This window comes from Catharus ustulatus, chromosome Z (assembly GCF_009819885.2).
Source record: "Catharus ustulatus isolate bCatUst1 chromosome Z, bCatUst1.pri.v2, whole genome shotgun sequence".
Lineage (NCBI taxonomy): Eukaryota > Metazoa > Chordata > Aves > Passeriformes > Turdidae > Catharus > Catharus ustulatus.
The window spans coordinates 13,749,203-13,893,381 of record NC_046262.2 but is presented as its reverse complement, the minus strand read 5'-3'; the positions used below and the strand labels follow the sequence as shown (position 1 = coordinate 13,893,381).

The 144,179-nt window shown below is 40.1% G+C and overlaps 3 protein-coding genes across 4 annotated transcripts; 1 reads left to right on the top strand and 2 right to left on the bottom strand.

Moving 5' to 3' along the window:
* Positions 1 to 13,071: 13,071 nt before the first annotated feature.
* Positions 13,072 to 20,621, bottom strand: FBXO4 (F-box protein 4). Of its 2 annotated transcripts, none has more exons than XM_033085984.1 (7): positions 20,533 to 20,621; positions 19,880 to 20,115; positions 18,043 to 18,263; positions 16,969 to 17,044; positions 16,276 to 16,454; positions 15,253 to 15,428; positions 13,072 to 14,700 (listed from the first exon to the last, which is right to left on the bottom strand). In XM_033085984.1, exons 2-7 carry the CDS (start codon positions 20,092 to 20,094, stop codon positions 14,611 to 14,613), a joined length of 957 nt encoding a protein of 318 aa, XP_032941875.1. In that variant the 5' UTR covers positions 20,095 to 20,115; positions 20,533 to 20,621; the 3' UTR covers positions 13,072 to 14,610. The 2 variants fall into 2 exon arrangements, with proteins under 2 accessions (XP_032941875.1, XP_032941874.1); XM_033085983.1 differs by lacking the exon at positions 20,533 to 20,621 and adding an exon at positions 20,235 to 20,405.
* On the bottom strand, positions 20,553 to 24,025 carry CZH5orf51 (chromosome Z C5orf51 homolog). Its single transcript, XM_033085696.1, has 6 exons — positions 23,824 to 24,025; positions 23,561 to 23,661; positions 23,035 to 23,181; positions 22,513 to 22,644; positions 22,195 to 22,309; positions 20,553 to 20,971 (listed from the first exon to the last, which is right to left on the bottom strand). Exons 1-6 carry the CDS (start codon positions 24,023 to 24,025, stop codon positions 20,682 to 20,684), a joined length of 987 nt encoding a protein of 328 aa, XP_032941587.1. The 3' UTR covers positions 20,553 to 20,681.
* Positions 24,026 to 38,818: 14,793 nt separating this feature from the next.
* OXCT1 (3-oxoacid CoA-transferase 1) lies at positions 38,819 to 124,516 on the top strand. Its single transcript, XM_033085247.1, has 17 exons — positions 38,819 to 39,024; positions 42,877 to 42,985; positions 44,330 to 44,420; positions 55,551 to 55,686; positions 59,908 to 60,057; positions 62,549 to 62,655; positions 69,066 to 69,126; positions 85,062 to 85,169; positions 87,745 to 87,856; positions 88,322 to 88,416; positions 89,092 to 89,140; positions 92,290 to 92,362; positions 93,130 to 93,205; positions 106,973 to 107,062; positions 112,437 to 112,517; positions 114,505 to 114,606; positions 120,731 to 124,516. The coding sequence occupies exons 1-17, from the start codon at positions 38,953 to 38,955 to the stop codon at positions 120,764 to 120,766; spliced, it is 1,548 nt and encodes a 515-aa protein (XP_032941138.1). The 5' UTR covers positions 38,819 to 38,952; the 3' UTR covers positions 120,767 to 124,516.
* The last annotated feature ends 19,663 nt before the right edge of the window (positions 124,517 to 144,179 follow it).

The following is a 144,179-nucleotide window of genomic DNA, read 5'->3' as shown; positions in this document are numbered from 1 at the left end:
CTGAATTGGTTTTTCCACACTGGCTACAGGTTGTATTCCTTTGTCCATAAATTGTCCCTGGTAGTATTGACTTCCAGGGACAGTTGGCTTTTAGGTGGCCTTGTTGTCCACATCTGTAGCACAAGGGTGTCACTTTCACAGCTCTTGCTATGGAGTCTGCTAACAAGGACGTGTAGTCCATTGATAAATGTATTGTTGCATGCATTTATCATCTCATCTGAGGATGGGTTCTCATTTGGCAACAGTTCTAAAATCTTTCAACAGTCCTCATTAGCATTGTCCTTGGCCAATTGTAAAATTAATTGTTTTCTGACTTCAGTGTTTATAATTTGTTTCTCCATTGCATCTTGCCATCTTTCTGTGAATCATAGATATGGCTCATTAATTCCCTGTCTGATCTTTGAGTACATCTGGGTTGAATTTGCCATATTTATTACCTTCAACAATGCTAGCATCCCTAAATCCTTTACTTGCGCCAGCACTAATGGATCTAGCCTGGCTTGGAGCTGAGGGCAAGCTAATGGTGGTAGTCCTAAAAGCTGAGAGACTCCCTACCTCATAACGTGGGTCTTCTCAGAGGACCTTTAGGTTTCTTTGTTCCTGTTTTACTGCCCCACATTGCCATGCTGATTCGAAAACCATATGTTAGACTGTTGTGAACATGAGTTTGGCAAGCTGTTTAGTTTCAAAAGGAGTCACCTCCTCTGTTGTTAAGAAGCACAGCATATTGGCTGTGGCAGGTGAGCCCAGGCCATACTTGGCTACAAGCTGACGCAGTTCAAAACCAACTTGCCACTGAAAAGGTGTGTAATTATCCTGTGTTTTCCCACTACCCCTTATTACTGGGTATGCTTCAACTGTGCCATACTCAGATTCCTGACTTCCTGATAATGGCACATCAATCCTGCAGCTTCATAATCCCCACTTATTAGTGTTGCTAGCTTTACCTGGTGCCAAATGCTGACTGGATCAGACACGTCTGTTAGTAATGTACTGATAATAGCTTTGTTTCAGGGGTCCACAGAAAAATGATGGCTCTGGCTTTCAGTGCCCCTAGCTGGAGGGTGTTCCATGGGAGACTCCAGCTCCAGCAGCAGCAGTGCGTGCACGGCGGCAACAACTTTCACCGTTTATACCCCAAAATATGTATTACTGCATTTATTTCTATCATTGATTTCCATCCTACAGCCATCATAGGGCAATGGGATTCTCAGTTGTCCGACCCTTTGCACAACGGAAAAGCCATTGTGACATGAAAAGAAGAAAATGAATGGCAGAAACTGGGAAGTTTTGAAAATGGGTCATCTCAGGTGGTTGAACTATGGGCAGTAGCTATGGCCTTTCAGCATTTTCCAGGCACTCCTCTCAATATTGTCACTGACTCTGCCTGCATTGCAGGTGTAATACAAAAACTGGACTGAACCCTGCTCAAAGAAATTGACAATGCACGATTATTCAGCATAATAAAAGGTCTGTGGCATACCATTCAGGCCAGAGATTGTTCCTGCTGTATTTTACATGTTAGAAGTTCCACAAATCTACCAGGCTTCATTGCAGAGGGCAATGCCTGAGCAGAATGTCTGGTAAGCCCTGGTTGGACAGCAACACAACCAGCCATGCATGCACAAGCAAAGGCTTCGCATGCCTTTTTCCATCAAGGCATGCGAGCCCTGCAAAGACAGTTTATGTTACCGAACTCAGAGGTTTGCAACTCCTGCTCTGACTGCCAAGGTCACAAAACACCATCACACTTGGGAGTTAATCCCCATGGCCTAAGAGATTTACAGATTTGGCAAACAGGTGACTAACATTCCAGGATCTGGAAAAATAAAGAATGTGCATGTGTCAATTGACACATTTGCTTTGGCTGTATGGACTGTGGTACATACTGGTTAAAGGAGATGCTGAGAGTGAACCAGTCTCCTCACCGTAACTGAAGTGGGTTTTCCTATGCCCTTCTGCTTCAGCCTTAACAAGTTTATTTCACTCCAACACCATGGGACCTTGTTACCTGGGGACATAAGTATGTGTGTATTTCTACGGATACCAGAACACAGTGGAAACACTCCAGGTGTGTTCATCCTGCCCTACATCATGCTCAGGACCAGAGACAATATCCTCATGATGAACTTCCAGCAGATGTCGAGGAGCAGTGACCTAAATAACTTACACACGTGTCACACAGAGAACTGGAATTTCGTGAGATGGTAAGTCTATTGAAGGATTTTGTCAATGAACATGAAGATTTTATGCATATTTAAATGTGAGGACTTGAAGACTATGAGACAGATTGTTTTTCTTGTTGTCTGTTCTTCCCACAGCTTTGAAAGTTTAAAAGTTTCCTGTTTTTAGAGTTAAGCTGTACATTTGTAAGCTTTAAGATTTAAGCCTGCGTCATGCCAATTTGATAACTAGTGTTGTTAGTGGCTTTGCCTGACAGCACCCGAAAATGAATGTTACAACTTCAAGGGTAAATGGAATACCTCACCAGCTGAAAAGGGACTGGGCCTGCTGAATTGAGTTGAAGGCCTCATTCAGTCTTTTAAAAGCTTAGTCCGAGGTTTTTACACAATGCCGTGTCTGTCATCTTGTTTGCAAGGGCCCTGCAGAGGATGACAGACCCTGCTTTTGTATTTGAAAAATAAAACAAAAAGGGGGAGCTGTGGTGGCCTGGAGGCCTCACAGTTGTAAATAATTCCAGCTTTATAACTGAAATGTGATTGATTGTATAATTACTTTACTTATGTAACTCAACCAGTAAGGCCCACTGGAGAGCAGGCCCAGGCCTGCTATTGGCTGGTTGGCCAGGTGTCAACTAGCTTGACCAATGAGGATTGGCCACACGTGCCTTCTGATTTATATAAGGAGATGAGGTCTCAACAAAGTTGGCTGTTGCTGCACGAGTTTTGTGTGTGTATTGTCACATTCCTGCCTCTGACACATCATTGCAACCCATGGCATTGACCAGGATGGTAACAGCAAGCAGGAGTCCTTTAGGAGTCGTGTCCATTGACGGTCTTGAATCTGTCTTCCCTTTTGCAGGAAGCTGGGGCTTCCTACGGTGTCGTGATCTCCCGCAGCAGCTGTAGGTGGGGCTTGATGTCCTTGGCAGGAATCCACTTGGGCCCTACACCTCTGGACACACAAGCTAACCTATTCCCCAGATGATAAGAGGGAAAGGCGCTGAAACTTGTCCAGTTTCAGTGTCCTTTATTAATACCGATGGTTTTTCTTTCATCTTCGCTTGGGTGGTATTCGAGAAGTGTCTAAAAGTGGTGGAAAAATCTCCATAAATGAAATATTTAAAAAACTAAAAAATTGCTTTGCACAGTCTTTCCACTGTAGATAGAACCTCTGCTCCTCTTAACGTTTTTCTAAGATGTCTTTTAATAATCTGTGAGCCCTTAAAAACAATAATAATAATAATCATCATCATCATCATCATCATCATCATCATCATCTTAATAATAGACTGTAGAGGAGTGAGGTATGCCTGTTGTGTGTTTAATGTGCCATAAATTAATAAATTCTTGCACTTTTTGGGGTATATATCCTGGCCCATTATCAGTTTTGATTTCTTGGGGAATGCCTTAAAATGAAAAGGCTTGGAGGAAGTGTTTTATTGTATCTCTGGCCTTTTCCCCATCATAGGCTGATGCAAAGATGCCTCCTGAAAATGTGACACATGATACGTGTAAATGTTTATATTGCCCAAATGATTGGTAGTGAGTTACATCAGACTGCCAGATTTGTAAACTGTTTAGCCTCTAGGGATTAACCCCACCTCCAGCGTTTGTGGCAATCAGGGCAGGAGTGGATAATCATCTTTGCTTTATCTTTAGTAAGATTAAACATTCTCATAAGTGCAGGGACATTTTGATGAAAGGAGTGGCTTATACAGACTTGTCCAGAAAAGTTTGGCAATATTGTTTGTATTGTCATTGCCACATGGTCTGCATGTGCATTACCTTCCACCCTAAATCCTGGGAAAGAGGTATGAGATCAAATATGTACAATAAAATAAGATTGCTTTCTAAAAGAAAGAAGAAAAATTAATTTTTAAAGTAAATCATATTACTTATCATTGGATACTGTTTTAAGCAGGAATCCCTCTACTCTTTCTACCATACTTGCAACATGAAAGGAATGGTTAATTCAATTAAAATTAATCGTAAATTTGGAAAAGAGATGGACAACGGCTGCTAGTTCCATGATTTGTAGCAAGCCTTCTACTTTTTCAAGGTCTGACTCCCATTCTTTTGTGTCCAGATCCTGCCAGGTGAGTACTGATTTCTGAGACTTCCTAGGCCATCTGTGAAAAAGGTACAGTAATTTCACGAATACAAGCCGCACAGAGTATAAGCCGTACTTCCGGTGCGTCGGCAATGTTGATGTCTTTGTCAATAAAAAAGCTGCACCCAAATATTAGCCGCACTTTCGTTCGAGGTGAACTTTCACAAAGTCGTCATTTAGTAACACAATCACGGATCGCCGGGGCTTACTGGCTTGCTGCCGACCTTGGAAACATTATTTCCAAGTGAAAAAAGACACAGACAATAGCTGCAGCAGCGTTCCCTGCAAGTTTTATTTACAAGCCGAAAAAGATACGAACAATAGTGTGGTCATTTTGCGAGCATTCCCAACGGATTCGTGTTGCCTTTAAACAGCTGCTGAGCCGCGCGGGCGGGCAGCCGAGCTCCAAGCAGAGCCGCATCTCCCCCCGCTCATCTGCGCGAGCCCAGCACCCCGCCCCCCATGTGAGCCCAGCGCCTCCCCGCCCCCCGTGTGAGCCCAGCAGCTCCCGCACCCCCGTGTGAGCCCAGCGCCTCCCTGCCCCCCGTGTGAGCCCAGCGCCTCCCTGCTCCCTGTGTGAGCTCAGCGCCCCCCGCCCTCCGTGTGAACCCAGCGCCCCCTGCCCCCGTGTGAGGCCAGCCAGCCACGCAGCTGCACAAGACTGAAAACACTTAAAAAATACAGAGAAATATCACACACTTTTATTAAACTTTTAAACAGCTTCATTTTTCATTCATCAGCCGCTTCATCAGCGGCTTCATCTTCCATGAAACCTTCAAACTCTTCATCCTCCGTATCGGAAATCAGCAGTTGGGCAATGGTGGGATCCAGCTAACCCAAACCAGTATCGTCCGTATTTTCACCGTCAGAGTTATCACTTTCGGTACTCTCAATGGCATTGCTGGTCAGTCCAGGAATGATGTCACCTTTGGCGAACCCTCGGATGATAGTTGTGGCAGTTACTTCACCCCAGGCATCCAGTATCCACTGCACACTGTAGCGTAACTTGCTCTGTGCAGCCTCCCGATGTTGGTGTAGGAATGCTCGCCTTCCATCATCCACTTTTCCCACAGAAGTCGCACTTTAGCCTTGAAGGAATGAATAATACCTATGTCCAGAGGCTGCAGTTCTTTGATCAAACCACACGGTATTACAGCAAGCTCCGAGTTCTTCTTTTTCACGATTTCTTTCACGCTTTCGGTTTTGTGTGCACGCATGGAATAAAAAATTAGCAGTCCCGGCAACTGATTAAAGAACCTATCCGGTGTGCCACCATAAACTTCCGTTAGCCAAGTCCGTGTTACCTCTTCATCCATCCAGCCTTTTGAATTAACGGCAACCTTTATTCCATTTGGAAATCTGTCTTTAGGGAGGGTTTTTCTTTTAAAAATTACCATGGGGCGTAATTTCTGCCCATCTGATGAAACACCGAAGATGACTGTAAATGACGTCTTTTTGTTCCCTGTGGTTCTTACTGGTACTGTCGGTGTTCCAGTGTGCTCCATGGTCCTGATCACCGGCATATCGAATGTGAGGGGGGACTTCGTCCATGTTGATTATACAATGTGGCTGTATATTTTTTTCAGAGATCTTGCTTTTGCAGTAACTCCAGAAGGTGGTTAATTTCTCCTTGTAGTCCGCCAGCAACTGCTGATACACTGTGGTCCTTGTACGAATGGAGAGCTGCCGTCGCTTCATGAAACAGAAGCACCAAGACGCTCCTGCTTTAAATTCTTCTATATGCAATTGATTTGCAATTGCTTTGGCTTGTATCCAAATGGCGACAGTTGATAAGCTTCGGCCAGCTGCTGTTTGCTCAGAAATCCAGTGGTAAAGTCTGTCTTCCAGCCCTGGCCATCTTGCTTTACGGCCACGGAAACTTTTCTTTTTCTTTCTTGTAAGACGAAGTGCGTCCTCCTGCTGTCTCCATCTGCGTACCATGCATTCATTAATGCTGAATTCTCTAGCTGCAGGTCTATTCCCATGTTCTTTTGCATAGTCAATTGCTTTCAATTTAAACTCAGCGTTGTACGCTAGTCTCTTCTCCGCAGCCATGCCGATGGAAGAACTCACCGAGGGGAGAATGTGCCGAGAGAAGAACGCACTGAGAGAACGCGCCGAGGGAACTCGCCCTGATAAAACCCCCTGCCCCTCAGTAAAGCCGTCATCCACGGGCAGGCAATAAGCTGTTCTCTGATTGGTTCATCGTCGGAACACTGGGAAACCATGGATTTCAAACCATTTTGGCTCCGGACAGGACCAGCATGGTACCAGGTAAGGGTAAATATCAAATTTTTGTTAATAAATCAGCCGCCCCAGAGTATTAGCCGCACTTCCGGGTTTCCACCAAAATTTTGGTCAAAACGATGCAGCTTGTATTCGTGAAATTACTGTAATCACGTTAAGAGGCATATGGCTTCTAAAAGGTTTTAAAACTAATTTGAAAGAGGAATGTAATAACATATTTGGGATAGTGAACTGAAATTTGTCCCATAAAATTTACTACAGCAAATTGAAAGTATTCAGATTGTTGAATTAACCATTTTAAATTATTGGAAGTAACAAACTGCCAAAGCTTTGCTTTACCACCCATAGGATCCAAGGTTAATCCTCAAGGCTTAGAAAGCTTGCAGTTGTGACAGACAGATGTGACTCATTACTCTCCTTCAGGAAGCCTCAAGTACATTCATGTCTATATAGACACATTTTCTGGAGCCATTTTTGCCCCAGCCCATGCAGGCAACAAAGCAAAAGATGTAAAGCGACTTTTTCTCCTGGCCTTTCCTACTCTGGGCATCCAAGCCATTAAAACTGATAACGGCCCTGCCTACACTTTCAAAGCTTCAAACAATTCCTGGACCAATGGGGAGTGAAACACTCTACTGGCATACCCCATTCCCCAAGAGGCCAATCTGTTGTTGAAAGGGCATACTAAACTGTCAAAAGGGTCCTTGATCAGCAATGTGGGGGTGTTGAAACATCATCTCCCATTGAAAGACTGTGTAAAGCTCTATCTATTATAAACTTCCTAAACAATTAATTCATGGAGCCAAAATCCCCCATGATCAGGCACTTCTCCAATTCGAGTCAAGCCCAGCTTTCAGAAAAACTGCCTGTAATGATCAAGGATCCCAAAACCAAACAAATTATAGATCCTTTCCTATTAATAACTTGGGGGAGCAAGTATGCCTGTGTGTCTACAGTGTCAGGACCAACGTGGATTCCTGGAAAAATTGTGAAACTTTACATCGCGTCACCAGATTCTACACCTACCCAAAACATTGAGAAGCAACAAGAAACTCAGCTTAGTCAAACTCAAGTGGTTTGGAGAAGGAGGAGGAAAAATCTTCATCCCCAGCCACTTCCAACAACTTGGAAACTAACGACACAGTTTAACAATATCACACCTTTCTGTTAATACCATTCCATTTGTTCTTCCTTAACTTAACATGTTACCCCATCTCTTTCCTCATCTTCTTAATAAATAAATAAATAGAAGATTGGGGGGGGCTTTCTTCACTATTTAAGTACTTTTGAAACAGTTTGTCTTAAATTTATTCTTTATTTTACAGAACCACTTGCCTTCTGTGAGTCCCCACCAGACTTCTGATGGTGGCAAACCATCATCCATTCACCATAATAGTCTGGGTGCTCTTTGCCCTGCCACCAGCAGCAGTGTGGATAATCCTTCAGCCAAGACAAAACATCTGGGTCACCTTGCCAAAAATATTACAGGATAGTCTATGTATGTCTATAGACAGCGTAAATGATCCTTTATCAACGTGCCTGGTGGGAATTCCCTTGACAGCAAACAATTACTTGTATGCAGGTAAGAGGCCCAACCCAGTGGACACCTGGGATGAGTGGACCAAGATTCTCCTGCATGCATCAGAAGAACCCCAAGAATTGACTGTGTCCAATTTTATCATAGGAAACCAAATCAACACTGGACATTCAGTGAAATTGGTAGAGCTAAGGCTGGAACTGTCTATAGGAAAAATATAACCCAATAATAAGATGTATACTCCTACAAAATTAGTGCAATGAAACCAGCCCCATTCTTTCTTGGTCCTCATTTCATCCCAAGGTGTTGCCCCAGGAGATGTTTCTTATCTGCAGAGATTGAATATGGCCTGGGATCCCATCACATCTCCAGGGGGGCCCTGTAGTCTTGGCCAGGTTACCACCTTCACTCCCAACATTACATTAATAAAAGATTGGAAGCAAAAAGTCAATTGGGTCATCAGAGAAGATCATGTGAAGAATTCAATGGAAATTGCATAGCCAAATTAACAACTGGATTAAAGGAAAGAGGGTCGTGGTCTCTTTACCCTGGGTGGCCTCAGCTAAGGCCCTTGGTGATCTTACTCACTGGGGTGCTGGCTTGCTAAGCAGGCCAACACAACCTCCGCTGCCCTCAGTGATCTATTAGTTGAAGAAACTACCAGGCACGTGATGCTACAAAATAGGGCAGCCATTGATTATTTGCTGCTTGCCCGTGGACATGGATGCCAAGACAAGCACCAAAAAATCTTGATAACAATATGTCCTTTCAGTCATTTATTTTTCCATTTATTTCTATGTTATTAGCTACTTGTGACTGGAACAAGTGATCAGAGAATGGTGTGGGCTCAAAATGTGTGTTTGTACACCAGCTGATTTATATAAACTCAGTTCCTGTAGTAAAAATCAAGTTGGAAAACATAAATACTTGGTAGAAATTTTTTGTTATAGTGAATCTAAAAGCAGTTCAAGTCTCAGCTGAAAAGAAGGATATTAATATTGGCTCAGCAGCAATTCTTCCCAACAAAAGACTGAAAAATGCTTGAATTCAAGTACATAATTCAACCATATATTGGTTATATTCAGAGTTTCTTCTCTTGTTTTAGAGGAATGTAGCAGTAGTCAGGCAACTGAGTTCATTGTTTTCAATAATACATATTTTTACAAAATTTGAGTGTCTAATTTTGGGAAAAAAAACTCCGTAATTTTTTTTAATATTATATGTTAGTTAAACTTGTAATTTGTATTTATTTTATTTTCTATTTTCTCAGGTAACTTTTAACTTAAATCCTCATTATTCAGATTCAAGAAAAAAAATCTAATTTATCCCACCAAATTTGTGCTGCATGTGTGCAGCGCACATGCAGATCAAATTTAACCTATTTCTTTCATATGAACTAAAGGTATGGACACTGTTTCAAATTTTCACAAAATTTAAGATGAAGCCAGCTGAATTTCTAAGGCATTTGGCTGTTAACACCATCAGTCTCATGAGAGAAAGTTCTAAACAACTGGTGCTTCTAGTTACATTTAGGAAACTTGTGTAAAAACCTTCTACAAAAGATCACTTGATTCAAATAGAGAAAAAGGCTTGGTTTTCTTCTTGATGAGTAGCTCTTTTATGTTCACATCTATGGAATGTGTCTCCCATGGTATCAGGCATGAACTGTTCATAATTCAAGTCTGCAGAAGACATGAATGAGAGATGCCACACCAAAATTATATTCCTTTGTCAACAGAGCACTACAAGAAGTACAGCCCTTGGTTCTCAGTTTCTGTGTAATGACATTAGTTCCTTTATTCTTATGTGACAAAAGTGTGATTTATTGTAATGACTTTGTAAAGAGTGGTATTAAATAATTTCATGAATACAGTATGTCTTTCTGGGTTGTTGTCAGGATTACTTCACAGTGAAACATTTCACAGAGTTGGGTGAAATCTGTTTCTGGAACTATATCAGAATTTCATACTTACAGCTGTTCTGTTGTCTACCAGTAGTTTGCATACTACAGAGGCATTAATTTTTAGACTCTTACGACTACTGTTGTTCAATTTTCTTTTGACGGAGCAAATGGCTTGATTGATTTTAGCCTTCAGGAAAGGACGAAATGCCTTTTTTTCTCCCATTAGGTACTCATTCTGTGTGCTGCCACATGCAGGCTGGTGCTCTCAAAGACAGTAGGCTCCTTGTGCAAGGACAGCCAGAAACAAGAATATTGTTAGCCCATTCAGTGGACTAACAGGTGATTCAGAAACCTCCTGATGCAAAGTCCTGCTCCAGTAGGGAGCACTCTGTGCACTTGGGCAGGACAGGTTTGGGAGTAGTTCTGCTAAGGGGACCTACATTCTGGTAGACCAGGGAACCTGGATTCAGTAGTGTGCCCACACAGTGATAAAGGCTACATTGAGCAGAAGTGCGCAGTTCCCCTCTGCCCAGGACTTGTAGGTCTGAATCTGGAGCAGGGTGTCCAGTTTTAAGCCTGCTCTATTTGAGATACAGACCAGAGAGGATCCAGCAAAGGATCACTAAGACACTTAAGAGGCTGAAGGAAGAACCCTAAGAGACTGGCTACCCAGGAACCTTGGCCAGTAATGCCCAGACTGGTACCTGCAAACAACTGCTCAGCACAGACACGGTAATGCTGGAGCAGGAGTGAGCTTGTACAGGAGATACCTACTCTCACTGGTTTTTAAGTACTCCCCTTATTCAAATCCATCAAGTTCTGTTGTTTGCTAGGTCTCTGCTCTATGCCTACTACCTTCATTCTCGATTGCAGTTTCATCCTCCTAAGATAACTGAGGGTAGCCTTTGTTCAGACATCCTCTGAGGTTTAAGCATAGGCTCTAGCTATCGTATCACCTTCTGTAACCGAACAAAGAATGTTATTTTTCTACTCATGTATTTGAGGGAAGTAGTTTATCCAGAACAACTAGTGCTAGAGTGGCAAGAAAAACGGACTAAATCACAGACATCAATCACTTTCCAATAATGCCAGCAATTATTTCCAACACATCTTCCTGACAGTGACTCCATCTATTCTTTTTAACTGCAATACTCATGCTACCATACAAAGTGATATTGACAATACTCACCAGATTAAGAGGCAGCATATTCCTTATCTATAAGCCTTTGAGAAGCATTTTGATTTTTTGTGCAGATTTTTCTATAACTACATCTGTTTCCGGCATCTCTGAGCAGGGAATGCAATTGATTACTTGGAGCAATTTTGGCAAAGGGTGTAGGGATGCTGCTTGGAGCATCAGTGCTGATGCAGACCAGCAATGCCATCCTACAGGACACACAGAGAGCCACAGCTTCCCTCTGAAGCTGCAGCTAGAAGGGTCCTGACACTCCTGCTTAGATGCAGGGCTGCTGCATCATGATAATAACCTGCAAGATCTCTCACCAGTGACAGCATGCTGCCTCTGTCCTGAGAGCCTGACAGGTGCCCCAAGGCACTGCTCTGCAGCTGACAGCAGGCATTTTTGTTATTCCAAGTTTCAAAGATTTGAAAATTTGCATCCCCAAAGAGACCTTCTGTTTTGGAAAACTCCTCAGGTGAAAACCTCAGTAACTGAGTTTTCTTATAAATCACATATATTATCATTTTAACCTTTTATTTTGTCACCACTGTTGAGATAAACATCCTGCCTCAGTGGGCAAGAAAGTACAGTAATTTCACGATTGTAAGCCACACCATTTTGACTAAAATTTTGGTCCCAACCCGGAAGTGCAGCTTACACTCAGGAGCGGCCAATATATGAACAAAGTTCGGAAATTTCCCAACCTGGAAGTGTGAGCTGTGGGCCGGGCCGAGCTCGCGAATTGAGTACCTGCCAGCAAAACCTGGGATCACGCAATTGTTACAAATTGGTTACTCTGTTGCACAGCGGGGGAAGTGGGCTCCCACCAGCTGCACGGTGCGGGGGAAAGCCCAGTGGCACAGCGCGGAGGAAAGCCTGGCGGTGTGGCGCAGAGGAAAGCCCGGTGGCGTGGGCGAAAGCTGGGGCTCCCACCGGCACCGTGGGGGGAGTGGAGCTCACAAATTGAGCACCTGCCAGTAAAACCCACTATCACGCGATTGTTACAAATTGGTTATTTTGCTGCGAACAAAAGTGTGGCTTATAATCAGGTGCAGCTTATATATGGACTAAGAACAAAATGTTGCCGACACCTGGAAGTGTGGCTTACAATCAGGTGTGGCTTATAATCATGAAATTACTGTACTATTTTTCCTAGTGCTGTTAGAATTCTTCATCCTTAGGAAAGTGAGATTCCTGGGATCCAGATCCTGGTTTGATTTTTCACAAATGCATCACAGTTACAGCTACTCTGATAAATACAAAACCAATTAGATTTTCTAAAAATGGTATTCTTTTTACATTAAAAAGGTTTAAGATACACTTAAGTCATGTTCTAATATTCCATACCCAACGATTTTTGAACTTCTAACAATGACAGTCCCAATCTTAAATTATTTGTATGCTGCTAAATTCAGCAGACTCGGGAATTTAAATAGTAGGAATTGTCAAATCTAAATTTGCAGTGCATCTCTGCAACTATTTGTTGGATGTATGCTCAGCAAGCTGGTTACCTCTTCCACAGAACATCTCTGTGCACCCTCTCCTCCTCTGGACAGTGTACATGCTCGTCTTCCTTGCCTGTGCTGATCTACCACGTCATTTAGTCATGGAGCTCTGTGACTGCACGGACTTCTCATTCCAACTGTTTGTTTTCTAGACTGCACCCTTAAAACTTGTAATTCTGAAAGCTTTAAGTTAATCTAGCCGATGTTCTTAAAGAAAATTTATGTACTCTACATTATTCTAACCTTTTGAAATGACAGTGAGTTAATTAAACTGGTAACATACAAAAACCTTGTTCATTAATGACTATTGATGACACTGGTAATTTGCTATGACAGTGTGATTGCAGTGTATGAGCACATGTGCACGTGTGTAGGGGGCTTAACACACACAGGAACACTCTAAATATCATTCTTTTAAAAATTATTTATTCCTTATGAAGAAAGTAGAAAGAGGGTCTTCCATAACACCCCATATTTGCAGTAGCTAACATAGAATCAGATTGCTGCATTCAATCCCCTACATACATACCACTATGAAATTATTGTGATTAAGATGAAAATCACATCCACCCAGTCACAAAGCATGGAATTTTACCCCAAACACACATAAATCCATTGTGTCTGCTCTCTATTGGGGTTTAAAAAAAAAGGATAAACCACAGAATTTCCATTGTATATATATTCCTTTGGATTGAAACACATAAAAAAGACCTAGAAAGATGGATTAAATGCACATAAAGATGAAAAAAAGAAAAAAGATATACTTTCTAGTTCATTAAAAAAACCCAAACATCTTCTTCAATGGATTGTTTTTGACATGGCTGTGTTAATCATCACTCAAGAATCCCAGACTGAGGGCAGTTACATATGTATGTGCACCGTGCAATCACTTATCTAGGTACCAAAAAAAAAATTGTGACACCTGAATTTCCATGAAGATAGGAGAAAAGAAAAACAAAAGCTCAGAATAAAGCAAATAAATGCTCAGGCGAGAAATCCAAGCAGTTTCTGAACACTTACACAGTAATAAAAACATGAAAAGGAAGAAGATATCAACTATCCCCAAAGATGTCAATATGGAAAACACAATTACAGCTTTAAAATGTCACTTTTCATAAAACTACTTGCAACTGTGTAGAAAATTTCAAGACAGGTATAATTTACATCTGCAAATGGCTACAACTATTTGGAAAACTTGATAGTTTGTGTGCAGTAAAGTCCTGAATGATCCTATTTAACATTTGTTTGTGGCATCAGATGCATATCCGGTTCAAGCTAATGATTTCAGTGCAACAGAAAGCAAAAGATGCTGAAGTCTGTCATGGCTAGTTAATAAGTAAGATCACAACAAAGAAACAACAATTCATACACAGCAGCATTTGTTTGCTTCTAAGAAATTTGGTCTGGGCTGAAAATCCCCCCCCACTCCTTTTTATCTAGGCATTTTTTCTAGAAAAATACAGGGGAACTCACTTTTCTGAAATCAAGAGTTACTGTCTTTCTGTCAGCCTCCTATTGTACAACCTACAGCATGTTTTCTTTGGTCAGAAAGTGCTGCTGTAAAGGTGTCCACTGCATATATTTACTAAATGTGTAATAAACTAATGTAGTGTTACATATATATTTACAGAAGATATTACACCATCAGATATATTGGGAAAGGCCTCTGGTTGAAAGAAGAGAAAAACAAAACATACAAGAATATGAAAAACATACAAGATTGTCTCTCTTAATCACTTCTTCATTGCAGCTGGAATCCAGGCAATCATGCTTGTACTTCTAATTCAGGACTGGAAAATATTAAGGATTTAAGTATGTGCAGTGAAATACATGCAGGTTTGCCCTGACTTTTCCCTTCTGACAGTACTCTGGCAGGAAGGACAAAATTCTTACTTCAACTGAAATGGAAAACACCAAAGGGTTTATACAGTGCAATAATACCTAATTACTGAGCACTTTTACAACTTGCTTCTTCCAAGATCCACTCAATTCCATTTAGCAATCCATCTAAAGTTGCGGCTACAGTGTCCTGTATCTGTGAAAATAACATTAAAAAAAAGTTAATGTATTAGACATAACAGCTAACAGGATCTAACAGTATTTTAATATCACTCTGTGTCTATCTGTAAAGTCAGAAACACTCATATCAAGTCTAAATTTTTATCATTAGTGTAAACGTCCCTTAGACAAAAAAGGTTTTATAAGATTAAGAAAACAAACAAAAAGTACCATGACTCAATAAAAATACTTAAAAATAAACAAAAAATTGTGACTCAGGAAATTTAGATTTTAATTGACTGAAGCTTCTTCACTCCCTTCAAGATCATTATTTGTCCTTCCTGACATTCTAGCTCCATCTGAAGCCTCTTCAGTGCTTTCGGGCAAGTCACTTAGCTCCTTGTGTTCAGACAGGCTAATGATTCATCTCAGAGGACCAGAGAAACGAAATCCTTCATTTAAATGGAAAGCTCATGTACTAATATTGACAGCTGCATACTTGTTTAGGTAGGTATAGTTAAGAAACCTGAAAGCCTAAATTAAATTTAAACCACAGAGAAACAGAAAATAAAGGTTTAAGAGCAAGTACCATCCAGGGCTGATGCAGTAGATTTAGCTGCAGCTGATGTGCCACGTAAACACACGGAATTCTTCTCACACCAGCGTGAGACACACAGGACAAAACCAGCAGAGGTCTGTTCGGAGGCCCGAGGGCTGGATCAATCATTGCCAAAATACGAGCCAGCTCCTCCTGACGATCATGCTCTAAGAAACAATTTTTAATATATGAGACTTAAATATATGCAAATACAAGGTGTTTTGGTTTTTTGACTTTTTTTTTGTTTCAGAGACAGAGGGCTGGAAGGGCCAAATGATCTTGTTCTACTTATCACAAGACTTACTCATCTGCCCTTATGTTACACAGACATTGATGACATTAAGATATTTAAATATTTAGAGATCTCCATAGATTCTACAGGCAGCCTACTTCAGCCCTCACATCAGAGTGTTTTCTGAGTACTTCACAGAGATCAAAATTATAACAAGCTATTCAGAAATACTCATACGCTGCACAGTCTGCAGCTCTTCCCTACTGAATGCACTCTTCTCTTAGTGTATCCCTTCAAAGTTTTTTTGCCTGTCTCTTTTCTGAGCTAGCCCTTTTCCTCCCTTCAAAGCTGATGAATGTAAAGACAATTTCCATAATTGTTATTTTGATTATCATCTTACAGAACTAAACTGATTTAGACTAATTGTGGTTTTTACTGTTTTCCTGGTGACGGTTACTTCCAGGCTATTACAGCACAAACAATGTATTTTCAAGTTTCTCCTATGCATACCCAAGGTTTTTGTTAGGTCTTTTTTGTTTTGTGTTTTAATCCAGATAATTTCCCATATGTAATTTAGATAGTACGTGCCATAAACAAAACAAGGGGCCATGTTCCCTAACAGGTTGATGAGGGAGTATCTAGGATAGGAGACCTCTTCAACAGGATAAGCCATGACGAAATAGCAGATTTTGAAAGGATCAGAACATGCATTTTGAGGTATTGCATATTCTTTGTAATCTAACACTCTAGTTATTCACAAAATATAAAGAGAAACCCCTTACCTCTATGAGCTTCTGCATTAGCAACATAAATGAATCCATCAACTACTTCGCACACCTTCTTCACTTGAGCTATTACACTGTAGTGTGTGGCTTGCTGATTACCTACTGTGCTGTTCTCTTGGTAAAACATCTTATTCACAGCAACAGCTTGCTCCTCCCTTGCTCTCCTCCTTTCCACACTGAAAGATATTTCAGTTGTTGGGTGAACTGAGAATGCCAAAACTGAATCTTGAAAGTCTAGGCAGCGCAGAAAAGGGACAGAAAAATGGGCTAAGCCAGAAAAAATATTTCATTTCTCCTTGCCTCCTCCTGCCCTCCTTTTTTTCTGAGTGCACATACAGAGATGGTTAGCAATCTGCAAGATGCTTATGAAAATATACTCCAGGATGAGTTTAGAGAGTGTTTCAAAAGGGACTCAACCAAGGTATGAAGAGGGACAGAAGCACCTGTAATGTATCTGTCGTACACCAGTGGTACACATCCTGTTTGAAAAACCTTTATTACTTCCATGTGAAAACTCAGTGGATGAAAAAAGAAAGGAAAAGCAAAGGCATGCATTGAAACTTCAATTTATAAGGGATATCGAAGCATGAAGAAAATACGTATGAAAGTCACATGACAATAATATGAAGAAAAGTCGAAATGAATTAGAAACTGTACTTTTTATTTGCTGGAGAACAGATCTTATCTTACCTTGTGGTGGAATACAGTGTCACAATATTGAATTTTTGATTGTTGTTAAACTGAAAACTGACTCCTGATCCAATTCCTACAGGGAAAAAAATGAATCTATGAGATTACAGCTATTTGGCCACTAAATACAATTAAGTGGGAGTTCAAAAATTCCAGTGTTGCCACAAAATGAATATATTCAAACCTAGATATTGCTGTTCAGGATAGCAGATTTACTATTTTACAATTCAACTTTATACATGCTCCAATTGATCAGACTTTTAATTTCATGAAAAATCAAGTCAATGGTATTAAAACCATTTCCTTATTTCTGATCATTAGACTTGAACCTAGAAATGTAAATCAGAAAGGAGCCAGACTTGTGTTTATTAGCTGAAACTGGCATAGAAAAGGCTCCAGTTCTGCTTAACACAAGCTGCATTGAAAAAATATATGAGACAAATAAAAAACCAACTAAAAATCATTGCCACGCTTCCTAGAAATACAATTTAATTAATCTGCTGTACTGAAATAGCCATTAGTTAAAAAGTAACACATTTTTGTCTCTGGCTTGGACTGAAGTCAAATTAGACTTTCAAAGCTATTCTTTTAAATATGAAAAGAAAAATCCCTCATCTGTTCCTGTAACTCTTCTAAGTAAAATTTACATAATTTGATATCAGAATACCAAATCACATAAAAAATCAGCCTCGAATTCCTGTGTAAAATCACTAATTTTTTAGCCACTTACTGCAAGCAGTACTGAAAAAAAGGCCTATCTGTATTTATCGATTACAATAGCAGCAGTAACATGGAATTTTGGAAGAAAACAGAAGCACAGGGAGCAAAATGATTCTTCTGACAATGTCCAAATTTAATCATAAATTCACTGAAGCTATTACTTTGTCCCAAATGTTCACTGCATTTATCCTTCGGAACAAATCAGAGAGAAAATGTTTTTTTTTTTTTACCATGATTCTACAGAGTTTTAAGGACACCAAAAAAATCATTCATTTTCTTCATTTCTTCCTTGGAGTTTTTCAATGTTATATCTATTTACAAAATAAGAAGGCCAAAAGCCACAACCATCATTACCATGGATTTGTCTTTGAGGTAGGCCAGCTACCAGCAGAATTTCTGGGCATGTCATCATCTTTTGTACTAAGGAGTTGTCCAGCTCTTCCAAACCTGGCCCAAACATAGCAAAGCGAGGTTCTGCCTGTGTGACCAGTGATTGCAAAAAGGAAGTCACAGTCCCATACCGAGGACGGCTCGATTTCAAACTTCTTCTACCCTGAGGACAGCTCTTTTTATATCTGTGTAAAATAGATGCAACTAGAAATTAAACACAAAATACAAAAGAAGTATTAATCAAACAAATTAACTTAGGTCCCGCACTTCTTATGCTTTGCTACTGCTGCAACTCAAAGCATAGGTCAAAAATTATAAAGCTCCAGCCTGATGGTTTCAAGCACCAGTACAAAGCGGCAAAAGCATCAGTTCTTTTGAAGTCTGAATACTGACTTTTTGGACCTTAGTACACTTCTATCTACAGATCTTTCTGTTTATTTAAAAAGAAAATAAAAATCATTAATTCCCCATCTTCACTGAATACACAATATAGGTAAAATAACATCACAGCAGAAGAATCATATTAAAAATAAAATTTTTAAAATGAGCTTTGTGAGTGCATTTTAAACCTGAATTATACTGCTTTTATATTTATAAAAAGAAACCACCTTAAAAGAACCATTTTCCCTGTAGGTACAAAGCATGCAAGCTGTGGAAGGAGGCAAGTGTTGCCTGCAAACTTATATGCTTATTTGGTGAGGATGCTAGAAGGCATGAAACGGCTGGTAATTGAGGAGAAGAGTAAGAGTCAAACATCCTAGAGCAGCAGCTTCAGTCTGCTTCTGGAGTCATGGTAGGCTGCTGCTGGACAAGCTTCTTCAAGAAACAAATGTGGGCTCCTTTATACCCACACTGAAATGTTTCAGTTGAGATCAGCAAAACTGCCAAGCGCACGCGGACACGATGGAAATCAGTGACAGGTAGTTTCAAATAGGTGATTCAGACCTAAACGAATTTAAATCCAATTTAAAAAGCAGTATATATTTTGCATGTCAAATTCCGGGTGTACTGTTCCCATCTGTTAAGAGGGGATGAAGGGCATAGAGATTGCAGAAGTTAGTGCATTTACCACAAAGCAACATGTTAAGGGCCACCTTTGGAAAATGTAACTGCAAATAAATCAAAAATCCCAAACAAATCCACAGAGCACTATCACAAACTAAGGGAACTGAATGAAGTTTAGAAAAGAAATCACCACAAAATAATCTACATGTTTTAAGAATTCTCAGTCATCCAAACATACTTTTTGTGTTGCTATGCTTTTCAACTGTACTAGCTGAAACCAGTTTTGTCTCACAGTCTTTGACAATCAGAGCTAAAATAATACAACTTGTTATTTTGTGCTCACTTTGTGCAGTTTTTATTATTAGGTCTTCCAAATAAGATGAAAAAAATGCAGAGTAATTTCACTTGCTGTAGTTTGAAGACTTCTTGGTACTTTAATGAACTTGCTGTGGCACTGAGAGCAAAGAACACTTCTTTATCAAGATCAACAGTATGCAGTAATTCTGTGCCACAGTAGACACACAGTTTACAAATAGCTTTAATTTTTTATAGCATTAGCATCGTCTTTTTTACAATGTTTTACATTCTTCCTGAGTTCAAAACAAAAAAAGCTGACCAGACCATGGAGCAACAGGAAATTGTATTTCTAAAATAAACAATGAGTTTGAGACACATCAAAATCAAACAGCAGCTTACAGCAAAGCTTTGTTTCTGTAAATATGAAACATGCCTGTGGGCTGAATACTAGTGCTGTAGGCACACTTGAAGTCATGTAAGAGAATATGGAGATACTTACACTGCCATGTAATCATACAGTGCATTGTCGCTGACCTCTGAAAAGGCTTTATTAAAAATCTCCTCATCTGGAAGTGATTTCCAATCAACAGATGTCCAAGAGGGGAGATCCCGGAGGAGAAAATACCTCCACAACAAGGGGTCTTGCACAGCTGCCCTCCAGTAACAACTCGTGCTTCCTAAGCGACACACATCTTGGGGCGAGAGGAAGGACATGATGCTCAGCTGCACGTCGATCTGAAAACCATCGAGAGCAGCGCTTTAGCGACCCGCGGATCCAGCAGCGCAGAAGGACGGGGTGCGATGCAGCGCTGCCCCCCATCCCGCCCCGCCCCGTGCGGCCGGGCCCCACTCACCGGCAGCGCCTGCAGGCCGCTCTCTCCCTCCGCACCGTCCGCGGCCTCCGGGAGCGGGGCGGGCGCGGAGCCCCGCAGGGTGCCCCGCATCCAGCGCTCCCGGAGGACGCGCAGCCCGCCCCGCACCGCGGCCTCCAGGCCGGCGCCGCGCTGCTCCGCTCCCGCCGCCATGGCGCCGCCCCCGCGCAGCGCCGCGCACGCTCCGGCACCGCCGCTGCCGCGCCCCGGCCCCGCGCCCCGGCCCCGCGCCGACACCGCGCCCCGCACCGACACCGTGCCCCGCACCGCGCCCCGGCACCTTGGACTGCAGTCCAGGAGTCCTTGGAACGCGTGTTTTTTAATGCAACACAAGTATACATTTCGGTCAGAAAAAGAAAATAAGTCAGTCACGGAAGAGTGTGCTCTTGTGCCGCAAGATTTCTTCTAGCGCCGACAGCACAGTGGATCTTAGTTGTGGGATTTCACAAAGTAACGCAGCATTTGTTTTGCAGTTGTTGTGTTCCACCCTTGACCTTTTAAGGGTCCCTCACACACGGCCACATACTTTGTTAACATGATTCTCCCCGTTTCTTGGAAATCCAGAGATATGCTCTGTGGTCTGCTGCCCAGGTCATTGTTAGATACAGGATCTATTGACTCAAGGCTCTCCTGCTTCCCCTCTCCACAGTGTTTCAGCCCCCAGTAGCACATTTCTCCGCTGTACATCAATGCCAGTAAGTGAGTGTCACTAAATATACCTGCAAAAATAATTTACATCAAGTACTTTATTGTTCTGCTGTAAGGAAGTACACAGTTTGTTGATTTTTTTTCAGTAGCACTGGGGAAAAAAAATCCAAAAAGACAGTATAAGCGCATAATTATATAACTATATAATGCCCAGAAGAAAACCTGGATCAAGTTCCTGCTCATTTCTCTGCCTGGTTTGGCCCTCCATAATGCTTTTAAGACTGCTATATAAATATTATTTCTATAATTCTGTTTGTCTAATTATCTCACAGAATTTCAGTATTTCTTTACAGCCTCTTTAGCATAGGCATGACTGTACATATTTACTTTAGAGTATTTCTGTGCCTCCCACAGTTTAAGCCTAAAAGATACTGTTTGAGATCATCTTAACTCAGGTTAACAAGCAGCAGCTTTAGTATTTTAATTCAAAGACACGTGTGTCTTTCATAAAAAGAAAAATCCTGCTAAATAAGTCCACAACTTGACTTTGCATTATGGAGCTATATAGCAGTAATGCCACTTTCAGATGAAATTAAACAAGAAGGTGCTGCATCCTGCTACAGTGAGAGTAGAGCTGTTTTTGAGTGTGCTTAACATGGACATGTCCTCAGCACCAGCTGTTTTACCTTACAAATCCCCTCCTGCTGTATAACCTGACCTGCATCACACTGACGCAGCCTAAGATCCTCCTGCAAACACTCAAAAGGAATGAAATTTATATAAAACTACATGATGTGGTAACAGAGAACCTTTGCCAAATCTAACCAATTCTGCATATAGTTTTTACCTGCATGAAGTCTGGAATTGTGTTTGTACCTGTGCTGTCCTAGAGCTAAAAGGGAAGATCAGTATGTGAACCTCTGGCACCCTCTGCAGTCATATTTGTGCCTAAAACATCTGCCAGTTGTGAACTGGATGGTTGTAAAATACTGTGTTAAACACTGCCAGCATAAAACACTACTCAGTTCACCTCTATTCAGTGCACTCATAAAACACCAGGAAAATGAGCACTCACACCCCCTAAAATTCATGAGTCAAAAAAGGAAACTGGAGGTGGGACTGTTGCCTGCTTATTTGCCTCATTTATTATCTTCTTGTTCTAGAAAGTGTCAAGTCTTGAACATAAATTAAGTCAAATGGTAAAAACATGCAAAAAAGCATTTCATAAAATGAAACAGTTATTAAGAGGAGGGGTTAAAAGGTATTTTGGAGTTGTTTTTTGGGTTTTTTTTACCTTCACTGAGTAATCTAGCTGTGTCTTTATCTTGAAGCGAGACATCTTCATCTAGCTGAAGAGGGCATCTAAAGCTAAGCATCTTCATCAAGTAATGAACTCCATCATTAAGACACTGAATACAGGCAAAAATAAGGAAAAAATAAGTTCTTGTTAAATTAATGGTAGGCAGAAATACTTCTTCATATGAAGGCCCCAAAATCCTAATTAAAGGGAAAAAAAACCCTAAAAAACAAAAAACCCAGCCATTATTTTAAAACCAGAGTCAAACTTCAAAGCTCTATTCACAAGGTCATACAACATTTTCATCTCCTTTACCTTTTTAAATATGGCAGTGTTTTCTTGTAGCCATTCACTCCTTTCTTTTGCTGTGTGGCAATACATGTAAAGCAGGGCTCCTTTTCTCCAGTAAAGACATTCTAACAACTCTGCACCAAGGATGTTGATGGGCTGAAATAAAATCCAAGAAAATGCTCTAACACAACAATAAACCACCTGAACTACTCATATGCACTGTCACACATGCAAACACTGTGTAAATCTCTTACTTCAGGGGCTATGCTCGACAGCAACACTAAGAGACAAGCCTAGCCTAACCTAACAGTATAGGTCAAATAGAATTGTCAACTGCTTATGGAATCATGGAATGTTAGCAAGAGAAATTCTGAGCACAAGGCATTTGAAACATTATTTCCAGGAATCACTATTTAAATACCAAAAAGATTTGAAAAATGTTTCAAAATACTTCAAATTCTGCCCACCAAAAATAGAAATACTACTGCCCCATTTCAGATTTTTTTGTTTTTAAATAATGAAATGATTCACCCTCTGGCTACTCACTTCTTCTTTTATGCCGCATTCCCTCACTAGGTCTTCTGGTTCTGAAAGAACACAAATAAGTTCTTTAAGTTTTTGCAAGGAATATTCTTCTGGAAAATCTTCATCCACAAGCTGATTTTCCTCAAAATACGTAATGTCTAGGACAGCCTATGAAAACAAGAACATATACAAAGCAGAAATGCTACCGTCATAATAATCAAACGGTGGTGTGTTGTAACACATAAAACTAGTTAGTTTATAAAACATTACAATTTAAGGTATTCTTTAACATTTAGTTTGCAAAAGGTGTAAGTTAGAATTATTGAAGGATTGGTGATGGTGAATGCAAAGCCAAACTCCCTTCTGTCCATAAAGTAGCCGCACAAACGACTCCAAGTTATCCAAGTCAAAAGCAGTTCTGTGCTTCACTCACCTCACACCCCCATGTAATACAAGCGCCTTTCTGGCCTGCCCTCCTTTTTTACACCGTCTCCCACACCCCACACACATTTTCTTGAAAGGCAATTTGATGTTTATAGCAAAGTACCTGGGTATAGAGCTGAAAAAGCGTGGAAGGATGTTCTTTCCCTTCGTTGCAGAGGTCCTTCAACTTGTCCAGATTAGCAGAGCCTTTCGCTAAGAAGGTATCTGAGGGAAGAAGACAATGCTCCCTTAGCACCGATAAGCACTCAGCAGGAGCCTTACTCACTCTGCTTTTCCACATGGCTTTCTCATCCATCCTTGGGGAATCTACAAGAGCGGCTGAGTAACACAGCACTTAAGCAGGCCAGTCATCCTGTCAGACCGCACCTTTCATGGTTAAATTCAGGCCACCCGCGGCCAGGCTCTCATGCTCCCAAGCGCACTCGCCGTTCGCGGAGATGCCCTCAGGGCCCCCGGTGCCGCCCGTGCCGCTCCCGCCCCCGCCGCGCCGCTCACCGCGGGCCCCGCTCCCCCCGAGCCGCCGCCCCAGCGCCGCCACCCGCGGCCGCAGCGCCGCCACGGCCGCCATGCCCGGCCCGCGCGCGGCCCCTCCGCGCAGGCGCAGCGGGGCAGGGGCAGGGGCGGGGGCGGGGGCGGGAGCGGCTCCGATGGCGGGGAGTGGGGCCTGGCGCTGCCGCTGGCCCCGGGACACCCGGCCCGGGACACCCGGCCCGCCCGCTCTGCGCCCACTGACGGATGGGACTGCCGAACGGCTGGGCTTATGTGGGCGTGAAGGCTCTTTCACAACAGACGCGTGTGGTGTCTGCAGTGCCCTGTCCGTCCCCGGGGAGAGTCCCTAGCGTGGCGCTGTGTTTACAGAATTTACCGAATCAATTTACAGTTTGGAAAAGACCTGTGGTTCCAGCCTATGACCGAATATCACCATATCGACCAGAGCGTGGTACAGAGTGCCATGTCCAATGTTTCCTTAAACACCTCGCGGGACAGTGACTCCCCCACCTCTCTGGGCAGACCATCCCTACATCTAATCACCCTTTCCGTGAAGCAATTTGAAACAAAGTTTTGTGAAATAATTTGTGAAACAGTATTATATCCCACCTAAACCTCCCATGGCTCAGTTTCCTCTCTTCCTGTCGATTGCCGGGGAGAAGAGGCCAACCCGACCTGGGCACAGGGGCACAGGCTCCTTCCAGGTAGTTGTGGCAGTGGTGAGGTCACCCTGAGCCCCCTTTTCTCCAGGACAAACACCCCCAGCTCCCTCAGCTGCTCCTCTCAGGACTGGTGCTCCAGACCCTGCCCCAGCTCCGTTGCCCTTCTCTGGACTCACTCCAGCCCCTCAGTGTCTTTCTTGCACTGAGGGCCCAGAACTGGACACAGCACTCGAGGTGTGGCCTCAGCAGTGCCCAGGACAGGGGGACAATCCCTGCCCTGCTCCTGCTGGCCACACTATTGCTGATGCACGCCAGGATGCCATTGGCCTTCTTGGCCACCTGGGCACACCCTGGCTCATGTTCAGCTGCTGGCACCAGCACCCCAGATTCTTTTCCACTGCAAAAATTTGACTGGGGTTTTGCCTCTATCCGTTAATGCTTTCCAGCCTCACTGCAAAAGAGATGTTGCCCATAAAACAAACTGAAACAAAGGCAGCAAGAATCAAACCCACATTTATTTTTAAACTAAGTTTGTTTTAAACTACATTTTAGTATTTAATTACTTAAAGTGCAGAAGTACAGTTGTGAAAATACATTAATTCATCCTGAAACTACATACCTTTGATTAGAGAATTGAAGCATTTGCTCCAATATTTGTCCAACTTTAAATAATAGCCTTCATGAACTTCATAAATAATAAAGAGTTTCCATATATGAGGGGGAAACGGTAAGTTTTTCTTCTATTTTAAACAAAATCTTGCTACTATCTGACAGTCAATCATTAAATACTTTGTTGTTTAGTTGTAAAAGTGCTACATTTCACTGTATTTTTCCCCTAGCCTTCTCCATGTCTTTATCTGCCTGGAGGAAGCTAGTATCTCAGTACCTATTGTAGTAACGTAAATCAAACTCACACAACGTTCAGAATTTTGTCAACTTGAATATTTTGAAAGAATAATTGACTAAAGACATTTGAGTCAATTGAGCATTTGACCTCCCATTTTAAGGTCTTATGCTGTTCATTCTGTCATTGCCTGTGTTCAACCAAAGTACAGTAAATTCACGAATACAAGCCGCACTGAGTATAAGCCGCATCTCTGGGTGTTGGCAAACATTTCGGTTTTTGTCCATAAATAAGCCGCACCTGAATATAAGCCGCTCATTCGCAGTGAGGACCCGCGTGCAACAAAGTTGCCAATTAGTAACAGAGCCGCAGCAGGGCGGGGTTTACTGGCTGAGCTAAGGCTGTGCAGGCTCGGGCCCCTAGGGGCTGCTGACGGGGCCAGGTAGCCCAGCTCGGCGCTGCCGCTCGGCAGGGCTGCTCGGGGCCGGCCGCCGCTGCCACTGGGCTCGGTCATCCCGGCCCGGCGCTGCCCTGTGGTGGCAGGCAGTGACGGAGTCCCCCCCGCTCCCACGGCAGCGGCGGCGGGCGGGGACGGAGCTTCCCTGCGACCGTGGCGGCGGGCGGGGACAGAGTTTCCCCGCTCCTGCCGCGGTGCCGGCGGGCCAGGCCGGAGCCTGCCTGCTCCTGCCGTGTCGGGCGGGGACGGAGTTTCCCCGCTCCTGCTGCGGCGCCGGCAGGCCGGGAGGGAGCCTGCTTGCTCCTGCCATGGCGGGCGGGGACAGAGTTTGCCCGCTCCCGGCGCGGCGGCAGCGGGCGGCCGCGGAGCCCGCGGAGCCCGCTCCCGGCGCGGCGGCGGGCGGCAGCGTCGGAGAGCGGGGGCGGACCCCCCGCCTCCTCCCCGAGCCGTGGGGATAGCAGCACAGAGCCCCCTGCCTCTCCCCCGCCTGAAGCAGGGAACTCCCCTGCCTCCCTCCCTCCCCCAATGCTGCCGGCGCTGAGCTGACCCCACCCACCGTGCAACACAGTAACCAATTTGTAACAATCGCGAAATCCTGGGTTTTACTGGCCGGCGCTCAGCTCGGCACCCTGGCAGGCGCTTCTGGGGTAGTAAATGTCAGAAGATTATTCACATATTAGCCGCTCCTGAATATTGGCCGCATTTCCGGTTTGAGAGCAAAATTTTAGTCAAAACGGTGCGGCTTGTATTCGTGAAATTACTGTACTCAAAAAAACAATGAACCAGCCAGCCAGCCAACCAAGTAAAAACTCACCAAACCTCCCCCTCCCACTTCCCCTGGAAAAAAAAGTGTAATTTACTGAAGTACTTCAGTAGTGAAAAGCTGCCTACTTGTGGCCAGAGTTATTTTTGCTGTTGTCTGCCTTATGTCTTATAGAATAGTTGCCACACAGATTAAATACAACCAGAGAAGTACAACCTAAAAATAAAAATTGTGTTTTCTTCCCAAAATGGTTTGATTTATAGAATAAATCAGTGTTTTCATTGGATATATATTGTTGTTCATTCCTATAGTTGATATTCAGATACAATTTTTCATCAAAGAAACAACCATGTTAAGAATACCAAAAGTATTCTGGTAGCTAACCTGTTAGTGGAGGAGATGGTGCTTCATGCCATAAGTGAAATACAGTTCCCATGTTGTCAGCTTTGGAACTGAGAAAGGTTTGTGAGATTGAGACATCCCCTTCTTCAGATTATTTACTTGCTTAGTCATTACTTCTCCTCTTCAATTCCTAGCTATGATTTAACTGTTGCTTTTTCTTCATACCTAGTCAAGTGGGCAGGTGCATCATCCCTTAACAGTGAAGGAGCTGTCACTATCAAGATGTCTCCTGTAAAAATAATAATAATAAAAAAAAATTTAAGAGTCCCAAATGACCTAAACCGGAACAAAGCACCAAATAGTTGTAGGGTGACTCATCTGATAAAGGAAGTGGTATTTTAGTTTCCTGTGCTTCAGGCACTGCTGCATCTTACTTCAGTTGTATCTGTTTAAAAAGCTGGATGTGTATGCAGTGACTGTTTTTTCCCAGAAATTGTTATCCACTCTTTCTGTAAATATCCAGTGCAATTGGTTTTGACCTTTTCAGTTGCTGAGATGAAAGAGGTGTGTTTCTGTTAATACCAAACTGGTAAAATAGAAACTGCTGGAAAGGTCAAGAAAGGTAGTGACATACACTTCTCTTGGAAGATTTGTCGTGTTTGGTTTTTTACTTCCCCCAACTTGATTCTATCATTAAATGTGTGAGGGAGCAGAAGACATCTGTACTGGCATTTTTCTTGGCATTTGTTTATCTCATATCTTACATACTCCCACTAGTACATGGTTTTTGAGGAACAGAGATGACAGGACTTCTGGGCAAGTAACTGGAAGACTGCAGAGCCTGGAAGAGGGCTGAACTAGCGTGGGGTGCTGCCTCCTCACTGCTGTTGGCGAGCCCTCACCTCAGGCAGCCACTGCCTCTCTCCTGCCTGGATTGGGCTCTGAACAGCCTCGTGACCATCACTTCCACAAGCTGTATTCCCTTGGGCACTAAACCCCCAAGCTCTGTTTTGTAGTTCATGGAGCTGTGCTAGCCTTCTCCTCTCACCTTGCAAAGTGCTTTGGTCTGAAGACTGGTGAAAGACAAAGTGCCTAATTTTTTGCCTTTGCTTAGAACCTGTTTGAATAAAATCCCTGTCAGTTATTTCAAGGACAGTGGACTGGTTTGGGGTTTGCTTCCTCTCACCATTCTTCTCAGAGCTTGGGAAACATAGCATTCTGATTTCTAAAGCTTAACATGAAGATGCATCAAATATTTTTGTATTTCCATGGTTAGAAAGAAATCTTTCTGAGTGAAATTATGTTGAAGCAAAATAATATTTCACTTCATATTCTATGGAGCAGTTATGATAAAATGGTCTCTGGTGAGGGAATTTAGGTGGGGTTTGTGCTCTTCCAGTGCACAGCACTACCTGTTTTTAAGGTTACTGTTATCAATATGGGTGGGGTAAGGTGTTTTCTGTTTAGAGACATGCTCTGTTCCTAAATTGATGGAAGAATAACAGGAAGAGTGTTGCTGTGTGTCAACAGTGCAGTTGATGGAAGAGGAAAAACTAATATGATTTTGTCCTTCAGGGGCATTACTACTACAGTTCTCCTGATATTTTGGGTTTGTATATAGATATATCTTTGTTTATATGTGCATATATGTGCAAATGTAAAGTAAATTCTGTATATTGCTACGTTGGATTCTGTTGCTTCTTTCCTTCCAAACCACATACTTCTCGTGTCCTTCTGATTGTCTGTGTGGCAATGTGTATGCTGCTAGAGAGCAGGCTGATTTTAATGATACACTTAGGAATTATTTTTGTCCTGTGGTATTCCATCAACACTTGCTAACTGGCCTGATATATATAACTGGGCTATACCAACATTTCCAAGTACCTGAAAACTTGAAGCATACTAGAATAAGTATTGTCTTGGATATATATAGTTACTCTGCTTCAGTAGGTCTGGGACATATATTATTTATATTGAAAGTTAAAGAAACAATGCTTAAACACAAGAGAGTTCTTCCTTTGTGTATTTAATATTATTTAAACTAAGGCAATGTCTTTAGCTTTAATCAAAAATACAGTATTGTCTAAGAAATACAGATTTGTACAGCAGTGATTGATAAATTTTTATCATTATTAGCAGCTTCAAGACATTTTGAATTGTGCAAATTTTCTTAAACTGTGACAGTTAAAATAGGTAATATTTATCATAATCTCATATGAATTCTTGGGAAAGTAGCCAAGAGAGGAGTTTTGGTGGGTTCAAGTAACTGTATTTGTTCATAAAATCACAAAATACCTCAAGCTGGAATGGACCCATAAGGATCAGCAAGTCCAGCTCCCTGATGTCCAACCTGAACTTCCCCTGATGCAGATTTGTTCCATTTCCTCATGTCCTGCTGTGGGTCACCAGAGAGGGGAGATCAGCACGTTCCCCTCCTCTGCCTCCCTGTGCCTGGTTAGGAGGGTGCAGATTCCTGTGAGGTGACCCCTCAGCCCTCTGACTGCTGGCCGTTTTGATCTCTAGAAAGAAAGCTAATTTGCTTCTAGCAAATTAGTCCTCTGACCAGAGATTACAGAGTCTGATGATCACTGGATTTCTTGCTGCTTGTTTTGGTTATGAATTGACTCCTGATGTTAAATAAAAAAAAAAAAAAATTAAAAAATAGAAACAAAAACCCAAAACAAAAAAAAAATAGAGTGGAAGCAGTTAGTAAGGGGAAAAAATTAATGGAATTAGAGAGATAGAAGTATTAGATCAGACCTGATCAGAGAAGACTCAAAAGTTGTTAGGTTTGTCTCTTATCTAGCAGTTTCTTAATAGTTTTAGAGTCAGTGGTAAAAATTTTTGTTTAAAACTAACAAGGAGGGTATCATAGATAGTAATACAGATGTATTTGGCTCGTTTGAGTTTGGAGCAAATAAAACAGTGTAGCGTGGTTCAAGTCCTGTAGAAACTGGATGAAGTTATAAGACTGGTACAGCATTTTAGAATGATACTGAATTACTGTGATTTCAATAAGTATGTACCCTTATTTTGCAAGCATGAATAATTAGTTGAGGAGTACAAGAAGAGTTGGTTATAAAAATACTTGAGTAAAGCTAAATTTATTAAATTGTGTTGCAGAGTATTTTACAATCCACCTATCTTTTATCACTGTATTATTTGAAGTAGATATTTCTGCTCTTGAATATAAGCAAAATAAATATTTGGATTTATGCCCAGAAAACATGAAACAGAAGTCTTTATTTATTGTATGTGAGCTTCATGTGTTTGTTGTAGCTAATAATATCTGTAATGATATCTGATGGTCAATGGTAGGTAATCACCTTTCAGACCCTCTTCAAATTAAAAAAAATAGATATACGTTCTGCCTCTTTCACTTAATGGCCTGGAATTACCAGGGAAGGGGAGCAAAACTGGTATTTATTCAGAATAATGCTAAGGAAGTGGAAAATTGTTAGCAAAGATTTCCTTCATATTTGTGAGATTAAGGACTATAAAATTATTTCCAGAATCTAGAGTCATATGGAATAATGTCATGGGATTATTCATAGTGTCATTATTCATGACATTTTAAAGGGCAGTATCAAATTCAGTCTTTAAATTAGGCTGTGTATTTAGGATGAAATATATCCAGGTCAGAGCACTTAATATTGATATTGTCAATGCCAAGTGGGAAATCAGAGAATAAGGGTGATCTGTAATGGAATTTTACCTTTGTGTCAATAGATGTGATATATATTTATTTTGGAGAGGCATGTGAGTGCCAAGGATTAGTAGAAATTGCAGGTGTGTCATATTTCTGTTTGCATGATCTTATATGGCTGTTCTTTGTCCTACCTGCTTTCTATTTTGTTTATAGTTCAGGTGGTGCCCTGACAAAATATGAACCAGCTGCTTTCTTACAGCCTGCTACTGGAACAACGTGGTACTGGATTTGAAATAGGTTCTGAACATAGAAGGTAATTTAACAGTTTGATATCTGGTTGTTAGAGTAGCATGCACTGAACTTTGATGTTGGAACTACTGTCCTCTAAAGTGACCTCCCTAGAAGAGGGGTGTATTAAAGACTGATAAATAGGAACTTTTTGCTTGAGAGAGATGTGAAGAAATTTCTTTTTAAAAAGGAATCATAAATCTTCTGTAAGTACGGAAATGGTTTACCTTCAACAGGCAAGGAAATCTGGGTTTTTCTATTACATCGTTAATGAATAAAGAATGGTGTGTACACTGTATGCCTTCATCTAGAGGAATGCTCTGCCTGCCGCAGCTCATCTAGTGCCTTCTATTAGTGTTGGTCTGGCAGAACTTGCTTACATCAGTCTTCATCCCAGTCTCCAAATATTACAGATCACTGTGTTTGGAATTCATGGTATTATTTCACAGTCGATTTACAGCAAACGCTTAAGTAACGTTCTTTAGTCAAACAGACTATTTTCAGTTAGTGCGTATCCCAGTCTGTAATTGTGCTAATTCTAGGGTCGTGTGATGATTTGGTTCACAACATCAGCTCTCTTGTTTGACTGAATGTTGCCCACTTCTTGCACAGACCTGGTATGCAGCTGAATCATCAAGCTGATCTGAATGTCTGTAAAATGACTGTAGCCTCCTTCTGAATCTATTATGTATTGCATCTCCGGAGAGAATCTTTATTCAACTTTTACTGAAGTTTTTTGCCTCTGTAAGAGGTTTTATACAGTTAATTCCTTTGGATCATAGCAAAATTAAATCCGCTAATTGAGGTATTGTATTAATCTATGTAGCACTTAGCACTAAAGCTTTTCTTGTTCTTCTGGGGTTTGTCTTGAGGGAAAAATCCCAAACCAATCAGTCAACATTCCTCAAAGGTTCATGCAATAGATAAGAATGAATGCGTACCTGAGGTGTACATGAGGCAGGTGTCATGCCTTAGTCTGGTGAGCATTATTCTTGAAAGAAAATTAGTTTAATCAGCTACTTTGGTCTCTTGAAGCTGCTTCCTGCTCTCTATGACACTGACTTTTAAGTTGTGCTTACATGATTGCATCTTTCAAATGAATGTGGCTGGAAGGCTCATCTGTATTAAAAGCCTCCCGATGCCTTTTCCAGTACTACAGTTGGATGTTCAGCTATGCAAATCAACGTCCTTGCTTGAGCAAGAAGTCCATGTTTGTCGTATGTTAAGTGTGGAGGAGGATGTGAAGTGTCTGTGGTGTTCTGGTTGGCTTGCTGGAAATCTGCAAACTGTGAGTGTGACTGCCTAGAGTACCCTCTTGAGGCTATGTTCAACTAAATACTCCATCTTTTGAAGTAATAAGAAAATAAATATAATATAAACATACTGATTTTGATGACCTAATCTTGTCACAGATAATTCCTATGTTATAGCGTGCAACTGTTGAAGTGGCAAACTATGATAAGGATAATTAAGATTTTACCATGTGACATAAACAAAAAATTCAAGATTATTGACAAATGTTCTGATTCCTGTTGTGCGTAACTTGCAAGCTAAGTGAAATTCTTCAAGTCATTACTTGAACTTATTAACAATACAGATGTGCTAGAAGCAAAAACGATCATGTTTATCACTTGGATCTAGTAATGTGAATTATACATTCTAAAATTATGTGGGAGTCTTCAGATGTTTTTGCCATTCCCATAGCAATTAGTTTCAACCCAGTCTTACTGGTTGCCGTTGCTATTTAAATGTTGTCTATGCCAAACTTGTTACAGAAGTAATGCTTCATTGGTGCCTGCTAGCCTTAAGCAAGGACCACTATTGTTGCTGACAAGGGAAGTGTCAAAAACCTCAAATGTCGAAGCCATTTGTGTTAGCGAGTTCAGCAGGATGCCACGGGGTGTCACCAACGTGCTCAGTACAGTCCAGCTTTTAACCAGGTCATCTCATGGAAGTGATGTCAATGTGAAGTCATTGTGTTTACTGAAACTGCAAAACTCGAAAACTAGAGCATGGAAGACTTCATCAAACTGGCCCCTGAAACAAACTATCAAGATGTCTGATGAGATGGTCAGATGTGCTGAAATTTAGAGCAAGAAGCCTAAGAGCTTTGCAACAAACAACTGTGTGCTTGTAAATGCAGGGAATCTGCTGCTTAGGCTTAACAAGCTTCAGAGCTCCTTCTGAGTATGTATTTGTAGAACTAGTTTTACAATCAGATGAATTTACTTTACCAAAACCAGGGATAGCTGAAGGAAAACATGGTACTCTGAGGCTAATGGATTCTAAGAGACCTTATAAAAAGATGGAGAAGTGAGTTGTAGGAGTACATTTTAAACCACCTTCCAAAAAAATTAACAGTAAAATTTTTATATTTTGCCATATACCTTGTGTGTAAGTTGTTATATTCCTTACTAATTCTGTTAATTTACTTGTGACTGAGAAATGAAATGTCACAGTAAAGGACTGTCTGCCTTTAGACACAGAAGTTTTGGAATGTTGAGAATACTAACCAAGCCATTGACGAGCTGCCCACTGTAAGGGGGAAGCTGTTCTGAACTCCAGGCAGCTGCTCCTTCTGCAGTTGGATGGACTAGAAAGATCAGGCAAAACAATTAGCATTCAAACCAGTTGGAAAATGGATTTGTACTTGGTTTTTTCAGTGCATGCATGGAATTGTCTCCATTGTCAGTGGATGATAAAGTAATTGGAAGGACTTAGATTACATGCATGAGTTTGCATGCTAGATTCTTATAGATCAGGAATGGTGCTTTCTAATTAAGCTCCACACCCATGAAATAGATAGCAAAGTCCAAGTTTCAAAGAGGAAACCACAGTTGCAGGCAAAACCTGCTGAACAGGCAGGTGTTGCCTTTCTTCATTTACTGCTCTGGCAACTTGGCTCTGTAATCTTATTGTATAGCACTAGTGAGTGGGACAGGGTGTGTGCATGTGATCTGTTTGCAGTGTCAACGTTACAACGTCTGCAAAAGAATACCTGCATAATCTTATTAAGGCTTTTTGTTTGTTCTATATGTTGTGTATCACATGGAAGGAATAAAATTGCTTCATGCTAGCAGTTTTACAAAGTCTACCTTGGTTCTGTTTCTATGGTACATTCTGTTGCTCTTGAGGTTTATTTGAAAGAACCCTGTGCAGCTTATTAATGTAACATTGCATTGCAAAATCCAGAAAAGCTTGTTGCAGTAGTGCTACCAAACATGAGCTGACTTGCCGTGTGACAGCTGCTCAGGATTCCTGTTTATAGTTTCTTGGTTCTGTAGCCACTTTTGCTATGTTTAGCCTTATAGCACCATTGGTATGGAGTGTAAAAAACTCCATTTTTTCAGTTTGACCAGAGGGTGTGCGGGGAAAGACTTTCCAGTTCTGTTGCATTCTTGCAGCAGAAAACTGGCAAATGTGAGGAGTCAGAGGGTAATAGCATTTTCTGAATAGGCATTTATACCATCCTCCATAAATATCAATACAAACATACAGAACTTGTGCAGCTGATGTCTGCAAATATCTAGTGAATAGACATTTTGGGTTTTCCTCACTCCTGCTGTAAAGGAATGATAAGTCACTTATCCTTTCTCCAGAACTGTTAGACATACTGACTATCACTGTCAGAGCTTATTGCACTTAACTTATTTACACAATATTAACACCAGTTATGAGCAGTATATAATTATACATAAAAGTGCCAAGGATCATGCTGAGTAACAGGCTCTGTGGGTCTATTTAAAGAAAAGTGACACCTTAATTTTAAGTGCTGCATAATTAGACCTTGTAAGTACTGTGGTTTTGAATTGAGATGCAGCATATGCAGTAGGGAGAAAGTTTCAAGTTCTGTCATTTTTTAAAGACTACCAAATTGCAGTAACCACTTAACTGTTGATTTAACTGCTGATATTTCAGTGGCTACTTCTCAGGTGTTGTCAAGGTTGATAATTTGCTGTGGTAACTTTAATTCTCAAAAGAGTTTAAATATTCAGTGGCTTCTAAGAAGTTCTGCACAGTTGCTTACCTTATAATAATGATTTGATACTCTGACAAGATGTAGAAGCTTCCATATAATTTATATGAAAGTAGAACATTCTACCTAAAATATAAGTCTGGTATAAGGAAAACTGGACAAGTATGAAACCAACCAAAAAAAAAAAAAAAAAAAAAAAAAAAAAGCAAAACAAAATAAAGAACCAAACCAAACCAAAAAACCCCCAAACTCTAAGATTGTTTTCATTGTCTGGAACTCCTCATTAGTGGAGTTAGTGGGGTTTTCTGTTTGTTTGGTTTGAGTTAATTTTTTTTAGTTTTATTTTAAATTTATAATTGAAAAAAAATAATTAGATGAGTTCTAGTATTCTACTGCAATATTCACTGTAACAAAAATATTTGACTTACTATTATCTGCTCAAGAAGTCCTTAGGGGTAAAGAACTACTCTTTCGAAGTGTTGCTTCTTCCTTATTATGTAGCTTCAATATCCTTTCATAGTTTGTTCTCCTTCTTTACCTTAAGCTTAGGACTATAAAAGGAAAGTTAGCAAAGAGATTCCTTAACAGGTTCAAGTGTTGTTTCCTTCAAAACCTTGGCTCTGAGCTTCTCTCTTTTGCTTTACATTTCCATAACCATCTAGAAAATGGCTTTTAGGGTTTGGGACGTTTTGTTATTGTTGGTTTGTTTTCCAATTTATTTTTGTCTTTGGTATTTAAATTTAAATATACTTGAACTTTGATTTGCTTAATCCCTGCTGACTTTTAACATAGATATTTTTAATTGGACTTGTAAATATTAAGTTTTCATTGTAATGACTTTCCTTTCACTGAAATCTTGTTAATAAGTTGAATATTTAAGTTCCTATGGCTTCCTAATGTGATCATTAGTCTTAGAGATAGCAGCCGTTTTGTCTTGCCCTAGTTATATATCCTGTAAGTGCTATGAGCTGATCTTAAAATTATTGAATCTATTTCACAGAGCTTTGTATGTACTTTCATATTCTCATGATATTTGTAATTATTTAATGCTTTTAGGTATCCTGTCTTTGTTTTCCCTGTAGCACTCCATTCTCACGGGAATATGAGGATGCCATGAAATAATGTTTCAATTTTCTTTGGTTTACCATCCCATGCCAAGGGAATCAGGTTCATAGCACTTTTCAAAGATGAGTTGCAAGTGCTCTTAAATGAATAATATAAATAATACTTTATTATTTTGAGTAATAATCAGAAGTACTGAAACACCAAACTCTTGTTTCAGAACTGGGACCTCTTAAAATGTTGAAGATGTGTTTAGGTGTTGTCTCTGTGTTCTAATTGCTGCACAGTTAAATGAGCTTTCCCTTCTCTGGCTCCATATATGGTTTTCATGCCTCACTAACTGAATTTTTCTGCCAAGTTCCAGTGGGTCTGAAATAAGGTAAATTGCTAAATTTTGATTAGCTAAAGCCTGGGTCAAGTATAAATGAATTAAAAAAAAAAAAAAAAAAAAAAGAGAAGCAAAGTTCTCTACTTCAGAATTCCAGTTCTTCCCCCTGTGCAGGTAAATCAAACCTCTGAACTACCTGCTAACTCTTTGGCGGCTTCTTTGGACAATATTATTTCACTGTATTGGTGTGCTGACTTCGACATCTTATGCCTGGTAGTAGTATAAGTAAGCTGGTTTTATACAGTGTATATAATGATTAACCTGTGGTACGTCCAGAATGCCTACCTGCTGACTTGTTTCGGGCATCAAAGGCTCAAGACTCCCCTCACTTGTAAGTGCTGATGAATTTGGAAAGTATTTTGACTCACATTTACTACTGTCATGTGATTTACTTCACTAAACAAAATAAAATACTGAAACATTCTTGATAATTTCAGAGGTGTGTTTCTCACTGGCTGCTTAGTTGAGTTCTCATTGTGTGAAGAGCTTCCAGACATCTTAAAAAAAATTATGATCTACAGTCCTTTCTAAGCTACTCCAGAACAAATTATTTTATCTACCCTTCTAGTCATGTTTGAAGCCTTTCTAAGCCAAAATAAAATGCTTGCAGTCCAAAGCATGTGAACTTTGCAATTTAAAAAAAAATTGGGTTAACATAATCTGTAACACCTGATAAGGCAAATTTAGTTCACAATCTAATGAGCAAGTGGAGTAACCAGTTTTGCATAATAGATATTCCAAGGAGCTTTTAGTAGTCATCACTATACCTACAGCATGCAGTTAGCTGACTTCCTTCAGTCTGCAAAGAGGAACACTGCTGGAATCCCAGATAGTACAAACATTGTTGGAATCCCAAACTACATGCAGAATAAATGCTAGTTAGGTATATAACAAATACTCAATGCTGGGCACTTTGATAAGTTCTAGAGTGCACGCTTGGTTTAAAGGAAGATAGCTTACTGAACTGAAAAAACTTTCTTTAAACAAGTTTTTCTATGCTTAGAGAAGTTTAGTTGTGAAAGGAAACATGACTTAAGGAATGTTCTTGTTTATACAAGGTTCAGAAGTCCAGTTAAACTTTTATACTAATGCTTAGTCCTGGAAGAATACAAGCTGTGCTGCTATTTTGGTTTTAGTTCATTATGCCCCTGTAATTTGTAGCTTTTTTTTTTGCGCCTGGAACCATCCCAGACTTAACTGACTAGCTAAATATGGTGAATAACTAGAAAAGAAAAAGCTAGTAAAAACCTTCACAACAGTGAAGGTGTCCCCACCACATTTCACTAGTATCTGCAGGTTTGCCTGTTATGGGAACTTTAAGTACAGGAACCAGCACTTTTCAAAGCGCTTATAAAAGAGAGTGGCATGCCACAGGCCACGAAACACCAGAAAGGCGGGACCAATGTTCTGAATAAAATGGGCGGGTTCTGCAGAAACACTTTGTAGAGCAGCAGCACAGTCTGAAACCCTTGTTTTCCTTGTAACTTGTCCTTCCGCATGTTGATTACCACAATGGCAAGTTACAGTGAGGCTGGCAACTGTGTTGGAAACTGCCTGGAAACAAGACAAGGGTCAGCATGACCCGCCAGAAGCGTGACCTCCCATCATGTGTGTGAGGAGAATTTCTCTTTTCCTGCCTCTAAACAGCTTCTCACGGGTTTTTTTTCTGTGAATATTTCTGTTGCATTAGGCATCGTTAGGGCATGCACTGATCATCCGGGGTATTTTTAAGAAGCGTAAGTAATAGCAGAGGCATACTTTGAATTTTCCTTCTAGCAGCAGCAAAAGGGCCAGCTCACATCATGTGGCTGCTGCTTCAACAAGTTTACATCTATTCTAGTAACATTTTCCCACCCAAACATAGCATCCCGGCGCTCTGTGGAAACCACGTGCTTTTTGGCGCCTGGGTGACCCTGACCATTATGCACTGGAAACTTAACCATTAAGCCTCTGCCCCTTGCTTAATTCTTGTGCTGCTGGTCCTTGGTGACAAAGTGACAGCACGGAAATTTAGGCCGTCTAAACTTTGCAGGGGAAACAGCTGAGATGGCACATCTGAGTTGTCCATCTGTGGAAATCGTGGAAAGGAAAACAGGAAAAAGGAAAGAAAACCAGGAAATGCTTTTGTTTTCTGAAGTGATTATAACATGGTAACACTGATGTGCCTCCTGTTGACACAGTTTGCGCCCCCGTGTTTTGCGCGGGTTCTGATGGTTTTTGTGAACAAACCCGCTACAGGAGTGGGGGCTGCTCCCTCCCGTGGGACAGCGCCCGGGCCGGGCTGCCTGTGCTCGGCAGCCACAGGGCGGCTGGACAGCTCTCCGGTCCCGGACGGAGCGAGGGGACACCGGAGGGGACACGGGAGGCGCTCAGCCCTGCGGCCCCCTCGGTCGGCGGCCCCGCCTTGGGCGCACCGACGTCAGCGCACGTCAGGGCCGAGCCCCTCGCCCTCCCTCCGCCCGCGGGCTCCGCTGTCCCGCCGCTCCTGCTCCCCGCCTTGGGCTCCCGCACACGCCGCTCCAGCCCGGCCCGGTCCCGACCCCGCTCCGCTCCCCGACAGCCGCGCAGCGCGAAGATGGCGGCGTTCAAATTCCTCCTGCCGCCCCTCGGCCGCCGCATCCTGCTGCCCGCCGCGCGCAGGGCTGAGGTGAGGGCGAGGGGCGGCGGCGAGGGAGGGCGGGCCCCAGCCCCTCCGCCTCGCCGGTGACCTTGGCGGGGATCCGCGCCGGCACCGGCTTGCGTGGCGAGGGGTAGCCGAGCTGCGGCCCGGGGGAGGCGGTTCCCGCCCCGGGGAAGCGATGGCTTTGTTCGTGGGGGGTTCGTCCCGCAGCCCCGGGGCAGCGGGAGGAGGAGGAGGAGGCGGGAGGGAGAGCAGAGCGCAGCCCCGCCGCAGGCCCGGGCCCGGCGGTGCTGGGGATGCGGTGACCTTGAGAGGTTGGCATGGAGGGTTGGCTTTGAGGAGTTTTGATCTTGTATTTATATTTAATTTATAGTTATTATTCTTTATTTAGATCCCCATCATTTCAAAAGGCGGCACAGTTACAGTGTGTCATTGTGCATTCCCGTGTTGCTCTCCCGGAGGTGGGCAGCAGGTGTGCGCAGCTCGCTGGCAGCCCCGCCATCTACTGCTATCCATAAACGTGTGCTGTGCCACTGTGCAGCTCCCCTCCTATGGGAAGCTTCTGCCAAACCTCACAGATTTAATGGTTTCCAGCCCACATGTAACCATAGCAAAGTTATTTTTTTTCCCTCTTCAGCCAGAAGTGTCTCTGTGGCTTTTCTTAATTTATTTTAGTTGAAACAGTTCACCTTCTCATGCTTGAGAAGGTGTTTACTACTCCTGATAGTCTTATGAACAAATCTTACCACTTTCAGGTTTTGTTTTACTAAGACATATTTTTGCTTTTCCAGATAGTTAAATTCTGTTGATTATTCTAGGAAGGAGCTCATCTGTCCCCGTGTTGCTTTCTTAACCGTGCCAGAATTGCTGCCAGTTCCTGAGGTCTTAGCTTGCTGCCTCAGTGTGCGGAAGGCATAGGTGGTCCCTGGTGCCTTAGGTCCCAGAAAGCCCATTGCTCTCAAACAACAGGGTGGGTAGGAAAGGGACTATGAAAGAAACATATTTAGGACAGAAGAGAAGATACCTTCATTAGAGACATCCAACCTGCGAATGCACACTTATGTAACACGTGCTACTCTGGTCACCACTGTTGCAGGCAGTCAGGAAGATTAAAGAAAAGGTACCACGTGGCCTCTGAAATATTTTCCTATGCAGGGGTACAGGGACACAGCAGAGGCCTGGCCTCCCTCCAGTCCTGGCCCTCGAGCCTTCTTGCAGCACTGTTGTACTGTGATTCCCAAGGCTGCCAGCACTTAATACTCCCCTGGACCTGCTCTGACAGGTCCATGTCCTCCCCGTTCAGAGGACCCCAGCTCTGAGTGCAGTGTTCCAGGTGGGTCTCAGCAGAGCAGAGCAGAGGGGCAAAAATGCCCTGCTGCCCACGGGGCTCTGGATGCAGCCCAGGACACGTTTGGCTCTCTGGGCTGTGAGTGCCATGGCTGGGGCATGTCCAGCTTCTCACCCACCAGCAGCACCAGTTAGTCAATGAGTTCCTCTCCCAGTCTGTACTCAGGCCTGGGATTTCCCTGGTGCAGGTGCAGCACTAGCGTCTGGCCTTGTGGAACCCTATAAGATTCCAATGGGCCAACTTCCTGAGCTTGTCCACGTGCCTCTGGATAGCACTGCATCCCTCGGGGTTATCAGCTGCACTGGTTAGCTTGGTATCACCTGCAAACTGGCTGAGCATACAGTTGATCTCTCTTTGTCATTGATGAAGATATTAAACAGTTTTGGTTGCAGTACCAACCCTGAGGAACACCATGCATCACCAATATCCATAAGGACTCTGAGCCATTGGTCACTCACCTCTGGATGTGGCCATCCAACCAATTCCTCAGCCACCAAACTCATGTAATCAAATTCATGTCTCTCCAAATTAGAAACAAGGATGTTGTGGGGGACTGTGTCAAAGGCTTTACAGAAGTGCAGATGAATCTGTAGTGTTGTAATAATAATCAGCTGGGACTCAATTTCGTCATGCAGAAAAGCCAATTCTTTATTAATGCATTTTCATACCATTTTTACAGATCTCGTGATGAACTCCCATTGGTCAGTAGTTTTCTTGCTAATCAATTCATTGGTTAGAAGGTGTTTTGTGTGTACCTGCTAAGATACTCACGTTCACTCAGAAGTTTGCATATCTTCTTCAGTGATTCTCATGGGACATATCGTTTATGCAGGTGCAGGCCAGAATAGATTGTTGCGTTAACTTTTAATTCCTCTAATTCTTTCTTAAGGGAGCTTGCAAGTTACTTCCAGCTTAGCTAGGGTAGCAGGGCATAAACCATATTTTCTAAGCTGTTTCTTTTCTAGATGTCTGCAACATCTGTAGCCCTTCCCTTGTCTGCTGTTGTGGTCACTCCATTGCAGAAGGTCACTAGTATGATCAGACAGGGCTGTCCTGAATCATCTCCCCATCCTCCATGTGCTTTAGCACAGCTTCCAGAAGGAGTTGTGCCATGGCCTTCCCAGGCACAGAGGTGAGGTTGGAAGGTCAGTAGTTCCTGGGGGTCCTCCTCTTTTACACTTTTAAAAGATGGGCACAATGTTTCCCTCAGGGAACTCTCAAGGGACTCACCTTGTCTCACCTGACTGCGTGACTTTTCAAGTACCATGGATCAGTGGAAAAACATTCATGGTATAATTTGGCATACAGAAGGCAGTTGCAGTTTTTCTCACATGACATTTTTTCTTATGACCCACATACTGATTTTTTAGTGGGTCTATCAAAGCAGAGGAATGTCAGTGTCTCCACTGGGAAAGAGGTACGCTTCCATTCAGAAAGGTTTTCTTCACATTCAATATAAACTCTCGCAGCTTTAATTATAAAAAGAGAACAGCTTGAGTAATATTGAAATTGAGCCAAAATTTGTTGCCATGGTTGTAACTGTGGGTTACTCTTAAGGTTACTCTTCAGGGAAGACGTGGACTATTGTCTTCAAAATGTATAGATTACCTTGTTTATTAATTAATTTTTCTCCCTCTTTCACAATATGATTTTTTTTTCACTCTATCAAGCTAGAACTTGAAACACCAATAGGTAGTACTTTAGCTTCCAGATTTTCTGAATTTATTGAGGCTGTTTCAACATAGTGACTTAGGTGTCAATTTTTCTTCTGGTGCCTGAACAAATACTTGAGTAGTATTAAAGGTAAATACTTAAAGAGAAAAAAGGTAACTATGACTTAATGCATAAAAATACAAAAGTGCACAACATAAAAAAGTTATGATGACTACTGTGTAATGGTTTTGCACTATGAGGTCCAGGTTTGGGGGTGGAATTTGTGTTGGTTTTCCTCTTGCCCTTCATATTTTATGGATTTCTTGGGGTCTTCTTGATTCTGAACTCTTCTTCAACAGCATGACGATCTGTAGGTCTGCATTAGAAAGCTATAAGACTATGCAAGGAAACTGAGCGGGGGGTTCACTCTGTGGAAGGGTGACCCCGCATACCACACTGCCAGTACAATGCTGTCATTCCTCTTCCACTCAAATTTTGGTGGTGCTGTCTTTCTTTCAGCAGTTTCTGTTTATATTTGGTGTCTGGATGCCCTTGAAGCTCGTGGAGCAATATATAGGTTTAAGAAGTCCATGGATGGCTCCATCTTGTGCTGAGGAATTGCATTTGTAAATCCGTTCTCAGAAAGGCACAATTTATCAGTAATTCAAGGATGGAATTCTCTTGTTTTGGAGACATGCACTGTACTTCCCACCTCCTCCCCTCTGCTCTCCCTTCCTCCTACCTTTCAGTATTTACAGTAGCAATATCTTTTTGTGTCTACTTCCCCCCTACCATCTAGCCAGAGGCATGGTCTTCATTACAAAGCTGCTGTACAATGCCTTTTGTTCATTCACTTGTTTCTTTTATTATTGTTGCAGATTTGTGGATGCTATTTTTCTACCAGCTGTCATCGCAACACCAAATTTTACACTGATCCTGTTGAAGCTGTAAAAGATATACCCAATGGGGCAACTATACTTGTTGGTGGTAAATATTTAAATTCTTTATGGATGCAATCATGTTATGTTAACAAGATACTTTTTACTCATTTACCTTCTTTCTTTTACTATTAACTAATTTGAGAATCCGTGGAATTGCATGATTTTTTAAGCAAGCAGTTTCCTACTCTGCTCATGAGGGGTATACTCTTCCAGTGAGAAAAATCCAGTTTTTTTCTGGAAGGGGAGGGGAAAAACCTTCAGAAAAATCATTTTTTTTTCCCCACTAGCCAAAACTGGACTCTATTTGTTTGAATCCAGAAAATGAGCTTTGGAATTTTCAAGATAGCAATGTTATTTCACATGTTGAATAAATACAATTTGGTTTGATTATTTGTGTTAGCATTCTCTATATCCTTTGCCTTGTCTCTGGGTCTCTGTGACCTTGAAGAAATTGCTTAACCTGTTTCTGTGTTAGGAAGGGAAGATAATACTTATCTACATTACACTTAATGCTTATGTGTGGCATTTCCAGAAGAGTCAAGGGGTTGCATCATACTAACTTTCACTGTGACTTGAGCTTTTGGATGTTGTAGATGCTTTCCACAATTTCACGCTGTTCAAAATGCATTTAAAAATATGTGGTTTATCTATTTCTTAGGTTGTTTTAATATTGCAGAAGTAATGAATGTAACATTGTAAACTCTTTAATGGAGATATATAATAAGGCAAAATTCCTTCTGCAGGATTTTTTTTGCTTGTTTGCTTTTGTTGTTGTTACTATTTTGTGAAAAAAAGAAGATTTGAGGCCAAGATTGGTTGACCTTGATGATCTCAGGAGTCTTTTAGAACCTAATTGATTCTGTGGTTCTGTGGTAGTGCTTGTAGTGTGACATGGTACTTCATTTCAGATATACTGGAGTGTTGCATAATAGGTGGGAGAGTGAGGCTCTTGTGCCTTGGTGGAGATCTAGATTACTGTGATTCAAGGCAGCTATCCTCCCAAGGGTGTTCAAACTCCCGAGTTTTATCACCTAATTACAGCCTAAGTTATGGGATGTGCAGCAAAGATAGGAAGGCTAAGTGGGTAGAAAGAGAAGGAGGAATAATGAGTACAGGGGTTGAGGACAGACACACATAAGCAGGGCTGTGGCCCTGGAGCACTTCCCTAAAGGCCCACTCTGATGGGTGAAGAGCTTTCATCCCAACTGGGAAGTGTCTGGGGAGATTCCAGTACGGGGCTGGGGGGGCAACTCTTTCTGGAGATGTTGATTTATTGAGTTGACTAAAGAGCTTGTTCTACTCAGAAAAGATTCTTAATTCCCATACTTCTGGATATTCTATGTTCTTTCAAACACATCTTACATAATCAATTTTCTTTTATTTTGTGTAGGTTTTGGATTGTGTGGGATTCCTGAAAACCTCATTGGGGGTTTACTGAAGACTGGAGTAAAGGGAATAACAGCAGTCAGTAACAATGCAGGGTATGTATTCATATATATGTGGTTTAATAAGGACAGATTAAAGATTCCAGTTATGTGAAAATGCTGATATATATGAAAGAAATCTTTGTTTTCACCATCGTAATTTTCATATTAACCAGACAACTTGGTTTGAAAGTGTTATTTTTGGAAGGAGCCAAGGAAGTTCAGTACTATATGTATACTTGACTTTGTCAGGGACCAGTTGTCGTGCTGTTGAGAGTTGCAGTTATATTACTATAAATATTTATATTTAAATTTACATATATTTAACTAGTTGACTGTAACTGGAAAGTCTAACTTAGAGGCTTTAAATGTAGTGTCAGTGATTTTGTGTATATGTGTGTGTTTTTGTGAAGTTCCAAATAGGGATATATTTTTTAAACTCAGTTTGGTGCTTTCTGGTCCTCTCAAAAAAAAAATCCAAGCAACAGAAAACCAGTGGAGAATATCTGTGATGAAAACATGGATGGTTTCTTTAATGGGTCTTCAGATTTTTGATTTATTTTTTTAAAATATTTGACCCTTAAGAAATTCATGGGGGGTTGAAATTGAGAATTCTTCTTTCACATATAATTTCTCATCTTCTCCTTCTAGCTAATTTTTACACAAGCTGTTGATTGTAGTAACCTCCACAGTTCAACTTCTGTTGAAGCGCATTGATAAAAGTATAAATGAAATTAAATAAGAATATAAATTTGCAAAATATTAATTGCACATTCATTGGATAACAAATGATTGGTATTTGGCACATACACAGTCAAGCTTCTTAGAATCTTATGGGAAACAATTTCTGCTGTATGATAAAAAGGAGAAGGAAAGAGGCAGAAATAATTCTGAGTGGAAAGATCAAGCACTTGAGTAGAGATCATAAACTTTCCTCATAGTCTTATTTTTGAATAACAGATTATATTTGCAGATAGAGAGATTGCGCAGATGTTCCTGAGGGGGAGGTGAAAGTCTGAATATGAGAAAAAGTAGAAAGAGGAGCACTGTGGAATAAGATGAAAAAGAAGACATTTTGTATTGTATTCTGAATATAGTTGCTGTTGTTATTGATTACAATTAATTTTTGTTGAAATAGTGTTAAGTTTCCTGAAAGTTCTTTGGATTTTGATGTGGAAGTGATTTCTGTAAAACTCTTGGCTGCTGGGCAGGAAAGAAAAATTTAATTTCTGTTGTCTTGAAACTAGTTTTGTATGAACATTCATGAAAGCATGGAGAATTTCTCACAGAACAGTGTAACAACTTGAAAATGCTCAAGGGTATCTAGAGTTTTTTCTAAAAGTCTTGTTTGTAAAAATACAATACTGTTGAACAGTATAATTTATTTTAAAATTTAATTAATGACAAAATAGCTTTCATCTATCCTCTTATTTACTGTATTACTACTGTGTGGAACTTAGCCTGCTATAGTTTGGTAGTATTTGGGAACCAGGTTAAAACACAGCTGTTGTCAGAGATAAAGTCAGAATTCTCATCACAGCAATTGATACCATTTCTAATCTTCTAATTAGCCCATCAAAAAGCATGCTTTTCTAATACCATGCATCTTCTTAGCATCTTCTAATATCATGTGCAAATATAGTGGTAATATCACAAAATTGCAATACTAATAAATGCCTTTAACAACTAAAGTGGCACAGCAATGACATAGCCTGCAGCAGTCATATTCAAAGAGTCCATTGTTCCTGTAATGTTGAGGTGTCAAGCACTTTGTGGGATGAATAATTTGCCACTTTCAATTGCCATCTGGTCGAGTGTGCTTTTCTTTGGCGACCTTGTGCTGCAGTTGATGCCTGGCTGTGTTTCAGTTTCTTGACTGCAGCTGCTTTCTTTGCTCCAGCTCTCCCAGCAAATAGGAGGTAATTGGTTGTGGTCAGGTTTTCTGGTCCTGTGGGGGGTAGCAGGCAGCTTGTAATTGGAGCAGGGAAGGAGCCAAGTGCACAGACAGACAGCCTGTTCTCGAGAGCAGTGCAGCTGCATGGATTAAGTCACATGCCTTCCAATATGCCAGAACCACGGAATGGTATACAGAACTGTCAGTTTGTAATGAAAATAGCAGCAATGGAGACAGCGATTCACTTACATCTAAGGGAAAGCAGTAATTAGGAAGTCTCGAAGCGTTCTTGCCAACTTCTCTAGCTGGAAACAAGGTTCAGCAAAGCCTAGAAATGCTTGGCAGTACCTGGAAACAACTTTAAAGGAGTAGGATATTCGCAAGTACACATCCTACTTATTGTTTTGTGCTGTGGTGTAAGTGGGAGGAGATTCCTCCTGCAAAAGCTTGTGCAAATCATGTAATTGCTGGCCGGTGAAGTCCTGTTTTTGGCCTGTTTAAGGCTTTTCAGTGACAGGTTGTACAGTATTGTGTGGGGTGCTCTCTATCACATTGCTCAGCTTACTGTCTGCTGCTGCACTGTGTGCTAGCCCGTGAAACAGCTCCTTTAAGAGCAGTTGCTCTTTTGCCAAGCCAAACAAGGCAAAGTGTTTGAAAGTGAAGCCGTTCAAATATCCAGTGCCTCTGGTATTTACACAACTTGCTGCAAGAGAAACTGAAGCTTGTGAACTAGGGCAATAGAGCAAGATAACCACAACAGATAGGTATGCTTCTAAAATACAACCTCCCTCACCTTCTCTTTTAACTTGCTTTGCTTATATTCTTCATAGTGTAAATACTTTATTTACACTATGTTTTTGCAAATCCTTTAAATTTAGAGTATTCTATCTCAGTAGGCTACCAAAATAGTTTTATTACAGGTTTTCTTCATTCTTGTCTTAATTTGGTTCATTCCACATTTACCAGTATTAATAAAAGTGCATGAAGATTATAAATAAAGAAATAAATTAAAAAAATCTTGTTTTAAACACCGATTCAGTAAATTATCAACATAGCTCTGATTAGTATACTGTACTTTTCGGCTGTTTTCTTATCTCCATGTAACTTCATGGTATACTGTTGCATATTGATTTCAAGTTACTTGGAACTTGGGGCTTGGATGTTTTGGCTCAGCCTATGCTAAGACTTTCCTAATGCAGACTACCTGTTGTTTCAGGACCTTTGTTGCAACAAAAACTATCAACATAGCCAAATATTTAAAAGTAAAGTTAAAAAAAGAGCATTAAATTATTATTTTTAATTAATTGTGCTTAATAAAATGGATAAATAATTTTAGCTGTAATCACATACTGAAACCAACATTTTTATTTCATCTGCCACCTAAATAGGGTGAATTTTGCAGAGTGAAAATGAAGCCCATTATTTGTGACAGCTATGTGTATGTGATCTGATTGTTTTATCAAATTTGGCTTTTTGTTGCTTTTGAGACTTCGAAAAGCATCCTTTTTGAATGCAGTAGTGTTGAATGAAAGTTTTTCACTTACACTAAAAATAGAGAAGTCACAGTTAAGATCTTAATTGCTTATCACCTGGGTGGTCATCTGAAAGGAGATTGACAGCATCTGTCAGATTATCACTGGTTCAGAGTGTATTCTTACAAGGCATTAGCAGCTTTTTGAACCTTTGGTCTCAGTATTCTTTTTGAAGGTCTTTTAATGTTGCAATGTGACAATACATTAGCAAGAAAAAGATGACTTTGAGATAAACATTTGCACTTTTGAGTGTGATGCCTGAGTGCCATTATATACCTCTGTTAAGCATAATACTCTTGTTTTCCGAATTGGTTGGGCTATTCATGGTTCCCAAGTCCTCAAAAAGCAGTACTCTGTGGGATCAGATGCAGTGGTGAACTTACTGGACCCCATATGCTAAAGCACAAAAGGTATCTTTATATTCTTAGCAATTAAATAATTTGGTTTTAAGACAGGTTTGATAAATGCTCTCCAAGTTAGAGTTTAAGGTTATCTCATTTTCCTGTCGTTGCTTTGAATGGTCTGTTGAAACCAGAATGTGTCTGCCATTTTTGCCATGGATTCCCTGGTTCTTCTTGAATGTAACTCACGTGGTTTAATTCCACTGTTATTGTTACAAAAATGTCTATCTATGTATCTGTCTGTCTCTCTGTCTGTCCTTATATTACTTACACTTATTAAAACAATTTTCGAATGTAAATGTATATATAAAAAAATCACCATAATGTGGAAATTGCATTTTAAATTTACAGAAGGCTGTAGAGTTCTTCCATATAATATTAGGTACCGAGTGGTTTTAGTGGAACAAATTTGATAATCTTTTGATTCAGAAAGTTTAAATATACCTGAAAATGTCTAAAGAACTGGCAAAGAAGCTTGTATGTACACAGAGATGGACCAAGGTGATACTCAGAGTGATTTACATCGTGTGTGTTATTTTTGTGTATTCATAAGAAATTCTGCAAGCATCCCATATTATATTTACTTTCAGAAATAAAAAACAAGGTCACCAGTGACTCTTGGTAGAGAGAGAAGAGTGAAGTTATGTAAAATCCTGCACATTACAAGTTGCCAAAATCAGGAGACTATATATTTTTAGTGAATTTAATTATTTGAATTTGATTTTTAAAAAAATTGTCTGCATTCTTTGTAAAGAATCTAATCAGATGCTCTATTACAGCTGTTAAATTGCTGACACTGTGTGAACTGCAAATCCCTGAAAATCTGCCTAGGTCATCTAGCTAATTTTAGTGTAGAGGTTATTTAAGATTTTGGCAGGGCAAATTGTACTAACTTTGTACTACATATAACCATTGAGAAATCAGCTGTGGAGATAACTTTCTGGTTGGGATGACAAATGAGAAAAAAATAGATGTAGAACTCAGCGTGGTTGAGGAATTGGTTACAAACAAGCGACAATGAAAGTTAAACCTATCTTTGGTTGAGGAATTGGTTACAGACAAGCGACAATGAAAGTTAAACCTATCTTTCTGCTAGGTGACTTTTGAAGTGTGATGTATTCATGATGAAATAAATGTATTTATCAGATTACTTCTATACCATATAACTTCTCTGTGAAGGAAAAATATGGTACATTTAAAAGTTCTGAATAGAGTTGGTTTACTTATTATCATAAAAACACAGTACACGATTTCATACCAGAAAGAAATGTGGAGAGAGGAGACTTTGCTGCTGATGTAACCATGCAAGGTACAGTATTTCTTCTCTTCAGAATTTATCTGCCTTGCATGGACTTGGCCTGTGTGCCTGTACCCATCATTGTCACAGGAGAAGAGCATCATTTTTGGAGGAGGATGGTGGAGGAACAATACTGCTGTTTAGCTGTGAAACTCGAGATGAAGATATGAGAGCAGAGAGGACAGAGTTCCCACGAGAATAGTGCAGTTCCAGAAGGACAAGGGTCCAGTGCACATACTGCAGAGAAGGAGTAGAGGGACAGTAAGGCTCAGGCACACCAGTTTGCACACAGGACTTTGTGATTTTCCACAAGGATGGACTTCCTTCCTTCCTTCCTTCCTTCCTTCCTCCCTCCCTCCCTCATACAATTCTCTTCCTCCTCTTTTTATTCTGTCTTCAGAGAGTTTCTTTTCTCTTTCTCCAGAGAGCTTTTATCCTCTCTTTTTATGTTTCCAGTAAGCAATTTCCAATCAGACAAATGGGAACATTTCCTAGGAAAAGAAGGTGCCTGAGGATAGTGTGAAGATATTTGGCTAAAGACAAGAAACAACAAGGCAAATAAGCATTACACCACTGAATAATTTACTTTTCTGTGAGCAGAATCTGTTTTTCTCTCTCTTTTACTTAACTCCTATTCCTTATCTTGTTCTCATTCTTGGTACCCTTCTGGAACTGAGGGACAGAGAAGGAGAAACACAGTATCATCTGAGCTGGCTCTTTAGTAACCTTACAGTGTAACACATGGGGAAATTATTGTGAGTCATAGTTTCATTGTTATGAGCCATCTGTAAGACTGGGGAAGATGAGTTTTAAAGCACCATTATATAACTGATTGTCTACATTAATTTTGCCCTGGATGTGCCTGCACTTTTGTTCAGTGTTTTCCATTAAGCACCATCTAGTAGGCATTCCCTCATTTTCTGCACATAGGCTGCTGAGGATTTCTCTGGTGCTGCCAGAATTACACTTTATTTTTGTGGGCCTAAGAATGTGTGTCCCTAAGAACTCAGGTGCTACCTCTATCCACGTAACTTTCAAAGTGGTAAAGTTTCATGCTATAGTCAGGCACCTTTGTGAGCCTGACAGCTTAAGACTTTGCTACCATGAAATGCCGTGCAGGTAGTGATTGATGCATTCCTTTTACCTGGGAAGTATAGCTGGCTGGTCTTCCTGAGGAATTGTGGCTCCGTCAGAAGGCATAATTGCATGTAATTTGGAGCAAATCCTTTTGAAGACTGAAAAGCTGATCTTGCAAATAAAATCAGCCTCTCATCTTCTACATGGAGAATGCCAGAGGAAATTGTTTCCTTTCCCCACACTTAGCCTATTGACAAGAAAACTTCTAATTCTGGAACAGGTCCATCTGTTATCAAGTTTCATGCTTCATTATGTAACACTTGGAGCTGATCAGAACCTAAAAAGACTGCTTGTCCATCTCCAGAAGCTGACTAGAGTCTTTACATAAAATATTTTTCATGAGTAGAACCAACCATTTATGTGCATTTTGTTGCAGCAACAGCTAGTTACAGAAACTTCTGCCTGAGGTGGAGCCTTACCCCAGGATTCTTCTTGTATGCTTTTCCTTTTTAATCTGTAGTCTTCAGGGGTGATGTAGTTTTATCCTCCTATCTTTCCAGTCCCCAAGTTATGAGAGGAGAAAGATCACATGGTGTATCATGTTAGGTCCTTGGCTCCTTAACATGTTTTAATTCTCCAGAACTCAAGATATTAATATTTCATGACTAATGATTTCTGGTCATGTGTAATCTTCCAGGGATATCAGCTTCTGGGAGAATCTTTGAACAATTAACAGAGGAAGCTATCTCTTTAAGAAATCTAGAGGGCAGCCCTCATTCTAATTGAGGCTGCTTTCCATCCAGTAAGAGCAGTCAGTTTGTTCTGACCACACCCACATTTTTCAGAAACAAATAAATGTCTTCACAGAGGCAGAGAGAGGAGAGTTGTAATTGTTGTGTGATGTCTCCTTTTACTCATTCCCCCCCAACCCCCCTACAATAAGGCATTGTATGTTTTGTGCCAGAGAGTGTGTGGCATTCCAACTAGTAATTTTTTTCAACATAAGAATGCATATTTCTATTGTCTGCTTCATCGAGCTGTGTACAGCTTGTTGGTGTGTGAGGCTTTATCAGTTTGGAAATTTAGGTAATCTCTTCTTCCCTGTGATGCTGTAGAATGTGTTATGCTTGAGCCACCAAAGAAGAAGGACTGAGAGCAGCAGATTATTGTTTATCTGCAGTGAAATACCAACATGTTGCCTTTGACTACTTCCAGTATGCTAGAGATGTGTGGGCTAGATCTGTCTGGGAGTCATATTTGGCTAATTTTTTAAATTAGAAAAGGCAGACAGTTTTTGGCAGGAAGTTTTTATGGGTCTGAGAGGGACAAAACAACAGGAATGAATGTTTGCTAGACAATCAGGCCTCCTTAATTTTTCTTGTCTGCATTAATACTTTGGGGAACTTGGGTCACCGATGTCTTTGATGAGTGCCTAGTTAGATCTCTTTTCCTATACACGTTTCATGTATTCTGTTTATTCACTTTTCATCTTAATACAGAATTGAGAAACTTCTAGAAATCCAAATATTTCTGAGGGTAAAAGAATGCACTGTCTAGCACTAATGTGTACTTTCCCTTTTATGACTGCACACATAACAACTATGTCCACTTCTACCACGCCTTTTTCCTTCCTATCTAGGGCAGTACATTTTTATTGCATTTACCTTTGTTTTAATTTTTGAAGGACTGAATCTAACTTTTGAAATAGGTGTATGAGGTGTATTCTTTTCATGCACTCAGTAAAGGTTCTTTTTTTTTTCATTTTATGGTTGCTGTTTGATTGGTGGAGTATTGCCTACAAGGAAGATATTTTATAGGTAACATTTTAAAGGTAAACATAATCAAAGGTGAAAAATTCAAAAAGCTCTTGTGCTTAAAACAACACAATCAAGAAAGCAACAAAATACTTAAAAGGAGAACTAATCACTTAAAATCACCATAGAATTACAATATTTTAAGAAATATCAATTTTCAAAATTAGTAATCTGGAATAGAAATGTTACATGAAAATGAAAGGGTAGGAAAATAGAAGTGAGAAAAGTGTTTTCTGCATGAATATTTCTTAGGACATTGGCATGTAAGAGAAAAACACAGGAAACATATAATAGGCTGAAGTGCTCAAAATGGGTTTTTGGAGGCAGATGAAAAGTGATGCATGTGAAAGCAAAAGGGTTATTTTAGCTGGAAACCTGAATACAGATTGCATCCTCAAAAGAGAGGGATGGCAGGGTATTTTCTTTAAAGAAATGCACATCTAAAAAAAGCCCTGTGAGTTATGGCAACAGGATTTTTTGCTGCTGCTCTGAAGATTAAATGCATGTGGGAGTTGAAGTAATTTTGTGTTACCAAGCAGGCAGAGTCTCTTGGTGCATAGCTTTTGAAAGGTGAAATTCCTGTTCTTGTGCTTGGGAAATAACATTGTATATGACCTGTGTTCTCAGTAACAGATCCTCACAGAAATTTTGGTTTTTAACAAATTGGCTACATTTGAGGAGAAGAGAAAGAAACAGTGACTTAAAAGGTGAAGAACAACTTGGCATGAGTGTGACAGAATAACCTTTGTGTACCTTTCTGCTTTAATTTCTTCATAACTACTGAGTTTCTTTTGGTAGAAGATACCTCACAGTAGTAGATCAGGGAATCAAGCGTATTCACATGGAATCCTACAGGATGATTTGCAAAGTGCTATTAAAGACAGTATGCTTCAGTAGCTTCTTCTGAAAATGTAGGAGGAAGGATTATGGGTCTTAATGAAATGAAGCAGAAATTTCTTTAACTGTTACAAGTCTGCTCTTGACCCTCTGTTGCCATCCTTTCTTACATCAATGCACACAGTATTTCATTGTCTTCATGCCGAAATTTTAGTTTGGTAACTTCCAATTTCTGTAATTATAAGAGCAGTGTTAACCACCTGAATGATACATAGAATCATACATTGAAATTGTAAACTCTGGCTTGCAAGCAGTTCAGGAAGCTTCCCTGTTGTTTTTGCGCTAGAAAACATTGCACAGTTTTGTTTAAATTCTGCACTTTTGTACACAGTGCCAGAGTTACACCAACCCCTTTAATTGCCATCAAATGTTGGCTGGTCTTTTACATTTATTTACTACCTTTTATAATGAGAGGTCAGGTTTTCATAGTTTTCATGTCAGAAGAATTGTCCTGCTTTGAATTAATCTATGTAGGAAATTCTGGCTTTTTTGTTTTTATTCTTTTTTGTAATCTCTTTTGCCCACTTTCTTCTCTATTTTCAGCTCTTCTGGTTTCAAACTGGGGGACCTTTTTTTCCTTGTGGGGAGTTAGAAACACCAGTTGTTTCTAGGCAACACACATTTTAGTCCCAAGGCTTTGGCACCAGAACATGTTGGAAATTGCATCACAGTTAGATGTTTAACTTTTTGAATCAGTCAGAGTTGGAGAGTGAAGCAAGCTTTATAATAAATCACATTTTTTTTGAGTCTAGAGAACACAAAATAAATTCAGAGAACCAGATCAGAGACACTTGTTTCACTTCCTCTCATCCAGTTTCTAAAATGCTTGAGTATGCACTGAAGTGGGTCATCTCCTTAAAATAGTCCTAACCTTAAAATAGCGCTCATGAGGCATGCAGTTGCGAAGGCATTGGGACTGCATGTCAGTCCATGCAGTTCTTGGAGTATTGTGGTTGGAGATGAAGAGTTGGTGCTAGTCCTTCTCTCTCAGCCCCTCTCCCTTCACCTGCAGCACTGCAGCCTATGCTATGGCTGGGAAGCATTACCACTTTTATACTTGAAAATGAATACTGCATACTAGTAAAATTTTTTAAATCTGATCATTTATGGAGCTCTTCTTCAGGAAGAGTGTTTTCAACAGGATTAATATATTGTAAGCATGTGTGTGTTAATTACAAAGTGCTGAATAATTGATACCTTAAAGGATTATTGTAATATTTTTCTGCATTTCTTATCCTGAAATGCCATTTTGTGGGTAATTAAGTCATATTAAATTGAGCCAACTCATGGCAGATATACATTATTTTTTATGAGATAATTCTGGATCAGAGCATCTTTCGTGTAGCAAGACTGGAAGGTCTGAGTTCTCTACTTATATGATGCAGACACCAACATAAATGTGGAGGAGCTTCACATACAAGTACCAGTCTACTGGCATCCTGCATAATGTGCTGGAAAAGTGAAAGAAATATGTGTATATAATATCAACTATGTTTATTTCCATATTTATATTTTAACCTCATATTTCCTTGAATTGAAGTTGCATTTTTTACAGAACAATCTTGGTTGCAGGAACTCCTGAGAAATGTTCCTAATCCAATAGTACACAATATAGCATAACAAACATAATGAAGAATATCTGAATTTCAGAAGCACTGGCACAAGAAAAATGTTCTATAACATCTCTGACATTCAGTTTCAGCTGACATAGACAAGAAAATCTTGTTTGTAGTACCCAAATCCTCTATCGGAATATGTGGTAATTTAGTGAGAGATTGAATTATTTACTATAATAAAAAAAATTAAATATAAACATTCTCTTACCTGGTATACAAACTAGCATTATAAATATCAATGTGCCTTTCTCCTTGGGCTGCTAAGCAATCATTTGTATTTTTCCCATTGAGCAAGAGTGTAAACAAAAATATGTCTTTATTCTCTCAAAGACATGTCTGACTTTTTATTAATTTGGTAAGGCTTTTTAAATGAAAAGATATGTAAAATAACACCACTTGTCAAGCTGTTTTTTTAGCTGTTAGCATGTGAAAATACTTTAAGCTGAAGTCTTGGATGTCTTTTGTATCTTGGAAGGGGATGAGGTCTGAACACTGGAATCTTAAATTTTATTCATAACTTTGATGTTTTACCCTCTAAAAGCTGGAATTTATTTTTTGTTTTGAATTCCGTGTGTGTGGGGACATTATTCTTTCTTGCTAAGTCATTACAGTTTATGAAGTGCTTTGTTTACAACAAAACTGTTATCTGTAATTTACAGTGTTGACAATTTTGGACTTGGTCTTCTGCTTCAGACAAAGCAGATAAAACGCATGGTGTCATCGTATGTTGGAGAGAATGCTGAATTTGAACGCCAATATTTATCTGGTGAGCTTGAAGTTGAGCTTACACCACAGGTAAGGAGTGTCTCTAAGAGAGTGGTGATTTCTTTTCATCAAAAATATTGAGTAGAATAATGCTTAAGGGCTCTTATAAAATTGTTTTGCAATCCAAATGTTTTGCTTGTGTGCAGAAGGCACTAGCCATCTGCGGTGGGCTGACCCTGACTGGACTCCAGGCCCAACAAAGCCTCTCTCAACTCCCCTCAGCTGGACAGGGGAGAGAATATATAACAAAAGATTCATGGGTTGAGATAAGTAAAGGGAGAGACCATTCACCAGTTATTATCATGGGCACCATAGACTCAGCTTTAATTTAGTTTATACCAATCAAATCAGAGCAGGCTAAGAGACGTAAAACTAAATCTTAATACACCTTTCCCCTACTCACACTCTACCCCAACCCTCCCTTCTTCCTGGTTGTAACTTTATTCACAATATATGTCCTTCCTGCTACTGGCACATGGGGAGGAGGGAATAGGGGGTTGTGGTCAGTTCATCACATGTTGTGCAGCTCCTTCCTGCTCAGGACAGCGCTCATGCTCTCCTGCCATCCAGTGTGGGTCCCTTACACAGGTTCAGTCCTTCAGGAACACACTGCTTCAGCACAGGTCCCTTCCACAGGGTGCAGTCCTTCAGGAGTAGGCTGCTCCAACATGGATCCCCTGTGGGGTCACAAGTTTTGCCAGGAGCCTGCTCCAGCATGGGCTTCCCAGGGGTCACAGCCTTCTTTCAGATATTTACCTGCTCCTGCCCATGGGGTCCTCCAGGGACTGCAGGGGGATTTGTTCCCCCTACGTGGCCACCATAGGCTGCAGGGCCACAGGTGCATCACTGTGGTCTGTACCACGGGCTGCAGGGGAATCTCTGCTCTGGCACTCAGAGCAGCTCCTGACCCTCCTCCTTCACTCACCTTGGTGTCTGCAGAGCTGTTCCTCCTACATCTTCTCACTCCTCTCTGCTCTGGATACACTTATATCTGTGCAAGAAGTTCTCCTTCAATACTCTATCCCAGAGGCAGTACCACTGTTGTTGATGGGCCGGCCTTGGAACCAACTGGCACTGGTTCTGTGGACACTGGGGAAGCTTCTGGCATGTTCTCATGGAAGCCACCCCTCTAGCTACCAAAACCTTGCAAAGGCAATACACCATCTCGGGATCACAAATCTGTTCAGAATAGACTGTCTGTTATTTGTGTGAATTCTTTTAATGGCAATAATTAATTAATAATATATTATATTAATCTGAAGTTTATATATACATATACACACACATATATGTAGATTTTATTGATTATTATAAAAAAGGCAGAAAGTATTCTCAGTACTGTGGCCCCATATAAAGGGAAGTCAAGGAGCTGCTCTGTTCCCATCTTGGTGTCAGGTTTTGGGGATGTTGCATTTGCAAAGCCTGCCATCTAGTGGGTAGGAATTAAATTCAGAGATTTCATTCATTGTGAGACAAAAGCCTTTCTGGCTTGTTCATTAACTCTTAACGAAATTAATCTGTGCATACTGTTATTTAAACATTTAAAGATTTAAAATTTATTTATAAATTTAAAGCAAGTTTAAAACTTTACTTTTTGACACTGTGTTTTAGCTCTGCCAAGCTACCCAAATAGTATGAATGCAATGAGATCCTAAAATCATCAATATCAGTTATGTTATATTGAGATCAACTTCTGTCAAGTTGGTACTCTAAAGCCACAGCATATTAGTGCGTGGCATTTTCAGAGATGACACATTAAATTTGAGCTTTGAACAGCTATTTATATACATTTCTGAGAAAAACAACTGTGTTAAATTTTTACTATCTTGAGCACCCTCTCTCGTGAATCACAGAATGGGTAAGGTTGGAAGGGCCCATACCGGGTCATCTGGTCCAACCTGTTTGCTCAAACAGGGCCATCCCAGAGCACATGGCACAGGATTGTGTCCAGATGGTGCTTGGATATCTCCAGTGAGGGAGACTCCACCACGTCCCTGGGCAACCTGTTTCAGTGTGTGGTCAGTGTCACAGTAAAGAATTTCTTTCTCATGTTCAGGTGGAACTTCCTGTGCATGAATTTCTGCCCCTTTCCTCTTGTCCTGTTGCTCAGGACCCCTGGATAGAGCCTGGCTGCCTACTCTTGGCAGCCCTTCTTCAAACACTTACAGGCATTGATAAGTCACCTCTGCTCAAGGCTGAACAGGCTCACTCCCTCAGTCTCTCCTCCTAAGAGAGATGCTCCAGTCCCTTAAGCATCTTTGTTACCCTTCACTCCAGGACCCACTCCAGGAGTTCCATGTCTCTTTTGTCTTGAGGAGCCGACAGCCAGACACAGCCATCCAGACATGGCCTCACCAGTGTTGGGCAGAGGGGCAGGGTCAGCTCCCATGACCTGTTGAAGATGCTCTTCCCGATGCACCCCAGGATACCATTGGCCTTGGCCACAAGGGCACTCCTGGCTCGTGATCAGCTGTTGCCCACTAGGATCCCCAGGTCCTTCTGCACAGAGCTGCTTCAGCAGGTTAGCTCCTGGCCTGTACAGGTGTATGGGATCATTCCTCCTCAGGTGCAGGACCCTAGATTTTCCCTTCCTGAATTTCAGATTGTTCTTCTCTGCCCATCTCTCAGCCTGTCAAGGTCCTTCTGAAGGGCTGCACACTCTTTGGGGTATCGGCCACTCCTCCCAGCTTTGTGTCACCAGTGAGTGCTGAGGAGGCATCTGTCCTTCCTCCAAGCCCAGTATTTGCCCCTAGGGGACACCACAAGTGACAGGCATCCTACTAGATCCTGGGCCACTGCTTTCAACCCTCTGGGATCAGCTGTTCAGCCAGTTCTCAGTCCATCTCACTGTCCTCACATACACTCCACTCTTCCTGAGCTTGCCTATGAGGATGCTGTGAGAGAATGTTTCTTAGAATTACAGACAGGAGTAGGAAAGTTCCTTTAATACCCAGTTATCAAACATGAAAATAGCCAGACACTTGTCATGTCTGATGTTTCAAATGTCACAAATCTCACAATTCATTTTTTCCTTCCTATTTAATGTTCAGTACTTTCACCTAGAGGACCATGAACTCCTCAAACATGTAGTTGGCTCTGTGGGCTACTGATATACTATGTAGATCCAGCATGGAAATAATGGGTCTGCAGTATATAATGGGAAACAGTAAGGTGAATTTATTACTTGCTAGGAGATGTGGGGATTTGAAATATCTGTGTCAAAAAAAATAGTGTTTCCTAAAATAGTTTGGTATAACCTTAGGCAAAATGGGAGACCTTTGTATTGTTGTTGCACAGTAAGGAAGAACTCACTGTGAGATCTGGAAATGCTAAGAACACAAGACTCTGTATCATTGCATGGCTTGCATCTGCCTCTTGCCATCATTTTGAAAACTAACCAGAAGCCATTGTGCTTCTTTGCAGGATAACTGGGGAAAATAAAATCTATGTTGAAGAGGCTGTAAAACTGGATAATTGACCATGATGTTTTTGTTTTGCTCTGAACCCAAAAAAATACATTAAAAAAAATCCAGGAAATGACACTAATGAAAAGCAAACACAAGTCTTTGGACATATGTCCATAATTAAGATGCATTAGGAATTTTTGCTGTTAGTATCCTATACTAGAGCTGGACATAGAGAAGAGTGCAGAAAACTAAAGATAGTATTCTAAATATACTAAAGATAGTATAAAAACTGCTCTTTTAGCTTTTTGGTATTCTTGGCAGGGGCAACCCAGATCACTGGACTCCCTCTTCATTTCTCAATCTGCCATGCTTGACTGTTTCAACTAGGAGTGGGTTCTGAAGTTTTTCTTAGAATGTTGAAGAATGAACATCAATGTTTAGGACCATCAGAGAAGAAAAGCCTTCTAAGATATGTTGCCAGGTGGCAACAGAATAAAAGAACTCTATAGTATTCTCAAGAATGATGGGTTGGGAAACAAAACCGAAGGAGAGACACAACCTGGTGCTGGGCCCTGATATTTGGAAGGTAGTTGTACGACAGTATCAACCTGAGCAGTTCAAGACCGCATCTCAAGCATTTCTTGCCATATCCAGTTTCTTTTCATATCCAGTCCCACATAGGAAAGCTAAAATGTGAGGAAGAAATTGATGTTCACATCTGCCTACTGTGTGCAGAAGGAAAAACTACAAATGACAGGATATAAAATAAAGTTAATGCAAGCCATCCATCAAAGTTTTATTTGCTGCTCCCAAATGATGATTTCTTAAATGTGTTTTCCCATAGGGTACACTTGCTGAACGTATTAGAGCAGGAGGAGCAGGAATCCCAGCATTTTATACCAGTACTGGCTATGGGACGCTGGTGCAGGAAGGGGGTGCGCCCATCAAGTACAACACAGATGGCACCATTGCCATTGCCAGCCAGCCAAGAGAGGTAAGAGGTCTGATTGCCATTAGGAAGCCTTCAGTGTTGAAAAATGAATTTGAACATACTTACAAGATAAACAGGAGTTTAAGAAGGAGTTAAGTTTAACCTTCCTTTATTAAGTTATCTGAATGTCTGTGGTACCAGACACATTAGCTTTGCTTCTATTGCTTACTGCTGTGCTCTATGACGTGTTAAAGAAGTTTTTACAGTTCTAGAGTTGTTTAGCATCAAGGCCTTGTGTGAGTGAAAGCCTGCCTTGTTAAATCGCTCTTCACTTGACTGTCCTCTGACCAGGAGGTCAAGCAAAATTTTGTACCATGCCACTGTAGTGCATAAAGCTGTTTGAGAACAATCTCCTGTTAGTGGGGCAGGTGCTGTTTAAATACTGCACTATGCAGCAAGCAGCCCTGCAGCTGTACATGGAGCTTCAGCCTTAGAAGGAGTGGGGCATTTTCTTGTTAAACTGCTAAGAGCTCAGTTGACACAAATTTCAGGAAATGCATTTCCCAACATCTGAAATGCAATTTAGTCTCAGTTTTTGAAAGTGCAAAGAAGTAAAAAGACTGTGGATCTCAAGGGAGAAACAAGAGTTTCATTTTAAAATTGGATATAGAATTTGGAGAAGGGAAGAGATATCTCAGTGCCATCATTTTTCTTGAAGAAATGGGTGGGGCTAATATTGTGCGTTCCAATTAGGCTGGATACAACATTAAATTTCACCTCAAGAACATTTCTGGGGTAAAGGTAATTCCACCCTAACCCATGGTTTTAATGTACAGTAATTTCACGAATACAAGCCGCACCAATTTGACTAAGATTTTGCTCCTAAACCGGTAATGCGGCTAATACTCAGGAGCGGCTAATATGTGAATAATTTTCTGACATTTACAACCTCAGAAGTGCCAGCCAGAGTGCCGAGCTGAGCTGCTGCAAAGTCGGCATTTTGCGATTGTTACAAATTGCTACTCTGTTGCACCGTGGGTGGAGTCTGGCTGCCTGCAGGCAGCATGGGGGGCAGGGAGAGAGGAGGGAGAGCTCCCTCCTTCACCACAGCCCGGGGGAGAGACAGGGGGGCCCCGCGCCGCCATTGCCATGGCTCGGGGAGGAGAGGGGGGACCCGGGCCGCCACTGCCGTGGCTCGGGGAGGCGGCGGGGGACCCGGGCCACCACTGCCGCGGCTCGGGGAGGCGGCGGGGGGCTCCGTCCCTGCCTGCCACCACAGGGCAGCGCCGGGCCGGGGTGACCGAGCCCAGTGGCAGCGGCGGCTGGCCCCCAGTGGCCCTGCCGAGCGGCAGCGCCGGGCTGGGCTACCTGGCCCCGTCAGCAGCCCCTAGCGGGCCGAGCCTGCACAGCCTTAGCTGAGCCAGTAAACCCCGCCCTGCCGCCGTTCTGCTACTATTTGGCAACTTTGTTGCACGCGGGTCCTCGCTGTGAACAACAGAGCGGCTTATATTCAGGTGCGGCTTATTTATGGACAAAAAACGAAATATTTGCCAACACCCAGGGATGCGGCTTATACTCAGTGCGGCTTGTATTAGTGAATTTACTGTATTTAATACATGATTATTTGCAGTATCTAGACAATTTCTTAGTCTTTTATATTTCCTTATTTTTTTTACTGCATATATCATTATGATGTTTTACCATTTGGAGGAATGTTTTGTTCATTTAATAGCTTATAATTTTAATAACATTTTTCCTCATTTTTCTTTTGACATTTTCAGGAAAATGTCCCTTACTCTCCTCAGTCTAATAACCATGGGGTGCTAATAACATGACACGATTTGTTCAATTCCATTCTCTGCATCCATTTTGCATGGAAATGTCATTTTATAAAGGCTAAGATCTCTTTTTATGGTACTGACAAACTGATGTCTGATACACTTTTCTCATACTTCCTTCCCTTTTCAGCAATTTTAAAAACTTCTCAAGTAATATTTGCGTACACTCTTACATGCTACATTGTTAAGAGAGTTAGTGTTTCATCTGTCTCTATAGGATGAAAACACTAGCTCTGTCCCTGTTCCATATTTTGGCTTCAGGCACAGTATCATTCATTGCAAATATTGATCATAAATGCAGGGAAAACTCACCCTGTTAGATGACATGATTTGAGTAGTCTATCTCAAATTGACTTCATTTTGGATTTGGAGTTTTTGATGGTGAGTAGTGCTTATTAACCTTTTCAGTAATTCTGTTTTAGCACTTCAGTTTTTGGTTAGCTGGTAGATGTGCAGGACAAAGCATGTCTAATTCCAGTAGATGGAGCAGCAGGAATATGGATTCTCATGCTGTTTCATGAGAGACACTATGATAAAGCTAGGGTTTATAGCCTTTCCATGCCTCTCTGTTATCATGCAGTTTTCCAATTAAAACTTTAGGAGTACAAAAGGAAGTTGAATTATAATACTCTGCAAAATTACCCCTAAAATAAGTATCGCACACATGAAATCTGTTGGAAGTAACCTATGTCTCAATTTTGTACTTTTCTCTGTAGGTGAGGGAGTTTGATGGACGTCACTTTATTCTGGAGAAATCGATTACAGGAGATTTTGCTCTTGTGAAGGCATGGAAGGCTGATCGTGCAGGAAACATAATTTTCAGGTATGACTTGTTTACTGGTGGGAAAAGATTATTTTACAATTTAGGTAATGAATGAGAAGGCGAATCCTGTCTCCTGTGTTATAGCAAAATAATGTTTTACTGATTTCACATTCTTTCATATTGCCTTTCCCTACTGTCAAATTACACTGCTATGAAACACCAAAATATAATTGCTTTTTCTAATGACTTTTGAGAATACATAGTTATGAAATAAAGCATTCATAGTTAAAAATGAGACACAGCAGACTGAATTGTTATGATGACTGTTGTGAAATTTAGTGACATTCTCTTTCTTTCAATTTTCATGTTAGATTGGGTCCTTTTTCTTGAGCAATTAAAGGCTCACCCAAGAAGTATATGTTCACGTATGAGAGAAGAGAAGGGAACTGAGTCAGTCTTCTGGCCAGTCAGTAATGGGAAAACTGATTATGTCTAAAGAAAACTGCATTTAAAGTTGATTTCATCTCAGTGGTGTAGGGAAAGGCATCAAATGAATTTAAACATCTTTGCAATGAAAAGTTTGATGTTGCACTACTGAAAAAATCTTTTATATGAGTTGTTCTGTTTGTGTACTGGTTTGTCCTGAGCTGAAGCAGGAGAAAGGTTTGCTTATGTTTAATGCCTGGTTTTTATTTGTTTGTCTTATGGCTATCAGATGAAAAGGTAAGTGTTGTAGTTGTCATTTGCAGTTTATCACAAACACATTGAGAGAGTCTCATTGATTGAGAGTCTGTCTTTGTATTAGAAAAAACAAGGAGTTTGGAAAAGCAACCGAAAAAAATGTGTATAAAATAACACCCATAAAGCAATGCTTTTCTTCATGTATATATGTGTGTGTATTTATATATCTACATAATTAATAGCAATTAAAATACTTTAAATTAATAAATAAGTTTTTATTTTGCCCGACTCTTGACATCAGGACTTGCCCACTGGCAAGACTATGGTTTCTGATTTAAACTGAACTTTTTTGTGTGTGTGTAGATGAATTTGATGGCTGTTAAACTGCTCTCCTTAAGCTCTGGTACATTGAACACAGGAAACTCTTCCCTCTTGGACTTGTCTTTGTTTGCTCCTGAGCTACTCTCTGTGCTTTTATCCTGTATTTTTTTACTGATGCATAGCAAATGCCTCTCAAAATTTCTTTCATTCTCCACAGAAACAGAGTGGTTGTGTTCTCCATTTACCCTCTTCCTTTATATCCTGTTGTTTTCCATGTCTTTCCTTCTTCCTGTTCCTTCTAGAACTCTTCATTATGTCTCCCACAGTCACATAGTACAGCTGATAATAGATACCACTTCCATCTGGAGTGAAGAAGACCTAAAAAATGTTAACTCCTCCCTTCAATCCTCATCTGGTGTCCTATTCCACATAGAATATTGCTAGATCAAAGGAATTTGCTTACGATAAGCAGTGACCTACTCTGTTTCTGGATGAGACATGATTACCTGATAACACAGAATAGAGAAACACAGGGTGATCTTATAACTTGCTGTCTGCTACCACTTTCACAGCAGAGTGGTACTATTCATAGTGTGTTTCCTGTCTCTGTGAAGAGAGTAGCAATGGTGTAAGTGTCTGCCACACTGTTAATCACCCTCAAGCTAAGAGCTTTTATAAATTTAGAGGATGTATTTTAGGTACACCTACTTGGACCACAGACTGGCACTGGTTTTTTTTCCTATTCTCATACATCAAGCTATACTGTTTTCTTGGAATTCAGAATGGCACCAACTTCTTTAGAAAGTTGTTTTTAAAACTGCTTGGTTTTTTTGGTTTTTGTTTAAAGTTATGCTTCATAAGCCCTAGACCCTTTGCTCCATACAGCATGCTGTGGTGGCTTTAATTTCAGGCATCTTCATGCTGAGTAGACTATTCTGCACCACTTAGCAGTGTTTAGCTTTTGTCTAACAAAGGTCTTAACCTCCCTTGGGGCTTTGCTTATTAGGGACAACATCAGGGAGTGCCACTGCTTCTGTGGATAGTCAGAGAATCCCAGAATGGCATGGTTTAGACGGGATTTTAAATATCATCCAGTTCCAGCCTCCAGCTGTGGGCAGGAATACCTTCCACTGGGTTGGGTTGCTTAGAACTCCATCCAGCCTGGCCTTGAACACTTCTGGGGATGGGGCATCCACAACTTCTCTGAGGAACCTGTTTCAGTTCCTTACCACCCTCAGTAAAAAATTTCTCCCTAATACCAAATCTAAACCTCCCCTCTTTCAATCTGAAGCCATTCTCCCTTGTTTTGTTATTACGTGCCCTTGTGAAAAGTCCTTTTATTTTGAATACTCCCTTCAGGTACTGGGAGGACACAGGTCACCCTAGAGCCTTCTCATGACTGAACAAACCCAGTTCTCTCAGCCTTTCCTTATAGGAGAAGTTATCCATCCCTCTGGTCATCTTGGTAGCCTCTGGACCGGCTCCAGCAGGTCCCTGTCCCTCCTGTGCAGGACCCCAGCTCTGGCTGCAGTGCTCCAGGTGGGTGTCCCCTCTAGATGTCCAGAATCCCCTCCCTGCCCTGCTGCCCACGGGGCTCTGGATGCAGCCCAAGACACATTTGTCTCTCTGGGCTGTGAGTGCCATGGCTGGGACATGTCCAGCCTCTCACCCACAGCACCCCCAAGTCCTTCTGGGCAGGGCTGCTCTGGGTCTGTTCATGCCCAGCCTGTGCTGATACCAGGGGCTGATCTGACCCAGTTGCAGCACCAGCACTTGGCCTTGTTAAACCTCATCAGATTCCCATGGACACACTTCTTGAGCTGGTCCAGGTCCCTCTGGATGGCATCCAATCCTTCAGAGCTGTCAACAGCACCAGTCAGCTTGGTGTCATCTGCTAATTTGCTGAGGGTGCATTCGATTCTTTCATCTGCGTCACTAATGAAGATATCAGATAACACTGGTCCCAGTACAGACCCCTGAGGGACACCACTTGTCACTGATGTCCACTGGGACTCTGAGCCGTTCACCACTAACCTCTGGATGTGACTGCTGGACCAATTCCTCATATACCAAACAGTCTATGCAATCAAAACCATCTCTCTCCAAATTAGAGACAATGATGTTGTGGGGCTGTAAAGCCAAGTTAAAGGCTTCACAGAAGTGCAGATAAATGACATCGGTAGCCATTCCCCATCCACTGATGTAGTCACTCCATCATAGAAGACCACTATATTGATTAGGCAGGACTTGCTTAATTGATGTGAAGTTTTGCTGGCTGTCCTGAATCACCTCCCTGTCCTCCCTGTGCCTTAGCACAGCTTCCAAGAGTATGTGCCACGATCTTCCCAGGCACAGAGGTGCGGCTGACAGGTCAGTAGATCCTGGGGTCCTCCTTGATATAATTTTTAATGTTGGGAACAATTTTCCCCTCTTTCCAGTCACCTGGTACTTCACCTGACTATCATGACTTTTGAAATATCATGGAGAGTGATTTGTCTGCCTCCTTTGGCTCCCCTCCCTTTTCATCTGGTAGTATTCTGCTAGTTGTTCTAGCCCAGTGTACTTCGACTTTACAAGCAAATGTGTGGCTTGTTGGTGATGAAAATAGACTACTGACAAAGAAGCAGAAATGAAGGGATAACCTGAGTTGGAGCCTCTTCTGTCACAGTCATGTCAGGTCATGTCTTCATGCTTCAACTGGTTCTGCAAAACATAAATTCAGCTCCTACCTGAGGTGTCTCTGCACCTTCATTTCATTAGGTATGTAGTGAATGTAGTTTCTTGGTTTAGTCTGCTATGAACCAGTTTGCTATCTTTTGCCTCTGGGAGAAAAGATGTCATGCCTTTGTGTCCAGTGGAACAATGGAATTTTGTAGACATTGCTGAGTGTAGATGTTCAGAAAATTTTCTAAAAATAAAAACGCAAAATTCTCTAGTTAGTTTTTGAATTTCTGCTAATTCTGAATTACTGCTAATCCCTTAACATTATTCTGTGTTGGAAAATAAATGTAGTGCTTCTGGTTTTTTTTTGGTTTTTTTTTTTTTTTTTTTTTTTGCTTCTGGATGATGTGCTCTTTAGAAATAAGGCCTTTGATCCCATGAAACTTCTGGATGGTGTGTTCTTTAGAAATAAAGCCTTTGATCCTCTAAAAGACTGCTGCTCCTGAAACAACTTTACTAACTCAAGCACAGTTTAAATGGCAGAAGCTTTTATAAATTATGTCAGATTAGAGACCATTAGTTTTTTAATGTCAAATTAACATTGAAATGTTCTCTTGCAGTTTTTTCCCTATGTAAAACTAATTTTATATCAGTTTCATTTACTGGCAGAGTAGCCACTACAATTTTGAGAAAGTATTTGTCTCAGAAAAGTAGTTACATGAAATGAGAGGGATGAAATACTGCATTGTTAGTTTTGTCACCTTCCTTTTCCCCATCTGTATCCATTTCTCAGCTATTTTAATCCAGCTTTTATAACTGTTTTCCTTCTCATTTGCTACTCTGCCTAGTTTAAGGTAGTTTTTCCTGAATCACTACTAACTAGTATTGTATCAGTCTCTCAGAGGAGAGTATGAATTCAGATTGGTTGTGGTATTTTTTCTTTTGTTTGTTATTGTTACATCCTTCTTTTGGGTCTGTATTGCTACCAAGAAGACTCATGGGCAGAAGATATTAATAGAATCATAGAAACCTGGAATCATGTTGAGTTGGAAGGGACCCACGAGGATCATCACGTCCAACTCCTCTGCACAGGACACCTCGAGAGTCACACCATGTGCCTGAGAGCATTGTTCAAATGCTTATTGGACTCACACAGGCTTGGTGCTGTGACCACTGCCCTGGGGAGCCTGTTTAGTGCCCAAACACCCTCTGCGTGAAAAACTTTTTCCAGATGTCCAGCCTAAACCTTCCCTGACTCATCTTCAGGCCATTCCCTTGAGTGCTTTCTCTGGTCACACAGAGATCAGTGTCTGATCCTCCTCTTCCCCTCACAGGGAAATTGTAATTGCGATGAGGTGTCCCCTCAGTCTCCTCCAGGCTGAACAGACCAAGGGCCCTCAGCCACTCCTCACACGGCTTCCCCTCAAGGCTCTTCACCATCCTGGTGATCCTCCTTTGGACAATCTCTAATAGTTTAGTATCTTTTTTATGTTGTGGCACCCAAAGCTGCCCCCAGCCCTGGAGGTGAGGCTGCCCCAGCTCGGAGCAGAGTAGGACAATCCCCTCCCTTGCCCGGCTGGTGACGCTGTCCCTGATGTCCCCAGGACGGGCTGGCCCTTTGTTAGAGGCTTGACAGCTGCTGTATGTTGGCAACACCAGGGCGTTTTCCCAGGACAGGTGTCTGTGGGGGCAGGTTTCCCGTGTCGGAGCGCGCTGGAGCAGGCCCGAGCTGAGGGCGCCGAGCTCCTTGCCGTGCCCGCCGCGGCCGCGCGGGGGCAGCAGCGCCCCGGGCGCGGAGCGAGCGCCGCGGGACCGGCTGCTCTCCCTCCTCCGAGGGGCTCTGTCAGCCCGGGAAGTGAGCACGGGCAGCGGCAAAAAAATACTTCTCTGGAAAAAACATTGGGAAAGGAGGCTTTGTGGTGTTTTGGAGCCTGGTTTCATGGATTTCGATCTAAATTTTTCAAGAATTCTGCTTTTTAACAGAGAAAAATTCTGAGAAGCTAGCAGTGGAACACCACTAAAACCTTCATGGTGTTTCTTAATTATTAAATGCACCACACAGTTTTGTTTGGTTTCTCAAAAACACATAGAATGGCTGACACAGGTCACTTATTTCCTCTGTGCCTACTAGGATCTTGGTGCAGTTCCCAACACAGGTCAAGTATTGCTTCTATTCTCTAGAGGTTCCTTTTCCTTGGTACAGAAATGCTTTATGGAAATACTTAGGGTGGGGTGAATGCCGGAGTTTTACAGTGGGTGCCAAAACTGACACAAGTTTTTTGTTGTTGTTGTGTTTTTTTTTTTTTTTAATTATTAATTGAGTTGGATTACATTTACTACCAGGTAAAGTGCTATCCCAAGTCCTAGTCTGAGTTAGGAAAGCATACTTGAGAGATTGTTAGGCATGGGGAGATGAATTTCATTCTTTGTGTGGTGAAATAATGGCATTGTACAAAGCCAGCTTGCTGCTGCTTTTGGATCCAATAAATGAAGATATCAGTAACATACCCAATTTAAATTAAACAGTGTGCTGATTAGAAGTCAAAAGAGCTGTAATAAATACTTCCTAATGTAGCGAAATATGATTTCATTTCAGATGCATCCTATATAATTCTATAATATATTTTTATATCTTGTACTTTTTTTTCATTAGTTCTCCAGCTATTTGGCAAAAAGCTTTGTGATTCTTAAAATACAAACATTCCTCTAGTAGCTTAAGTGTAAGACTTTTTCTCTGAAAAGTCTTTCATTGTATTAATATGTCCTTTAATATTTATTAACTTTCTTTTCTTTTTCTTTTTCCCCAGGAAAACTGCAAGAAACTTCAACCAACCTATGTGCAAAGCTGCAAAGACAACTGTAGTAGAGGTAGGAAATTATATACCAGTATACCCTATATAGTCAACACACCCCTTTATTTTACATGGCATTCTGGAGACAGGCTGAGGGGATTTCAAATCAGGGACAGTGGTCTAACCTCTCTCCTTGGATTGCCTTCTCCTGCTACTGTGCTCTGCTTTGGTGATTAATTCCTTTGTAGTTGTACATGTGATGCTACCAGGACTTTGTGTTCATTGTGATGGGCCGTTGAAAGGGAACAAAGCATGAGCCTTCAAATTTGTTAAATAAAGTAATACGTGGATGAAAGAGGGAAGGAGTAGGTTTAATTGTGCTTCAGAAGATTCACGTAAGACTTCATGCAAAACTTCTTGAAAATAAAATTATGTACGTAACAACACAGATTGGGCAAACCATAGAGCTATTATAGTTGTTGTCTCTAAAATTTAATAAATTGCATAAATATCAGTCCACAATGAGATACAGACATTTGACTTTGTCTTGAGAAAGAGGATGCATTAGCTGATCTAGAAGTTTCTTCAATCTTTTTGCCCCTATTCTTTGTCTGAAATGATAATATTTAAAAACATGAAGCAGCCTGCACTGGAAAAATATTGGTGCCTGGAGAGTTGCTAAGGCATAGCAATATGTAAAAGATAGACTGTTCTTTTAGCTTTTTCTTCACTCTCTGCTAAGTTTTTTTATATGCCTAATAAAAGCTAAATACAGTTTAGCAGCACAATCAAGACAAATTCTTCTAGACTATTTCTAGTAAATGGTTTATGGAAGAGGCTTTTATTCTTCAGGGTTTTTTGTTTCTTTTGTTTGGAGGTTGGCTTGGGTTTTTGTTTGTTTGCTTATAAGATGTTATTTGGAAAACATATTTGTTATATAAGCATCTCTGGATAATACATTTGGGAACTTTAGTTATTTCTTTGTGCCTTACAGAACTATCACAAAAAATTCCATGATATTTGCCACATGACTTATAGTGGCAATGCAGCAAATCATTTTTATGTTTTGTTTTTAAGAAAGATTTCAAGCATTTTTCTATGTAAAAATTAAATAAAGAATCTCTTCTTCTAGACACTTGTCCTTTATACCTTGCTCAGTCTGGCATTTAAAAAATTTAAGTAGATCAAAGCCTTCCACCTACATTCCATCTCATTCTATCTTTCTACTCTTCTATCCATGTATGATAGGGTAAAATTTTCTTGTCAGTGAGCAACTGATGCGACATCGTTCTTGCTGTAGTTCCATTTATCAGTTGTTAGTAGATCTGCTGTGAACTGTGTCCAGTTTGAGTTTATTGCATTTTAATACAATTTTTAAAAAGTCAATATTTTTTCAAGATGCATTATTAATATTACTTTACAATTCTGTTTTTTATGGACAAAGTAGATGAAGATGCAATTCCCCAGATTTAGGTCAAATATTTTGAACCATCCTTGACTTAACTTTTAAATATCATTGTTTCAAAATGGAATTCAGAATGTTGTGTTTGGCTTTAAGAGTTTAATCCCAGAGTATCAGAAGGAAATATCACTGTATGGTGTCTAGTACATCCTCAGTACTGAGTGCTATAAGCTGTCTTAGCTCATCAATAGGGAACCAAGGCAACTAAAAATTTGAGCTTTGCCTGACTCCTTAGTTAATGTTGTTCAAGGCCGAAGATTCAAATTCTCAATCTTATTTACAGGAAGAAGAAAAAGATTTGTGTAGAGAAGTAATTCAGAAATTAGCATTTCTGAATTCTGGTGTTTGTTCCCAGTTCTGTTTCTGTTTTTCACTGACTGAACATTTAATTGAATTTGAGCAGATAGTTCTAGTCTTTAGGAGTAGAGACTTGAAGCCAACCCTGCTCCATTTCATCCAAAGAGCTACAGGTCAGGCTTGTCTTCAAAGATAAATTGCTTAACTGGGGTTTTCAGGATTTTTTCCCACTTTCCTGAGATTTACTTTAGCTTCTGATCATTGATACAAGTATGGAATGGCATTTAGCATAGTAAGATAATGATGATATTAATGATGAGATACTAATAAAATATAAATTGGAAATCCAATCTCAATGTATCTGCAAACTTGTCAAAAATAGGAAGTTAACTGGAAATAAATTACAGTAATTTCACGATTATAAGCCGCACCTGATTGTAAGCCGCACTTCTGGGTGTCAGCAACATTTCATTCTTCGTCCATATATAAACCATACCGGATTATTAGCCGCACTTGCGTTCGCAGCAGCAATGCTTGCACAACTTCCACAAAGTTGCCAATTAGTAACAGAATTGTGGGGTTTACTGGCTCACCACCGGGGTTGTGCGGGCTTGGCTTGGCTTGGGGCTGCTGTGGGCTCGCACTTCCGGGTTGGAACTTCTGGGTTTCTGAACTTCATCCATATATTGGCGGCTCCTGAGTGTAAGCCACACTTCCGGGTTGGGACCAAAATTTTAGTCAAAATGGTGTGGCTTATAATCGTGAAATTACTGTACATTTGTTAACATGTTCTGCTAAGTTAACCCGAGGAGCTATGAAATCTGCATACACAGTGGAAGACTTTTTTTCTTTACTTAATGCTGCTATTCTCTAGTTTTAGTCTGTGTGGTGTTTTAGACACTCTTATCTGAAGTACAGACAGACAATAATTGTAACAATTCAGAGGCAGACAAATTTTGTGGATGTGAAGGTTAAGAGAAAAGAAAAAGAGATAAGAGATAAAAAAACCTCCACTTCTCAAACTCAGACTGATAACTATTGTTTGCTTAAAAATTCTGTATTGTGAGAAGCAAGACTGGCTGTGCATTGAGGTGTCTGAAGGAGGAAGTCAGTACTATTACCTCATGTTTGGGACACACAGTGAAGAATTACTGATTTTTAAAATGTCAGATTAAACTTCGAGACTTGTTTATTTTGAATAGGGAAATGGTCAGAAGTAGCTATTCAGTACTCATTTTGGGATCAGAAACACATTGATTGTAAGCTTCTAATGAAACAAGTGCTTATTGATCTGCACAAATTTTTTGAACTGCTGCATGCATCTCTTTTGTTTATCTAAGTGAGAGGAAGTAGAACCTGCTATCAAGATAGTAAGAATGGGTTATCTGAGGAACAGATAACTGTCTGTAAAAATCTAACTGTGCTAAGTCCAATGGAATTTCTACTTTAATTTGAAGGTGACCCATTACTGAAGGTCAAAAAAAATTTCCAGCTGAATTGATTGATTCCTGTTGTTTCAAAGTTAACCGTTGCAGAGACAAATGCTAAATAATGTTGGCAGCATCAGTTGTTTTGGCTTTATTTATATATAAAAGCGAAATGATGCAGGGAGTTCATCTGTTTCTCACTTCACCTTGCAGAACTTGCAGTAGCTAAGCACGCAGTCAGACTTGTGGCTTTGTTTGAACCTGAGCTCTCACGCACACACTCAGCCTGAGACTTTCAGGTTTTTTTTCAGATCTATAATCACTTTCCTGCTCCTGTACAAAGATGGGAGACTAGAGAAATTGGATGATACAAAGGAAACTCAATGGTCAGAAGTTACATAAAGCCACCAGCCCTTGTAAAGATTGAAAGAAAGAGCATGGCATGTGAAGTAATTGGTGTGGTGTTACAGACGTGGTAACACTTCAACACTGTTGAGTGAAGGTCAGGCTGAATTGAGGAGGTGTCACCGCTGTCAGGACTTTCAACAGAGCCTGTGAATTTTGTGATAGGAAATGAACTGCGAGGCAGCTTGGGGTTGCAGGGAGGCCTCTTGGATGTGTTCTAGACTCCTAGGGCAAGGGCTGTGAAACAGGGTGCTTCTTAACATGTGCATCTCCCTGCAGAGACACCTCTGAGCAGAGCCCCACTAGGGCTTTTCATCATGACACCTCCTTTTTGTAGGGAATTGGGGCTACCCAAAGCCACAGGAGAAAACATGGTGTGATCTTGCTAGATGTGGTGTCATGACAGCATGGGAAAGGGTGATAAAGGCATGGGCTCTTGCTTTCTGAAACAGAAGCATACATAAATGTCTGTAACTGTCCCAAATGACCCTGAGTTCTTGTCTGTTTTCTTGTTATTCTCTGCTGTGAGACCTACTGAATATTTTTCTCAGGTGGAATGGTTTGACATCTCAGCCACTGCCACCGTGAAAGTGTTTGGTAGTGGTAACGGTCAGTATGTTTAGAAATATTTATTGACTGGCTGTTTGAATATCCAGTTTGAATTATTTTCTTGTTCAGATCACAGAAGATGGCTAAATATATCTCCTTAGGTAAATAGCATTTACACCTCAAATAATATCAGGGGAGAGAAAAAAGGAGAGTGTACTTTCTCATAAAAATGCATTAAATAAAAATCATTAAGGCCTGCATTTTATCTCTGGTTGCCTAGTAACAACACAGCCACATCAGTGAGCACCATTTTCTCAGGTACAATGAACTGCGTGGCACTAAGGGACAGAATCAGACTGAAATAAGCTATTTGTAGCCTGTTATCTGTGCTAAATCATGGCATTTGGTTTTATTGAGGAAACTGGAAATGAACCTTTTTTGTTTGTGTATGTCTATTCCTCCAAATGCTTTAACAATGGCAAAACTTTCTTCACATGCACAGCTCTGTGGAATTCTTCAAGATTTTTGCACAGTGAGCAATTTACTATAAAAAGCCTGTAAGTACCACTTTAAAGTGAAACAATCACTCTATAGAATCACTTTAATAGAAACTTTTTGTTGCTTGTACACTCAGCCATGGAACTCAAAGGGGAGCCCTGGTGGAGGATAGCTTTGGGACAGGCACAGACTTTGCATTAGTGTGTGTTCCTGTGAAACCAAAGATCAGGATAAAGGACATAGAATTGAAGTCCTTCTGTGCAACCACTGAGCTTTTGTTTTGCAATAGCTTTTGTTGATATTATTTAATTGCTCAATAACCAGTCTGCGCGTGCTTAGGCAATAGTTGTGAGGGAGTGTCCTGTGGATCTGCAATGGGGGAAAGACTTTTTTTGAGAATCCTATTTGTCACAGGATGGACACTGAACTTCTTAGTCCTGCTACATTAACAGCTGCTTTTGGGACAAGTGACAGTAGAATTCTAGTTGCCATAATTGCTCATATAATACATTAGACATATGTATATATATATATACACATACGTGTATGTGTATGTGTATATGTATATATAAAAATAAAATAAATATAGAAAACTTTGCATCTTGAACATGTAAGTAGTTAATCGGGACTTTCAACTGTGTAAGTGTATTTACATGCCTAGGCCTTGGCTAAATCCTGAGTCAGGAATTTACAGAACCCAAGTATAATGTATATACATTACAATAAACTTATCCAGAAGAATCTCGAAAGATTTGAGTGAATACTTGTGGGAGAGCAACTTTGAAATACAAACTCATGATCCTTAGAAAATATAGAAGGGAAAATAGCAAAATATCAGGAATGTCTCTTAGAAAGACTGATTTCATTAGCTCAAAGACTTGGATTGATGAAACCTTCTGGGAGGTATAGCAAAGAAGAAATGAAGTTAAGGGAAGACTGTGTTAATGAGCTTCAGAATAAAATTTTCCAACATGTGGGAAGTATTGAAAGAGCAGTAGGAGTTTGACCTTGATCACAATCATTGCAATCTCAAACACAGAAAAGAAACATCATAGAAGGCGAGAACCAAGGTCAGATGTCTGAGGCTAAGCATTACAAAGCCAAGGCAAAACAAAAAGCTTAAGCTTCTTAGAAATATACAGCTCAGTACAAAATAAAGAATACTTGAAAGTAGCAAGAAATCTTTTTAAGAATACATACATAGTGGACTGGGAGACCAAGAATACTTCATCACTCAATGAAGGGACTGAAATGATCACTGCAGACTTCAATGGAGGCTGAAGTGTTTAATGCCTTTTCTCCTACAGTTTTGAGCAAAGTTAACAACCAGTTTGGTGGCTTTAATGATGCCAATCATGGAAAGTTAAAGAGTAAAACAGAGAAAGTTTGGAGTTGAAATTCAGGGACTACTAGTATTATTTTGGAAAAGCAGCTCCTATAAATATTTCCACACCATTGCCACAACAATTTTAGTTTGCCAAAAAGAATCCCACCCCCAGACTTGAATAGTCTTTTGTTGGTTTTATTTCCCTTCATTGTATTTGATTCCTTGCCTCTGTGTGTGCATGTGCTTATCAAAAGCAGAATAGAAAGCCAAAAATTTATACAGCTGTGGTGCAGACCATCTTAGAATGATTGCAAAACTACTGGAATATAGTACTGGGCTAGAAGGGAGTTCATACGGTAGTTCTCATCACATTTAGTCAACATGCTTCTGACTCATGGTGTGATTATTGGGGTGTCCTCTGCTGGGCCAGGAGTTGGACTTGATGATCGTAATGGGTCCTTTCCAACACAACATATTCTATTCTGTGACTCTGTTCTGTTCTATGTTTTTCAGGGAAGTAAACTCATTTACTAGTTAATTTTGGTGTGCAAGGTTTGTTGGTGTTTGTTTGGATGGGGTTTTTGTTGTTTTTTTTTTACTACTGATCTTTTATTTCCTGGTTGTTTGGTGTTTTTTCTCTACAGTTGCTTTTCTTTTATATATAATGTCTGATTAAATAGCTTCAAATTTGGCACTTCTTTGCTCAAGTAGTGAATATTAAGTAGTTGAAATTCATAGCAGATCAAATTATTGCTGACTACTGTTCAGGAAGTTTTACCTGCTCATAATACACTGCTGGAATTTGTTTTTTTAAATCTTCCTCATATATTTTGTTCCTTTCCAAATGATGCTTTCTTGAATGCATATCATGAGTTTTCTCAGCATTCAGGTTTATTAGTTCATTGAAGGTGTGACTATATTCTTCAATGAAAAAAAATATTTTTATCCTTGTCACATATGTTAAGAACAAATATGATATTCAAAAAGAACAAGAAAAAGCAAGCTCCTGGTTGATCAGTAGATACTGCCAATTACCAGGAAGTCCATGCTGGAGAAACTGATGGGAAGCCTCTGTTTGCTTCTGAAGCTAAATTTAGGGGGTTTTACATAGCATTTTATAGAAAGCCTCATGGACTGTGCATTTGAAATATATTTCACTAACAGTACTCATGTCTTCTATCATGAGAATTTGGAAATTAAATTTACAATACTCTAAACTTAAATTTTCAGCTCTGCTTTGTGTATAAGATGCTAAATCAATCAATGACTTACCTGTCATTGCATTTAAAATCATGCATTTTTATAGCACTGAAAAGATGGGAGAATTTTGGGCATGATTTGAGGAATTTACAAGCATATATCCTTGTGTCTAAAAGCATTAATTTGTTTTCTGTGCTATTAACATCTCTGATGAAAATTTCTAGTATAGAATGAGAAAGATTTAACTTCCAAACTGAAAATCTTCCAAAAGTTTGCTTTCTGACATGAAGCAATGTATCTTTTCAAGTGATAAACGTATAAGATTTGAAAAGCTGCAGCCTCTTAACTATTGCTGGAATGAACATTTTTGAGTAATTGAATCAGTAGCTCAGATTTTAGCAGCATACTTTTTAGCTCTTTCAGCATCCCTCCCCTGCAAATGCTATTGAATTACTCAGTAAAAAAAGTGAATATTTAAAGAGAAGTAATGGGTTGAGGTACCAAGCCTGTCTTTACTTAAATCATGCTGATTTTCCAGGATGCAGACAATAGTAAAAGAATGAACAATGAACAAGGACAACAGAGTAAACAGATTTCTTTTTCTGTCTGCCAAACAGTTTTCTATGCTTCCTTCTTTTTTTAATTAATTTTTTTTCTGTGTGTGTTTTTGATTTTTTTTTTTTTAGTGTGTGTGGGGTTTTTTTTTGTTTTGTTTTGTTTTGTTTTGTTTCCTTCCAAAACTTCATTAAATTCTGTTATAGAGAACTTGCACTCAGGCTGTCCAGTGTGTAGAAATGCACTCCAATTTACATCCCCTTGAATTAGATACTAAGATCCTTAGTTTTCCACTTCTGATTGATCTGGAGAAAGCAGTAACTAAACAAACCTTAAAGAAACTTCATGTTTGAACAGGTGTTCCTGGGATTTTATTATAGAGGAACAAGCACACTCCTTTTTGTTAACCTTTGAAATAATTCAAATGTATTTTATCAGTTTTTTTCTTCTTGTTGGAAGAAGTGGAGAAAGGCAAAGACAGGAGTAGATTACCTCAGCTGGTCTGAGCATGGTTGCCAAAGTTGTGGTTTGATCCTTATATGGGCTATTCACTTAAGAATTTTATCCTGTGATTCTTGTCTCTTCCATACTCACATGATTCTATGAAGAAATCCTGATTTGAATGGTGGAGATATGTAGCCAATTGGCTGTGTAAGCAATGGGATGAAGAGCACTTGAGCTCAAGACAATATTTCACCATTTCTAGTGAAATCAGAATTTTCTTATTAGGCTATGATTAGCAAAAAAATCCATTTTTATGGTTTGAAGTACTAATTTAAATATTTCTGCCAGCTTCAAATAATAATAAAGTGCTTTTATAAAGCACTCTATTCTTGGGGTTTTTAAAATTTCCATATGTGTCTATTGCTCTCTTTTTCAGGTAGCTTTCAGAAAGGATAATGATTAAGTGAAAGAAAATTTTAATTCTTCTTAAAATTTGTTACTGACCATCCCTTTATACCCACATTTCTATGGTCTGTTGAAAGTGTCTAAGCCACATCAATTGTTTTCTTTCTTTAAAGCTTTTCCTTGAAAGGTACCCTGACTACCCTCTTCCTCAAAACTGTGGAGAAGTTTATTTATCTTGAATATTTTGGGGAGCTGGGATGTCTGCTATGATTCTGAAGGTGAAATGGACTACACTAATTCTGTGTTGAGAAACAAAGTGGTAGCATGTTCTCATTTTCAGAACTCTGTAAATTACCATGGTCTCTAATGAACATCTGAAATAAGGAAAGCTAATACATGTATGCAGAACATGCCATTTTGGGATGAAGACACCTTTTTGATACATTTTTTGAAATACCTGAAGGGTTTCTTTTTCATACCAGAGGGAACCAGCAACATAATTAGCTGCAAACCAGCTGCTAATACATTGTTTTACTGGCATTACCTTCCCATTTGTCTTCTGCTAGCCATACTCTGGTCTGATCCTTAGTTAAAGACTTTCCTTGAATCTGGAGGGGGTTTATTTGCACTTAAATAGACTGTAAAGCACAAAAATCACCTTCTTGGATAGTGCAATTAAATCTCTGATTTATTTTTTAAAATTTTTATGTTACTTTTCTACTTCTCACTTCAACATTTAAATTCCACTTAGTTCAATTTGAAAGTAAAGCTTAAATTTATCTCCTGACCTTTAAGTTACATTTCTTGGAATGCGTAGGATACAAGAGCTCTTCTAGTCTCTTTTCATTTGTCATTTCTCTGATGTAGGGAAATAAAATCTTTTGTTGTGATTATGGTTGGGGTTTTTTTGGGTTCAGTTATTGCTGGTAAAATGTGAATAATTTTAATAAAAAATGTCAGTTATTTATTTTTACCTTCTAATAAGTTCAAAGGCTTTCAATCTAAAGTAATTTGAAAATAATTAACAAAGTACAGCAGTAATGTATTTAAAGCAATGTATGTTTTGTTTGCCAAAATTTTAAAGTTTATTCCAGTAGAGTTAATATTGTTAGCAGCTATTCTGTTCTGGAGTGGAAGTATGTGGGATGCAGTCAGTCCCCTAATTCAGCAGAGTATGAATTATACAAGTTCTTCTGTTATTAACTGGCCCTCAGCAAATGAAAACCATATTCACTGATTGTGTGCGTTTTGTTTGTTGTCTTCTGGCTCTTTTCTCATTATCACTGATTGTGTGTGTTTTGTTTGTTGTCTTCTGGCTCTTTTCTCATTATTTAATTCTATGATAGAAAAATAATTACATCATGTAATCTAAAAAGCAATTTTCCAAAATTTCCATCTCCAGATGTGAAAAGATGATTTTGTGTATATCCCACATGGATGGTTATGTTTTATTTTGTGTTAAGAGCCTAGGTATTGAATACAAATTGGGTGCTTTATCACCTCTTTTCATCAAGAAAGCAGAAGTCACGAAATGTGATCACAGCCAGCAGGAGTTCACTGATGACTTATACCAGAGCAACCACAGGGTTTCGGAAGGAATCACTCCAGGTGTGCCTGCTGTAGGAGCCTGGTTTGATTGGTAATGCTGGGGCTGCTGGACTGCCTGAACTTAATCTCTCATGCTTTCAATTCAGGTAATTTTACCATAAAATAATGGAGTAAAATCCAAATGAATGAATTTAAGGAGATAAGAAAACAGCTATCTTCACTTTCACTTTTTAGTGGATACAGAATTGTATAGACATACTAGTGCAAATCATCAAACAAGCAATCAAACAACAAATATTCCATCAATTTAATGAAGGAACAGTTTTGAGAAATGTCAGTATCTTCAGACCTTGAACAAGTTCTTGAAATGTAAGACTATTGCATAACCTCACTGTGCTTATATGTGACTAGCTTAAAAATTTCTGGAGTGTGTTTCATGTATATGGGAGAACCTCTTCAGAGACTGGTGGTTAAATTTTTCATATTCTTCCATGCATGCACACAGCTTTACATATACATACCTTTGCAGATAATCAAGTATGCTTCCTTTTTCTTTGTTGTGTTTATCCTGCAGCTGCTGTGTGTAAGTACCTGGAACAGGTACCTTACTGCTGTCTGTTTTTTTCTCTGCTGTTAGCAGTACAGCATGCAGGAAGATGTCAAATGCACGGAATGGAATGGGGCTGTTGGAGGAAACAAGTGGCAGGTGCAGAGAAGTGTGAGAGGGGATTAAGCCCGAGGTAGCTACAAGTGGAGGTGGTAATTGAGGAGATTTAGAAGAGAGAAAACAAAGGTGAATTGAGTATATTCTAGCAGGGGCTCCTGATTTAGGAGGATCTGTAGCCACACGATGAAAAACCTGGAGACAAATGTAGGAGATTTATGTCAGTTTTGCTTTCCTAATCATCAGATACCGGCAACAGATCTCACTGTTTTCCTCCGTGGTGTTTACAGAGGATAACAGTCTTCTAGAAAGAAGGAAAACACATAAAGGTACATAAGATCTTCTACAGCATGAAACATACAAATAAAGAACTGCTGTGTGTTGTTCCTATGTGGCACAGAGAAGGGAGCACACAGTGAAATTACAAGAAGTAATAAGAAATGTTTTTCATAATAGTTACATTTAAGAAATGCATCAATAGAGTCTCTTGGTTTCTGAGAAAATAGTTAGTTCCTGACTCATCAGAAGCTATGAAGAAGGTGATGTATGTCCAGCCTCTGTCTGGACAACTGATACACTGCTAGCAGCTGGAGAATATAACCAGTAATACCACACTGCCTTTTAAGATCCTATTGCTAAGAAGAAGAGCTATTTGGCTAAGTGGACCTTCAGTGTGACCCAGACCAGGCTCACTGTGTGAAAGGTTCTCTAACAAATATGACTTCACAGGTTTGTACTGTTCTCTGCTCTGCAATATGCTTATGAAAACATTTATTTGAAGTCTGATGTGACCATAATGGGGTAATTGTTATCAAGATGTGTTTTATAAGGCTATTTTGTAGTTGCTTGGTTATAAAGTAATAAAAGTCTCTTTTTCAGGATGGATATTGACTGGCTGTCATTCCATTACTGTAGGATTTTGACAGGATAAGAAATTTCATGGTCTCTCTGATCTTACGAAAGGAAAGAATAGAACTCGGAAGATCCTCTCTTTCATCTCCTTGCTTGCAGAACTCAGTAACCTGTTTTGCTTTTTTCTGTAGTTAACAAAGTTTGTATAGTTTGTTCTTAATTTCTAGTGAACTGTTTTCAGAGTGTATTTCACAGTTTTAAGATATCAAAGCTTTTTGTGAAATTCAGTCTAAACCATTAATATTAACTGGTTTTCTCCCTCTTGTTTGTCATTAGCCATCATGAATGGTTGATCACAGTTTCTGTGACCTTGAATGCAGGCACATAAAATTTATTCTTATAGCCCTTATTATCTATTTTAAGGTTTTTTTTAAAGATTTTGTAACTGTTATAATGAACATTGCAGTGACTTTCTGACTGTTCCAGTGGTAAACTAAAGATGTATACTGATGGGTTTGTCTTGAGCATCTAAATAGCTAAATTTTATTTAATTCCTCTTGTTGTCTTGGACATTTAACTAATTGCAATGTTTTATTTTACTAGCATTCTGCTAGGAATGATCATTATTTCAGTTTGAAGAACTGAAATTAGATAATTAAGATAGTGATAGGGAGATTTTTTAAAAGTTAGTGTAAAAATAAGCTATTTAAAAATGCATAGGTTTGTTAGGCTTTGATTCTCCCACCGTCTCTTTCTTTCTTTCATAAGAATATGTTTTTGATTTTTTTTTCTGTAATAAGGAATTATATTGTAATTTCAGATTATAGCTTAGTTTTATGAAAACTAAGATTTAAAACTAAACCAGCTGAAAACATTTAACATATCATAAAGTACATAATTAGGCTGCAGAAATAGATAAAAGGAGCATACTTGAAACAAAGGTCTTTTTATTTTTGAGTGTTTTGGCATGAATAGTTTGGCTTTTTATTGGTAAGGAACCATAGTTTTTTTGGGGTTTTCTTTTCTGAAAGTCCGTAACTATCAGGGTTCCCTTTTTCTCTCTGGATTCCTTCAGAAATTCTGAAATAAATCTAGAAGAATAGCTGAATTTTTGTAAGGAAAAGGAGTTCAGATTTCTTTACAAAGGAAAAGTAGATGTAAAGTACAGAAGGAAGTGATATTGTGAAGCAAATGTCCGCTGCGTCAGTGAGAGCTGATATCAAAATGAATGACAGAGAGCTCTTGTGAATCATAGTGGAGAACAGCTTTGGTTTTCTGGGTGTACTTACAGATAGACCAGTGTTCAGAAACGACTGAATTCATTCATCCTCCTTCCACTGTCAGCAATCCTGCAAGAGTACTATTCCCAGAAAGAAACCTCCAATACTGTGAAACTTGAAACAATGAAAGGATTTTTGAATCAGGCATCAGAGACCCTCGTAGTCTCCTACAGTTACTTTTTAGAAAAATGTAAATATTTTCTGTCTTTTCACACTTTGATGAAATGAAGATTTAAGATGATCAAGGCAATCTAAAAGGTACCAGAGGATTTTGGGATTTTGGTTTTCTAATTACAAAGAATACAGGAGGTGGTCTGCCCTGATTTGTTCCCTCTCTATGCTTTGCCAGACTTGGTGTCTCTTGGGTGAGATGACACATAATGATTTTTGATGTTTACAAAGATTCTTCTGTATGTTACAAAATAAAGCCTGAGGCAGGGTGAGTACAGAAAAGAAAGAACAGAAGCATAGGTAAGATGAGAGCAGAGCAGGAGAAAAACTCACACACATCCTTTGAATTATTAATATGGATGCACTCCTGCCTTTCTCCTTGAGGCTTTGTCTACAGAGGTGTTACAGAGCCAACTCATAAAGAAATATGAAACCTGAAAGGGAAGTGAATATACCCAATGATGCGACTATTAAATTTGCAGTACCATTCTTGTCTGGGAAGACACTTGGGCAATGCCTTGCGGTGGTCACAGGCACTAAGGTGCTGATTCCAATAGCAGTCAGATTTCCTGGTGTCACGTCAGCTGGCACAGCTTCATCTCTGGCAGTGCTCATGGCAGGCAGCCCATGTACAGTGGCTCATCGTCCAGTTCCCTGGGAGAGAGTGCTGGAGCACTCAGATGGTGTTTGTACTTCCCAGTGAGAATTCTCCCTTCTCCATGTAAACTGGAGGACAGTTCCTTTTCCTTATATCACATGCAAATGCTTAATCCGTTTCCAAAATTCCTCTTTTCTGCTGTGGAGATATTTGAACATATTTAATTTTAGTTACATTTGATGCTTATGTAATGGTAGAACATGGAAAGGTGTTCCAGTCATCAGGGATCCTTATCTGAAATCCCTAGGACAAAATACAGTTTGTAGTGTTATGTTCATTTAGGATAATGTTTGGAAATAATAGAGGAAAAACTATCATGCTGACTGCTGTGTCCCAAGAGACAAAATACAAACCAATTAGCAGAATGGTGTGACTGATAACAAAATCCAACAATTTGTCGTTGGATGAATAATTTATTCTCTATATTCTATGGGGGGAGAGACTTAGTGTGTCAAGTTTTCTGACAGCATAATTCTGTTCGAGTTTGTTGAATTGTGCCAAGATTTTGGTTTTATAATCTCAGCTGCTGCAGCAAATAAATGTAGTTATTCTGTGAGAAAGTTCAAATCAGGAGCAATTAGTATTCCCCAGGCCTAGTTTTCCATCTGATAAGTGAAGACAAATTTAATTAGAAAGGGTGAATTTGGGAATTCTGCTGGTAGCAGATCATCTGCTTGCCTATTGCTTCATTGGAAAGTCTTGTCTCCTGCTTCTCCTCCCTTTTGAGGATGTTCTGACAGTAGTCACTGCACCAAAAGTTCAGTGTGTTTCAGCTGTGTGTTTTGGGGCTTTTTAGTTTTATCCTATGGTTTACTTGGTCTCCATATTAATCTTGAAGCAAGTATATAAGATTAGAAACTTCAGAGGAGATGATGAAACTGTAGCATTTGTTCATGAATACCCAAATCAGAATTTTCAAGATTCTGATTTGATTGTCTCTCCTTCTCTTGTGGGTAAGGACTTTCTGGATGTGGTGCACTGCTCTCCATGAGCACTGTGGCTGGTGTTGCTGTAGCTGTTATGCCTTTTGCTTATGTTGTTTGCCTTACAGATTTCACAGCACATCCTTTCAATCTTTTAGGGATCATCTGAACCTAATCCTGTGATCTTCAGTTTTTAATTTTTTTCTCCCTCTCCTGTTTTAGGGTGGATTGGTTGGTTTCTTTGTTTATTGCCACATTTCAAGGCACAGTAGGAGGGTTATTGTCTATCAGATGTACTATAGATTTTAGTATTGATCATATTGTCTAGTAGGATGTCAAATTGAGTTTTAAACTCTTTAATGTTGCTTCTCTGGTGACAGCTGTTATGAGATTTACCCTTACCATACCCCAGGTCTTGTTTTGGATTTATTAGCTTTGGACATTCCTTAGAGTTTAATGAATCCCTGGTGATAAAAAAGTTTGGAAATTGTGTTTTAATCTTTGAGTTGTTGTTATGTTCAGTGTAGTAGATTGTTGTATGTTACCTTTGACTGTTGCTCTAACATTACGTGTTTTCCCTGTGGTTGGATGCAACTGCAAACAGCACTAATATTGGTCTCTGTTTTGTGGCAGAGTGAGATGTGCTCTGTGTATCTCAGACTTGTCAGGGAAAGCACCAGCCATGGCTGTGTCTGTGCTGCAGGTATCTGTCTAAAGCAGGGTCTCTAACTGGATCACCCCAAAACTAGAAGGAAGGAAACCCCTATTGTCTGTGGTGCTCCTAATAGGTGACATTTCAAATCTACTACCTGTGGATGAGTGTCATTTTGTGCTGAATCTGTTTCACTAACTGTAAAGACTTCTCGATCTTCATCTTTTATCTTTTTTCTTTCAATACATTATTACAGTTCAAACGTTTTCTGTTTTATTTTTGCATACATGATGGAAAATTTTTGATTCAGCTTATGTGTTTATATCATCTAAATTAATACTTCTGCCTATGCTCTATTGTAGAGCACATTGTTTTCCTCCGTTTGGGCAGAATTGTTTTGTAGTTACAAACAACTCTGATGTAACTGTACACAGTATATTTCTTCAAGCTGGCCATGAAAATGAACCTGTTAAAATATAAACTATCTTCAATTTGTATGAAGAAATATACTTTGAAAGAAGACAGATAAGCATCTGAGTTAACCTGTTTTAAAGATTATCTATTTTATCCCATTCCTTGGCTTTCTTGATGTGATCTGCTATATATTTAATGTTTCATTTCAAAACTTCTTTGTATTAAAACCTCTAATTGAATATTTTTCTAAGTATTTTCCCTTTTCCCTTTCACTCTGTAGGTAGAAGAAATTGTTGATATAGGAGCATTTGCCCCAGAAGACATTCACGTTCCAAAAATCTATGTTGATCGTCTGTTACAAGGAGAGAAGTTTGAGAAGAGAATTGAAGTAAGTAGCTGAGCTTCTCAGTCACAACGTATTTCAGCTTTGGTGTATTTAAATTTCACATGCTTTTTAGTCTAGCCACCAAGTCATAGCACTGAGAAAATAGTGTGAAAAAAAATCCACCAAGTTTTGCTAAAAACTGGAGCTTAGGTAGATACTTATGTCCTTAGGTGGGGGCCTGAGGACTGAGCCTTCTTTCTTACACCTCAGACTCTATGGTTCAGTTCTTGAATAATTTACAGCAACTGCCTGTAGCCCTAGATGACTTCATTGCAGTTGAAAATGTAGTGGAAAATGCTACTAAATTCTGCTCCCATTTCTCAGTTCACCTGCTGTAGACACAAGAGGAACACCTGGACAAGGATCTAATTTTGACAAATGGATACTTTCTTTTCCACTGGACAGCTTTTAATGTGGGCACATGTAGGGGCAGCTTCAGTCCCTTTTGTGCCATGTATTGAATTTTGTTGCAAAGGTCACGGAAAACTTTGTTCCCTTTTCTTTAATCAGGAACTTTTTAAACTGGTGGACTTTGTGGTCTGAATAAAAGATATCAATAGCTATTAAAATTGCTGCAATAATGTTCCACTACTGAAAACACCCAAGAAAATTATGATTATGTAATTGTTCTTTGTTCTTTCTGTGACTTTGCCACACTCAGGCTATGTCCCTATATTCATTTTGGTGATGTGACAATGCTTTCAAATTGCAGTTGAAAATTCTGTATTTCTTCTCTGTCTTCATACTCTGGAGGTGGAAATTGTTCAAAATGTCATCAGAAAAGCTGGTAGAAAGGAAGATATATGACACAAGAAAAAAAAATCAGTGAGAGAAAAATGCAGAAAGGAATTGTAATAATTAAATTTCTGTTATTAAAATCAAGTCACAAAGACCTAGGAAGTCGTACAAGGCCTTTTCTCTGAGCATTCTCTTTAGTGAAAGCTAAGGTTAAGAAGTTTTTTTTTATTCCATCTGCTCATTCTGCAAAAGCCTATTGCGTGTCATTGAGTAGTTGACTGCAAACAGATGTGTTAAACCTTTTTTTTTCCCTCTGGTTGTGTTGGGTTAGATTGCAATTAACGGCCTGTTTTCTTCTGAATGGCTGCATTATCTCCCATAAAATGTTTTTTACCTTTTCTACTGGAAATATTTTTTTCATTTATTAAACTATTGCTTCTGCTGCATCTTGGCTGCATAAGTGATTATCTATTTAGTCAATACCTACTGAATACCTGTGAATACCTACCTAGTCATCTGCCCCCTTCCCTATATGTTTCAGAAGAAAAGCGGGGCAGGGGTGAGGGAGAAAGCTACTATAAACTACTAAGAAAAATTGTAACAGAGATTTATTTTGATCATGCAATTCTGGCAATGGCACTTCTCACTATGTATAGGTATAGGAAGGAAATGGCAGATTTATTTACTCTTCTATTAAATTTTATAGATGAACTGGCTGTACACAAAAAACCACTGGGTATGGCAATTGGTGAGAGAAGATGAGAGATCTAAGAAAGAAAGAGAAGCTAGTCTGTCATAATTCTTACTGGCTTTAAATAGCAGTTCCTGCCTAACATGGCTCAGAAGTGGTCTCTCTAGACCCAGCTATAATTTCTATCCAGCCTTCTCTTTGCTGTGTAAAAACACTCTGTAATTGTCCTTACTTTATCCATAATCCACAAGTGAAGCAATTCTAGGGAAAATAGCCAAGGCATAAAAAGGAAGTTGATGGGAAATGCAAGAGGATTGATACTGACTGTGTCTAACTGCCTAAGGGGAAAGTGACTCTGCAAAAATTCTTTTGTGGAGATGAAAAGTAACGGGATAATTTTTTCTGATGTGTTAATTGTAGCCTGAAGTAGGAGAGGATATGAAGACATATGGGGGTGCAGGACATGATGTTTCCCAGAGAAATTTTATATGCATGGGAGAGATGTGCAAGGACATAATCTATGCAGACAATAATTTAAAAGAAAGATGTTGCAAACTTCTTGAATGCCATGGCATTTTCACCTGCATGTGATTTACAAAACATAAACTTAAGATGAGAAAATATCAGAAAATAACTTCCTGGGGTGTGTAAGATTATAGAAAATTATGTTTGAAAATTCTGATTCTTAGCTCCCAGTACCTTTAGATGAATGGCATTTGTCTGTCTCATCCTTATAAATCTAGAATAGCTCACTGAATTGAATTAATGCAGAGAGCGAGCAGTATTTGTATTTTTGGCTGACATTTTATGAATCTATTAGGGTGTCTGTGGGGTAATGAATCTCAGACTTGCTAGTATTTGCACTTATGCTTGGTGACACCTTCAGCAATTCTCTATGTATCAGGCTTGGCAATACAGACGAAGAAATAATATTTTGCTATAAGGCTGTCATTGGAGATACTTGATGACTCCATTGGCTTAGCTAAGCTCGAATGCATAAAATAAAAGGTCGCTCTTTTTGTAGAAGATGAATAAATAACTTCATTCTTAGACCAAGTATCTTAGTGCAATCACAAATCAAGCTTTTGTGTCTTGAGAAGCAAGAATCTGGATTCTAATCTTTGTTTATGATTACTTCTTATTTTGCAGCGCTTATCAATCCGAAAGCCTGAAGACTCAACAGCCAAACAAAAAAAAGGAGACAATGTGAGGGAGAGGATCATCAAACGGGCTGCTTTAGAGTTTGAGGATGGAATGTATGGTATCCTTCAGCTCTTGCTATTGGTTAAAGTGATTGCTGACTAGAATATGAAACCCATCTGGTTTGTTTAGAACAGGTTGATTACTGTGCTCATTGTCTTTACCAGACCCTGTGGTTCTCTCATTTTATTAATACCCAATTGAAATAGAAGGGATGCTGCTAAGACATAAAATTGAGTTTTTGTGTCTGGTGGCTTTGATAACAGTTGAATGTGTCAGAAGGATTTCTTGAAAAAGTCAGAAAAGAAACTTTATTTGTACTGTCAATTTTTTTGTCATGTAAAAAATTTGACAGAATGCAATTAGACAGTCCAAGGCAAAATCATTCATCACAAATATGAGGTATCTAAGTAAAAACAAAAGTGATTGCGAAGGGAACAGTCCTAATCTACTCATAGTATAATAGTAATTTTTAAAAATTTACTAGTTTGCAATAAGTATTTCTGCCTTAACCACCTCTTTTTAGCTAATCTGGGTATTGGAATCCCATTGTTGGCCAGTAACTTCATCAGTCCAGACATAACTGTTCACTTACAGAGTGAAAACGGAGTCCTGGGTTTGGTAAGAATATATCTTGGTCAGTTATTATAGTATTTTCATTTTAGTATGGCTGGATTTTATTTCCTGCCCACCTCCAAGTTGATTATTATATTACTGAAAATATATATGCTATATTATGTCATCATAAAATTCTCACTGTGCTGCAGGGAAGTTTTTTAGGAAATGCTCATTTTATGGTTATGGTGCTACTTAAGGATATCCTTAAGTACATATGTTTCTGTCCTCAAAACCATCAGGAATTTGCAAGACCAAGCACTGTAAACCTTAGCAAACATAATTTTAAATAAAGTTTAAAGGGAATATTATTTTTACTGTTGTATGACTTTATGAAGTTGCAGTTACGACCTTTTTCTGAAAAATGTGTGTTGCTTTGGTTAAGAAAAAAAAAGAAACTTAAATCAAACAAACTTCTCGCTTCATGGTTGTTTAGTAATTTTAAGATTCTTGAACAATATGTCCATCAGCCCTGATGCATTACTTGATATAAACTGTGGCTTGTAATGACAGGATTTTTTTCTGATAAAAATTAGAATTCTAATTTTAAAAAAGATTAAAAAATGCGTGTCTGCCATTTTACGTTTTTTGTAATTAGCATTAGAAATAATATGGCGATTGTTAATTGTATTTGAAAGGTATTTTATTATAAAGCTTGACATACATCTGTATTGTTGTCAGGGTCCTTATCCACTTGAAAATGAAGTAGATCCAGATCTGATTAATGCAGGTAAATACTTTAATTACATTTAATTAATGGACAATGAATTACCATGTTAATTTTGAAATTTTCTTTTTGTACAGTATTTGAACCTAGACTCCTGTTTTATTTGATAATAAATATTAATGTATTTGTCTTCTTTTAAGTGACAGTCTTCTTCTACAGGGAAGGACTCTCTTCCAGGCTCATCGGTAAATGGTCAAATCATCCTTTTCAGAAGTGAGATCGCTTTGTGCAGCCTGTAAGGGAATATGGGTTCATTTTCCTGTCGCTTTTCACTTTGAGTCTTCTAGAAAATGGTTTTCAATGATTTATGCTTGGGACATGCTTTAAAACATCCTGTGTATAATGACCTGGTTTATTCCCAGCCAGGAATATAACTCATTTGCATTCAGAGAGGGAGTGGTAGCCAAGGCAGGGGGAAAGAGCTGCCTGGCTGGGACCTGGCACATGACGCTGCTGTGGGCAGCTGCTTTTGCCACTTTTAGCAGGGGATGACAGTTCTCTCACAATGTTGTTGCCCAGCTGTTTTGGGGCATTTCACCTCAGAGGAAGCTATTCAATGTAAAAATGTAAGTTTCTTATGATTTAGAGCACCTGTTTGATTTCTGTATTTTTCATGGAAAAGTTGTGCCTGTGTACCTTCTCTGTCTCATGTAAATATACACTCAAATCTTGCATTGTGATAAACAGAAGTAGGCTTTGTAACTTTGTTATTGATATTAATGGTATAGGTTATAGACCTGACATTTTAGACTTGTTTTTTTAATATAGAAAATATACAGATTTCATATTTTTTATTCAAGTATACTCACACATACATACAAATACATGTGAGGGTGTCTACACATGTCTATACAGACAGTACCTTTCTCAATGGCTGTTAGCAAGTACAATTAAACTCTGAAAAATCAAAGGAGATAAAGCACTGACATAAAATAATTTTAATTTAGTATCAGTCCAGCAATTGTTCACTGACTTGAAACATTTGCTGCTTGGTTCAGTTAAATGATACTTATCATAGTGCTATGTAATTGCCTCTGTTATTGTATTTTAAATGTGGAGTTATTTGAGGCCATTTTCTGGTTTGAAATAAAAAATGATTTAAGAAATTGAGTCCAGTATTTCACCAGTACATACACAATTGTTTCAAGAGCTGCATGAAGGAATATGTCAGAGGAGTGACTGAAAAGAAAAAAATTATTTAGAAGAAAAAGGTACTATTGGTGAAATTATATGCATGCACATTAGAACTTAGGTTTTAATATGGGTGCCGATGAAAAATGAACATATTAACAGAGTGACAATGAAAAAATATCCAAGAACTCATAAATTCTCTGAAAAAGTTGTGCTTTAACATGGAAATCAAGATGATCTTGAATTGTTATTTATAGTTGATAAGTATTTTTTAAGAGTTAATCTGGAAGGGATGAAGCTAACATAACAGGTCAGAATGCAACATGAAAATTAGATTATTATAGTATTGTTAGTTCAATGTTAAGCAGTTTCACATGTCCCTCTGAAACTGCAGTAAACAGGACATGGGATAGAAAACCTACCACCAAAATAATTACTGCTGTAATTGCTGAAACATAAACATGGTTGGATTAGGACCATTCTAGGTGCTTTACAATAAAATTAGCAAAACCACATGAAGAAAACAGAAGCTAAATGGCAGAGGAATAGAAGTTAATCTTGTTCTCATTCATTAACTAGAAGGATCAGCTCCAAAGGCCAGTTTAAAGTTTTTAAAACATATTCCTGGTTTGGGCTTTTGCTAAATTTCTCTCTGCAAATGTAATTGTACTGCTCTGAAACAGGTATGGTTTTTTTCTCTTCGTCCCATTTTCTTAATGTCTCTCATTAAGTATATCTTGACTGCAACTGAAAGATGGACTACTATATTACAGCAGAAATATTTAAAAGAACTGACTGCCTGAGAGCATTTTAAGAAGTGGGTAACGTGGTGCTCTTTTTACATTATTTTGTGGTCCTAAGCCTTTGTGTCTTTCTTCTCAGCATTACCATGTCACTTTATCGCAGGCTTCTCTCTCCTTGTTGCTGCCTGCCAACCCTGTTTTCTCTCTCACTGCCTTGTGTGGGTGCCCTGTAGAGGAAGACAATTCAGGCTGTTTTAGCAGGTCTGGGTGATAGCATGGTGAATTCTTGAGAAGTGTGCAAGACCACTTGTATGACCTTAATTCTATACTGTTCTATTTGATTTCCATACAAATGGCATAAAATATACCTCAGAAGAGTTCAAAAATTAAAGCACATATCTTAGATCTGTATTTTAAGTTTCATTCACTGTTTCTTTCCCTTATCCCTTTCTCTTAGTTAATATCGTTGTCTTTTTTCTCTGTTTTCTGGAAACTATTTAATGATGTTCCTCTTTGTTGTTGACACTGTTTCTTCATTATGTCACGTGTTGCTAAAATATTTTGGTCTGGTTTTTTTTTTTTTTCTCAAGTTTACCATACTTGTTTTATAATTTCATCTTCATCTATGTTTCTTCTGCCTTTTCAGAGGCACCCTGTGTAAATGTTTGTTGCTTAGACTGATTCAAAGAGCAGGCAGAAGAGGAAGAGAAGGGCCCTGAACAGAGCTAAAATAAGACACTTCCAGGTGTGCTCCATTGCTTGACTCAAGCACTGTTCAGAGAACAGTACAACACACAGAAGCACATTTTCTTGTGCCCTTTCAAAAAACATGAATAGACTAGACCTCTTTTTATTATTTTTTTTTATTATTAGAACTATAAACTCTTCAATATGACCTGCTTGCTTTTATTTGCAGCCTCTCCATGTCCTGAAGACTTTATCTTTCTCTGTTTCAAAAGACAGTTACTTCTCACTTTTTCTGTGAATGGAGCAGAAAGCTAAGTCCACAGATATTTCATACATTCTGGGGTTCGTGATGGCTTGCCTGGAACTGCTGGTGGTCAAATAGCAGGCAATCCTATCATTAGAAACTCTAACAAACTGCTTCACAATTCAGTAGGATCGATTAGGTTTACATGTGACGTAGTAAGTGTAATCAGGTCTGTAGCTGTACTGAATCCAAAGGAATTTGATAAAATCTCTTATTTCTTAGTAAATAGCTGGGACTTCATTTGTCAAAGAAACAAAATGCATACTTGTATCTTAATTCTTTTACAGGTAAGGAGACAGTCACTGTTCTTCCAGGTTCTTCCTATTTCTCTAGCGATGAATCATTTGCAATGATAAGAGGGTATGTAACTACACAAACTCTGATCTTTTTGAAACAGGGAAAGAATAAACTGCGTCAGTGGCTGAACTAATTAGTATTTCTTCCAAATGTGGTTAGCATTTAACAACCTGCAAAATTATCATGGACTTACTCAGTTATAGTTTACAGAGGGTTAGATCTATCTATTGGAAATAAAAAACCCACTGAACTAATAGATACCATGGCAATGTTTGTGCCTACCACCACCTGGCCATCTATAAACACATTTATAACGATGTTTTAACAACTATTTTTTGGTCATTTCCAAGTATCTAATCTGTACTTGCACTTAGTATATTTTCTTTGCTCAGCTTGCAACTGTGATCCTCATTCCACCTCCTTAATGGAAATTCAACGTCTGCACCTGTTTTTTGTTTGTTTTTCAGAAGGGAGGTTGGATGCAAACAAACACTAAATCCTAATGGCTCTGAAAAGATAATGGGTGCATGTAAATACGTTAAGGAGTGCACTAAAAAGTAGGAGTTCAGAGATGATTGACTGCGCGTGCAATTAACCAAACCAGACAAAAGTAGGAACATTTTTGAGGCTCACTAGGCATAAAGAGATATTTGCATCAGTGATACATCTAGTCAAGGAAAAAACTCCAACTACATGTGTGACAAACGGTTGCTACCTCTGTCATATGCCACCATTTTTAAATTGATGCAACGAGAATGAACAAAAGCTTATGAAGATTTGTGGGCTGTTACTTGAACATGATATGCTAATTACACACTTTCTGTTACCAGAGGCCATGTTGATTTGACAATGCTTGGAGCTATGCAGGTGTCTAAGTACGGTGACCTGGCCAACTGGATGATTCCTGTAAGTTGGTTTTTGAACTATCATCAGTGTACTCTGTTTAGGATAACAAAAATCCAGGCAAAGGAGAAAAGGGCAGAAGTAGAATGGGGAGTTGTGAAGTTAAAGTATTAAAATGTGTGTTTTTCCTGTATAGTGCTGGCACCAAGCAATCCATTATCAAAAGTCAGCCTTCTAAAATTAAGCTCATGCATTGTGAAAAGCGAAACATTATTTATGCAAGCCTTTTTCCTCCCTTTTATGTCCATGCCTTTCAAATGTGACTTTTTTTTTTGCTGAGGACTGATGCTTTTTCTTGACAGTAATGACTCTTGTATGGCTGTACCTGGAGCAGTGAGTTGAAGGAAAGTGTAAACCAGCGTGTAGTTCACCATAAAATTATTAAAAAAACCTGCATTGTTTTTCTGTGTTTCTGTCAAAAGATTGCAGCATTGCCCTTTTAAATACATTAAGAAAAGCAATAATATTATATTTAACTGAACAGACCTTCAGGTTTCAGTGACAGAAATATAAGCTAGTTCCAGCATTATTTAATCAGCTGATAACTTTAAGCCATACTTTGAACTTTATGTTCTAACATTAAACAACATTAGTAACTTTCATACTGTTGACAACTTCGGTATTTTCAATGGCTTTCAATATGGAACTTTCAGATATGTTAAACAACATTAGTAACTTTCATTCTGTTGACAACTTTGGTATTTTCAATGGCTTTGAATATGGAACTTTCAGATATGTTTTGTATCAGAAATGTCTAGAAGCAAATTTTCTTATTAGCCTTGTTTAAAGTAATGTGATATATATTCATATTTGCCTGAACAGTTTTAAAGACCTTGGGAAACTGAAAGATGATTAGAGGAGAGCTAAAACCCAAATGCATGTTCTTGTCTCTTGGAGAAGCTTTATTTGAACCCAGCAGTTTGTGACTTCTACAGCAAACCTCTGAGCATGGAAGTCGCACAACAGTGGCTGGAGCGTAAGGTGCTTTTATTGAGAAGGGACAGAGTCTGACATGGGAGCCATAGAAGAAGATGTGGGAGACAGGGTTATGTGAAGGGCTAGTCCAGGTGTCTGTGTGAGCAATTGTGGGGAGTGAGAAGGGTTAGGGCTATATTGAAATGTGCCTTTCAAGGTCTGAACTATCAAAGATGAAGACACCATTTTTTACTAATAAAAAAATTCATTTACACATGCATTTCTTGAAACATTGAAGCTAAGATTGATTGTAATCGTTCTCAAAATGGTGAAGATTTACATGTTCTTCCCTCAGTGCTTTATGTTCTCTAAAAGATAGTGATTTTAGTTTCGCATTCATCTTTATCGAGACGATTATTTTTTATATCTGATATTGCTTATTTTACCTATGAAGTTGCCTCTCAGTTCTGTTCAACCCTAAATTTATGAATAGCAGGTATGTTTTCAAAACAGGAAAGTATAAAATATAACTTTCAATACTGTTTGATTTTTATTACCTTTGAGATATACTTTGTTACTACATGCTACAGTATACATCAGATGGATCCTTATGACTTTTTGCTGTCATAATTTTCCCCTTACTAATCTTTGTCTGTTTGCAAATTTCCTCTGCAGTGAGTTGGTATTTACTTGTGAGTAAATATGTCAATGACACTTCATAAATCCAACTAGGAGCCTTTCCAAGAAGCAATAATTTTTCTTTTGTTACTTCTATGGATATATGTTGGATGGATGATTCTTAATCTATTTTATTGATGTGTTACTACTATTCTACAGTACAGATTTTTAAAATGGGATTAACAGCCCATAGATATACAGATCTTCCTGCTTTTCCTGTAAATAAGATGATATATTATTGTCAGTTAAATTTAATTATGAGCAAGATGTGTTTCTTTTTTAGTTATAAGATTAGTGTGTGGGTGAAAAAGATTGACTTTGCTGAAAACTCATAGTGTAAGGAAACTTCAAGCTCTATTTTGTTCTAACATTTTTCACTTTTCATTTAATTTTGGTTAAATATTTCTTACACGCTATAACTTTTGGATTCTTGTATAGATGATATTTGCCATTATTTCAGAGCAAATAATAGCTCTGTATGTTTTGAGCAAGTACCATTATGAAGCAGTCCTTTCTGTCCCATAAAAGCTTGATAACACTTGAGCCCTAGTGTGTGCATGTGTGTGTTTACTTGCACTTATTATTAGGAAGTGAGCTGAGGAAGTCTCATTGCAGTAATTACAGCCCTTTCTTTGCTCTTATCTGCTGAGTTTTAATGGAGAGAAAAATCCCGTGAGTAAAGAAAGAAGAGGGTGTGAATATTTTAAGCACATGCAGTAAACAATGCTGTTTGCTTAGGCAGAAGTTACTTCCTAAATACTGGCATTTATGGGTAATTCTGTTCCATTAAGCACTACTACATAATGGCTCTTTGTCTTCCTCACGTTGGTATTTCTCCAACTAAAAGAGGTTTTCTGAGGAGGGACAGGAGAAGGAGGCAAATTTCTGTGAATCTCCTGGGAACAGAATACAATTGTGACAAGCTGTCCAAGAGAGGTTGAGAAGAAACACGGAGGTCATGATCATGGAGTAGGGCAGATAAGCCAGAACAGGTAATCCATGGCTGCTGGTTGCTGCTGAATGGAGCTACATTTCATTTTGTGAATGCAGGACACTTGTGACCTATCTCTGTGTCTCAAGTTAATATCAGAAATTGGTGCTAGCAGGGTGGCTTCCCAGAATGTACAGAGCAGCAGCATTAGTTTACACTAATTTCTCACATGTGTTTTTAAAAGTTGAGGGATTGACTGTACATATCCCTGCATGTACTTTCTTTGTTTCAGTTCTTTTCCTCTACTGTCTTTTTGAAACTCTGAGAAATAGAAGCATTTAGAGAATAGTTTCTGCTGCCCTTCTGCAAGGGCAGAAGTTTACTACAAAGTACTATTACTGCAGCTTGCACAAAGTAGTGCTTCATTTTCCCCATCCTTCCTAAGAAAAGGCACGTAACTATGATTATTGTTGTGACATGTATCAGATACTGGGCATAGATCAAAACAAAATACCAGAACTTCTGCCATGTTCTCCTGTGACACCAAGGCCTCTGTCTTTTTCATAGGCACTTCCAAACAACCCATAATATTAAACAACCCTAATATGACTACTGGTACAGCTGACATGCTGTATCAGCAGAAAAAGTATTGAAACAATAGTGGAGGGTCCCTGCAACTGGAAGTTGATGAATCTGAAAGCGCAAAATGGATGAAATATCCATGACATCAGATTTCACTAGGCAGAAGCTTCTTGCAGGGGAAAAATAGAACTATGCAGTAAATCATTAATGAGAAGGTAGCATACTCAGGAGGACTACAAAGATGTCATGAGGTTATGTAGGGCGAGTATCAGAAGGGCCAAAGTCCAGCTTAATTTGGCTACTGCCATAGAAAAAGTGCTTCTATAAATACATCAATAACAAAAGAAGGGCTAAGGAAGTTCTCCATACTTATTGGGGGAATCATAGTGACAAAAGACATGGAAAAGGCTAAAGTACCTAATACCTTCTTTGCCTTAGTCTTTTATGGTCAGACCAGCTGTTCCCCAAGTACTGAGCCCTCTGAGCTGGAAAACAGGCATAGGGAGCAGAATAAAGCCTCAACACTTAAGGGAAACTGTTCACTGACATGCCCCACTACTTAGAAACACACAAGTCTACGGGACCAGGTAGGAGCCACCCCAAGGTACTAAGGGAACCGGTGAATGTGCTCACTGAGACAATTTCTATCATTTCCCAGCAGTCCTGGTTAACCTGGAATGTCCCAGGTGACTGGAGATTGGCAGGTGTGATGGCTGTCTACAGAAGGGCCAGAAGGAGGATTGAGGGAATTGCAGGTCTGTCAGCCTGACCTCAGTGTCAGGGAAGATCATGCAATAGATCATACTGAGTGCCATCATGCAGTGCATACAGGACAGCCAGGGAATCAGACAGTTGGGTTTAGGAAAGGCAGCTGCTCCTTGAGAACCTGATCATCTTCCATGACAGGACTTAGTGAATGGTGGAAAGGCTGTGTATGTTGTCTGCTTGGACTTCAGTAAAGCTTTTGACATCATTTCCTACAACATTCTTCTGGACAAACTGTCTGCTCATGGCTTGTATAGTGGGACAGTTGGCTGGGTAAAGAACTGTGTGTAGCTCGGTCCATGGGGTGGTGCTGAATGGAGTTACATCAGACTGGGCAGGTCACTGGTAGAGCTCCTCAGGGCTCAGTACTGCTCTGATTAATGTCTTTATTGATGAACTGGATGAGGGCACTGAGTGCACGCTCAGTCAATTTGTAGGTGACACCACATTAGGGGGAGTGTTGATCTGCTGGAGGGCAGGAAGGCTCTGCAGAGGGATCTGGACAGGCTGGATCATGGCCTAGGCCAGTGGTGTGACATTCAACAAGGCCGAGTGCCAAGTCCTACCCTGGGGTCACAACAACCCCAGGTAGTGCCACAGGCTGGGACAGAGTGGCTGGAAAGCTGCCCAGTTCTGGAAAGACTTTGTGGTGCTGGAGCATGTCACAAAGGGTGACAGAACTTGGGAATGGTCTGGACCACAAATCTGGTGAGGAGCAGCTGAGGGAACTGGGGATGTTTAGCCTGGAGAAAAGGAGGCTCTGAGAACACCTTGCCACTTTCTACAATTCCCTGAAAGGAGGTTATAGCCAGATGGGGTCAGCCTCTTCTCCCAACAACTGTCAGTACAAGGGGAAACTGCCTCGAGTGTTTTCAGGACAGGTTTAGATCAGACATTAAGAACACTTTCCTCACCAAAAAGATTGTCAAGCATTGGACTAGATTCTCCAGAGAAGTGGTGGAGTCAGCATTCCTGAAGATGTTTAGAAGATGTGTAGATTCTGCACTTAGTACCCACCATCAAAGACGACTGAAGACTGGTGAATAAGCTGAATTTGTGTAAGTTCACAAGGGCAGACAGGAGATATATCCAGAGGTGCTAAAGAAACTGGCTCAAAGCCTGGAGTCCAGAAGTTAACAAGCAGCACCCTCAGAGATGATACAGGACCTTACACTATTTAGCATCCCTATTCTCTACAAACAATACAAACAAAAAATTAAATTTTAGCTTTGTATATTCTTCAACTGGAGTCTAAAATTCGTGTTTAGATTGTGAAGGTAGTACATTTAGTTAGCTCTAAGAGAAGAAGAGAGTGATGTAATTCATGCAGGAGATGTAGTTTGGATACATAAATCTGTAATTCTTTGGGAAAAAAAAAAAAAATCCTTGTATTTTAGATTCAGCAGCGTGTGATTTCAATGCTCTAACTCGGACTAGCCAAACCCAAAGGATTAAAATATTAAGAATTAAATAAAATTGCAAAAAAATTCTAATCTTTATCAAAGAAGATTATCTGAAAAGAAGAACTGATGAAACTCATTCAAATTCAAAAATAAATCTTTAATTTACAGTCTTTAGAGGTTAGTATTACCTAAGGAATTAGAAATATGATTTTATATGTTATTGTTAGTTTTTACAGAGCTTCAAAGTGCCTATTTTGCACAGTTTTGGACACTTTGACCTCATTAATAATGATGTTTTTAATGTAAAAGTAAATTGGCAGAGACCAGCCTACTCTGTGTCTGCCTGAGGGGGTTTTTTTTTGCCTTTAACTATTTGTAGTGCCAAACCTGGCTCCACACCAAGAGCTCTTCTTATACAAAAATTATTATTTTTAATGATGGAAGAAGAAAGGACACGTAACTCTGAATGCATCCCTGAATGCCTGAGATCAGTGTAGGTCTTCTCTGAGGAGTCGTACTATAACCTGTTTGTCACTTTGCTTGGGTAAAAGGCATATTTTAATTTTGAATCCAAACACGTTGTCTAGTTACTAGTATACCTGTGGCACTGAGTGCATTAAATTCAGTGTTTTCTTTCAAGCTGTACAGCATTCCAAGAAGAGTATTTTACCTATTAACTGTAAAATGTGTGAAGGACTACAAATGGGTTAAAATCTGTATGAATAGAAAACATGCAGGTTAAATATGCTCAATGGCTGGGTTTCTCTCAGTAGTAATATCAGGTTGTCTGATGTCTAGGACATGAGTAGGGCTACATCAGTAGTTCAACAGAGGAGAAGGATGGGACTTGCAGTTACCCAGAGTCTTCTTGGAAATCTACTTTTCAATGGGACATTGGTTTAGTATGAAGATGTATTAGTTTTTTGCAGACACACATCTTGAAATTACACCTACAGTAATATATCAACTTACTGCTTATCTCCCGACAAACATGTGCCTGAAAGCCCTGCACAGCCTTTGGAACACAAAATTATCACTATTGCTGAAGTCCTGCATCCAAAGAGGAGAAACTGACTGTATTGTGTTGGCCCTACTTCTTCCATCTTTTTGAGGGCTTTTTCTATCCATTTTCTTCATGTTTATTTCTCTTCAGACTGCATGGAAGTAATGTAGAAGCTCCCTATTGGTATTTTATTCATACTCTTAAATTTTCAGTGTGGGAATTGGCAGCTCTGCTTTCTGTATCATGAGAGCAGCTGAAGAAATTCTGCCTGTCTCAAAAATACGAGCATATGTCAAAGGACTTCAGATCTGTGGGTTAGTGGTGAGAACTATTACTGCAATATGGAACCATCACTTTCAAGTGAGACTAGTATTATGCTGGCAGTAAAATTTAATTATTGCATGCTTTGCTGTGTGTTTTGGAAATGGTATGCAAAGGTAAATGGACAGCTTAATTGTCCCATTACACTGAAATAACATTCATCACTGTAAAGCAAATCCATTTCAATGAAGCATGTCACAGACTGTTTTGCATTGCTTCTGGGATGCAGCATCTCAGTGTAATTATTTGAATTTTACTCTGTCATTCAAATTTGTTGCCAATGGTTATTTCAAGTTAGGTTTATAGGAGAATAAAGGAATGAAATTTGCCCAACTTTCTTTGCACGTGTTTCATGCAGCCCTAATTTTCTGATTATGGAAAATAAAAATATAAATATAGTTAGTGCACAGATTTGTGTATGCTAAATTTTAGAGAAGAGTTATTTTTACATTTTTCCAAGAAAAACAAGTAGTTCGGGAACTTATACTCCTTTCTTTCAGAAATTAAACTTAATTTTTAATTTTACTTTTCAGTATATCTTTCTGTGTATCTCGGGGGATATCTGGTTGACTTTTTTCAAAACCAGGCCATTTCTTGTATGGCTAAACCATACAACAATGGGGTTTTTTTGTATCTTTAAAAAAAAGACATTTGCCATGTTGCACATGTAGTGTGCTTAGTTTTTTGTATTCTGGCAGTATTAACTTTTTGTTTTGTTGTTGCATTACCCACACTTCTGATTGAAAAATCCTGTTAATGACTTCCCACTGTTTTTTTTTCTCAGAGTAAAATCTAATCTAGCTGTCCTAGTTGACAGTATAATTACAATAATTCTGTAAGTGGGACATACGTAAGGACATAAAATCAGTGTAAAATAGAATAAGGAAGTAAAGTTCAAAGTACTTCAGCTTTATCCATCTTTGTGATGCAATCTTCATCCAGTCTTTTTCGCTGGAAAAATGGAAAGTGAAATCTGGAACAGTTGTAACTTTCATTTTAGAATCAACTATAAATACACCTGTCCTTTAAATACAGAACAGGACTGTTAACAAGGGGCAAAGGAACATTTATCATTTTGTGAAGTTAGTAGATTTATGCATCTGTATTTTTTAAAATTGTTGTAATTGTTTCAATTTGTTTTAATTTAAATTTTAATTATTGTAATTAACTGTTATGTAATTGTTGTAATTAATTGTTGTAACCTTCTTGTAATTGTCTTTTAGGGGAGGGGATTTGGTGGGGTTTTTTTTGTTTTGTTATGTTTTTTCTTTTTTTGTGGGTTTTTTTGCTTTGTTTTCTGAAACAAAGTTTTTGAGCTAATACGCACTTTCCCAAACCAACCAGGTGTTACCCCACAACAACTGATGAGATTGTGAGGTATGGATCTGACGACCTCTTTCGCTGTTTGGTGCTGACACACCTTTGCTGGCAGACAGTGGCTGTACAGAGAGGGAGAGCTGTGTGAACAATGTGTAGTGGTAGTACTGCAGAGAGGGGCAGAGCAGAGACCTTTGAAGGGGCCCTCAGTTTATCCTTTTGACTGCAGCGTTAGCACAACTGATGGTTGTGAGGCAGTACCTCATACCTCTGCATCACTTACCTTCTACTTTTCTCTGTGAAGCTCATATTGTTCCAGTTGCTCTGAATTTTAGTGTCTGTCCCTGGCATGATAAAATAATTTCCTTTCATAAGGACACCATTCATACCTTTTTTTCTTTCATACCTGACACCTCACCTGCGTCTGTGACCATGAGAGACAATGCTGACATCTCTGAATTCTTTGTTCTTTCATCCTAGGCATCTTGTTTATGGTTTTCAGGGGTATGCCTGAAAACTAAGTTTGAATGGGAAGCCTGCAGTTTAAACTAGAAGCACTTGTTATCTTCTGTAAGACTATTTGAAACAGCAGTTTCACTAACTCTGAGAATAGTGTGAGGCACATGTATTCTTCTATCTCATGGAAGGAAAGAGAAATTTCAGACTGAACGCTATTTATAGTATTTGTTTAATACGGTATTAGGGCAGGGAACTTGGGAAGGACTCTTACGAGGGAAGTGGTTTGATTACTTTCCAAGCAGATGTACATTTTCACCTTGCCTGGGCTTTGATATTCAGTCTTGAATGGAATTATTCAAAATGGATTTACCACTGACAAGTTTTCATTGTTTCTTGAACTCATCATTAACATCTGCTCTGCTGTACTGTTGATGCAATAGCTGTTTGTCTCAAAAGATCATGTTATTTTAGCATAAGCAGAACAGTTCAGGTCCATTTTTTCCTATGATGTTGGGAGTAGTTATAAAATTCAATTACAGAAGAAAAGTCTGTCCCCCTGGGAATATAGAGGAAGGTTTTAAGGTTCCAGCAAGACCTTAGGACACCAGGTTGTCTTGGGTGCCACATGTCACCAAAAAACCATGAAGGTTCCTGTTTAGGAATTACCATTAGGCTAAATTAATTCCTCAGGCTCTTTCATGTTGTATTTTGACCACTCAAATAATGTTCAGGTATAAACAGATTAAATGAGAAAATACATACACTTCTCTCATATTTACTTGAAGATACTCCATTACCACAATAGCAAAATACAGTAATTTCATGACTATAAGGTGAACCCTTTTGACTAAAATTTTGGCCCGAACCCAGAAGTGCACCTTATATATGGACAAAGTTCGGAAATTTGCCAACCCAGAAGTGTGAGCCGCAAGCCACAGGGGCAACTGGTAGGACCACGGTTGCCGGGTGGAGGTGGGGCCGCGGGGCCGCAGTTGCCAGGTGGAGGCGGGGCCGGGGCTTCTGGGTGGAGGCAGAGCCATGGGGCCGCGGCTGCCGAGTGCAGGCAGGCCTGGGGGCCCATGGCTGCCGGGTACAGGCAGGCCTGGGGGCCTGTGGCTACAGGGTACAGGTGAGCCCGGGGCGCCACTACCGGGTGAGGGGGGACCCATGGCTGCCGGGTGGAGATGGGGCCTCAGCCAGCAACCGCGCGGGGGGAGCTGGGGGCGGATCCTCACTGCAAAAAAAAGTGTGCCTTATAGTCCGGTGTGCCTTATATATCGGCAAAAGTTCGGAAATTTGCCGACACCCGGAAGTGCGCCTTATAATCCGGTGCGCCTTATGGTCGTGAAATTACTGTAATTAATTTTGCAATAAGTAGGCATTATAAGAAATTCCACTAGTACTGTGTAGGTTTATGACGTACACAAGGAAGCAGAGGAGCTGATGATCTCAGTTAAGAAAACCTAAAGCATCAGGTCCAAAATTTCCATGTCTTGCACTCCAGTATTATTTGGACTGAGACTTAGAAAAAACTGCTGATGAAAGCACAGTGGGAAAAGGGGAATTCCCACCTTGTATTGTAACTGAGAAGCTGCAAGGAAATTGTCAGCTTGTGTCTGTTCTCTACCCAACTTTTTGTATAAATAACTGCCCATACTGGACCTCCCAGAAAATCAAAAGTCTTTTATGCTTCAAACTCTGTCTGATGAATTGGATTTATAACAGTGCTTTAAATTACCAGTGCTCTACCATCACACAAAGTCTTCCCTTCTGAAAGGTTTCTTAAGCTAGCAGCACCATTGTAATTAAGAACTAACAAAAATAATCTTAAATAAATAAATGGAGGTAGCAGGGTAGGGCAAAAATGAGCAAAGTGTCTTTTTGGACTCACCTTTTAGTCTTGAATGTTTTAACTCAAATCTAGCATGCAGCTGTTCCCTTTTCCAGTATGGTGTGGGGGAAAATACAGGTTGTGGTAGTTTAGTAGACACACTGAGATTAATGTAAGTCTCTTATGCTTTGGATATTCCTCAAAAAAAAAGCATGTCATTACTTGGCTAGTTGCATTTAATGCTGAATTGATTTGCTTTCCCAGGAATCACCCTATAGTAATGAATATATTTTCCTAAAGAGGAGGGACAGATGGAGCAATTTAAAATCCCAAAGTCCTTCTCTTCAGCTTGCATTTTCCTCTTTCTTCACACAAAAAGGGATGATGTCTCTTCTCTCCATTCTGAATGACTGCTGTTTCAGCAGTACATTTGTTGTTGACCTTCACCAGCACTTAGTTCCTCAGGAATTTACTTGTTGCTGTAGGTCTTTTGTAGTTAATAGAATGAAAAGACCTGGAAAATGAGCTAATGGCATTGTCAGGATAGATGTATTGATAGCCTGATCCTCAATGCAAACATATTCTGAGTTACTGTGGAGATAATATGTCATCTGCAGCTACTCTGCATTATCTTGTCATGGGGTTTCTGGCTGGCAGGTTAGAGGTCACTGCAGTCTCTGTGAGAGCTGTGTTTTTCCGGGCAGGATGGAGAATGATCTGAGCAGTGCCAGGAAGTTAAGGACAGAGATAAATCCTTTTCACATTTGAATTTGCAAAAAAAAAGTTTGGTAGTTATGATAATTTATGTGATAAATATTAAACATTAGTCTGACTGAACAATGCCAAAGGGCTTGTTTATAGATTTAGGGAGATGTGATTTATTCTTCACTGTGCCAACAGTAGGAAAATAGGAATATTTGTGTGTGTGTGAATACTGCTGTCATGACACTGGCCAAATGCCAGGAACCCATGAGAGCTGCTCACTCACTCTCACCTGCTACAGCTAGGCAGAAGAGAAAAAAATTAACAGAGGGTTCGTGAACGAGATAAAGACTGGGAGAAAACATTTCAAGGGCGAAACAGGCTCAAGGTAAAGTTGCAAAATGAAATTTATTACTAACAGAATCAGAGGACGATATTGAGAAGTAAAATAAGCCCTTAAAACACCTTCTCTGTGAGCCCCTCCCTCCTTCCCACAGATGGGGCGTGGGGGTTTGGTCAGTTCATCACCGAGATTTTCTTCCACTGCTCTGGGAGAGGAGTCCTGCCCCTCTGAGGCCGTGGGGACACTCCAAGGGAGACAGTTCTCTGGGAACTTTCCCCGTGTGGGTTCACTCCCACAAGCAGCAGCCAAACTGCACCTTCTGCAAATGTGAGTCCCTCCACGGGCACACAGCCCTCCCAAAACTGCTGCCACATGGGTCACTCTTCCACGGCGTGCAGCCCTCCAAGGACAGGCTGCTCCAGCCTGGAATCAGGGCCCTCTGTCCATGGGATCACAGCCTCCCCCAGGCACCCACGCACTCTGGCATTGGCACCTCCTCCACGGGCAGGTGGATCTCTGCCTCCCCATGGATCCCATGGGCTATGGATGGATCTCTGCATCCCCATGGATCCCATGGGCTGTGGGTGGATCTCTGCCTCCCCATGGATCCCATGGGCTGTGGGTGGATCTCTACATCCCTATGGATCTCCATGGGCTGTGGGTGGATCTCTACATCCCCATGCATCTCCATGGGCTGTGGATGGATCTGTGCATCCGCCATGGGGTGTGGGTGGAAACCAGACTGGGCCAAAGCAGTACCTAAGACATTGTAATGATCTAGACGCTAGCATGTAGCTGGTCTGCCAGTTCAATGAGACAAGTCTCCTCCGTATGTTTTTTTATCATGGACCATAGATTCTGATACTTGTAAGGTATTGAATCACATAGCTGATGAAAAGAAGCACAAGCTTTGGTACTAGGAAGTTTTTCAGTCGTCTAATTGTAGACTTTTAGGTTTTATATCTGTAAATGTATTTCTGTCCCTATAACCACTCAAAACCAAATGCAAACCATTTGAGGCAGAAAATAATTTATTTTAATCTGTAAAATTGTCAGAATCACAGGATCAGAGTATTCTGAGTTCAAAGGGACTCACAAGGATCATCAGAGTCCAACCCGTGGCCCTGCACAGCATCATCCCCAAGCGTCACACCATGGGACTGGAGAACATTGTCCAAACACTTCTTGAGCTCTGTCAGGCTTGGTGCTGTGACCCTTGCCCTGGGGAGCCTGTTCCTGGACTCAAACACCCTCTGGGTCAAAAACACTTTTCTGATATCCAACCTAAACCTTCCTTGACACAACTTCAGACCATTCCCTCACATCCTGTCACTGGTCACCACAGAGCAGAGATCAGTGCCTGCCCCTCCTCTTTCCCTATAGAGGAAGCTTAACTGTAATGAGGTCTCCCCATCTATTCTCAAGGCTGGCCTGATCTCAACCACTCCTCACACGGTTTCCCCTCAAGGCCCTTCACCATCCTCATTGCCTTATGTCATGTTTCCTACTAACTTCTCTTCCTTACCATTTCTTTCTTCCTTGGCAACTCTGGATTGATATATGAGGTTGTTGCCATCTTTGGTTATTAGGATCTAGTGCTTGTTCAAAAATGATTGCAGTGCTCAGAACTCATAGAACTTTGTTCTTCTGATCATTTCCTGTCAGTAGTGTGTCAGGTTCGGACCTCTTTACCTTCCAAGATCAGATGCATCCAGTTTAAGGTAATGGAAGCAGGCAGAACTGTGTGCCATAGCGTTACGAAAAGTAAAAATAGAGATAGCTGAAAACCAAGACACAAGACACTTGCTGTGATAACACATGCAATTGTAACACACTTTAAGAGAAGAATGAGTCCAGAGACTGAAAGCATTGCTGGTTTTGAGGACAAACAGAAGTGAATACTGAGCCACATTTATGTATTTGCCCATGAAATGACCTCTACAGACATCTGGAATAGCACAAAAATGACTGGTTTGTGCTGATATATTGATACAAGGCATGGCTTTCTGAAGTGGCAAGAGGCTTTCTAAACTGTCAGGTGGATGTACAGTATTCAAATGTTCTTGTTGCTGCATTTCATAAGTAGAGATTGCTTTTGAGGAACCAGTGACATTTCCATCAACAGGAAGATGTACACTTTGCTTTTCAAGGGACAAAACCATTGGAACTAAATTAATTGCTCCTCAGTGTCAGTGCTTCCACTAAGCCAATGATACTACTCAGATTTCTGTTACACCCCAGGGAAACAGCCATGGCAGTTTATCTCCTTCTACTCATCACTATTTGCATCATAAAGACCTGAGAATGAGACAGCTCTTTTCACTTTGTTGGTGTTTGTATACTGTGGTTATGAAATAGGTGGGCTTTTCATGCAGCAAAAGTTGACCATTTTGTGCTGTCACTTGCAGACACAATATTATATTTTTAATAATAGTAATAGTAGTAGTAGTAATAATAATAATAATAATAATAATAATAATAATAATAATAATAATAATTTCCTTTAAAAATTCATTTTAGGGTAAGATGGTGAAAGGAATGGGGGGTGCCATGGACCTGGTATCCAGCGCACAGACCAAAGTGGTTGTCACCATGGAGCACTCAGCCAAGGTAAGGCTCTGCCACTTCTTTCCAAATCAGTGTTTTATGCTGCAAAAAAGTAAAAAAATAAACAGGAAAAGAAAAGACATTTTCATTCTGCAACTTTGTTAGGATTTGACAGTTTTGCGGTTGGTTATTATGGGTGATGCAACTGGAGTCTAGGTTAATATGGTTCCTTTCCTCTTGTATAAGTGCATCATTCATCATGGGAAAAAAAATGAAATATTAACTTCATGTTTAAAAGCTGCACACATTTTTTAGCTACTTCATGCAAATTTAATTGGAGTGGTCATTGCCAAAGCTATAGTAGATACTACTCTGCTCTTTGCCCCAGAATAATTTGAAAAATGAGGTTTCCCATGGTTAAATACTTGTTATGGTGGAAAGATATTTACCTTTGAAATTACCAGTCAAATTGGTACTGACAGTTTAATAGAATATATTTTTTTGGCATGATGACATACAGACTGCCTTACATCATTATGTATAAGTGGTTAATCTAGAGACTTCTTTGTGAGGGACTGATATAGGTATATGCTATAGGTGTAAATCTCCCTCCAAAAGAAATAGGAAACTTTGAATTTGAAATGTCTAATGCAGGAGAAAAAATGTACTGAAGGAGAAAAATCTCTATCCCGAATATTTTAAAATTTACTTTTTGTTTAATTTTTGTGTTTCTTCTATGCCAAATTTATTGTACGTCTGCAACAATAATTAATTTTGTGTTGTTCAAAGTAATATCTCATCAGAATTTGCATAGTAAACTGTAGTAAATGTGAGAATAAATATATTAACAGCTGTGTATTTTTTTGTGAGATTTGAAGAATTTTCACTTGAAAATAAAAGCAAATATATATTGAAAAAATGTAATAGTTTCACAATTTACACAGAACTGTGATCTCAAGGGGCACATTTTGAGTAACAGGACTGAGTTTAACCTGCTAGTTTTCATGTTCATATGCATAAATAAGTAAATTAAAATATAAAATGAATTTATCTTTATGACTTGCATCACTAACACATAGTCTTCTAAAAACTGTAGTAACATAGGGAGTTATCCATTTGCTCAACCACGCACTTTAGGTATTAATGTATTTATGTATTAATGTAATTATTATTAATGTATTTATGTAGTATATTTATAATGTATTCAGGTATATAAATATTTATGCTAAATGTCTGCTTACTGTGGAATTTGGTTAAGGCTTAGAGTCCATACACAATGTAATTATTCAAACCACTTTTTCTCCTGAACATACTATTGCTAAAATATTTTTCCAAAGTGGTGTTAAAAAATTGTTTGCTGGGTTGTTTTTGTTGTTTCTGTAGGAGTTCTGAAGCAGGAAAAAAATGAAAACAGAGATAGGTTCACTGTTATGTCAAGGTTAGGTCAATGTTAGGTCGAGAACAGGATTTTTATTTATTTTGGCATATGTATACCTACTTTGGGCACTTTTGTGCATGGTGTAGCTAGTGTGCACTTCTGGAGAGCCAGTTATAGGTTTTCATAAATTATTTCTTCTGCTTTTGTGTAAAGCCACTGCCAAATTAAAGATATGCAATATTTTAATTTTATTCTTTTTTTTAAATGGTACTTTTACCTAGCCTCTTTCTGGGTCTTCATATCGATGCTTCTTGCTTGCTCAGATGTGAAGATGGTGTCAAGTAGAAATCTAGTGTTTGGAGAACAAACTGCTGTTAGAGTTTTCAGGTGCCCTTCCATTTTTTTTTTTTTTTTTTATTTTTTTTTCAAATAGTCAAGTAAATGTAGCACCCATGAGGCCAGTTCTGAAAGTCAGAAGCCTTTTGTGGGGGTGACTGTATCTTCCAAAGTTGATTTTCTATTCATACCCTTTCAATTCTTTACACCAATTATTTTATTGAATACTTACTGCATCTGAATGTCTGCATCAGAGGAGCAATCCTTCATCCTACTCGAAGCCCAATGTGCTGAGGGAAAGAGCAGTCTGTATGTACTGAGACAGCAACAGTCTCTTGAGTCTGCTGGCTCTTTAGTAAAGGGATGTTTCTGTAGTCTTATTCTCCAAATAAATAATAAAACTCCAATCAGACAGGAAAATTTCCTGTAAATCAACAGCAGTCAAGATTTGATGAATGGATATATAGTAGAAGACATGGGATATGGGCAATGCCTTCAATGGACATGTTCAAGAGGTGCTGCAAGAGGTAGTTCTTGTTCTAGTTTTGTCTGATTTATGATCTTGTGAAGGATCTTCTAATCCTTTTCAAGTCTGGTTAGTTGTTTTCTTTTAATAATAGCAATGGCTTATTAAACTTTAAAGAAAGTTTTCTAAGAGTTTAATAACCCTTTTCCTTTCAGTACATATGTTGCAGTTTTTAAACATAGAAATTGGCTGAGTCCTTGCAACACAGGCAGAATATAATTTAGACTAAATTGTGATGGTGGAACTAGTAACTGTTTTACCACTGAAATAAATACTCAAGGAAATTTACTCTTTTAAAACTCTGATATGCACTGTTACAAATGCAAACAAATGTCCTCAGTCCCAAGTTAATTACATTTTAAATTACAGCAATTTCACGACTATATGGCGCACCTTTTTGACTAAAATTTTGATGGAAACCCAGAAGTGCACCTTATAATCCGATGCGCCTTATATATGGACAAAGTTGGGAAATTTGCCAACCCGGAAGTGTGAGGTGCGAGCCGTGGCCACGCCGTGGGAACCCCGAGCTGCGGCCGCGCTGTGGCAGTCCCGAGCTGCGGCCACCCTGAGCCGCGAGCCACGGCAGTGCTGCGGAAACCCCGAGCCGTGGCACAAGCCACGCCTCACCAGCTGGCGCCGGGGACGGGCAGGAGTGCCAAGGCCCGCGCATAGGGTGGGTGCCTTGGGCTGCATTTAAAGGCTGCACCAACCTTGCAAATTGAGCACCTGCCAGTAAACCCAGCGATTGTGCGATTCTGTTACTAATTCATTACTTTGTTGCGCATGGATCCTCTCTGCAAAAAAAAAAAGTGCACCTTATAGTCCGGTGCGCCTTATATGTGGACAAAGCTCTGAAATTTGCTGACACCTGGAAGTGCACCTTATAATCTGGTGCTCCTTACAGTCGTGAAATTACTGTACTTAAGTTTTAACATGTGATGAAAACCAAAATGTACAGAAGATAAATGAGAAAACATGAAATCAACTTTGTTGAAGAATCTTCAGCTTAAGAACTGCTGTTGAGGAAGGGTAACAGACAAGTACACAAAATGATGAGGGAATGGAGAAGGTGGATGCAGAATTGCCACTGCCTCATAAACAAAGTAGGGATAACTAACTGAAATTAGTTGAAACAAGAAGAAACACTTTCCTCAACCAACTGATGAAGTTGTGGGTGATAGCAAAATGATGCAAAAATCTCAAGGTATTAAGTCTACATAGAAGGAACTAAACTATTTAATGAAGTTGAGTTCATCAATGACGATTACATGCCACTGCCTGGAAGCAGTCTGTGCCTCAGAAAATCTGTGCATTACAACATATCAGGAACAAGGAGTGGGAATCTGCAGAAGGATATTTCAATTTTTGCTCTATATGCTTAGGCAACTGAGAGACACTTGACAAATGGACTTTATGTCAAATTCATTAGCTTTTCTTAATATATTTTTTTGCTAAATTACCTCTTCATTTCCAGCCACAAAGAAAAGAATAATATAATGTAAGCTTGTTATTTAATGTCTAAACAGTCCCTGTGCATCTGAGTCTAATTTGCTAAATACTGCCTGAGAGAATTAGAAGTAAAGTTTTTACCCCTATACCATCATTGACATGTTTTGCTAAACATAGTGAAGTAACGGCAATTGTTCCATGATATGAAATGAATTGTCTATGCTGTTCAGAAAAACAGAATGGAGACTGGTTTTAAGCACTTGATTTGTGGCATGACTGAAACGTGGAGCACTGAATTGAAAACTCCTTTCTCATACTGTGAAAAGTTCTGATTTTAATGTGTAGTGGAAGACTAAGGACATTTTTGTTCTTCAACAACAGAATTTTTTGTTTAAAGCAGACTGGAACACCTAAGGTTTTATGTATCTACACAATAGTCTTTTCCTTTATCTGAACAAATCCTGAATAAATCTGAATAAATTCAGGAGGTAAAAATCATGCAGTTCCATTTAATTTGCTCTTCTTACACTGCCCTGATGGATGTCTTCTAAAAGTCACAGAATCATTTAGGTTGAAAAAAGCCTCTAAGATCATTGGGTCCAACCTTTGAAAAGATCGGGAAATGCATTTCATCTTTAAGGCTTGCTGGTAATACAAGAATCTTCAGCTCAAGTGTTAAGAAGCTCAAATGTATCAGTTCTCAGGGTCACAGGAGCCATTCAAGCTGTCACCTCTGCAAGTCCATGCCTTTAAATCTCAATTAGGTACCACGAAGAGGAACTTCATTTCACAGGGCTGAAAAGTGTATTTGATATGTTGCTGAAGATATTACAAGTAGCACAGATTAATCTTGGCTCTTAGGCAAATTGCACAAGGACATTTTCATGGTGGACAGAATATAAGTAGATCAATTGAAAGTAACTAGAATGAAGAAATAGCTCCTCACAGAGAAACATAAATTCAAAAGCCCATGGATTGCTCATTGTGTTATCACTCAGGAATCAAACTGCCTGTGAGATGGCCCCTGATTAAGTCTTAAGGTAAACTATGATTCTAAATGGCTAAATGAGGCATGTTATACTCTGGGAGATTTGAAGTGCATAACTGAAAATTGATAATTAGACAAAATAATAAAAGCATGGGGTAATGGGAGAAGTGTGCATTTAATACTACTTCTGTAAAATACTTACAAATACTGACCAAAAAAAGTAATTATCCATCTGCCTTATATTCATTCAGAACTCTTGCAGCCTACATTAAGTTGGTATGATCTAGAGCCATTTTTGATCTACAATTTTTTAAAAATGAAGAAAAAGAAAAAAAAAAAGACAAGGGCTTTCCCAGAGACAAAATAGGTAAATAAACTGGATTTACTAAGAGCATGACTGTGCACTTGAACTCTGGGGATTTGAAGTTCCTCTGTGTGTGGCTGATCCTGATAAAGGACAAGACAGGGAAATATGTTGCCCATAATGTTGTTCCTTAATTTTTGTCCTTCATGTGTCATCAGTGAAGTTCCATGTATCTCTTGTCCTCACATGGTAGCAGGAAGGGCAGATTATTAAGCAGCAGTATTAAACTCAGGAGTCCACTCAGTGATAAGATTCTTACTAGTCAACTATAGAAGTGAATTTGAAGAGGATTCTGAGCACATTGAATGTTTAAATAACACTGGTTACAGCTGTAATTTTTATGAACATATCCGAATTTTTAAAAAGCTGATATTTGTGTATTGTTAAACACAGGGCAATGTCCATAAAATCTTGGAAAAATGCAGTTTACCACTTACTGGGAAACAATGTGTTGACCGCATCATTACAGAAAAGGTAATGTACTTTTCTTGACTCCTTGTTAATAATTTCCTCCTCTATCCCTAACAACAATAGCAAAGCTTACCAAAAATTAAGAATATATTTAGTATCTGTTGCCACTGAAAGGAAAAGTGGCCTTGGAATACAGGTCCAGAAATCTTGGGGCTCACATTTTCTCTTTAAAAGTTTGACACCTGGCATACTGAACTGTACCCTTAGCTGCCTTCAGAACAACGATGCCACATATGACAGGCTTGTTTCCCCCCAAAGTATTTCTGAAAATTTGCTGTGACATACAAATTTTCAAATATGGCTGTAGTCACAGCTTGGGAGGTGAAGAGGCATTGCTATTTGCTTTTGGTAGGGTTTTTTGTTTGTTTTGTCCCTTTTTTTGTTTTGTTTTGTTTTGTTTTGTTTTTCCCCAGCAAAGCCCACATAGGTTGGACAACTGACATCTTCTTTCATGTATACTACATGCTGTTTCAGAGAAACCTGTGGCTGTAGCAGAGCTTTAGTTCTTTTGTCCTTACTTGATTCCATTTGTGAAGCAATTTATTCTCCAGTGGAAGTACATATGAGTATCTCATACTGCTGCTGCTCAAAGTACATTAGCGGATCTTTTCAGCAAAGGATAAGTGACTTAAGGTTTTTTGCTGTGATCATACTCCTTTTATTTTTGGTGTTTGCATTTTAAAGGACTTAGAGTTGTCCTTCTGTAAGCCATCTATCATACCAAGTAGAATGCATCAAAGGTGCTGATGAAGAATTTGCTTTCTCATGGTGAGATATTGCTACATCTAAAGGATTTTTTCTCCACAAAGTAAGGGAAAATATATTAGAATATGGAAGTTTTCTTTTTTTTTCAGTCTTCTACCCACTGGCCACATACAAATGTAAGGTAAAAAGGAAATGAAAGGGATCAAGGACTGATAGAAAATAAACTAGTAGAGCTGTCTCTAATATTCATCAATTACCAGATCTTGTGGCTTTATCAGGAAGTGATACAAATGTACAACAACATTTAGGTAGTGTGGCAAATTCTGTTTCCTCATTAGCATCCTGGAATTTTCCTTATGCCCAACTTCTCTTTTAAGGCTTAAGAAAGCTGTCCTTTTCCAATCCTACAAAAAGCAGTTTCATGTGCCCAGAGGATGACTAGACTTTACTACACTTCTTTGATGAGCTTATGACTTCACTTTCATTTCAAGTTCAGCCTTCGTTGGTCTTTTGCTACTAAACTTTTATTTTTAAGGAAAATTACTGTAGACCTTGTGGTTTCCCTGGAAACTAGTTTGCAACTGTGTATCTCCCTCTGTTAGGCATTATTAAGGTGCACATTGTTTTACAGGTATTTTTATTTGATGCATTTGTCAGTTTCAGAGGTGGAGTGCATATCTTATGAAGACATCAGACAGAACAGCCTTTGCTCCTTCAGCTTCTTCCTCTCAGACTTTCTTTTTAAAATACTGCAGAGACTCTTGTCTTTCACCCCTAGCTTCTAAAAATTCTAGCATTTCCATTGGATAGCTGTTGGAGAAAATTACAGTCAGCCAAAAATGATCTCTCTACTTGCAATGAAATTAAATAAAAGGATAGGTGAGATAGTCTCTTCCCTTTTTCTTTTGTGGTCTTTTGGTGGGCTTTTTCTTGCAGCAAGGAACATCTCAACCCTTTCCTTTGAGCCTCCCATTCTCACCAGATTGGAGCAGCGCGCACAGTCCACATTTTGTGCTGTTATGAACAGTTGTATACTTTTTCCCCACAAAACTAACACCTACTAGATTAAAGATATTCTAACACATTCCAGATTCTCATTCTCGGTACAAATAAATGTAGCAGAAATCTTTACTGGACAGTCATGAAAATGAGAAGTGGCATCTCATGTTACTGAAGGAATGCTGTCTTCTTCAGAGCACTATTTTGTACAATGTTACTGCATTTACATCCTCATTTTCTTTTTTGATAATAAAATAAATAATTCTGTGCTTTTTGAACCTAATAGGCAGTGTTTGATGTGGACAAGAAGAAGGGATTGACCCTCATAGAAATCTGGGAAGGACTGACAGTAGATGATATCAAGAAAAGCACTGGCTGTGACTTCGCAGTAAGTAATTTTACAAACCAGTACAGTTTGGAGTCAGAACAAATATTCTCCACAAATACTTATCACTAAAAGGCTTGTAGTTGAAATAAGTCTTGTCTTTATAGCTGAGGACTGAATAGATTACCTGTGAGTTTTGCAAAGAAAGATAATTTGGGTCTAATATAGTGTGATGATGTTGGAAGCATCAGAAGGTAGGAAAACCAGGAGAGATGGAGAAATAACTAAGAGTAAAAAGGGAAGTGGAAAGCAAACATTTGTGCTTTGAAGATGGGAGCTGATTCATCTCAGAGCGATGGATAATTTTTTTTTTACTGTATAATTTAGTTTATCTAACTCTCTGTAGCTAAGCTTCAATGCTACCTTTTTAGGTGGAGTTGTGAGTCATCTTGACAGTAGTGACCAGAGTTGTCCCCTGTGTTAGTAGTGCCAATTAATGAACTGCTCTAAGACTGCCTTGTACAAATGGAACTTATGCTCTGCATTAATCCAGAAAGTCCCTGCCTTTTGACATTTACATTCATTCTTAAGTCTCACTTAATGCAAATGCAAAACTGCCTTATTAATGGAAAGCTATAGCACTCTGGAGTGTAACTGAATGCATGTGTGGTTTCATTTCAAAATGTTTTCTTCTGTTTTGTGAAGTCTTTTGAGGCAGTTCAACCCTCTTTTGGCAAGGACAGCAAGTATGACAGTGTACAAATTGTGCTGTAAAAATAGTTCAGGAGTATTTAGTAATGAAGTAAAATACTCCATTTTTCAGAGTTTCATGATGTGGCTATGGCACTTAATTAACATTTAATATGTGCAAAGGTTTTTTATTAAGGCTTTGAGCATATTCTTGGTAGTAAGGAAACTTCCCGAGCAATGAAATTTCATTTATTTCCTGTGTCCATAAGAGAGCATTTCTGATAACTGAATATGATTGGGTATGTTTCTACTTAGATTTTTTAAATAAAAACCTGTTCGCTGCTGAAATTACCTTTAATTGTCTTGAGAAAATTATATTGGACTAAAGACTAGTAGCCTGCAACTGCAGAGTGCAGGAAGCTGCTACAGAATCACTTTGCTGAACCTAACTATGCCAGGTTACTAAAATTCCATGAAATATTTCAGGGAAGTCATTATTATTTTTTTTAATTTGAAATGGAAACAGCCTTCCATATACAGAAATTCTGCGTGGAAGTGAAATTATTCATTCAGCTTCTGACTTTGATCTAGTAAAAAGTTATCAATTTTTTAGGCCTTTTAATATCAGGGCTTCTTTTTCTTGGGCTGCTCTGCTTGTCAAGCAGCTAGGATCCAGAAGTAAAACACAAAAATAAACTTTGTTTTGCTCTTATGGATTTAATTTGGGGAGTAACTTCATTATCAATTTGAAAGTGCAATGTTTAGTAAGGATTTAAATAGACACAAACTACAGGAAAGGACTTCTGTTTTCAGAAGACATTGAAAACACTCCTTACTTGTTCCAAAAGTGATGGGAAAGAAGGATCTGAGGTTTTTTTGGTTGAGATGACCAAGAGATAACTATTCAATTAAGTGATATTTGCCAAAGTAAAGGTCAGCTGCCTATGCTCAAGGCAGTAAAAGCAGAAAAAAACAAAAAATTCAGAGAAAGAAGTGATAAGGTTAAAATGATGGGCTATGAGATTAAGCTTTGCAGCAGGTATGAGAGGGCAAGACAATTAGGTTCAAAAAAAAGATTAACACCACCCACTGTTTCTTGGTGCTTTCCTGGAAATGTACAAAGGAGTGATATAAGCTTCAAATCTTTAGTGTAGCCTGAAGTTAGGTGTTAATGAGAGGTATTGGAACAATGCACTCTCTGGCTCCCTAGGATGTGTCTCTCTAAGCTCAGGAAGGGACCCTTCATAGACACTGTTTCCTAGTTCTCCAGAAAGCAAACTCCAGCACAGTCTGCTTTGTTGGGCTGCTGCAGTCATGCATGAAATCACGAGCTGTGGGCATGAAAAATGTAGATGCTTCTTGGTTTATGCATTTACATGTACTTACCTTGAAAGCAGTGGCTTGCATAAATGCTTGCTAAGCAATGCTTGTTTGCAAAGCATGTACCTCTGCCAGAGCACATGCAGGTGTCAGCATGATGTACTGATGGCTCTTTACAAAAGTGCCCACAGTCCCTACAGATTGAAAGCATGACATGAACCTCAATTATTTGTTTATTAAACCTCAGCTGTGGAAGTACAGTAGCCCTTTCTTTCTCCCCCCACCCCATCCTGTAAAGAATGTTTCCAGGCCATAGTGTCCTAGTCTTGCTGTCATTGATTGAAATACCTACCAAATCTTCTGTTGAAATCTTTGTCAGAAAGACTGAGTTGCTGTTATGTCATATTGGACCCTTGATGGCCTGAATTTCATATATAGCAAAGAGCTACAGGTTCTTTGCTTAGTTTTGAATTTCGGAAAATAGGAATTTGAGCATAGTGATAGACAGTTATTCAGACTGCAGCATCCTTGGTCCTTTTTTTCGCACATTTCAAAACTCTGCCTCAGGCTTTCTTGCAAGAGTAACAGTTGTGCTTGTGATTATTTATGCTCACTGAATGAGACATCTTGGGTTTATTTATATCAGTGACAGGAGCTTTTGTGATACTGTATTGCCACAGTAAAAGCAGGATCATGTATTTTCCTAGTTTGAAACAGAACTAATCAGGGGAAAATTAGGAGCTGGCCCCTTTTACTAATAACTTTTTTCAGTAGATGCAGTGTATGATCTGAACTAAAACAAATGTCTTTCTAAGTTCACTAGAAATGATATTTTAGGAGATAGCTGTATCTTTACATGTATCTGCCTCACCCCATTTTGACTATTCCTGTTTGGAGAGCAGAACTTAATAGTCTTTAGGGCCATATTTGAGACACATTTGACTGTACAATTCTATTTCACAGCCTGCTTACTTACTTGGAAAAACATCTCCTAAAGAACATTTGCAAAACAAAATGTCATAGGAAACATGATTTAGAGTCAACAATCTTCATAGTAGACTGGCATCATTTAAAAAATAAACAATTTGCTCTTGATTTTACTGTGCTGTGAAGATAAAATGTTGGCTTATCTTGCATGCTTAAATAAGATTTGCTGTAGCCTAGCATATAGATCACCTTGGCAGGCAATCTGTTTGGGCTTGTAGTGCCTTTTACCATTGATGAGACCATGACAGAACATACTTTTGCAGATGTATTTAATTATAAAAATAATCAGGATAAGTCACAAATCCCCACCACAACTTTTTTTTTTTCCTTAATCTTAAAGCTTGTTTTTTCAAAATGTTCTTCAAAGATGACATGGAGTATAGAAAAAGTATCTGCCCAGGCTAGTATATGTTTAAAAAAGAATTGTCTGTCCAAGTTCAACCTCCGAGCCCAAAATGATACAGGATATAGATTTTATTTTCTGGAAGTACATTTTCCTTTGAGGAACATTGTCTTTTGTGGCTGTTACGAGATAGAGTTGATTTTAAAATGGATATTGTGGTGTTTTTCACCCCTGCTGCAAAAACCATTAAGAAGAGTTTTTTGTATCATATATATACATATATATTTGATGTTAGGATTGTGATTTGCATTTCTCTGCATTGAAAAAATAAGCATTAATAAGAGACAAACAACTTTTATTAATTTAACAAGTACATTTTTTTGAGGGGCTCATTTTGATGAAATTTTTGAACAGTAACTTGCTGTTGCTTACTTCTTAAGGACAATGGAACTTATCAAGATTCAGCCGTATTCAGAATGAGAACCTGAAGGAATGGTCACTACATAGAAATTCAGTAAAATAGGCATAGGGGTGTATGTGTAGCTGAAAAGGTTGCTTTGGGGTTGGGAATCAGAGATTCAACGGGCTTGAACTGCAGCAAGCCCCGGAGCCCACGTGTCCTCTTACCAGTTGAGAGGCCACATACTGGGACTGCAAAGGCAAACTCCTCCCAGAACACCTGCCTGTCCAACATTAGCAAAGTATTGGAAGCTTCCAAGATAAGGTGTTCTTCCTGTAAGTGAAATAATATTAAGAATATGTTGTTTAGGAGATACCGTAAAAAAGTAGCAACTCTGAAGCTGTGCACTATGAATACAGTGTACATTAAATCCCTTCAGCCCTTAGTAAATGCTATGCTCTTAGCACAGGGTAACACTGGATTGACTGTCTCTAGTGGGATTTAAAGCAGTGGGTTTAGGGAGCTTTCTACATTTCAGGCTTGATTACTCCTTGTTTTCTAAGCACAAACCATCCGTTTTGTCACATTGGCATTTTTCTGCTTATTTAATCACATTTTAGTTAGAGCAAAAGTCGCATTTGGGTCCAGTTCTGAGTGGTGCTGGGCTTTCACCACCTCCATTATCTTGAGCAGGCATTATGGCACATCAGACTCACGAGCATCAGACCCATCTGAAGTGGATAGTGGTACGCACAAATGACAGCTGTTAGCATCAGATGTGCAGACACCACATTTAATGTAATGTGCTCATCAAATGTAAAACGCTTGATGTTTTGATGATACTGAAATCTACAACATCAGAAAAAATAGATATCTCTCCAGTAATTGCCTTTGTTGTTATTTGCAGGATACAGATTTTAGTGGTTCTGTTTTCATCCTCCACTGTTTAGCTTTACTTCAATGGAACCATCTCTGTCTGTGACAGAAATAGGGCCAAATAAAGTGAGGCACATAGTAACTTGGACTCTGAAATGTTGGAACATTTCTGGAACTAATCCAGTAAAGCTGATGATTTTACCTATTACATCAATTTATTATCCTAGTTAACACACAACTTTGAAAAAATGAATGAATTGTTGCCATCCACTGAAAACATTTCATTAGCATTTGATACAGTAAACGCATTCTTCATGAACTAAGTTTTCCTCAGTGGCTATTCTCATAAGGTTATAAATGATGATACATAGTGGCTGGAGGAAAGATCACATAGAAATCCAAATGGTACAGAAAATACAGCCCTGTACCTCTAAAAGAAAGCGGCATTAATGCTTGAAAAGGCACTTACATATTATTCTTTCATGAGTTAGCTTCTTGACTACTGTTAACTGAAAAAGATGGGTTAAGGAGGCAGGAGGATGAAATAGTGATTCTTCCATGGGGCACATTAATCAACTAGGAGCCAGATTATCCAGGGAACTGTTTTTCATCCTGAAAAAGTAGGATCACATGAGTTATTTCTGATCTTCATCCTGGGGCATTGGGCTAGGAGCAGGAGATGATTAAAGAAGCTTGGATTTTCTGTGGAGACCTGCTCCTCAGGGGTTTTGTGTAGACCTGGAGTGAGAGTTCAAGCAAATGTTAAGCATTTCTGCTCTACAAAGTCTTCTCTATATTGTTCCTACTTACACATTTTTCCTCATATACCTTCCTATTTAGGCCTACTGTGTTTTATATTTGGTCTGTTGTACAACTTATAACATCACTAATTGAATTTTGTGAATGAATGAATTAAAAAAATAGAATACATAATTGTGTGCTTATGCCAAAATTAATGCAAGTGGGAAAATGCAAGGTTTTTATTAAAAAAGTAAATTTGGTATTAATTTACTATATAATCATTAAACAATTGAAACTGAATGTGAATAGAAGAAAGACATTTTAAAAAATAGGAAATATAAACTTGATATTGTAATATCATCAAACAAATAATCCTATCAAATGTATCCATGCATAATAGTTGCAGAGTGTTTATTTTATATGTATACCTTTCATTGCATATCCCCTGCTAGCATGCATGTTCCAAAACTTAGTTGACTGTTTCTGCACAGAAGACTGTGCAAGGGCAAGTACAGGTTCATCTGCCTGAGTTTAATATGCTTGTATTTTTACACCAAAAACCTATCTCAAAATAAATGAAGTTGAGGGTCTGGATACTAGCGCCACACAACATGTAATCTTGCATCAGAAAATTTAGTCGTGGTAGTGTTTATCTCTGACATACTGCAAATATGGCAGGTTAAATAAGCAGTGTCTCTAGTCTTCAGTAGTACATGGTTGATATAGGTGGAAGTGGATGGTGGGTGGTACTGCTAGATCTTATCTGTATGAAAATCTAAGTTATCTATATGACAACTGTTGTGGTTTTTTTTTTCCTTCCTTTCTGCTAGGTTTCACCGAAGCTAATACCAATGAGGCAGATTTAAATGCGAAAGACAGACTGGGCTTAATTTGCAAGAAGGTTGGTTTCCAAATTGAAGAAATTGATGACTGTCTTGCAATTTTATTTTTTTTCTTTTCTTCTTTTTTTTTTTTTTAAGGGCTCTCTAAGTAGTTTCCATATAGTTAAACTCAGGCTGTGACTATAAGCCTAATTGTATTCTGCTTTCATAACATTATCAACTTATGTGGAATGATGAATATATTCTCTAAATTGTGAATCATGTTATAGTATTATGTTAATGATCATTGTAAAAAAGAAAAAATAATGCCTTGTAGTCTGTCTGCCAAATACTAGGGTTTTTTTACACTGAATTAGAAAAAACCATGCAAAACTTATGATGACCTCAGTGTTTCCTGACATCTGTTGCTCTGGAACTACAGCACTTACCATGTCCATTCTCCTGTAAAGGTGTGGGGTTTTTGTTTTTTTTTTTTTTCTGGAGTGGTCTATAACAAATGTATATATCTGTAGAGAGATATTGGGAATATGGACATTCCTTTTCCTGAATCTTTTCATCAGTCTGTAACAAAATTGTTTAATCCAAGAGAAATAATTGGGACCTAAAGATATCTGCTTTTACGCAGTGTGTGTCTGTTGGTATTGAGAGGCCTATGCCTCCCAAAGTCCATCTCTCACTCTTCATATTTCAGTCATACAAACTAGAACGGGGCTAGTGTGAAGGAGGAAGATGGAAAGGTGTCCGTCCTCATGCAGACAACTGATAGCTGCACAATTTCCCACGTGAACTGCTCTTATTCTCCAGATTAATGCTTTGCCCCAGCTCCCAGTCAAAGGCAAACAAATATTGTTTCTGCAGTCAGGTCTGTCCTTCCAGTGTTTCATAGAGAAACAGGGGAAGAAAAGGTCGTGGACACTTTGAAGATTCTTTTGAACGGAATAGAGATGGTTAGGGGTAAAAGCAATATGCACCACTTGTCAGTCAAGGCACCAGCAAAATATAAAGTGTTTGGAACCCAATTTTACCATAACTTGAGACAATCAAAATGAAAAGACATTATCTCAGAGGCATTTTGATGAAGATCTTCTTTTCCCTCTTAATTGCAAAATCATTTTTATATTTTGTTACTTTTGCAAGCAGATAATATGACAGCTTTGGATCTCACATACCAAATCAGTACAATATGTCTTTATTATAAGAGCATGAATTGACTGGAAATCAACATTTACTAAAATACAGTGTTCCCTCCAATATAATGGTTTCTGTCATTTCTGTCATTCGTATAATTAGGAGCATGTAAAACACTTCAGTTAAAATAATTCCTGGCATAAATGTGTGACGTCAGGACCGGAGCATATTAGGTGACTAAAAAACAAGTAAAATTTAGGTGCACAATAAAAAGTTTACATAATGCCTGTCATGCATGTAATGAGCGTGTTAAGCACATGACATAGAAAGGCATTCTAATACTAAGTGAATAAGGGATTTACCAGAGTCAATGTGTGTTGTGGAAGGAATGTAACACATCTCTTGGGCAACTAGACAGAAAAATTGTGCAATATTTAGCTCTTGTACTAGCCTTTGTACAGCATTTTTGCATTCTAAAATAAAAAATGCTTCTCTTTCATGGAACAGTTACAAAATTTGTCTTGATCTGCACATGGGTTTTACAGCAGTAAAACTGCTTTGATTGGAGGTATTATATCGTATAGTTGCACTTACCCGAAACAGTTCTTTGATAATCTCTTGTCAATACCATAACAGGCTACCCTTCATTCCAGAAAGAAATAAACAAAATGCCTTTGTAAACACTGTTATGCCAGTACAAAAGTATTCCCATAATGCTAAGCTGTGGCTTGAACTCGTGTCTGCTAGTGGGTGGTAGGCCATTGTGTAGCCTCAATCTGTAGGCAAGACCTGATGCTGAGCCCATGGGAAAGAAATGTGTTGTACAAAGACCAGTGCTAATTTCATGATTAAGCTATACAAGTGATTTGGTTGATAAGTAATTTGCATCAAACACTTGAAAATACGTTTATTGTAGTGCTCCAGGATATCTTGATACAGCATGTTAGTTTTCACATATTTTCTCTGTTTAGGCTATTTAGGTATATTCCCTCTATTACTCACTCATTCCGCACAAGTTAAGTTTTACCATTTTTTTTCTGTGGAGGTGGACTCAAGTTCTGATCACAGAGGTTTTGAAGATTAAGAATCTGTATATAATAAAACCTGACAATTTCAGCTCACTGTAAACAGTTTCACTTTTGAATAGAGCAGCCCAGAGGCCCCTTCCCTAATCCATGAAGACACTTCAGTGACAATTCTGACCCTTGTGGTACTGTACACACCAAAAGGTGCCTGTCTTTGCCTTCAGGGCCAGAGATGGTTGAAGAGCTCCTCTGAGGGGATGGGTGTCGTCTCTGACAGTGTTTTGTTATCTTCATTCAAAGCTCTTGTATAGAGTATCCAAAATGGATTATGGCTTTAGGGGAGAATTACAAAAACTGTTATACAGGGGAAGGCAGTTACTGTTAACTTGTCCAGAGTAAAAAAAACCCCACAAAAACAAAAAGACCAAAGAACACAAACATTTAAATAGATGGGCAAGTCTTAAAGAAATCTATAAATTAAAATGTTGATCTATTGCAATTACCTATGCTACATTAGTTGTAGGACTGATTAGTTAATTACAGTGGACATTTACACATCTGTGAAGTGTCTGTGGGCAGCATCAGGTGTATACTGCGTCTGCCATAGAATTCCCTTTGCTGGTACACGCACAGAAGCCATTGTTGTCATTAATACATGGCTATAAAAAGACTAATGACCTGGTAATGTCTGGGAGTTTAGCACCTTGGTTTCTGAATCAAAGAATTAGGACCCAAGAACTCCTGATTTCCAGCTCTTCTGGTTCTCCACTTACTGCCTTGTGGAATGATAGCTGTGTTCTCTGCCTTGTCTCCTGTTGCTGGAAAAGGGGATGTTTTTCTTCCTACCTCACAGGGATGTTGTGAGGAATAAGATGCTATGGGCTGTGCAAAAGGTTATTTGTTTCTTTTCAACTTGGGGATCACACTTGATCAAGAGTGTAGAAGAGTACTTGAAGACTGTCAAACGTGCTGTACATTTGAGTTCTGTGTCTTATTTGTGTCAGTGTTAATGCAAGAGAGCAAAAGTACATGGTGCTGAAAATTGGGGATAAAAGGAGAACAGGCTCTCTCCATATACAGCAATGATGCTGTAGCAACAGGAGACAAGATTTGTATGTCACACGCTAATTTTTTACCTTGAGGACAAAAGATTGTGGTAAAATACTGGTATTGTTATGAAAATGTCATGAGTCCGCACAAGCTAATTGCAACAAGCTTTGAATCCACTTTTAAAATTCATTTCTTGAGCAAAATAAAAATTAAAGCACTCCTAAGTATTTTCCTCTCTGTGGACACAAGTGTGGTTCACAGGTAAGGTATATTCTGAGCAGTAGTTGCAATGGTTGGTATTGCAGGGATGAAGGTTTATTGGGACTGAAATCATTCCCTGCTTGACAGCACTTCACAAGACAAGGACAGTTGTTACTCTTTGTCCTGAAGAAGATGATTCTACTATATTATCATGTTGGACTTCACATTATATTTTATTGACTTTTTGTCCCTGAAAAAAGTAAAATACGTAGAAAATATAGCTGTGCTGTAAAAACTCTGAAAACTAAACATCAAAATCCTTCCTATGTATCTGCAAAACAATCAATAAAGTAAAGGTTTTAAATCACAAGTTTTCTCATTAGTTATTAATTTGTCTGTTACCATTTTTTGTGGTGTTCTGTTCTGCTTTTGGAAGAAGTAGAAGTTCAGCTGGCGTTCACACCAGCATGTCACATCTCAGCACAGCAAAACCTCAAGGTCTTGTCTGAATCTGGATGGGTTTGATAAACAGAAATAATGAAGCTCAAAAATCAGCTAACAGCTGGATTCTACATGTTCTCTCTTCTCACTGATGTCTCTGTTGGGTCAGTCTCAAACATAATTATCACATTCATTTTCGAAATGACTTGTTTTTCAATCAAGTTAAATAATGGACTTCATATGTAGTCCTTAGAGAAATGATTTTTTACCTTTTGATTAAAACTGCTGTAGAACTGATCACATTTGAGATGTTAATCATCGATGTTAGCGTGTGGCTGCACTCTGAAAATTGTACTAGATGACACACGAAGACAAATTCCATTAACCACCTACTGAATGATAAAGTAGATGATTGCAAAGGGATGAAAATGTCTGTGTGTAGTGGGGGTCATCCTTCCATACCTGTCATAAGGTCATGCATAAATGTGTCATAGAATCGTTTTCTCTTCAATATCATCAGGAAGCAGGCTGATAAATGTGAAGAAAAATGTTTAGAGTCATTAAAAAAAAAAAACCCATGATGTTTTTCTCTGAAATGAAACTCTTCAGTAATTTATATGTGTGGTCAAAATCCAACATCCCAGTGAAGGGGCCTACAAGGTAAGTGTCAAACCCCCGGAGATAATGCAGCAATCTTGCAACTCTGAAATCTACTCATAAAAATGTGGAAGGTTATGTTTTCCTCTGACAAGAGGAGAAAGTTGGTTACAGGCATATTTGAGGAGTTCTGTGGTACCTTGTATGCCTTCCATTTTGCCTGTTGTGCTGGTTTGGGTTTGGGTAGAGTTGATTTTCTTCATGGTAGCTGGTATGGGGCTGTGTTTTGCATTTGTGCTGAACACAGTGTTGATAACTGGGGGATGTCTCCCTTATCCTGACCAGTGCTTGCACAGAGCCAAGACCTTTTTTGCTCCTCATCCCACCCCACCAGTGAGGAGGCTGGGGGTCACAGGACTTGGGAGGGGGCTCGGCTGGGGCATCATTTCTTTACTGCACATCTGTAGTCTTCTGAGAGCAGAACCCCTCTTCTGCACATAGCCATCTGCTCCTGGAGACCAGGGATCTTAACATACCCATGCCACGGTGTGTTTGGCAGCTTTAAATGGAAGAATTTCAGAGAACACCAGAATGGGGAAAGAATTCCTTTTCTGAATGTATTTACAAAACATCAGGTTTTGAGGCTGCAGCAAAGATAAAAGTAGCTATTGTGTTTGTATTATGAAAACTTGCTGTGCCCGGTTCACACGTTTATGTACACATTTAGAGGTTCACAAGTAAAGGCATGGGAGAAATCTTTGCCTTCAAGGTGATTGGGTTCTCTATCTGCCTCCCATGATACTTTCTATTGATTTTATTTTATTGGTGTAATGGCCTGCAGAAACAAGCAGAACATTACTTATTTGTGGGAGCAGTAGAGTCCAAAACTAGAATTTTTATTTCTGTGTTCTTAAAACCGTCCCCTGAGCATGCAATCTAAAGAAAAACTGTTTAATTTCTGTAACTCTTTGATAGATGATTACACTCCAGCCACCGTAGTGCTGTCGGGCATTGCCACTGCTGATATTGCACAGCTAAGAAACGCTGCCTTTGGTGCAGTGCAGATCATCATGCTCTCTCAAACCTGTGCCTGTATGAGGTTCACATGCCAGTGTTCCAACCCTCTATCTGCTAAAGGGTCCCACCATGTATGTAGGTTTGTGCTGTTTTCAACATAGAAGTGGCACAGCCCCAGCTCCTTTGAAAAATTGTGATGATGTTTCTTTCCTGTATTAACTCAGCAGGGAGAGCTTTTGCAAAGGTTCAGCTCCTAAACCTGTCCAGTATAATTCAAAGTACATATTTCTTGTCCCAGAAAAACACGTAATGAGCCATGCTGCCTGGAGAGCTAGGTGAGAGAGCTGCTCCAGGGGATAATGTCTTCTTTTGCAGAAAAGATGACAAAAGTCACAAGGCTGTGAATGAAGTCAAGAAGGAGCAGGAGATGTTCATGTAGTGTACAAGTCATTTGTCCACCTGTGGCAAGGCTTGAATTATCCTTCAGAGTATGGCTCTTCTTTTATTAACATGTACTTGCAAATGTGTAAGCAACTCACTTCTCCTTTCTGGCTGCCCCGTGTGTAGGCACCTACCTGCAAGGTTTTTCAGAGCAAGCAACAAATTCTCTTAAAGAACTGGCAGGTCAAGCAACATACTGCTATGGCACCTCAGCATAGTACACAGAGGGATTTTCCCTTTTAAGATTGGATGGTCTAAATGAATCAAATTTGTTTGTAGATGGCCATGCCACTTACTTTTATTGTTTATAAACTTTAATATTTATATACTTTTATTTATTAAATTCCTAAATATTTCCTTTGGTTCTGTAGCTGAAAAATACAAAATAGATGCGTAGAAAAGGGAACTGAAAACTCTGAATGCAGGGAAAACCTGTTTCAAGAAGAGAAAAAACTGCAGCCAGCAGGAGAATTAGTTGCAGAAACTGAATAAAAGCAACATGAAAAGCAAACTTATATGTTACCGCCCAAAATACGAAGGCAAGCCATGCAAGCAACACATTCATGCCACTTAAGAAAGTATACATTAATTTAATACAAATTCAATCTCATCTGTTTAAGCAGTGAGTGAATAAAAACTATGAATTGAATCTGATGCCTATATCCTGCAAAATCATTTTCCCCCCACTCGATTGGAAAATTTGGCTGTATGAACAATTAACACTTTCCCTCAGATTTATCCAAAATCAAGGTAAGCTATGTGATGTTATAGAAGGCAATGCTGTCTTGTCCAATAATATCCCTAAAAATACAAACTTTATGCAGACAATCTGTCTTGTCACTAATTTTTGTCCAATTCCATCTTGTATTTGCTCCAATAAAACCCATCACCCAGGCCTTCCTCTTCCTGGCATCCTACTAATCCTAAACAAGCAGCTCCCTCTGCTCAAGGAGGAGTGCTTAAATTTCATGAATTTTCTTGCTTGCCTGGGCTTGTTCTTAGGGGGAGGAGAGGAAAGTAGAAATGTGTATGCCTGTGTTCTGCTGGGCCTTGCCAGCAGGGGAACTGAGACCAGAAAGCAGAGCAGACATCATGGGCAGAGGTGGTGCTGAGGAATGGTGTTAGAGAGCCACTGCTGAGCATCGGCACCTCCAGTGTTCTGGCCAGTCTCTAATACCCTGCCACTCACACATCTGTCAGAAAAAAACCCAGATGCACAGTATGTTCTTCTCTCTGTTTTTAATTTTATTTCAACTTGGAGATGATATGGCTGCTCTGTTTGAAAAATTAAATAATAAACTCCACTGAAGAGGATGAATCTGAGCAAAGAGCCAGGGGTTTGGCTAGCCAAGCCCTGTTCATTTTCCTGACTGCAGTGCCCACTGGGGCAAGAAGGAAGACATCAGGCTTGGATATGACTCTTCTCAGGTCATAGATGCTTGTCCTGTGAGCTGTGCTTATACACTGGTGAGGGTCAGGGCTGAGAATGGCTCAGGACTTCTTTGGAACAGAAGGCAGAAGCTGAGATCTGGGACTGAAATGGCACAAACCCATTTTTCTGTCCTGCATGGCAGAACCATTGCTGGAACTCACCAGAGGATGCTTCTCATTGTAGTGCTAATGCTTCTTCAGGATTACTGGTTGGTGTTGCTGATTTTCTGCTGCTGTATTGATTAATACCAACATTTTTAGATTCTTGTCTTCTTCAGGCAACCTTTGGCCTGGAAAAGGAGAAAAATATATAAAAAGCTAACCGCATAAATCTGCTAGCTATAAAACTGAAGGATGGTGAAATTATTCTGCAACAGCATATCCATGTTCTCATTAAGCACAATTCAGCATTTTAAAGACACGTTAACTGCTGCAGCAAGAGGAAGAAGCTGAAGATCAATATAAAATAAACCACAGCTTCACAAAAGCCAATTTATAATTTCCAAAGTACTTTCCCTCAGCTGTGCAGGAAAGTCATCACTACTACACCAGTGGGACAAAGTTACAGAGAAAGCCTCAGACCACTTTATATGTGGAGTTGCAGAACTCAACCAGTCTGAAAAAAAATCACCCTATTGTAATGACAAAAGCCTGGAGGTAACTTGTCACAGAGAAACTGAGAAAGGGGAATGATCACTGATAATTTCACTTCAAAAGTGATGAGGTCATGGCTGGTAATTAATTATCCAAATCACTCCGAGTATATCTTTACCAAACAAGCTATTTGATCTATTGCAAAACAATCCCTCTGAGAACAACCTTTCTTCCATGGGGATTTTAACTACGCAGTTGATTATTTTCACAGTGGAGCTGAAAGGGGTAGTGAGACCAGGGAGCATCACATCATGGTGCTTCTAGTCCTGGGGCAGCAAACCCACCCACCAAGGTCATGATTCCTCACTCTTGATTTGGATGGGATCCTTTTGGAGGTGATCTCTACAAGTGCATGTGTTGTTTAAACATATCGTCAAATTTGATCAGATTTAAGTGTGCGCTTGGGGACCATCAGGAGCATCTCGAGGAGCATGAGCTTAGAGGTGAAGATCAGCAGGTGTTGTGACCTGGGAGGGCTTTTTAGCTCCAGCAGAGTGTGGCCAGGCAGGACCTGCCACAGATGGGTAATCTGCAGTGTGTGCAGGACACACTGCTCTCCCAGGGATGGGAAAGCTGGGAAGTGCTGTCTTCCCATGCTGCCAATTCCCATCTCTGAGTGTGGTTGAGGGCAGGCAGAGATGCATGATGGGGGCAGACCCTTCAGCCTGCTTTGCAGAGATTTCTCATCTATTCCCAGAGATGCTGAGTGCTGAACCCTGGCTTGGGTGGGCACATCTGAAGGCTTTTTCTCTATAGAATAACACTTTCTGACATGACAAATTTTGGCAGTACCTGACAATTTTACCCCAAAGGAAGCCAGTTCTTAGTACAAGACAATATGCACAGCACAATGCTTTAGCTGGGGCAGGTGTGGAGAAGTGGAGGTTGCCCAGAGCAATTTTAGCTACTTAAGCATTAACTACTAAACATGTATTAATTTAGCAAGATTGTGGCCCAGAATCCTAGGATTACTTCTCCCCAGTGTGGACTTTAATCTTTGAGTACACAGTAAAATGTTTTAAGTACTTGGCTTTCAAATATTAGGAAAGGTTGCACTAGAATCTAGAAATAATCTAATTATAATATAATCTGAAATAATCTAATTATAGCAATATAATATAAAATTAGATTTAATGTAACAGGTTTTGTAAAAATCTAGTAAATTAAGATGGTAGGAAGAGAATGGCTGTCCTGTGAATTTCTTGCCACTTACCACTCCAAATTTTGTATATTCACACAGTACTTCACAGTTTAAGAGAACTTTGTCAAATCAAACCCAGCAGCCGACATTCATCTTCATAATCACTGGGGCCAGAGAAGAGGAAGCAAGCTCTAATTTTACCACAGCTATTCACAGGTGAAGCCTACAGTAATAAAAATGAATACAGCTGGAGTCCCAGTAGTTACACAGAATCTTTAAGGTGGGAAATGAAAAAAGATAACTGGGTTTGCTGAATAAATCAGCACTGCCATCCCTGCTGGGGAATGTGCTTACGTGTGTCGCAGCAGGAGGAGGTCAGCGTCCTGTGCAATTACCCAGGGGAGTGGCGGGGATGCAGCTGGAAATGTGCACTCAGCACATCCTCATCCACAGAAGGATAATACCCAAATGCACTGAAATGACAGGAGGAAAGGTCAATTCTTAACTGGTTTCTGGCACTAAAGCCAGGACTGCAGAGAAGGAAAGCTGCTGTGTTCCCTTAGGTGATTTAAGTTGGTGGACTAACATGAGCATTAATTCCTCCCCAAAGCTGATTTGCTGGGGTGATGTGAGTCCCAGGGTTTGGTTGCTGCCTCAGCTGTGAAGCTCTGGGTGGCAGGCTGCCAGCCAGCCCCCACTAGCACCTTCTGCCAGCTTCGTTGCTGTTACTAATTTTTAAGGTATCACAAAACATTAGAGGTCCTTAAGCATGACATGGAGCTGTGGCTGAGATATTATTCAAAAAAGAAGGTTATTTGAGTGTTCACAGTAAGACTGCAGAGGTATTTGCTAATCCTAATAAACAAATAGGCCTGCAGCTAAGAACCATCTCCAGAAAGCACAGGCAGGGTTGGCTCTCCTACATTGTTCCTCCACTGTTTTTCTTTCCCCCCAGTCATGTACAAATAGGGTATTTTTTTACCCTTTTTCCTCTGTGGGGAAAAAACCTGCATTTTTTTCTTATAACAATTTTTTTAAAGTCAATTTTTTAAAATACTTCTTCTTCTACATGATCCTAGCAGGATCCTCACCATGTACACATTTGTATGAGTGTAAGATAAAGAGGAAAGAAGATAGTAGGCAAACATGTTACAGAGATATTAAGTGGCATGGGACTAGAAATGCCACAGGATCATTTAAGGATAATTTAAAATCTCTTTGGCCAAGTCACTGTCTTGCTGCCTGTCTTGGAAAAGCCACTGTGCATCTTATTAAAAGCTGTAGTGTCTGAAAATCCTGCAGCCACTAAAAATGAGGGAAGAGTGAGACAGCAAATAGGTGAAAGTTCAACTTTCAGAACCTGAGAGCTTTTTAAATCACTGAAGAGCATAAAGTTTAACAATTTGTATTTTGAACAGTGTCAGAACTGACAAAGCACATTAAGTGCTGGCAGAGTAAGATCTGACCTCAATAGTGGAGATGTGCATTACTTCCCAAGGATAATTCTTAGGCAGGTGAAAATAAATATCTCTGATTACAAAATGGGGAATGTGTGTGATGCCAGGGCCAGGGTACTGATGTGAGCCTGAGGCTGCTGATGCCCTTGGGGCAGCTGAGCCTCCAGGCAAGGACGTCCTGTGGGCCAGGGCTTGGCATAAAGGTGCTTTGTGTGTGATCAGTTTGAACTCTGGCTTTTAATCAGGCTCTGGAATGGTCCCCAGAGGATCTTGGTACAATGAAAGACAAAAGAAAATATAAGACTATCTAGAAGAGCCAGCTCATTCTAAAATTCACAAGTTTTGGAGAGGAGCAGTTGCTGTACTCCCAAGCACAGGAGAAGAATTTGTTCCTTGCCTATGTCCATGGCTGGGAAAAGTCCTGTGAAACTCCTTTTAAACAGAAACTTTTGGCCAATAGTGGTAGTCTTCCTCTTACCAGAAAAGTTATTATTTTTCCTGCCATTTGACAGCATCATTAGAAGCTCATCCTTTTCCTTAACCTTCATGTCAGCTGTTACTGAGTACAAAGCAGGTTTGACCATTTGTATGTTCCCCCTATTGAATGCCCTTTTCATATTTAATTACACAGTAACTCTCCCAGGGTGGAAAGTCTGACGAATAATGGTGTATTCTGATGCAAACGTTCTTTTGAAGAGGGTAAACCAAGAGAGCAGGCACAAGGGACGGTGCAACCTTCACCCACGCCCCTTCAGCGGGGTCATTTCTCTGAGGTTTGTGGCTAAAGGGACTGGCAGGACACTGCTTTTCAAGGCAGTTTCCCAGGTTGCTCACAATGGAAGTCCTCAAGTAACCCTAGAAAAAGATGAGGCTATTACATGACTATTTCTTGTGATTTATCATGTAGTGTAGAGTACTGTGGGGCCAGAGGGAAGTGCTGCATGGAACACGGGGAGAGGTGCGTGTTCCTGAACTATCAGCAGGGCAGGTTTCCTGCTCTGCCACAAGATAACATGAAAGTGCTTTAGTCTGGCAAACGACACTGCTCTCAGCAAGAAATGCAAAAAAAATAACGACTTTTTCCTTTATCAAAGTGGAAAGCTTTGCTGCTGGAGCTGTGCTGCCTGGTTTTGGGTACCCACCCACCTCAGCATGCCTGGGGCCCCTCAACCCTGGCATCTCACACCACTCCAGCCAGCACTTCAGCAAAAGAGATATTCCCCCTCAGGGAAACTGCAACACTGGCAAAAGCCAGGGAACAAGAACCGAAGGCAAACAAATGGGATTTCAGAGTGGTTTTTTTCCCTTTAAGTAAGGGTCACTGGAGTGGCTGAGCGCCCTCCCACCAGCTTTCAGAGCAGCTGGTCCAGGACCCTCCTCCACCACCCTCAGCAGGGCTTCACCCCTGCTCACTTCCACCGTCCTGCCGCAATGGTGCTGGTTTCAATTTTTTCTCTTGGCAGCCTTTCATGAAATTTTATTATTTATAGTCCTGTGTCCATTCACATCATCATTACTCTCTAACAATAAACTTAATAATGCCTTTGCAAGCCTTTGTTATTTGCTGAATGCTGTGGGGTGCTGTGTTTCGGAGCTATCACGCACTTTACAGAGCCTATGATTTGTCTCTTGGGTATGTTATCTTGCTATTAGCTGTAAATAGGGATCTAGATAATGTTTTACATCTGTACCATTAAGAAGCAACAAATTAGACTCTTCCCTAGCCACTTCTGCTAGCTCACTAATCTTTGTTAACTTCATGGAAAAATGGGGGAAAAAATAATAGCTGTTTGTAAAGATGCTGACAAAACTCTGCAATTCGTATGCTTGAGACTATAACAAGTGAGATTTTTAAAATCAGATCTGGTTGAAATTCAATACTCCTTTTCCTGGAAAAGCCACAGATTGTTGCTATTTGTTTTCACAACAAAATGAAAAGGAAGCCTAAAGTGTGAAATTTCCTTTACAAAATTAGATAAATATTAATCTCAAATCCACAATTTAGAACATTTTGTTTCAATGAAATGCAAAATAAAACAGCTCAGAACAAAAATCCACTTAGAAAAGAAAAAGACAAAAATATTCCTTCTTAGTGCAACAGAAGCATTTCTTCTCAATGTATTTGCAAAATAAAATAAGGAGCTTCTAGATGTTCTCTGGGAAGTTGTTTTTGAAGGCCAGCCAGACAGCAGCTTTCAGGATGCAGATAACTGAGCAAAACATGCTGAAGTTGTCCATCCCCAGTGCTGGTGAGGTTTTAATCAACTCCTTCAAGGTAGGGGAACAACTGCTTTTTAAAGGTTTCTTTCTACATTGAAAAAGAATTAGCCTTTTGGGGTTTTGAACGTAGTGGTTCAGTAGCTGAAGTTTTGTAGCTTAAAGAGCAGTTTAGTTTTGGACAAAGGGGCTTTCCAGATGGACAGCCTGAGCTGGACAGTGTGCTGAGGTGGTAGGACAGACAAACTGCTTGGGTCCCTGCTGGCCCCTCCCCTCCTGCCTGCTTTGCCCGGGCTCTCTTTAAAGGGTGCATCCCACTCAGTACAACATTTCCAAAAGTGATGTGTTCAGAGGTTTGAGGTCTTGGCTGAACACTCTGAAACAGGCTTAAGCACCTTGGACAGTGTTTAGACACCCAAAGGGTCAACATTACATCATTGCCTGGACACCAGGAAACACCTCACAGGCAGTTTTTTGCCTTTTTCTTACACACTTGATTTTTCATCTTGAGTTTTTCCTTCCTGGGAGCACTGTCAGTACCTGACACTAATGGAATTCACTGCCAACCCAAATGCACAAAGAGACCATTGGAGTGCACAAGATATGCTGTCTCTTCACCAAACTCGTGTTTTTCCTCCTCTTAAAATATTAACCAGCCTGATGAGCCAGCCTATCTGCTTACAGAAATCAGAGTGATTTTTTTTGTTGGAAACCATCACCAGGATGGAGAGCAGACCTGTCCACAGCTGAGCAGATAATGATGCCTGTGAATTTGCGGGCGGTGTTTGGAGTAAAGGGAAATCCTTTTATCACAGGATCAGTGAAGTAATATGAGCAGGGCTGTGATTGCCTGATGAAGCTTTAGTGCACTTTCACAAGATCAAAGTAGCACAGGGGAAGCATGGTGTTTGGGAGCGATGTAGCTGCTGATGGGCACCACAGGATGAAAAACTGCAAACCACTGTTCTGATATCTCATGTGAAGGTGTATGGGGTTCAGCACAGCTTAGCAGCACCTCACAGTGGTAGGCACTGTCCTGCAGTAATGCATGCGGCAGCCAGATCACAAAAAATGTCATCTGGTGATGTGTAGGATGACAACCACTGTAACAATGACTGATGGAAGCAAATCAAAGTTTTATGGAATATTAATGGCTTTATTAGCTTCTCCCTTTCTACCTTGAAGTGATCTCCTGACACACTGGGCTAGTTTTGCAGTGTTGGTTTCAGTCCCTTCCAGTTCTCGCTGCTGGATTTCACATGTTCTTCTCTCTGTGTCTCCACAGCTGGGCAGTGATCCTGGGCTCAGGGTACAACATCCCAGGCACCTGGTGAAGGTAACTAGCTGCTTCTCACTGAATAATACTTGCTAAGGGAGACTCAGCCCCTGTTATTTAAATTCTCAATCTTCATTTTTCTCTGGGGTGATGGGCAATTTTTGCTGCTTAGTTTTCAGTTCATAAAAGCCAGCAGTCAGAGGAGTTATCTGTGATCTGACTCTCTTCATGTGCTCAGAAATGTTTCTAGGAGAAGCAAGGTAATGTGGTGTTACATATCTAACAGCATTGAGAAAAAGAAATTTTTCTTATTTTTCTTCACAGAAATATGGGCTCATATAGATCCACAAGGTGAGTTACTGCACAGTAAGAGACTTGTAGAACCAGGTTTGCAAATGTGGAAACAGAAACCGTAATTTTTAGATCCTAGAGGAACTCAAGCCCAGCTCTGGATGTCAGCCAATAATTGCTGAATGTGTAAGAGCAGGAGGGACTGGGCAAATGCTTCCTTTATTTTAATACATCCAAACAGCCTTCTTCAAAGGGATGCTGTAGAATACTCCTGAGGGAAACAGGACAGCTACATGAATAACTTGAGGGTCAGGTCCTCAATATACCGTTAATTTGAATATACCACTGTCCTGTTATATTCAAATTAAGGGACATGAATTCTTTCTGTCCTTTATCTCTTAGTGCCACTTTTACTCTTCACTCCACCTGGTAAGGAATTAAAACATCCCTGGAACATCAGAGGAGCAAGTAAAACCACAGCAAAGGTCAAGGCATCAGCTGGAGGCTGAACTGTGCTGGGTTCTAATGGAGGTGCTGGGGCTGCCTCAGCCTCAGTGGCCTGTGAAGAGAGGCAAGCTATCCCAGATTTTACTGCTCCCCACCAGCCTCTACCCCCCAGTCCCTGGCAGGGACTGCTTGGCAAAGCCAAAACAGCAGGAGCTACCCCAGGGAAACAGGTATTTCCAGGTCCTGCAGGGGTCCCTTGCAGAAGGCATCTGCTGTCCTCTGTGTCAGGCAGGAAAAGATCCTTTTTTAAACTTACACCTAAACGTCACCAGTTCTATTCTCCAAATCAGTAGTTTCACACTCCTGCACATCCAGGAGTGGTGAAATAGGAAGGGATGGAGCTGTTCCCTGGTGTAGTCCTCAAGGGGTTCACAGGTGCACCCAGGCAGTTAGACAGTGTTACTAGGGAAACTAATGAACACTAAAGAGGATTTCAAGCAAACCAGCCATATAACATGAGGGTAGTGATGACACTGAGTGGGTGCAGTAGGGCTGATTTGGAATGGCCCCAGGGGGAGGTGTAGAAAGATGAGTGGGTCAAGCCCTGCTGTACTTCCTGCAATCATCCCTTACTCTTCAAGTGAAAAAGCCCAGGAAAGGGAAGCAAAGACTAACCTAAGCTCACCACTGAGGGGCTTGCCTTTACTGGGCAGCACACACTGCCAGGGCCATGCCCAGACTCTGCACTGACATCCTGGCTGCAAACTTCTCAGGCTGCACCGTCCAAGCAGCTCCTCCCAAGGGCTGAGCTGGCTGGTGTGGAAGGGGCACAGTGGCAGGCACCTGCTGGGAACAGTATTAGATAACTTCCCCAGGTTTGGGGGTTCTGCTGCACCAAACTCTGAAATCTCAGCCGGTGGTTCCTCATGGGGCTGCTCTTTGTGGCACCAGGGACAGTGGGGTGCTGTGGAGAAGCTGAGAAGCTGAAGGCTTTGTTCCACTGCAGGCACAGATTTACTGGGGAGGACAATGAGGCTGCAGCCATCAAGCACACTGCCAGCAATGGCAAGGGAATGGAGCAGTGCTTGAGGGCTCCCTGGGGTGGAAAGGCACCCTGCAGTGGAGGTCAGCTGGTTCTCTGTGCTTGGTATCACGACAAGTGTTTGCTGGCATTGAAGTCTCATTGTAAGATAATTCACATTACTATTTGGAAAGAGTAAGCTTGAGCAAAAGACAAGGTGTTGTGTGTGTAGTCTACTAACGAACCTACAGTCAGAATGTCAACTGGTCAGGACGAGGTGCTCAGGCACTGCAGAGCCTGCACAAGCAAAGGCAGCATTCCCTTCTTGCTCTGTGGCCTGGCACAGGTGTCAAACACTGCTGGAAGTGCCTACACCAGAGGAATTGTGGATTACTCACAGCAACAGGTGCTTTCTAGTTCTTTGTAGTCTTTCACCCATGACTCTTACAGTTGGACTCGATGATCTTAAAGGCTCTTTCCAAGCTAAATGTTCCTCTGATTCACTAGTTGTGCTAAGCATGAGCTGAGAGACAGAAAATTGTTTCTACATTTCCACATGTTAGAAAAACTGAATCTGAAATATTTATGATGGTGATATCAGCTTCTTCCTCATGCCTTGGGCAGCCCAGAGAGGGTGTGCAGTCTCCATCCCTGAGTAGGTTCAAAACTTGAGTGGATGCTGCTCTGAGCAGTCTGGTCTGGGTGACTTGCTTGAACAGGGGGCTGAGACAAGGTGACCTCCAAAGATGCCTTTCCAAGTCACACAGCCTGCAATATTACAAATCATGAACTTTTTGAACCTTTTGCATTCTTTCTGTTTCTGAAGGCCATTCATATTGCCTTTGAATGAAAATGGAATGGTGTATAGATAGATCCCCCTTTCTTGACAGGCCTCCAGCCAGTGCCAGCTCTGAGGGCTGCTGTGGCATCACTCCCTTGACACAGTTGCCAAGGACACCAGAAGGCTTTGAACCCCAGGGCCTGAGCAGCAAAATGAAAGATTGATGAGAAACCTCAACGTGAGACAGAATAGAAATGAGGATTTAAAAGAAAAATCAACCAAACAAAACCTCCACCAAAATCTCTTCAGCCCCTACTCTCCCTGCTTGGTCCTTCCAAGGCTCTGCTCACTCTGTAGTGGCTTTGCTGGTTTTCCACAACCTCCTGGGCTCCCGAGTGATGGCCATATCCCCCAGATGTGGACTATCCTCCCCTTGATGGGATGGGATGGGATCAGCTTGACAAAAACTTTTCTGCTGAGGACAGGACCGTCTGCAGATAAATCCCGGTTTTTGGAAGTGGGCAAAACTGGAGCTGTATTCCTGTCTGGCAGTGTCTGCCTTTGCACATGGACTACAGGGAAGCTGTTCCCATTAATTATTTTTCTGTCTCTCACCCACAGCTTGCAGGCATGTTTGTGGGCAGGTGCTGCAGGAGGGTGCTTGTGTCAGGAGACCCTACAAAAACAGGAGAAGGGGCGAAGGAGACCTGCCTTCTGTAGCAGCATTAGCTGCAAAAATCAGGCTATCCTGTCTAAGGGTTTATCTGATTTAAAAAGAAAACAAAAGTCTTAAGAAAATAGATGCATTAAAGGCTAAAATATTGACAGTAGGGAAGATTGAGCTTCAGTCCTTCAAAGGAAAGAAATGCAACAATTTGGCTCGGCCTTGTTTTAATACTGTTTTAAATCACCTACTTGGAAAATAAATTAACGTATTGCAATTTCCCCACAGTGTGGGGCACTGCTGAAAAAATTCTTTGCTGAAGGAAAGAATGTCATTAATGTGTAGAGAGAAAACAGTTTGATTGATTTTTTTCTAGAGCCTGTTTTAACATGTCTAAATTACAATGTTTTCTGGTCGTTTCTGTCATTTCTTAGATTACAACCATCAACTGACATTTTTAATCATTGATTTTTCACCTAAGCTGCCTGCTTATAAAGACCCTGCTTTTAACAGGAATTTGCTTTGAATAATATGGAGCTTTAGCCTGTTTTCATCAAATTACATATCAGATTTTTTCTTGGAATCATTACATGAGGGAATTCCTCTGTTGTAGCACCTCTCTCAGACAAATCCCTTTGCGGCTGAATAAAAGAGAGATAATCTTTTTGCTACTCCAGGATACTTCCTCAGGGATTCAGGAGCTACATAAAATTACAAGCTCCTCCAACTGCAAGGTCTTGGTTGGCCTTTCCTACTGTTGTTGGGCTCTTTTTCAGCTGGAGTGAAGGGGATGAGAATCATCCTCAGCCACACAGTAAACGGCGCATGTGAAACTCTTGCTTGTGCTGTGTCTGGCAAACTTGGGCTACTCCTGTTATGGTGAGGTGCTGGGAGGCTACACAGAGCTGTGACCATAGCCTGGGGACCTGGTGGTGTTCAGTGCTTGGAGCTACATGTGCTGATGAAACCTGAGTGCGCATTTGAAAATCCTGGAATGGAAAATATCATTCAATTCTGACAGTAAAAATGAGGCAAAAGGAAGGTTGTTCCCTTTTAGAAAACAATTTCTGTTCTTCATTTATGAGCTTATCCCTGACTTGCCATTTGAATTTTTAATGAATTAATTGTGCTGTGTATATTGTTGAAGACTTCTGAAAATGTCAGTGAAATTAGATTATGATTAGAACAGAACATAAAGGCTAATTTAATTTAAAGTCGTATCATCTTCCAACTGAAGTCCTGTGTCCAGGCTATATCCTGTTACTACTCATGGCTTATACTGTCAAGGTGCCTTGGAGCCCAAATTCTCACTGTGTGAAGGACTTTGGGAACAGGGTCTTCTTTCCCCCTCTCTTCCTCAAGGACCTGAGTTTTCTTTTGCCTATGCATGATTTATGAGCAGGACGGACATCACATCATCTGGAGGTAGGATTAGTCCAGTGAGGAAAGAGCTGCAGGGATGTATCCCACAACTCATAGGCCAAAGAGGCTGAAAGACCTGGGGGTTTTCAACCTGGAGAAGAAAAATCTCTGGGGACATTGTAGAGCACCTTCCAGCATCTGTGGGGGTCATCTATAAGAATGCTGGAGAGGGATTTTTACAAGGGTGTGTAGTATAGGAGTGTGGCTTTAAACTCAAAAGAACTAAGTTTAGATTGGGTATCAAGAAGAAATCCTTCACTGTGAGGCTGGTGAGTCACTGGAACAGGCTGCCCAGAGAAGCTGTAGGTGCTCCATTCCTTGAAATGTCCAAATCATGCTGGACTGGGGCTGAGAAACCTGGTCAGGTGGAAGGTTCCCTGCCCATGGCAAGAGTGTTGGAACTAATCTTTAAGGTCCCCTACCAAACCAAACTATTCAGTGAGTGTATGATGAATGACCAAAGCCTGCTCCTGGCATGTCTCCTGGGCAGCTCTAGTGCAAGTTGCCTGGGGTGTCCCCTTCCCAGGAGCAATGGAGCACATCAGCTTGGGCAGCATGCTAGAGCGAGCCACCTCCACTTATCTGCACAGCACCCTTCAGCCATGTGGTGACATTTGCACCTGCATCTATCACTCAGTAACAGCAAATACTGCATTTGTTTTGCTGCAGCACTCTCGTCCATGAATGCCTTGGCATTTATATTCCATCAAGAGACATAACATTGTATCAGGATTTTATTCTTGTGGCATTATCTAACTACAGTAAATTCACGAATACAAGCTGCACTGAGTATAAGCCGCATCTCTGGGTGTTGGCAAATATTTCGGTTTTTGTCCATAGATAAGCCGCACACGAATATAAGCCGCTCTGTCGTTCGCAGCGAGGACCCGCATGCAATTAGTAACAGAACCGCGGGAGGGCGGGGTTTACTGGCTGAGCTAAGGCTGCGCAGGCTCGGCCCGCTAGGGGCCGCTGACGGGGCCAGGTGCTCCAGCCCGGTGCTGCCGCTCAGGGCCGGCCGCCGCTGCCACTGGGCTCGGTCACCCCGGGTCGGCGCTGCCCCGTGGTGGCAGGCAGGGACGGAGCTTCCCCCGCTCCTACGGCAGCGGCGGCGGGCGGGGACGGAGCTTTCCCGCCCCCGTGGCACCAGCGGCGGGCGCGGACAAAGCACCCCGCCTCCTCCCCGAGCCGCGGCAATGGCGGCACCCCCCCCCTCCTCCCCTGGGCTGCAGCAGAGGAGGAAAGAAGGAGCTCTCCCGCCTCTCTCCCCGCCCCCCGTGCTGCCTGCAGGGAGCCAGGGCAACACGGTAACACTGTAACAATTGCGAAATGCCGGCTTTTACTGGCCGGTGCTTGGCTCGGCACTCTGGCTGGCACGTCTGGGGCTGTAAATGTCAGAAAATTATTAATATATTAGCCGCACCCGACTATTAGCCGCACTTCCGGGTTTCCACCAAAATTTTTGTCAAATTGCTGCGGCTTGTATTCGTGAAATTACTGTAATTAAAGCTGTCACTACCTGGCTGAAGCAGGTAGGAAAGTAATAAAGTTGCTTGAATTTCTGATGCTGTTGCAATGAAGGAGGCAGCTGATGCCATGGGGATGGGCATGTCCCTGCAGTCTGCCTCGAGCCCTGCACAATGCCTTGGCGTGCAGCAAAGTGCTTCACTGCATGTTCAGAGCAAAGCTGTGTCCTCAGCTCTGGCTGGCACCAAGGCTGTGTCCAGAAGCTCCAGCACTGGAATGGGCACTATTCCTGAGCACATATGCATCTCTTTCATGGAACAGCAACTATAAATCAAAAGAATTGTGCTTTTTGGCAACCTAGGAAAGACCAGGCTTAAATCATCCTAAGCAGCATGAGAAGCACTTGCCATACAGATGAATGCAGGCAGTATCCATGAGTACACAAGCTTTTTTGCTGGTTTTTTTTTTCCTTGCCCTATCTCCGTTTTCTGGAGTGCAGCCTGGGCAGGCAGTGGGGCAATCAGTGAGGCAGCTCTGTGGTGATGCCCTAGGCTCTTGTGTGATTCAACTGTCTCAGCACCTTCTAATTGTCATCTGGAGCCATTTGCTCACCTCCAGCTTCTGCCAGGAACTTTAAGCTGTGTCCTCTCTTGTAGCCTCCCTGAGATGTACCATGACTGGGCCAAAGGCCCAAAAGGCCATGTTCAGGGTGTAAACCCTGGTTTGCCATCAAAGAGCCATAGTATTCCATTAGCATGTTTTTGCTCATGGATGAAAATGTAACAGTTTGGGAAAAATTAACTACAGATGAGGAAGAGAAGTAATCTCCTACAGCTTTTACAAGCTTTATCAGACTGCAAGGCAGATATTTTTCTTCCTCTATGCAAATGGAAGCAGTTTCTCTAGCATTTATAAAAGAAACATTTTCCTGGCTTTGGCTGGGATAATTTCTTCTTTGTAGTTGGTACAGTGCTGTGCTTTGGATTCAGTATGAGAATCATGTTGGAGGCACAAGGGTGTTTTGATTGTTGCTAATTAATGCTTACCCTGTGTCAAGGACATTTCAGTGTCCTGTGCTCTGCAGCGATCAGATACACAAAGGCTGGGAGAGCACGGCCCAAACTGGCCAAAGGGATATTCCATACACAGACTGACTTGTCCAGCACATAAATACTGGGAATTACCTGAAAAGAGGTCAATCAGGTACTGGGGACAGAGTTTGGCACCAGTCAACAGGTGGTGAGCAATTTATGGTTTTCACTTGTTTTCTTCTTGAGTTTTATCTCATTTTATTATTATTGCTATACTTTGCTCCTTTTCAGTAATCTCAGTTTACAAGTCTTGCCTTTGATTCTCCTTCCGATTCCAGCAGGGAGGGGCTGGGGTGTGGAGGGTGAGCAAGTGGCAGTGTGGGTGCTCAGCAGCCAGGTGGGCTTAACCCACGACAGGGTTTCACACAGACACGTATTGTCTATCTGTATGTATCTGTGTGATACATTTCTTGGACACACAGACTCACCATGATTTAGGCACAGAGAGATAGAGAGGGTAGAGGGTTCAGCTGATTAATCCTTCTTGCTGGAGTAGGTTTTTGTTAGTGATGTGCCCATCACCTCTGCAGGGCTCTAATGTGAACAAGGAGACAAAAAGCCTTCAGGGTGCCTTTCCAGGGTTTCTCTTCCCAGGCGTTGGTGAGCAGTGCCATGTCCCAGGCACAGCTTCATGTCCAGTTAGTTCAGCCACTGGCTTCCTGGAGGAGATTGTAATTTAAATCAGATTTTTTTTTTCCTGCTGTTCTTTCTCTGAAATTGAGTGTTTGGCATTTGGACTGCTTCTGGTTTATTGACAGGCCCCTTCCCCAGTGTGGGCTCAGATTTCCCAGTTAATTTTTAGCTGCCATACAACTTCTGACACATCAAAGTTAAAACATAACTGTCTTAAAATCACAAATAGGCTAAAACAAAAAATTTGGGGGTTGTTTTTATTTCCAAAAAAGACTGAGGAGAGACTCGACATAAAGCCAAGTGGGTCTAACAGTCTATGTCAGTGGAAAACAAATTCACTACTAACCTCTGGGACAGTGCTCCTTGGCACAGCCAGTACTGTCCCTCCTGCCACACTCATGCACACAGTGCTTGCACCACAGCTGCAGGTGCCTCTTGAGATCCACCCTGGCAAAGACCAGAAGATGTGCAAGGAGCTGCTCCAGCTGGAGGCTGGCTGGATGCTGGACAGGTTTCATATGGTGGAGTGTAAAGTGAATTACCCTTATCTTTAGCAGAAGACTTGTTCATTTCTGTGTCTCATGGGGAAACATGTATTTGGGAAATTAATGATTGTGATGCCTGGAAAGGCTGACCTGGAACAAAGACTAGGCAGAGCAAAAGGAATAAAATAGGTATTTAAAGGTATACTTTGGACAGTGCAACAGCCTGGCCAGGGCTACACCCAAATCAAATCCAAGATGGATCCTGGTCAGGAGTCTTTACACCTTTGTAATTTTGGTTCATCTACATATTGGGGTCAATTGTCCAACCACAGCCACAGGCTATGGAGTCTCAGCCCCCTGGTTTGCCCCCTTCCCTTAGCTATTGTTTCTGCTTTTTGGCTACTGGTAGTCCTTGATTCCCTAGCTAGAAAGGGATTATTTTGTCTAACTGCTTTGTGAAATGACCTTAATAACACCTAATATGAGGTTTCAGAATTACATACTAAGCAGCAGAGATTCTGAAAAATATAAAAGCTAAAACCCAAGGCATCAATTGTCTCCAGCTAAAACCTCTAAGGCACCTTCCAATTGTTTTACTGCTGAAGTCCCCTGACTTTGTAGTCTCTCTATTCTCTCTTGTTAGCAGAACTGGTAATTGTATTTAAAAACAATTACAACATTTCCTCTGATGAGCTTAGCTCCTTTAGCCAGGTCGAACAAAGGTCAGAAGAGATATAATATCTCTTAATAAATATGCTTGCTGGTAAATGCTGAGGAGAGGAAAAAAGCCTTTTGCGCTGAAACATATTATTAGCTCAGGATCAAATGACTATGTGTTGGTTATGAGTAAATTTATACTTTCATATAGAAGACAGTTTCTGGGTATCTGAAGAGGCAAGATGTGAAGAGCTTGTTTGCTCACAGAAGTGGAGGGCTTGGGCTTGTTTTAAGATGGAGCCTCACGGCCCATGTGAGGGGCAGAACAGGTGAAGGGAAGAACTTTCAGGGAAATGGATGAGGTTTGTGCCTCTGCTGACACAGTTTTTGTACTGTCATTGC

Coding starts and splice junctions, on each gene's coding strand:
- OXCT1 (XM_033085247.1), top strand. CDS start 38,953: ATGGCGGCGTTCAAATTCCTCCTGCCGCCCCTCGGCCGCCGCATCCTG. Junction 69,127..85,061: donor CAAAGACAACTGTAGTAGAG/GTAGGAAATTAT, acceptor TTCACTCTGTAG/GTAGAAGAAATTGTTGATAT. Junction 85,170..87,744: donor AGTTTGAGAAGAGAATTGAA/GTAAGTAGCTGA, acceptor CTTATTTTGCAG/CGCTTATCAATCCGAAAGCC.
- CZH5orf51 (XM_033085696.1), bottom strand. CDS start 24,025: ATGGCGGCCGTGGCGGCGCTGCGGCCGCGGGTGGCGGCGCTGGGGCGG. Junction 23,182..23,560: donor TTTTTCAGCTCTATACCCAG/GTACTTTGCTAT, acceptor TTGTTTTCATAG/GCTGTCCTAGACATTACGTA. Junction 20,972..22,194: donor AGCTAGATTACTCAGTGAAG/GTAAAAAAAACC, acceptor TTATTTTTGCAG/GTATATTTAGTGACACTCAC.
- FBXO4 (XM_033085983.1), bottom strand. CDS start 20,405: ATGGCGGCGGGAGCGGAGCAGCGCGGCGCCGGCCTGGAGGCCGCGGTG. Junction 18,264..19,879: donor CTGTATGATTACATGGCAGT/GTAAGTATCTCC, acceptor TATTTTACACAG/ATATAAAAAGAGCTGTCCTC. Junction 16,455..16,968: donor ACACTGTATTCCACCACAAG/GTAAGATAAGAT, acceptor AATATCTTTCAG/TGTGGAAAGGAGGAGAGCAA.